Genomic DNA, 144,179 nt, shown 5'->3' with positions numbered 1-144,179 from the left:
GTTTTCTTATACTGTGACAAAAGCAAACAGTATATATTTACACATGACCTAAATTTCTTCATGACTAATCATCAAATACGAAATACAAAAGAGTAGGAAAAAAGGAGGAAATTCATATAGAAAAACAAAATTAATTGTTACAAGAAGCTATTAAATAAAAACTGCAGAAATCTGTCCCCTTTGATCAGATGACTGATCAAGACAAGAGCAAGAGACATCAGTTATGATTTTGATTCAGAATTCTTTTATAATCTGAAAGAAAACTCTTTCCAGGGCGATGTGCCTGATGATAAATCTTTGATTTTTTTTTTAATTTTTCAAATAGTGCATGAGATACTTTCCTTTGCTGTATTCTGCTGAGGCTATCAATCTCAATATGCTTAGAATGTAAGAGTCATGTTAAAGTTTTATTGCAAACGTTAAGTAGTTTATTAGCTTATCCCAGTTTATATAAAGTGAGATGAGTAGTAATGCATTAAAAATATCTTGAAATTGATAGCAGTTATTAATAAAAATAAAATGTTTTGTTACTCTTAATAATTATTCTAATAATGTCTCAAATATTAACATATAAATTAGTCTCTTGGAATATCTTTCATCACAATTTTAGCACAGTTTCAATCAAACTAGTACAAAGTATAAGAGGCCTATAAAAAAAAAAGGTTATCAAAACCCTAAGTTTCCTTCACAAGCAGTGATACCAGTGGACCTGTAGCTGGAACACGAAGATATTACCTTTAGATGGAAAGGGTCTTGGAACCCAACAATGCAAAATGTATGAATAGCTGTTCTACTTAAAACTTCATAAGCCTGTTTTGGAAAGACGAAACCTTAAAAGATTCTGCCAAAACATGTTCTAATAGAGTATATGAAATATCTGTTAAAGTGGGTATGTTTACATATGTGTATATATAGACAGTTAATCCACTGATAATTTTACAATTTACTGTATCCTTTCCAAAGTTCAAAAATAGAGATCTGCATTTTTCAGTTAATTGACATTCTGACTAGTAAGACTAAGAGCAGTTTAGGTCTACAGTTGTTCAGCAGCTCTCCAGATACGACCATAAGGATCAAAGTGTTTATCTTTGTGCAATTTGTGTTAACATTTCAACCCTTTGCTATACCAAATTATAATTTATAAGGGAGATGGGTTTTTACTTTACAGGGATTACTGGCCCATATGTGGAGGCAGTATGAAAAGGACTCTGGAGGTCCAAGCGTGGCATGGAGCCAAGTCCAATGTTTTCCCTCAGCAGTATTTAAATAGTCAGGAATGCAATATTTAAAAAAAAAACCCAAAAAAAAAACCCCACCAAATTCCACAGAGGAAAAAATATCGCCAAGACAGTGATAATACAAAGCCTTTGAACAATTAGCTAAGAGAGTAAATCTGTGACCTCCTCCTCAAGGACATTAACAGCATCTGTAGAAGTAGTTTGGACAGGATGTAGTCCAAAAGGATCTAACTAAAGTCAGTCTTTTTATTATAAAAGAGCTGGCACAACTTCGTTGCGATTGCTTCGTATAGTAGACATGCCAGTATTTAAATAAAAATCAGTGGAAAAACAATGCTATGATATTCAATACCAGTCATTAAGTGATGAGTCATGTGATAGGTAGACTACATATAACTGTAAAGCTTCAAAGAACTTTTGTCTCAATTTTGCACAGCAAAACAATTTCTCTTTCAACAGTATTAATAAACATAAGGTGTTAGTCTTGTATATCTCCTTCCAGATCAGTTACTGATTATCACCTCATGAGTTCACTCATGGTTTGAACGTGAATCTTTTCCGGTTTGTTTTCTTAGTTGGTAGGTCACACAAAAGCAAGTGAGGATCAAACCAGACCTTCCAGGAACTGCTTCCAGAAATAAAGAGCATCTGAGTGTTCACCTCCAACATAAGAATTTGTATAAGTTAGCAATGGTAAAAATATATATTCATCTTTAGGAACAGTGTATGAATTCATGGTAAGAAAAATGAAGTACATTTTTACAGTTATAAATAATGTATCCGAGATAAAGGTAATAGTTTGTACTGCCTTACAGAGATGTTCCATTGCAAAGCTAACAAGAGAAAAAAGTTCATCCATTGTATAAGAAAACTGGTTGTAATTCCTCCTTAAACTTCCAATGAGAAAAGGTCAAACTACACACAGTACTTAAATGCAATGTCATGTAGTACTTCAGATAAAATTGAAATGCCTAACATGAATAAAACAGGTTTCTGCCCTTATGGGCAGGAAGAAAATATCAGATATTGTTACTGTAAAAATTCAATGCATACGAAAAACACTTTGTTCAATTTAAACAGACTATAATGCAGTGGTTAGATTTCCTTTTCTATTCCCTCAAAACGAAACACTGGCATTCTTATCCATATGTCTCTTCTCATTTAGGCCAAGGTTCTATATGTAAAGTAACTGAACTTAAGATGTATCTAATTTCATTGCCTGTGCTGTGATAGCAAGGAGGTTTGATAGCAAGTGTAAGCCCTTGTTAAACTCAACATGCATCTCTTATTCTTCACACCCTATCCACCCTTATAGTCTGTCTACCCTTTAGCATGATTTTTTCCTTTGGCTTCTTAACTGAAGCTCCAACCATTGCAGGAGGTTGTCAAAATGCAAAATTACTGATCTGTAAGAAGTTCTGCTTCTGCTTTAATATGATTTTTATCTGGATTGATCTGGAATTGCCTTCTCGTCTCTGGGGTTTATAATTTCAAAAAGTCAGTGTTAAACTACAATATAGCTGTTATGGATTTGTCTATGAATACTGTGGTTAGCAGCAGTTTCACAACAGCTCAATACACCAAAATAAAATAATGATATGTCTTGTCAAGAATAATTTGACTTGTGATTTGCCCTAACACAGAAGAAAACTGAAAGCAGACAAAGTGTTTTCTTCCTCTCCCCAGAAATAAAACACCATAATTATGTTTGTTGCCACAGTGCCGAAATCTCCACTTCTGCACTGAAGTATTCTAGGGTCCAAGAACATTAAATCAGTGAAAGTAAAGGAAAAACATCAGACTACTTCGATAGTCCTAAAATAAGAGACATTGTGCCTAAAAACTGAAAGAATTTTCTTTACAACTTCACATAAAGAAAGGTTTTAGAAAGGCCAGAATTGGAGTGGTTTTTGAAAAAATTCCTCTCTTATGTGAGCGCTTTATTGCTTGTAAGGTCATTAGAACTGCCCTTCCTGAGGCATATCTCAGATCAGATCAAGATGTACTTAAAGAAATCCAGATTATATCTTTCAGTGATTCTTAACCATTATCACTTTAGAAACTTAAAAACTGCCCCACAGCATTTCCTTTATATTCTAATAAAAAGTGTTTTATGCCATTTAAAATCATGTAGAGAGGCAAGGAAAAACTAGATTGCATAACAGAGAGTAGGTTCCAAAGCAAAAGGTGTGTTTCGTTCACCTTCATATGATTTATTCTATATAAACAGACATGGTGATGAAAGCCCTACCAGACTGTGCTTACCTGCTTGTGTGTGAATGAGCTCACCAGGCAAGCTGATCCTTTCAGAAAGGATCAGAAAGGTGTGCTGCATTTTCCTACCCCAAGGAGATTTAATTTGTGGACCAACCCTCTCTTTGCCTTCAACTCACCAGTTTTAATATCTCTGGTCCTTGAGCTTCATGTTTTCTCATAGGATTAGCCTAAGATATTTATGAAAATTGGAAAAAACAAAAGGGGCTTTCATTCCCTCTGCAAAAGGATTGTTTTTATCATCTGACATTCATGTAAGGTGTTCAAGAATCCATGGCTGCTGATACTGCCGTGACAAGGCCACGAGTTTAAATTTTGTGAACATTTCTCTTAATGTTCTAAAATGCTGCCCCACTTACACACAAAAAAACCACCAACATGTGCACTTAATTGCTTTGCATGTGTGAATTATATAAGAGGCCAGTCCTTAGCCTCTTGTTCCTCTGTCCCTTCTGGCAAAATGATAACATTTGTATTATACATTCATGTGTACAGCAGAAGTTGGTGTTCACCCAAAAACACGTCTATGAAACAACCTCATCTGATAATCTAATTCATTTTTCTAGACTAATCTAAGGATCTATAATCTTCCAAACATAATCTTCACTTAAGTTCTGAAATATGTCTGTACAATTCAGGATTCAGAGCTTTTATTTGAATTTGAGCAGAGGATTTGTCTTCTGTAATTGTTATTGCAGCCAGATTTTCCGTTCTCGGTGCAAAAATCACACTCTTAGTGCCCAAATTATCTTTCAGGCCAAATGTGTTGACTTAATACCACTGTTCAAAGAATCCCAGGGCACTGTCTGTGTGCAGGTCAGGCCTCTGTCTAATCACCCACTCTCTGCCAGAGACATACCACTCGCTCTTGCGATCCTAATGCTCTTCAGAGACAGGGATTTTAAAAGGTTCTGTACTTCATCAAATCCTAGCTGGTTTGACTCATTAATGACAAAATGAAACAACCATTTAGTTCACTCTGATAATCTCAAAATGTGAGTTGCCTGGACTGATTAGTGACATGCTTTCTTGTGTTGCAGTAACATGATGTCATCATAATTTTAGCTTGAAGTGATGCAATTTCTGGTCATTCTAAGACTGCTGAATAACTGGCATAAACCATAATGATCATTAAAAGCAGCTCATATGTTTGCTTCAGATTCTTAATGAAGCAGATCACTTGCAGCATTTTAGCAGCTATATATGCACTAGAAAATAAAATAAATGAAAAAGTGGATGAATTTATGCTGTGTTGCCATTTCTGCAAAAAAGCAAATTGAGCAAAACAGTGTATTCGAGTCAGCAAAATAGTAAAACTGTTGCTGTGAATTTAAATAATGCTTTTGTGAAATCTTGTAAATGGCAAACATTAAAAAACAAAATTGAATTCAGTCCACAGAACATCTGCCAAAATGACCATAATTTCCCACAACCATGGAAATGTATCTTGCTGCATGATTTAATCTCAGATCCACCTAATGGAGGCTAGTCAAATTTACTATTTCTTCTGACTCTACCTTTTCTAAGAGGAAACATATTAAAAATTTGGAAATTTGGCTTTTTGTTATGTCTCATCTTACTTTTTTTCCAAGTATGCCTGATCTTCCTATTATTAAATTTAATTTTAAACAAAAGGAAAATTTAAAAAGGAACCTGTCTGTCATTTCAAAAATTAAAAGCCATTTAAAAACCATTTTAATACAGAGAGTCTTTTAAACTTTCTTCAAGACAAATGCAAATAATTTCATTGCAGTATGTGCAGAGTTTGTAATGAGATTAACAGAAATTTGCTTCTAATTTTTCCACTTTTCACTCATTCCCAAGGGAATTTTTAAAGATTTGTTACTTTACAGGAACACCTAAGAAAATAATATCCCTTAGAATTAGCAAGCATCACTACTCACTCATCTGAAAATCAATTTGTAAATCTTTGCCAAAACTGCAGAGAGGGGCAAATCTGGTATTACCCTCACTGCTAATTTATACTGACCTGTTTATTGCCTGTTGTCTCTTGTATCTTCCAACAAAAAGTTATCCCACTTTCCTCTATCAGCATAATCCTCTTATGAAAATGTTTCACCTTCATGTAATGTCAGTAGGCATATCAACCAGCATTTAGAAAAGCTGATCAGCAAGATGACTGGTTCACAATACATTAATTAACTTTAGTTTGGAGAATGTAGAGTTGTTGGAACTAACAAACTTCCCCATCAATTTTTGATTTAGTTTAGTCTGGTTTTCCCTATTCAGAAACAAATATTCAAGGAAAAGTATGAATTTTTATCATTTCCTGGCCCTCTGTGAGATGGGGATCAGCCCTTTGCTGGAGCAGAAGGGAGCTCTGGTTTGCAGCCCTGGTTCTTCCAGGCTTAAATTCTGCCATCCCAAAGGAGAGGTGTGACCATGATGCTTTTTCCTGGTCTTAAAATCAAGAGTCAAACAAGCTTAGAAGGGGAAAAGGGATTTTACCTTGGTATTTATTTTAAGAATCCTTAGGTGCACACATCCAGGTGGAACGCACCGAAATGCACACTGCAATGCACACACACAATAGATTGAGTATAACATTATAGGTCTTACTAATTAGCAGACCTATCAAAGATTCCCCAATGAGAGGCTCGAGGGAGCCTCCTCTCCCCAAGGAGCCTTCCCCTGGATGGTTCTCTTAGTTTACAGAATGTGTTCTGGAGAGGACCTTGGGGTCTGGGGCACACTGATCCCTGACTATGAAGCTTCTAAAATGTTTGGTCTCTTAGCTGAACAAACAAGTCCAAGAATGTAGGCAAAAAGCACTAAGAATACAGAAGTTGTAAAAAGGTATAAAAGGGGTATAAAAGAAAAGGCAAAAAATCTTCGTGGCATCACCAGAGCAAAGGGAACCTGCAAATACTTGTGGCTGAAACAGGGTTATTATTCTCTAGGTACAAACACTGGTTTTGTGCTGGAGAACTGGGAGAACAGGAGCGATCATACCTGTGCATGAGAAAAAAAGTATACATGGCATGTTTTCCCAAATCTAAATCCTACAAGAATTTTTTTTTCTCCAAGTTTTAATAACAAAGTTATTTTAAATATTGCTGGATGAAAAATCCATTTACCTTGAAAATGAGTAAATAACTAAAACTTTGCTAAGATTTTATTAATTTGGTCTCATGCTTCTCAACATCACTAAAGTAACCTCAGACATCAGACTGTGAGGGCACATTAAACAATGGGACATCCAGAGATGTGAACATAAAAATGCTTTACACTGGTGTCAGGGTTTGCCTCAATTAGCTGTTGTCTGAAACAGGTCTCTCTGCTCATGTGCTGTAGCTTTTTCTCTCAAGATCCGACTGAATGAATCAAATCATTACCCATCGAATCTGTCAGACTGACTCTGCAGAAACACCTACAAACCCATTCTCAGGGAACAGATGCACAAGGACAACTTTCTCTATCAAGGAAGCACAAGTGGAAAAATAGACACATCATGTGGAAAGACCCTTATCCAATAATTTCAAAAAGAGAAATTAGGACTCCGAGGAATGGTAGACACATTTCAGGAACTCAGCCTCTGTTTAGTAATCAGATTAAATTGTATTTGGAAGCAGACCCACTCTTAACCATGTACTGCAAGTAGTTGAAGGCAGGGTTCATCTGTCAAAGCTGATTAAACCAGAATGATTTTCAAACAAAATAGCATATAATGGAGCAATTACATATGAAAATGAAAGCAAGAAATTGTGCCAGTAATATTACCTACAATCATGATTCAGGGGATAATGTTTGGGAGAAAGTTGTATACATAGAGACAACATTCTGCAAGGCTGAAAATGGAACCAAGTTGGGAGTAGATAATTTCTTTGAAAAGAGATCTGAGCTAGAAGTAAAATCAATTCTAGCATTCTAGATTTATACAGGGTCTGCACAGGGATTCTCTATTGTGTTTCTGTTCCTTGACAATGGAACATATGAGAGGGAACTCAGACAAATCCTTGCCTTTATTGAGAAAGGTCAAAATGAAAACTAAAAACAGAATACCAGGTGATGTAAGCTGGCCTGTACAGCCATGAAGTCATGAGAATGAATATTTCAACAACCCTGAATGACATAAATATCTAAAGTGGGTACTAACAAGTTAATTTTTGAACTTTTAAAATCAGAAATGTTAAACCTTTCTGAAACAGTTGTCATAAGACAGTTTTTCTGAGCAAAAGTTTGGATCAAATAAGAATCATCTTGGTAAAAATGGTATTTTCCTCTTACTCCAAGTAAGGGAAGATGAAGCCTCATCTCATATTTGGCCTGTTTAGAATGGTTATTTAATAATTGTCTGGGGTCAAAGACTAACAGAGATCTGTTTCCTTCACAATCTCTTTTCCTTCTCTGATTCTCCCTCCCTTTACAAATATATATGTGCATATATATATATATATATGCACATATATATATATATATGTATACACATATATATGCATATATATATGTAGAAATATACATACAGCAACATCAGCTTCATACCAGAACTGCTGTTCAGACCAGACTGCCTCATGCTAGGATCTCCTGCATCACTTGGAACTTCCATCCCAGCACATTTTTCCAGATGAAGACACCAAAGGATATGCAAAATAGGTAGTCAAACAACAAGATGACGTTACCAGTTCTCAGCACCTACTCCCCAGCCTAAAATTGTCTCCCACAGCCAGGCACTTACACTGAGGAGAGTGGTCCATACATTCCACATCAGTATCAGGTGCTCTAGTAATAGAACTGGCATACTTCTGCTGTATCTGGGAAGTTGAAACAACTAAGTGAAGAGACTCAGATCATTCAGATCCTAGTGGATCTGAGAATGAAATAGTGACAGTGAGTCAGTGCTGTCTGTGAAGAGGGGCCTTTAGACATATCAAACAGAAAACCCTCACAGATGTGGGACATTTTAATTTTAAATACTAGGAAGCATAAGTATTTGGGGGTTCCCTGAAATGCTGTGGTGGCTTAGCTAGAGATATTGGAAACCATCATTTTGAAATTCAGTGTCTATTGTGGGAGTTAGGAATTACTTAGGCATTGCCTTAAGCGTGTCATTTAGTACCTAGAATGATTTTTTGATCAAGTTTCCCTATTGCACAAAGGAATGATAGACCTTTCCTAATGCACTTCAGCTTTGTGTCAATAAAATATTAGAGGTGATGGTACAAACTTTGACAACTGGAGGTAAACAAACTGAGACTAATAGTGCAAGAATCCTGAAAATAGCTATGTTATACTCTTAAAATAAGATGTTAGAAAGCAATATTGAATTAAGCATCTAAAAGAAAATGTATGGCTCTCAATACATGGAATTGGTACTGGGTCCATGGTACTGTTCAGTACCATATATTTCTTAAGGATCTCAAACAGGAATTAAGACTTATTTGTCTCAGGAAATAAGACAACAAACGTGCTCCCAATTACAGAGGATGAGGAGGAGGAAGCAGAGAGGTAAGGAGGTCTCTGTTGTAGTTTAAGGGCAATCTAACAGCTGGGGTGGCAGTACCATCAGTGTTCATAAGCAATTACTAATCTGAGTAGCAATGGATAGTAATTGCTTGAACATATCCTCCAAAACAGAAGAAAACCATGATGGTCTGTAAAGAACCACCAAAGAAACTGTGATAATGCAGAGATTCATCCACTGTAGAATTTCCAAGAGACACTCTCTGCATCAAAAAATGTTCCCGGTAACTTTATTTTCAGAAGATCGCTGGGGTTAGTGGGAACATAGCCTCTTCACATTCCTGATGTCTGAAAGCACAAATATCAAAAGAAAACAGCACACAAAGAAGGAAGGATAGAGTATGAGAAAAACAGTGGAGGTAGAAGTTTAAAATAGCCAGGTAAAAAACAGAGGTTTTTTTGTTTTTTCTTAGTTGCATTTCCTTTGTAGCTGAAACTCAGTGAAAGCTTGTATAGAATGATATTTTCTGAATTTCAAAGCCATGTGTTGCTACCTTTTGTGTCTGTTTCAAGGAATGGCTAAAATAAAATCAATATATTTAACTGTAATTAATTGTTTCTTGTCCTTTTCTCGAAGAGGTAATTCCAATTATTGCAAACACTATAGAGAGTCCTGGATGATTTTCTCTAGGAAAAGATTTTGCAACTCAAGCTAACATTAAAAAAAAATGTTATTGCTCCTCTTAAGAAAGTGAAAAAGGACCTTTCTATTTGGATTTGGTGTTACCTGATTTTTATAGAAATCCAAACTGTCCTACCTTGCTAAGCTGTGTGCAGTAAGACAGCGAAATTAGTACCATCACAGGATCCAAGTTTCTTTTCCCAGGCAATACAGGTAGTATTTGAGATGAAGCTGTATATTGACAGTGCTGCCCTGCTCAGAGGGATGATTTTGGGATTTTTTTCGTGTAATCTCATTGAAAACTGCTAAAAAAAAGGAAAGCTTTTTGTACCTGATAAAGAAAAACCCACAGACTGCATGCGGGTCACTTAAGAGGTGTGTTTCCTTTAAGGCCATATCATCATCAGGAGGCAGAGAAAACCAAGCCAGGAAAATTCTTCTCATGGGGAAATAATTTCAACCACATCATTTCAGCCAAAACTGATGGCTCAAGAGAGGTTTCCTTTAAATAGGTATCTGGCAGTCCAGCATTGCCCACCATGTATGAAACCTTTATCTAGAAACATACACTTCTACTTTAGATAAATTCAGAGAAGCCTTTGTTATATACCCTTTGTTATGAAAGAGCAAAACAAACAAAGAAAAGGCAAAGTTGTCAATGCCAAGAGAATCCAAATTAGAAATACATTTGGAGGAAAAAACAAATATAAGAAAGGTATTTCACAGATGTCTATAATCTGTCCCAAGTAATACTTCTTTTGACAGTGAAAGTAATCCTTTTTTCCTGTCCTTCCTAATGCTAAAATTTATTATATTTTACACTTACGTTATTTCTTTAGACCAAATAGGGTATTTGTTAACTCTAGAAAAATCAAACTACAGGGAAAAACTTGATAGTAACTAAGACTTCAATTATACAGAAAATTGGCAATAGGACAGCTGGACAGCAACAGAGTGAATATGCAGTCAAAAGGACATGAGTTTTGTTTTGAAATTCACCTCGCAGAGTTCTAGAGAGGATAACTTAAAATGTAGTTGGAGGGATGCAGGGATCAAAAATAATAGGATCTAATGGAAGATTAATCCCATCCATCTCCCAGTCCCAGATCTACAACAGCTTTGTGTTTACCTAACATTTTACATTCCAATTTTGCTTTTGTAAAATGAGAATGGTGACACTTGGATCCTGTCTTTTCTCTCCCTTTTCCTTCCGTTTCTTCTCTTCAGAGCATATACTCTTTAGAGCAAGGGTTACCTTCTATTGTCATTCACTTACAACACCCAGCATAATTGGTGGCTGGCTTTGGTGCAGTGATTTTAGCATTACTGCTGCAAACAGGTGTAGTGACAGAAATGGTGTTTCCCTCCCAGACAGGGAGGTCCAGATTGTTCAGCATTATGATACTGGGAGCTGGGGGTATTGCTGATGCCAATCTAATAAATGATTGAACTGGCTGTTTACAGGCACTTGTGGATACTTGTGATGATGCTGCCTTAATTCTACTGAAATGAGGAAACCTCACAAATCTTATGAGCTTTAAATGTTAAAAGTTATTTACCCGCTGTGTAGGTAGGCCTCTGCAGCGTTCCTGGTCTGTAGCCTTAATCTATTTAATTTGTTATTATGGTTATATCACACAACCAGTACAAGTTAGATAAGATGTCTTGAGTCCTTCCTACATGACCAGGCTCTCTACAAAATGAAATGCAGGTGCCATGCCTCAGGTCACCCTGAAATTCAGAGACTGTCCAGAGGTATTCATACAGCTTAAAATTATGGGTATGTCTCAGACTCAGTGATTCACCTGCCATGCAAACTTCCCACAGCATGCCTTCTTAGTTCCCATAGTGGCAATTCACTGTGACCAGGTCCCAGCATGAGGCTTGGGGTTACTTTCCCTTTCACCATTCCTTTCCCCTCACATTCTGTTTAGTTCTCACACCTCCATCCAAAGTTCGTAAGTGTCTGTGGCAGCCTGGCACTGGTTGAAAGACCATGTGTGGTTGAATTTCCTGCTACCTAAATTGAGGCTGTTCTAAAGTGAGATCACAGACCCAAAAGTAAGCAGTTACAGCCCCTTTCCTAGCACAAGCCTTCTCACAATACCCTGTGTCAAAACCTTAACACACAAAAGGTTTCATCTCTGAGAGATGCATAACAAAATTTACAACCAAGTATTTTTAGATAAGTTTTAATCAGTTTTGAAAATGACTGATACAATAAATCTGTTGGAAAAAAATTAGTGCATTTGAAAAAGAATCCAGGTAGAATTTGGAGACAAAATTTTCTGTTAAATGTATATGTAAATAGAGATAGTAAATTAGGTGCTTGATTGTAGGATTTTATTTTGGTAAAAAGTATTTGGGACAAAGTATTTATTAGTCTGTAAGTGATATGATATAGGCATTATTGTCTTATGAGGCAGTTTGAATTGATAAGAAATGCATTATTGTAACAGCTGCATAGCAGATTATTTGCATGCAAAATCATAATCAATATTTGCTTGTGTTTCAGTTTTACTCTCAAATAATTTATATGGTGATTCATTTTCACGATTCCACTTCATTAATAGTAAAGAGGAAGATGACTAAAAAAAGAATCACATTTCTGCCTGGAAAATTAGTATTTCATACAAACTGTTGACAAAGACTACCTAGAAATCCACAGCCTCATATTTTTCAGTGTAATCACAGTTAAGATGCATCTTGTGTTCTCTTGCCTCCAGGATGATTTGAGTGGAGTGGTGATGGATGATAATAAGACAAATTTTGTGAAGTTCAGACTCACCCTGTACCACAAAAGATATCAAATACACTTAGTAAGATGACAGCAACAGAGTCTTTTCAGACATACTGAAACAAAACAATCTGCAGCATCTTCTAATTTTCAAATGTGAGGAGTCTACAAGTGATTTTAACAAAACCTATTTCCTGTGCCAATAAGTGTAAAAATATGTGTATACACATAGAGACTATGAGAATGTAAACTTCTAATGAATATTTTACACATTGTCAGCTATAGTATTTGCAAGAATCTTTTAAATTCATTTTAAAAATTTAATTACTGAAAAAGGAAGAAATTGACCAGTAGATAGGCTATTGGAGTTTTTTAGTTTACTGAAAAACAGCTAAAGGACAGGAAACCTAGCTTTGAGCTGGGCTGACATTCAAGTTGTCATATTGAAAATCACATTTTGGGAAGTCAGCATGAGAGTATCTGCCTGTGCTGTCCTGAAGTCACATAAGGAAGCACAAAGGCCCAGGACAAAATATGTTTGATGAACCAGAAATGAGTCAGTAGGGGGTGGTCTGTTATGTATGCACTGAAACAATAGCAGAATTACTCTCCCACAAATGGAGCCAGTCAGATTTCCCACAGGTATTGTTTCAGGTGCTTTTCAGTATGTTCAGCAGATGTTCTCTTTTATTTGAAAGCATCTCACAGAGATGGCAAAGAAAATGTTGATCTTCATAAGCCTTGCAGGTGATGGTCTGAGTCCCTCCCTTACAGGTTCTTTCAGTTTAGTAGAGATTTAGCATGAAGACCTCTACTTTCTAGCGGGACTTGGAGCCCCTATATCACACAGGAATAAATATTATGGGGCAAATCTGAGGATATTGGCTGTATTATTTTCAAAATACAGATCACTGCAAAGTTCTGACTTCAGGAGAAATAATAGAATATATAAAAAATATAATCATCATCATCATAATAGTAATATTTGTATAATAGAAGTTATAATTAATACCCTCTCTTGATATATTCCAGTGTGCATGGAATATGCGTGTATTCCATAGTTCAAATCAAGGCTGATATGTAAGGTTGAACAGAACCACAGTGGGGTCATTGATCCTACCTCCCTGTTCAGGCAGGGTCATCAAAGAGCACATTTCACAGGACTGCATCCAGACAGTTCCTGAATATCTTCAGTGAGGAAGACTCCAAAATCTCTCTTGGGCAAACTGTAATCCAGGTAGGTTGGCTGTAATGAGAGATCAAGAGATCTAGATGCGCTGATCCTCTCAAAAATAATGCCTGAGATAAGACAAAACTGATGGATCCTGTCCTCAGTATACCTAAAAATTTCAACTTACGAGGTTCCTTTGCAAAAATCTGTGCTTGCCTCCAGACTTCCTGCACCAAGGATGCTCTTAATCAGCCAGAACTCAGGGCCATGCCATCACTTTACATAAAAGCAGGGAAAGGATAAGATTTTCATGCTCACCATGTTATGAATTTTACCAGTTGACTTCTCAATGAAGATGCTGTCAAATTTTATAGCTTACGTCTTCCAAATACCCCCCAGATGTGAGTGGGCCCAGCAGGCCCAGCTGCAGTGTGCCAGAACAAAGGCTCATGAGATTTAACAGTCCCTTTACTTTTACATCTGCAGGATGATAAACTGCATAAAAACATCCATCTGGTCTCTGCACAGAGTTTTGTTAGACACTTTACGGTCTAAAAGATATCCCAGTTTGGAATACAGTAACTTGGGAAATATTTTATTGGCAGAAGAATGACATTTGCAGACTCCTGAAAGTTATAGATCTGGGATTGCTCTATCCTGATTTCATTCCCACTAAAGAGCCTGATGTCTAACTGCTGCAGGAGGATTAGTGCTTCCTGAGAAAACAGCTATATCCAATGCTCACACATGCAGAGAAGATTAATTACTACTGTGCATCAGAGTCAAGTAACCCAGTTAAGCTTTAGTTTAACAGTGGGTGGCAACCTTATTTCTGTTCTTGTTTCTGATTTTCCTATGGCTACCAGAGTCTTTTTGCTTAGTAAAACTATGATTTGGAAGTGGAGTAAGTCCCCCAGCATGAACTGAAAAATATCCGATATACACAGAACTAAGAACAATATCAGACTGTAGCTCAAAAGCATTTTAAGGTACTAGAAGCTTTCCCTTCAGTTCTTGATGGTAGCGGTGTGTCTGACTTCAAACCACAGACCTGACAGGAATGTTTAGCCCAGGGGTCCACACTAAACTTACTCAGAAGACAAACTTGGCAAAAAAATGTTCTGCTTTGGTATAAGGGCATAGACACTGACTGCTTTGATGTACTGATCTGTTCCCTCTGTGACCAATTACTTGCTCATAAATGGCCAGTAGAGGAGAAACTCCTTCAGCAAACCTTGGTTGCCTATTTCTCACCATATAAACCATAATTTAAAGTGGGAAGGATTGGTAGAAATGTGTGCTGCCACCACACCTTGGGTTCATGAGCTGAAAGTTGGTCGCCAAGTCACATGCTATGGGAGAAAGCATCTCTCCACTTCCTGTAAATAAGTGAAATTGGAGCAGAAAGGCCTTTTGCCCTTGTAGTTTTTCTGGCAAATATACATCAGTGACAAGTGTGATTGAGGAGTCTTTAACCAGGCTGGGTACTGACAGGAAGATGTGGCAGCTGAGAAATTACTTTTAAGGTGTTCGTTCACTAGCACCGGGCCTGACATGTAAATATGCATGACCTTAAAGGAATGATGTGAAAAATGTGATTATGGACTGTGTTTTATAAATGATGTCTGCTGTGGTGAGTAATGAAAGATTCTCACTGGGAGCCATAAAAATTATTATCTAGTACAGCATATGTTTAAGTGGAAGAAACATCCAGGAAACCTCATCATGGAATAGCCTGCCCAAAGGGAAAATTTCTTTTCCTCTCTCAATAATTTCTGCCATAATCATATACCTCAGACTAAAGGAGTACCACTACTTTATAGTTCCACATTCTTTACACAAGACTGTGTGCCTAGTTGGGTATAGAATAGTTAGATTCATTCTTATTCAGAGTAAGGAGCTGATCTCAGGAATGTATATTGACAATGGATTCCAGGAATAATTTATGTGCTGTGCAAAAATCAGAAATGGGCCTGGTTTTAAAACATAGACGAAGGCATACTAAGCACTTTCTTCTATCCCAAAAGAAGCAGAAAGTGCGCAGCTAGAAGTCCTACTGCCTATTTCAGTCTTCTCTTCAAAAATCCAAAGGATTATTGTGTCCTGGAAAAGCAACTGATGGGATGGCTGCCAAGATACTTTCTTAAGCTATGACTTTTCATCAGGTTTGACTCTCATTTTGACACCCACAGGACATAAAAAAATTATCGATTTATACTGGGAAAAAGACTTCTGGTTTTGTCACACTGTACGATTCAGTGGATAATCCCCAGCATATAAAATTTACTTGTATTTTTCTTTGCTGTTAATCCTACTGTGTAACATTGGTTAGGTTAGTCTGTACCTATAGCTTGTGCTCCCCAGTAAAGGTTTAGCCATTCTAAAATAGTTTTGATACCAGTTAATCAACACTTTTAAGAAAAAATAAAAATATTCAGGGAGGTTTTCATGAATTTTTGACTTTTATTTTGTTATTTCTGTGTAACTACAGGAGGGACGTGAGAAATCTTCCTGTGACTAGAAACAGTGAGGAAATCACTGCATATTTTTCCCAAACATCAAAATAATACATGCAAATCTAATGAAAGTCAAATTTGAGAGGCACAACCCCCAAATCCTTGTGACTGCCTTTAAATTAATGCAAGAAAATTTCCATTGCTTGATAAGAGGCATTTTAAACAGTTCCGCTAAAACAACAAGGCATATAGTTAAAAAATGAGAAAGAAGGAAAACAGAAATAGAGCATAGCTGGTATTTGTGTATATTATTCTCAGAGAAAGTTTTGAAACACGTATAAATATTTTCCTGGGGTAATATCAAGTAATTTTTGGTTTATGGGATACTGAGACTACAAATTACTGGGAAATGCTGCTTCAATTCTTCCTTTTCCAAACAGTGGCTTCCATTTCTTTCCCCATCAAGGCTGCACCTCCTTTTGCCTCCAGTTTTTCTTATGACAAATAAGACAACCAATAAAACAAAACACTTTTGCTGTAATTCTTAAGTCAGTTGATTTAGCAAGGCACCACCTACAGCCAACTCACTTTCTTTACGTTTAAGAAATCCCCTGGAAATCCCACCAGGTTGCTGTTGGGAGCATGGACATGCTCAGCATAACACCTTCTCAAGGTTTGGATGGGCTGAGCACGGGCAGGTCCACATGTGCTACTGTTCACAACACAAATGAATAATTCTGCTCTTCCAAAGCACCACATGAACAGCTGGAGGCTGACCTGCAAAGCAACCAGATGTCTGCTTACTGTCTCACGTTTGCATTTCCAACATCCCCATGTAATTTCCTTGCCTTCAGAACAGAGTTTCTTTGGGATTGTGTTGCAAGGCTGTCATAAAATACTGGATTTTTTGATTATTCCCTGCTCTGTGTTCCCTGAGCCTCTCTGGGTGCTACAAGTAGATGATTCCTATGCACACAGGGGAATGTTTTCATGGCTGACCATGAAAGTCTGGGAAATCAGATGCTTGTGCATTTAGTTAACTTGGCAAAATGCAGAGAATTTAATTGACACTTCCATGTTCACTGATGTCTTCTAGAAATCAAGCTGCAAGATCAGCTATTTTTCCTCATAAATATCTAATCAACAGACATTCTTATAGAGTATACTCTCTATATTAGGCTAAATTAGCAACCAAACTACTTAAAGTTCAAGCCTTACAAGTAGTCAGATTTAGCAGTAATAAAGCTAGGTTTAGTAGTAACAAAGTAGTAATAAAATAATTGTAGCTATCAGTAATCACCTATAGTTTATGCTCCCATGTGTGTGTCTATGTGTACATGTATATATGTAAGCATATACACACATATGTTAGCATACACATATCCATTGGATCCAGGACACTACTAATGGAAAAAAGTATTGCTTTGCATGTGTACACAAGTGCGTGTGTAAGCATGAGTAAATGTACAATTGTGCACACATTTCTGTGTGTATATATATATACATAAATGTTTTCAGGTGTGTGTATGTCTGCACAGCATACATGCATCACATATATAGACGATATATGCAATAGAAATCGCTGCTATTTTAGGAAATTGGTACCAAGTGCATTTCTAGTGACAAAGAACCTAACGTTAATAGTATGTCTCAACAAGCTTTGATTATTATTTTACTTTGAAATTACTTTCAATTGCCTTTTAATATTCTGTTGTAAAATTGTTGATTTTTTATGTCAGTTCATAAAGGGAAAGGGAAAGGTTAGCAATGAAGAGTGGGTCAGTTTGCTCCCTGTGACAGGTAGCTGTTAGTGAGTTCTACTTAAGATCAAAGGGAGAACCTTTATTATGTGATATGATCCTATGACTTACATATATTTCTTCTTTGGTTAATACATGTTGTCTTGCACATCCTGGAAAAGTCTGCTAAATTTTGCAATCCTTCTACCTGTGGGTTCAGTATTTGAATTTTTCCAGCTTCCTATTTTGCATTTTGGATTACATGACATGCTTTTTTTAATCTTGGAAAAGTTGCTTTTTACCACAAGTTGGAAAAATGTAGTAGAAAAAATCCAATAACTGAAAATGGTAACAAAAGTTTTCTGTAACATTTCTTTTACTTACAGAAATTCGAGGTCATTCAGGTATATAATACATACTTTTTGTCCCAAAACCTTCAAATATTTTGTCCCAGCTCTTTGGCACGGCATAAGAAGTATTGCTTATTAGATGCTTAATGTGATTAATTATTCTTAAGATAAATTAGAAGCTAAATATTTATCCAAATAACAGGTGAAAACTGAATCCAAAACTTTGTATAGTATATATTATGATTGTTATTACATTTTTGTATAAACTATATTTTAATTTACTACTTAACTTTAATTTCCTTTAGAAACTGAGTAATTATAAATGGACTCCCTATAAATAATATCTTAAGGCTGAAAATTCATTTCATTTTCACCCATGGTATTTTCCTATTTATTCCTTGAAAATTACTGTCTGTATTAAAACCTAGTACTGCTACCAAGTGTAGGTGTTTGAAAAATTCCAGTGTCCTAAATTTTCTGCTGTAGTAACTACGTAGAGTGGAACCAAAGCACTACTGAGCCAGAGGTCTTCAATCAACCCAAGAGGGACAGAACAAACATAAATCCAAGTAGTAGGATTTTCTGGATTTAGAACCAAAAAATAAAAAAGTAATTTCCATAAAGAATTTCAAATGTTTTTTTCAAATTATCAAATGAATTTTCAGATTAAATTCTAGAATGCATTGTCTTTAAAAATGAATTTTGTTTGATCACTCATTCTCATTTAACCAACAGTTTTTTCCTGAGAGTTTCCTAGTGCTAAACCTTGGAAGTCATTATGGAAACATAATGACTCACAGCATTTGCTTAGTCCTCCTTTTTAGGGAGAACAAAATATCTTCAGGACTTGTAATTATTGAGAAATATCAGAAATTGCACTTCACTTCTAAAGCAATATAATCAAATATATGCTCACTTTGTAATTATGGTAGCAATCTCTGGTGCTTTGTTTTATTTATTCAATTCCACTGTATTTTAGTGAATGTTTTATTAAAGAACAAAATAATTACATGCCTTTTCAATAATGAACTGCACCTACTGAACATTTTTAATGTTTCATTTTAGAATTCAGAAAACAAGAAACTCTTTAAATTTTAATTGCTATTTTTCTTTTAAAGTGCATTTACAAAGGGACAATTCTACAAAAGCAGAGAACACATTCTTCATTGTTTTAACCAGCCATTTTTTACAGACATACCGACTTGCATATTCAGACATAAAATTGCTAGAAAGCATGTTCAAAACATCTTAGAATCTTTGTGGGGTTTGGTTTGGTTTGGGGTCTTTTTAACAGTAGGTTTGACTAACATTTATTATGAAGTCACTGAGACTGCACAGTTTACTGTAAGTCTTTCACAACACACTGCAGGTTGGTACATTTGTGTGCAATAGAAGGGAGGGAGTCAACCCAATTCTTCACTCAAGGGTTCAACTGCTTGTGTCCCTTACAGAAACACTGGGGTCCAGTAGGCATTCTTCCATGTAAATTTCCCATGTCTCTGTCTACATTCAGTGTGTTTGACCTCCTGAGTCACAAGGCTGGGTATCTTTTTCTTTATTACTTGACCTCTGTTTTTTAGACACAAGCAGTGTCTAAAGAGATCCTTTTGGTCTATATTCTCATGTACCTGTGAGAAGAAAAAGAATAGCAGTAAATGAACAGAGCTGAGATGCTTCAAGTCACTTCGATAATTCATGGACAAAAAAAAAGGGTACACCTGTTGAGTAAAGACCCAGCAGGAAACTTTTTCAGATTCAGAGAAGGGGAAAAACAGATTTCATGGCTTCATATATAAAACTGATTTGCTGAGAATTTTTTTTAACAATGTTCCACTTAAATGGATCTCCAGTTGTTTTTTTTTCTCATATGCAACAGTAGCCCTTGAAGCTTGTTGAAAGGCTTTCAGAAGTCTGCCAAGAGACAATTCACTCAATGGGAGTTGAGACAGACACCTAAGCTCAAGTATTTTTTAAATTGGAGATGCCCCTGAAAGTCTATAAAGCAGTTTCCCTTCCTTAATACAAGACATATATCTGCATGCACATGCACAGTTTGAATCTATAATCTTCATGCTTGTGACTGTGTCACTGTTCAACCTATAAATAACACGAATATATTCTAATTTTCAATTAATAAAAACAGGAAAAATGCCTTTATGAAACTGTATCACAAGTGGGTAAATTTTGTCACATAAAATTACAGAATTTAACATGTTTTTAGAAATGTGTTGTTCTCACTAAAATTACATTACCTGTTCTGAATAGAAATCAACCAAATAAATAACACATCCCAGATGTTATGAATAAGAAAGGAATTAATGAAGACGTACTGATCATGAATTTGGAAAAATCTTAAAAGAAAATAACTTGGGGCTTTGAAAATGAATTATAATTATGTATAATAACATAAATGAATTAATTAATTAGCATGGCTTAACTGTTGATAAATTTAGTAGATTTTTTTAACAATACTTAGTACTTTTTACTTCTTAAAAAATATCCACAGAATTTTTCCAAACAGGTAGCTTACCAGCTATACAAAACTTGATAGAGGACTATCCTCCTTAGCCAATGGGATAATAATTCTTGTGAAACACATGATGGTGGTACACTTTTTTCACATGAGAAAAGGCACCTTAACTGTGAAGCTCCCAACCCATGGAACTTCCTGGGTATGAGTCCTGCTTGTCAAGTTGTAATACACAACAAGAAGATGGTTTTTTACAGTACGTGTACCACAGCACTGACTATACACTATCACAGCACGGCCAAGCTGACCTCTTAGGGGTTTTCCACTGCCTCACTGCTGTTGTCTGCCTTCTCCTTTTGCTTCATCCCAGCACTTATTTCCACTGGAATAAAACCTATCTTGTCAATTATTCTCAGCTCAATATCACTATTGTCAGAAGCAGTACAAAAGACAACTTTTAGGTCAAGTTTTTCAAAAATATATCATCAGCCTTAAATCTTCCACGGTAATCCACCACCCACGTGACATCATTGCTTGCACTACAGGTCATTTTTATCCTTCATTTTTTACTTTAACAGACTACAAAGAAACAATGCCAAAATTTCCACTGACCACAGTCAGGGTTACAACAGGCAGTCAATTGTCCATGTATTGGATCTGTGTGGAAAGGTTTTAGCTTCAGGTTTGGCTCCTGTGCAAAGCAACGTGAAGTTTCCCTTATGTTCAGTGGTGCCAATGCCTGCTGGCCCGCCACTGGCCAAGGCCAAGCCTATCAGCTCTGGTGGTAGCATCTCTGGGGCAACATAGTTAAGAAGGGGAAAAAAAAACCTTCACAACAGTAACATCAGCAGGAGAGGAGAGAGAAACAGCCTTGCAGACAGCAAAGTCAGTGAAGAAGGAGAGGGAGGAGATGTCCCAGAGCCAGAGCAGTTTCCCCTGCAGCCCATGGTGCAGACTGTGGTGAGGCAGGATGTTCACATGAAGCCCATGGAAGTCCATCTTGGAGCAGAGATCCACTTGCAGCCCATGCAGAACCCCACGCTGGAGCAGGTGGGTGCCTGAAGGACTCTGTGGCCCCATGGGAAGCCCTCACTGGAGCAGGTCCTGGCAGGGCCTGAGGACCCATGGAGAGAGAGAAACCCACACTGGAGCAGATTTGCTGGCAGGACTTAGGACCCCATGGGAGACCTGTCCTGGAGCAGGCAGTGCCTGACGGAGTGCACCCCATGGAAGGCACTCACACTGGAGCAGGGGCAGTGTGAGGAGTCCTACCCCAGAGGAGGAAGGAATGGCACAAACAATATGTTACAAGTTGTTTGCTTCCCCCATTCCCCGTTGCCCTGCACTGCGGGGGAAGAGGAGGGAGAGAAAATAGGGAGTGAAGTCTAGTGAGAAGGCAAATGTGGGTGAAAGTGATTTTTTAGATTTGGATTTATTTCTCATTATCCTACTCTGATTTGATTTGCAATGAATTAAATCAAGTTTTCCCCAAGTCAAATCTATTGTGCACGTGATGATAACTGGGGAGTGATCTCTCCCTGCTTTTATCTTGACCAACTTGTTGTATTTCCTCTCCCCCATCCAGCTGAGGAGGGGAGTGATAGCACAGCTTTGAATCGCACCTGACATCCAGCCAGGGTCAACACAGCACAATCTAAAATCACTTATATATTAATATAAGTCCTCTCTTCTTAAAAGTGAAACATTTTAACTGTCTACAGGAACATTCATGCATATTTGTCTATTAAACAGGGTTAGAGCCCTTTGTGATAGATTGATGATTCAATACTCTCTACTTTTTGTATTCTCTCTTGGGGCACTCAGTGATCACATTTACTGCTTTCTTCCCCCTTTGTCCAAGCCCTCCCTCTTCTCCTCTCCCAGCATATTTTCTGTTTTACAATCTCTTGCTTTTCTGTTCATATTTCTCTTTTTCCTTATGCTCCCATGTCCCTGTTCTAAAATTCTTGCCAGTTGTTAGTTTTTAAATTTTGTTCCCCTACTTCAAAACAGGAAGAGCATCAAGACTCTGAGGGCAGGTGAAGCTGAAAATATATTGTTTTGCTCCTGAGTGCTGTGGCACTAGAAAAGAATAATGAAGGTGTTCTCATTCATGCTAGCAGGAAAGTTCTAGGATATTTCAGTACTTACCCATTTGATAAAGAAAGCGACATTTTAATATATATTTTCTCTTTCTTTGTCAGTTAGATTACTCTTCCTGTTAGATTACTCTTCTTCTTCATTCTCTTTCTAATAAAAGTCTAAGATCACCCATCTTATTCCCAGCTCTCCTTCTATCTCCAGTATTCCTTCTCTGGTCTCACAAGAAATTTACAAATGTAAGATGAAAATCTCTCATCCATGTCAAAGACCAAAAGTCACACCCTATCTCTAACAATGAAGTTATCTCACAACTTATGTTACACAAGAACATTTGTACTGCTTTTATTTATATTGTAATAATTTCACTCTTAAAATAAATTGTTAATTTTTCTCATGTATTTCATATTGTTTAGCTTTTTGATATGAACCTAATTAGTGTAAAAATATTTCATTAAAAAATATATCTGCCTGTCATTTTAATTGATGTGAACAGGGACGCAGTATTTAAAAATAATCCTGTGCTTTGTTCCATGCTATGATCTGATGCCTCATTAGAGTCAGCTTCTCACTGTGCCTCTGTGAATTCTTTGCAGTCTCATTATGCCAAACTAGGATCCATGAGGCCAAGATGAGGAAGACCCTGATATACTAGGCTCATTCTACTAGCATAGAAGAGTGCAATCCTTTCACCAAATATCTCAGGGGGTTGAGAGAAAGCCCTGATGAAAATGGAGGAAGAAAAACAACACTGAAAGATTAAATAATGTTCCAGCATTTAGGGCCTGGTATAGGACTGAGAGATGAAGTTCAGTGCCTGCTGTCTAGACTGGGGTGGTTCAGAACACAGTGCTGAACTTATCTTAAGAAAAACGTCTGCGTAGAAAAGAAATGTATGTTTGGGGTTTTTTCACTCATCATCTGCATGAATTGAAAGGGAGATTTATAGGAGAAACTGTGGCTATCCTTCACATAAGGTACTGTACAGGCTGTTCTAATTGGACCTCTGTTGAGCAGGACGATGGACTAGATGGCCTCTGGTGGTCCCTTCCAATCCTTGACATCATCCTGTGAATCTGTACAAGTGCCATATTCTCTGATCAGAAGCTGAAAATATTTATAGCAAACACAGCCTTGTCTATATTGGCATGATTTGTGTTGTAATGTTCCTGGTATGGAGCTGTTCTGAAGGCCAATTCTGTAATGAATTCATTGCCATTATGTTCAAACCACCTACTGCACAGAGTTGGCCTGTGAAGTCAGACTTACACACCACTAACACTGTGAACCCTGCCTGTCACACAAACAATTTACCTTGGGGATCACAATCTAAAAGGGAATGCCCAGAAGTACTTTGTGTTTCACCTCTATTCAGGTTAGATGTAGATGTAGTCATGTACACTAACCGCAAGATATACAGAAGTTTATTTCTTCCTGAATACAACAGTGAGATGAGGCTGAACAAGAGGCAGCAATGTCAATTAAAGATTCAAAAACTACCAAATTCAACATGCCAAAATTTGCTGTAAAGCTCATCCTTCACATCACAGGTAGATATCCTCCAACAGCAAAGACTGAGACTAGCTTGTGTAGAATACTATCATTTTCTTTTCATACAAGTTTTTAATGTCTGAACACAATGTCTGCTAGATATCTACTGGAAGAGATTAGTGCTGTTGGTTTAGATCTTTCCCAGACAGATGTTATTTCTTCTTGTTTTTCAATTAAAATTTTCCTGATTTTTTCCTAATTTAGTAGGCAGTATTTATAAAAGGTTTACTCAATCTTCAAGCTATCAGATTCAGGACCTCTATTTTTACCTCTTCTCTGAAATGCTTTTGTACTTACAGTGATGTTTTCCTTCAAATGCAGCAGTGGTTTAGCTTTGAAAAATATTGTAGAAAGATAAAGTGAATGAAATCATGCTGCCAGGGGTCTGGACTATAACCACATCTTTTAATCTTAACTAATTGACTATTTTATGGTCATAACTAATGGTGCAATGGGTCAGGAAAAGGAACACTGAAAAAAATAAATAAGATTTATCTGTGAAATTAAATAGATATCTTAAAGACAGTTTAATCCCATGCTATATGTTATGTAGAGAAACAACAAAGAATGCTTTGCTTAAATATATATTTTGTAAGAAAAAGCTCTGTGGAATGCTGACATTTCAGAGATGGGGAAAAAGTGATGGAAGATCCCTGTCTTAGACATCTTGATTGACACACAAGAGACACCAGTGATCTTATTCTGTGGAAATAAGACTCAGAACAATAAATGATTCAAGTTCCACTCCCAGGTGCTTTATTCATGACAGGACAGCTGAGCACAAAGGGCAGAGATAATGATCAACATTTCTGACATTGGAGGGCATTATATGTTAAGTAGAGGCACAATTCCTCACAGATCCCTGCTCACACTTATGTGCAAATCCCGATGTAAGTTTTTCAGATGTTTTCCATTAATGCTAACACAGGGGAACACAGATCAATTTGCCATGCTTGTCTCATTTATTTTGCAGCAAGAAGCTCCTGTGATAGAAGCATCATAACATTTTCCCTCACGTCTGAGAAATTACCCAGGATACTTTGTGCAAAACCCCATCTGACAAGACAGCCCTCTCACTGTTTTCTCCAAATGAAAAATTATACACCAGAGCACAATTGCTAGATCTAGCTAAAACAATGAAGCATTTTACAAGAAAAAAATTACATGTCAGGAGTAACAGAATATATTAGGCATCAAGAGACTGTTAGCAATTATATATAGCACTGTAGGTATCAAACAAATGCAACATTTAGTTAATAGGAGTGAGGTGGCACATTAAAATACAGTACATATCATCTTGTGATAAACATGCTCTGCTTTCAAAGAGCTGCATGGAATTTTAATTAGGCAGCTACTAACACAGTGGGATCATGCTGTAAGGAGACATTTGACAGTCTTTGGGAAGAGGCAAGAATGTTATTAAGTCATTTTTCTTACCACGATAACTGTCTCTTTACTGCATCTATTGGGAGAGAGTGAAGAAATTTTTGACTAATACAGAAAAGAACTCAAAGAATTTGCTAGGCAAGATTGTAATATTATTTTTGGAAAAGTGTTGAGTCTGGAAAGTAGTTTATGGGAACTGATTTAACTGGGAGTCTTCCTTCTGCGATCACTACAGGTTTTGAGTTTTAAAATCTCTTTTTCTCTCTTCTGTTGCAAATAGCATAAAACACTTTCATTTTTCTCAAGCTCTTTCCTTTTTTATTGGTAGAGTCCTTACATTGGGTTGGTTGGTGCTGAGGGTTGCTTGGGTCTGAGAGGGGCCAGCCCTGAGGATGCTCTCTCAAGCAGTCCCTGGTCCCCGTTTTCCCTCTTTGTCTCCCTCTGTGCCCACTACCCCATTGCTGTTGTAGCCACTGCCCAGCAGTCAGAAAGAGCACCTTCCTATGCTTGCTGGCACACTGGCAGGGTCTCTGCTCAGTATGGCAAGGGAAAGGTGCTCCCAAGCTTAGTAAATTGCCCTCCTTCCCTAGTTCCAGATTATTTTGTAACTGCAATGACACTGGGTAATAGTGCCCCTGAATGTGAGCTTTACAAGGTCTCTCTGTAGAAGGATGATGTTTCCTCATAGGTGAAATGAGGTGGCCAGCTGAATTTATGAAAGAAACAAGTGTATAGGAAATAAATATCTTATGGTCTATGCCAGAACTTCAGGTACTAAGAATGCCACTCTTTCAGCCTAAGTTAATCCTATTACTTTAAGAGATATTAAGAACCTAGAATCATATCCATAGAAAACTTGGGAACCATGGGGACTTCAGGTTTGCAACTCTTTCTTTGGACTACTAACTGATAAGATTTTTTAATTCATTATACTTATTATGGTATATTATATTATATCATTCTTTATTACATTATACTATTATATTGTACTATTATATTATTAATTCACTATACTCTCATCTGGGAATAGAAGAAGTTGGTAAATTAATCTTCTCTTTATTACACCAATTTCTTTCACAAAGTGGCAGGGATGTACTTACTTTTCCTGTTAAGGTCTTAATATAACCCATACTATTAAATAGAGTTTGTATACATACAACCCATAACTGTGCCTACTGTTTTATTTCAAGTCCTATTTTCCAGAATAGATAGACCTACTGGATTATAAAAATCATGGAGTCTTTTATCCTCTATAGGAACTATTTTAATGCAAAAAAACATTTATGTTATCAATGTCCTCTGAAAATATTTGTGTGAAGATTTCAAAAATAAACATCCTAAAAGCTTTTTTTATCAATGATAATTATAGAAATATCTTTCTAAAAGATTTAATTAAACGTCTGCAACTGTTGTGAAGGAAGACTTTCACACAATTCCCACGATACGTGTTTCAGAATAAGTAGGATAAGTAAGATTGTTCATGATTAATATAGAACAGCAGTATATTATCAGCTATTTTACCTCCTAAGAATAAATATAAATATTAAGTACTCTCAAATGGTCAGAAAATTAAGAGTCATTGACAGCAATCAAGACCTAAGAAAAACATAGCAGAGCGTTTCAAACACTTTACCTACCTTTGGTATTACTTGCCTCCAGCTGTAACATAGGGATGTCACTGTGCTGAGCAGCCAGGATGCTCCAGAGGACATCACTGTGTGCAAGTCTTCATTCAGTATGTAAAATATCTTCAAAATCTGGTCCCAAATTCAAGATTTCTTTCTGAGTATGAAAAGTTTAATTCCCATTAAATTGCAATAGGATGTGAGTGCCAAACTCTTTCATTTCTTTCCCTTGTTCCCACAGCTTTAAAGTGATGACAAATTTTAGTACTTGCACTTTTCTTTCATTTGTTTCTGGTCTGGTATAAAGGAGTAGCTTTTTTCAGGCTCCTAAATGCAGGCAAGGTCTTGTAAGACTTGACAGGTTTTGGTTATAGGTATTCTACTACCACATGGAACATGGAAACAATGCAGCACTTTCCCACTTGCAGTTTTACAGCTTGAACAGTAGAAGTTCATAGGTGAAAAATACCCTTGCAGATGGATTAACTGGGGGCAGCTTGGGTCAATGATATCTTTACACAGGATAAAACACCAGCTGGATATTAGTGCTGATTCCATAGTGCTGTGAAATTGACTTCAGGAGAAACAAGCTACCATCAGTCTCAGTTAGGCTACAGTAGAGGCATTTGCACATACTTGAAATCACACAGCAATTTCTCTGTGCTCTGGAGCACCAATAATCCAATGTCCATTTATTATGTTCTATGAGTAAAACTGAGAAATACGTGCAAGCCTCCCTCAAAAAGTCATCCAAGGGACAGACTAAAACATTTTTACTCCTAACAAAAACTACAGCCCCGCAATGCCTCAGAAGGTTATTGAAAAGTAGAACACAATATTCAGTGTCCACTCACAAACTTCCTCAAAATAAGCATTGAGAACACTTTAGCTCACTTCCAGGTATTCAGACTCTTATGAATAAGAACAAAGGATTTGCTTCACACTGAATTGCTTCAGAACTCTTGTACTGGTATGTTCATTAACATCACAAACTTTGAAGAATATTTGTCTTAAACTATTTCATCTCTGCGTCTCTGTTCATTTTGAAATTATATAGAAATGATCCAAGTGTAGAGTACAGAAATGCATTTCCACAGTGATATTAGCAAGGCAATGTAAGCAACCATTTAAGTTATTTTTAGGTAATACATTTTTCCTTTCCTTTCCAGACACAAAAACTTCTGCATAAAACATTAAGCACTTTTAAATTATTACTGTTCTCCTCTGCATAGTTTTAAATCTGAAGAAGGACAGGCTTTCAAGGAGACTGACTGAAATACTTCAGTTTTATCAAAGCTCAAGAAAGCCATTTGTGTTAAGTTCCTTTTCCCATTTCTTTGTTCTTTACACTTGCTCATTACGTTGTAGTTCAGATTAGATTTTAATGCTTTTGGCAATACACCTTACAAAGCCCAGGAAATGGAAAGTCCTGGAAATAAACCAGCTACAGCTGTGGAATGAGTTTTTTGAGAATTTAGAACATGGAAGGATATGCTGCAAGGTCCTGATTTCTATGGAAAATCTCAGTTTCATTACTTTTAAAACCTTTAGTCAACTTCTCCAGCAGTAATACATCTAAAATAAACAAACCAAATATAATATTCTTCTGCAGTACTGGTGTTCTCAATGCTGCAAAAACTATCAAAATTAAATACTTTGTGATCAAACTTATTTGATCCTGTTGATCCAACCTGAGAAACACCAAGCTCCATGCTCGCCTCCCTGCTAAGGACATTTCCTTCATTTGTAACAGACATTTGTATGTAAAAGAATGAAAAAAAAGAAAGATAAAATCATATCTTTTACTCCAAGTCAGGAGTAACACATTATGCAGAAACATCACTCTAGCTGTGAAGATACACAAAGGAACTCTGCTCCTGCACAGTGTGCTCTGGGTCCAATTTGAGATTGCCAGAGTACTTGCCTCAAGAAGATTTGCTCGGATGAGACACCAGTCTGTCACTGGCACTGGTCTGTGCGCATGTTTTCAGATCCAGGTTATTATTAAAATCCAAAAAGTGTCCATGAATGAGACTTCTAACCTCCCACCTGAAATAGAAAGGTGTAAAACTTACAGGGAAAGCACTTTACCATGTGTTCACCCACACATGGATACATGCTGCAAAGGAAAGACATTAAGCAGGAATAGCAGACCTGATTCTTCCTCTTCTTGCAATGTGAGCCAGTTGAAAATCAGGCTTGTGTGTTTTGAGGAAGGAACTCTCTGAAATTAATATCCCTAATGTTTCAGGATGAAAGTATTTACTCCTTATCCAGGGGGAATTAAAACACAATTTTTATCTGTTATATTTTTATTACAGAATTGGAAAATAAAGCAGCAATTACAAATGAAACAAGTATAACAACAGGAAAACCCTTTCAAGTAGAAGATATCTTTTGTGTACACCACAAAATAAAAATATTATAAACTGCTTCAGACCAATACCATGAATATATAGGCAAGCTCTGACTTTTTATAAACCTATAGTATACTGCAGATTTACTGCTTCAAATGAGAAAAGAGACTGAGTACCTGCATAGGGAATGAATACCAAAATTCCATTAAATATAATGGTGTGAACTGTGTAACTAATATTTCTGATTTCTACTTGAAAAGAGGCAAGGAAATATTTTATTACATATTAATGTCAAAGTGCTTTTCATTATATGACTATTTAAGGAAGGCTCTAATCACCAGTGTAGATGGTGGAGAAATAATGTAAGCTAAGTAAAGCCCAAAAAGTTTGCCCAGAGTAGCAAAGTGTTGGCCAAGGAAATGACTATTTTGCTGATGCTTTTTTCAGTAAAGTCTGAAAGAGTGTTCAATTTCCTGGACTCCTCAGCACTCCCCAGACAAATGCACACCAAACTACAACTGCTGCTATCCAAAGGGGGCTTGGTCTGGGGGATGACAGCTGCTGCTATGGGGCTCTACTGAGAAAACCCGGATCCAGCTCTTGCAGCAGCTGAACCTGGAATAGCCAATATTTTTAAGCTCTCTTCATGCATCAGTCGGTCTGCAGGCCTGTTGGTCTAAAAATATAAAGAATTAAGATTATTTCATAGAGAACTAAAGAGAAAGTAAATAATGAATACCAGTCCACACAGTCTTACGGAAACAAAATCTTGTCAAGCGAATGTGATATCCTTGGAGGGGATTTCACTTACAGCACATAAAGACATAATAGAGGCAAGCACAATAGAGGCAGAACCAAGACATTCATCTGAGTGCTGCACAACAGTCTGATTAAAAGATTAGTAGACACACACATAGCATCCATGAAGCATAAGTTTAATAGATTTGAGTATATACAAGCAGTGATAACCAAATGCTATTCTCAAGGGGGAATCATCATAAAACAGAAGTATTTCTAGCATTTACAGTACTATAATAGACTGAAAGCTCTCAGTACCTCAGTGATGAGAAACACATAAAAGCAATCCAATATTTGCAGATGACACAGAGCTGACAAAGTGCTAAATACTGATAAGGAGAGAGTAATCAGAGACACTTCTCTGAATTGTTTGTCAAAAAAAACTTGTTTAAGCACAATGTTTCAGTATAGCAATTGCAAAGTAATAGATCTATGGAAATAACAACATTCCGTGTGCTAAAAAGCGGCACACTGTTAGAACGTAGCACAACTTCTGCAAAATCTGACCTTTAATAAAATGACGGTAGAATAATAAATCTACTTCTAGTTTTCATAAGTTTAGAAGTGTAGTAGAAACAAGACAATCCTGAGAACAGAATAAAAAAATAATGAAGGGTTGGGAAAAGTACTTACATCTTTAAAATTTAAAAGGATGATTAAATGATCTATTTACAAAGTTTATGTTTCTTTACAGGTAGAAACTACCAGGCATCAAACAGCTCTTTAATCTTGTGAAGAAAAGCACAGTAAAATCAATAACTGAAGATAAATAATTCAAACTAAAAGATTCGGCATAGTTTTCTGAGACAGTGATTAAACCATGAAAATCAATTACCAAGGGTTATACTGCTTCTTCTGACTTGTTGTACTTAGGTATGCCTGTCCTTTAAGCTAAATAAAGTTGGGTGCGCTCATCATGAGGGTAACTTTGAATGAGCCAGTCTCATTCAAAAAGCAGCAGTTCAGTTGTACCTTTGCAATAAATTATGAGCATCTTAAGATTTTAATTAAAGTCATTCTGCACAGCATTGTTTTGGGGTTTTTTTGCCTTTTAGTGTGATATTTTACCCTCTTTTTGTGGTAGATCTCATCTTTGCTTCTGTCCAATACACATGGCATACAGTGAAGCTTTCCCTTCAATAGTATTTGATTTAGTTTAGCTTAGGTTTTAATGCCTGGTCTGATGCTGAAGCCTCCATCAACTAATCCATTTTGTTTTCTATTAAAACAAGAACTGGTCCTTGAAAATACCTGCACTGAAACATTTGTCTTTCCCAGGACAGTCTGGTAATCTTTTGTTTATTACTATATCCCGCAGCCGTAGGGAGGAGAGAAGATCCAGCAGGCAGGAATTGTGCAGCAAGATTGATTTATTTAATTATTTTACAAACTCTTTCATAGACTTTTTCTTCACAGTCTAATTGGTCAAAGGATCAGCCACCCCTTGGGGATGATTGGCTAAAATCCTAAAACATCCATTGTCAAAATATTTTCCTACTATACCATAAACAAGGCTTTGCAAGGTCATAGGTGTTCATAGTTTATAGAACTCTGCTGCCTCTTCTGTGAGAGAGAAAAGTCTCTCAGGGGCTTAGAAAGAAGCAGGAAAATTTCTTGCTAACAGCATTTTTGTATCCACATTTGTTACTCTGTGTTAAATGTCGGTGAACACTTGATAAAACCTTCACAGGCATTTCTCCTTTTATCAGTTGAATTCTTTAGCCTGACCATTATTATACTAGAAACCCATGGTTATAAGCTCCAGGACTAGTTCATTTTAATCTGTTCTAGTGGGTTTAATAGTACATGTTATCCTGCCACTGTTCATTCTGCATGCTGCTTGTAGGTCTGGGAGACCTCCCCGTCAAAAATGTGCAAGCAGGTTACGATGTTGAACTGCTTCCTTCTAAAGCCAGTGGGTGAAGAAGGTACAAGAAGCCACTCACATACTAAATTTTGTCATCACCCTGCAGCATCGACTTTTTCACCTTAAATAGATTTCTTGCCTTCTTGCACACAGGTGCAAGCGGAACAATTTCTCGTGGTCATCAAAAGATCTGCAAACAGCAAATAGCCTTTCGAGTCTTTCAGCTAGCAACAAAAATATGGTGTTCATTTTATCTTACCTTATCTTATCTTATCTTATCTTATCTTTCTAAAGGTTTCCAGATGAGACAATTTCCATCTTAAAACATCTTCCTCATGAGGGAAGGTGGAGGGGCAGGTACTGATCTCTCTGGTGACAGTGACAGGACCCAAGGGAATGGAATGAAGCTGTGTCAGGGGAGGTTTAGGCTAGTTATCAAGAAAAGGTTTTTCATCCAGAAGGTGGTTTGCCACTGGAACAAGGTCCCCAGGGAAGTAGTCACAGCAGGAAGCCTGATGGAGCTCAAGAAGCAATTGAACAATGCTCTCAGGTACATGGTGTTTCTTGGGTGAATCTGAGGGCTGTCCTGTGCGGGGCCAGGGGTTGGACTTCAGTGATCCTTGGGAGTCCCTTCCAACTCAGGACATTCTATGATTCTGTGATTTCGGCGTGGTTATATCAGCTGTGAATCACCCACATGGATGACGGAAGTGTCATCCCTGCTGCAAGCGTGCTGACATGACAAAACCAACCCAGTGCAATTAGGAGAGGAGCACAGAAGACACAGGCACACGGGCATGAATCTAGGAAACCATCAATCTGCGTTGGTCTTGCACCATGCCTTAAAAACTTCCAGTGCTGAAGAGGAGGAGCTCACATATTTTAGCTCTGCACTATGGCTGAACTTAGAATTTTGGATTTAATACGGTAGTGAAGCCGGTGTCTGGGGGTCTCTGCATCTCAATGCATTGAGCAGTAGAGTAGTAACAGCTTCAGTAATCCTGGCAATTCGCTATGCAGTATTAATATTTCAGTGTGCACATTTTGTAATACTACATGTGCGGATTGTGTGTTTCTGCTGAAATTTTGTGAACCTCGCTGAAAAACTGCCATTAAATGGCTATACTATAAAATACAGCACAGAAACCCAGCTGTAGTATTTTATGCATATTCCAAAGGGCACAGTTTAACCTGTCAGGTATCTTTATTTATATTTATGTTTCTTGCCTGTCTTGTGAACCAAGGTGAAGGGGGAAATGTGAAATAGAAAATATGGAAATACAGAGGGCTTTTTGGACATTCAGAGGACAAAAAGTTAGTATCACACAAATTGGCCTTTTAAAATTTTATTAACCAGCTCAAATAGCAAAGGATATTTATTTAGCCTTACTTTCCATCATACAAATCCTCTTTAACTCTAGTAAAATGATATACTTGAGTGCGTTTTACCTCAAAGCTTCTTGCTCTTCCTGTATATATATATATATGAACCACTTCAAAATTGTCTGATTCTTTTATGAAAGTAGAATAGATTTTTTTTTTCAGTGTGGTTTTAATTTTTTCTTTTTGTTATTGAAATATTTTCACTGAATTATATTTTAAATTAGCAAAGATAGACAGATTTACTGTACTAGCTGACCCATGTCAGGAAACTGATTTTACAGCTGAATTCATATTTTGGCATAATGATGTGTTGGAGACACTATGGAAACCTGGACAATGTTGGTATCCTCTTCATGAACTTCCATATGAAATATAATGTTATCATTACTTTTTGAAACAAAGGATTTTTAAAGTTGAATTGATATAAAACAAGAACAAAAGCAATTTTAGGTTCATAATATCTTGTTAATTATTTAGCTATTCATTCATCAGCAATATTGTTACTCAAGAACAAAAATAAGGAATTTATTAGAATAAATGTACACAGAATGTTCTGAAAGCTAATGGTGTCCTCACCAATGTCTAGTGGCAGATTTTTTATAATGTCATGTTATAATGTCCTGGGTTTATTGGAGCAGTATTTTATGCAACCATTGCAATCTGCAAAGACTTCAAATACTGACTTACTGCAATGAAATATCGCCTTCCATTTTCTGCCCATGGTTTAGATAGATGTGTGTATATACCTGTGAAGCTCAGAGAATTGAAAACTAATGTGGAAAATTGCTGCGAGGTTTGCCTTACTGTACCTTTTAAAGTTCCAAAGCCTCCTCCTTGCCATCAAAAATCCTGGCTGTCTTCATGTTAGTCAAAACCTAAGCAGATGTTGCTTTCTGTACCAGGGCCAAGGATTGTATCCTCAGTATATTCCCAGGGAGAGACTTGTCTGAGGCTGTTAACAACTGTTAAACAGAAGTGGAACTTCTTAATATTGGCCAAATAGAAAATCTGTTGGGAATGAGTTTTGGACCATGTATTTATTTGCAGTTCTTTTTTGAAGTAAATTGTTATATGAATGTAAAATTTGCTTAAAATCTATTTAAAATCAACTGAGCTAGCTAGCTGAAGAAAAATCCAATCAATTTAAAACTACAAAAGTTAGCTGTTTTGTTAAATTATCTGGGTCATTCTGGAAATCCTGAGCCTTACTTGTAATAAAATGAAAATAAGTGCATTATCAGCAATTGTGTTAATTAAAGTATTAGAGAAAGATTGTGTAATTTTGATGACTCATGTGCAATGAAATCATTCTATCTGCCAAAAAACTAGACGAGTCTATTTTATGGAAGACAATCAAAATAAAAATGAAGGAGGTTAGTAATTCTCATGGATTATTATGCTGTGATTCTTTCCGAGATTTAAATAAATTATTAAGAAAAACAACAAAAAAATTGGCTCTACTTGGAATCACACAGACATATACAACTGGTTTGACTTTTCATACACCCAGTAAATGTTTATGCTGGTGTAGATATCCACTTCAGTAGCACCTAAACTATCCATGGTCTGAATGCAGTATAAATATATTTGTGCAGTACCTGTTTTACTGTGATTATGAATCTGCAAGTACACAGCCTATAGCCTGAAGCATGTAAATTTGCACAGTGCTGTTCCATGCTACACAAGATGAGGGGCAAATTTATCTCCTGAGATGATAGAAGTATATCTTCACCACAATGCATTTCAAGCCACAGCCATGTTAATAATTACTGTTCGCTCTTGCAGAAAGACGTCTTTGCTTTTCCAGAAACCTGAGCTGGTCTGTGCAGCCCTGTGCATTCTGCATCTCATTTCTTGCTCCAGCATGAGCTGTGGAACTGCTTTATGACCTCAGAATACACCATGTACTTCTGTCCTAAAAGTAAATTGTACAGGAAGCAAGAGACGGGTAGGAGGTATACAGACATTTAAAACTGAAGTTAGTCTCAGCCGGAAAACCAGAATCAAGAGCTGTCATTCTTAAACAGTTACATGGATCCAAATATCGTAATCATATGTATGGAGAGACTGGATGGATGGATTTCTAGTGCTGTTGGACAACTTCTCTCTAAAGTCACATTCCAAGGAAAGTTTTCAAATTAACTTTTGCTAGAATTAGCACAGAAATTTAATCTTACCTAACCATGTCTTATAAAACTTAAAAATGATCTACAAAATTTTAATTTTTTCCTTGTGTGTATTAGGGTACAGTTTTCAATTATATCTTCTCACTTCATTTTTTTCCTTGGGATTCTTGGCTCATTGTAAAAAGTAAAAAGTTTGGATTCAGTAAAAGCTTTTTTAGCATTATAAAATATGGAAAGGAACTATGACAGAAAATATGTTGGGTATGATCTTTGCCATCTACAATAATAATTCTGAAAATTGTATTCACTCAGTTAGAAGAGAGTCTTGTACTACAGGCATTATTGCCACTCAGAATTAGAAACAACAACATAAAATTTGGGTTCTTTACAGAAGCAAGGCCAGACCAAGCAGAAATATCTTACTACTCAAACTTACTATTAATGGAAATAAATAAATCTTGCATTTACTTTTAATGGAAGTAAAATTTCCATCTTACTTCCATTTAAAATGGAAGCATCTTACAGCCATAAACGTAAGGTGGATCTTAGTAAAGTTCACAGGTCTGCTGCTCATTGTACTAGGACCAATTTTTCTAAAAGGCATTTATACCTGCAAAGACACAATACATAAAGTTGCGAGTTATGGAACTAACTCAGGCATACTGAATTGCCAAAGAACTTTTGAAAGATTATCAGAAAAATAATACTTTCTCTAGAAAAGTGACAGGATACAAACAGATCTGCCAGCATAAGCAGCACTCTTTTAAAAGATAATGAATCCTCAGTGCATTCCAATCGTGGAAAAAGAGTGATAATTTATTCTGTATACTGAAAGGCAAAGAATGAGTTTTGGAGTGCTGCCTCAGCTGCTTTCAAATCCTAAAGGGTGAGAAGGAGTAAACAGGAGTATTCTTATGTCTGAATAGCAGGCAAAACATATGCCATAAAAGGCCTCTGGAGCTGAAAATGGTCCCCCAGGGAAAGAACTCAGAGGGGAGATTTGGTAATATAATCATAAAAGACATTGGGGGAAAATAGAGGCCTTTTTGTTGTTTCATAAAAACAGAATGCATTTACTTCTCTCCCACAGTGCGAGTGAGCCTTTAACTCTGGAAAGGTGTGATGAAAAATCTGCCACACCTTGGCACAGAGCCGGGATGCTCTGGCTCTACCCCTGGCTCTTCTCTGACAGTGTTACAAAGCTGCCTTTCTTTCACCCAGAGAGGTCTGCAGCAGCCAGCTGACCGTGCCAGTCTGAATCTCTGCAGGGAGAGAGAGCCAGAGCACAGTCTCTGCAGTCTCAGTGTGGCTCTCCATTTGGAGACGGTCGGTGGTGCAGCCCTCCAGTGGTCAGCTACTTGGTACAGCTCTGCAACGACTGGACCAAAATCCCAACTCTGTGCCATTTATAACTGAACCACGAGGCACTGCATTTTCTCCATCGCCTCTGTGTATTTCATGGCCAGTACCAAAACAGATCTGTCCAAACAACTGACCTTTGGTTGATGTTAACAGTTAATAATCATTTCACAAAACATTTCCATGGTTGTTTTGGTGGAGGATAAATGCCACAGATGTTAAATCTCTATTTTTTGACAAAGAAATTCTGCTAAAAATTGTGCGAGTGTAACCCAGAAGAAGAAATTCAGTCTTTACACTTTGTAATAACAGTTGTGGGACAATTAAAAACAAGTTAGTAGAAGCTGTCAGGCAGGAGTGCCACATGTAGCAGGAAAGCCAAGAGGCTTGGAATAGCTCCACTGTTCTCTAGGGGCTATTTGAACCAAAATGTGCTCTTTTAATCCATTTTGCCAATCTAAGTAAGCTTACACATTAAGTAACAATGAATGTTGAAACTGTTTTCAGGATTTGTTTGGTTTGGTTTTTTGTAGAAATCAGCTAGTGTTGGCCTCTCAGAGAAAAAGTAGGAGAAAGTAAGGTTCTACAAATAGTACTATGATGAAAGCTGCTAATGAGTGAGATCCAAGAATCAGCTGGATCTATGAGGATTAGAGATGCAACACAGCACATCAGAACTGCCATTTTCGCTCAGGAGATGGAGCAGTTAGTGCTCCTCAAAATAATAAGGAAGATAAATGGGCAGATCCCTGCAGTAAATCTGCATGGTATGTCAGAGATTAGCCATGTGGGTTTATGGATTTGCGAAAGCTGCAAAAGTGTAAGGATAGATAGAGTGAGCAGAGGGGCAAGTGTATGTGATGGAGACAGAGAGTCTGGAACAGCAGCTGAAGGTCAGAAAAACTCTAGAGGGAATGAATCTGTCTAGAGCTGTCAGGTCAAGATCTCCTACTTCAAGTGTCCTGGGTTTCATGCTGATGACCTGTCTGTAGGTCAGGATTAAAATGATAACACTGTGCTCATGAGGAGGCAAGTGCCAAATAGCTGTTCTGTGGCAAGCCAAGCCAGAAAAAATCTCTACTGAAGTTGGTGCGGTTCGTATGTGTTAATGTGTGAATGACTGGAGAGTCTAGACTTGTGACCAAGATGAAGTATGTGCTAAGTGATAAACTTGGAGTTTCCTGGGCACACAATTGAAAAATCTGGTGGGTTTCCAAATGCTAGTTTTAATGACTGTGGGTTTGTTGCACATTTGTGGGAAACAACATAGAACAAGTCCCAGATAGTTCCTGAAAGCAGCTATGGCAATAATCCTTCTGGTGAATGGACTGAGTTCCATCTTAAAACATTTGAAGATTTTGCCTCTCTATTCAAAATGAAGGTGTACTTCTTTGGAAACTAAACACCTCCTGGTGTTTTACAACCTAAACTCATTGACTAATACACACAAATCATCTCTTGTCTTCAGTGACATGAAGATTGGTGGGGTTTGCAAGTCTCACTATATCCAGTCACCATATTTGCAGCATTATTTTGGATAACTCGAATTTAGTGTCTTGTTTTGTAAAATAACTTTAGAAGCATTGCAGCTGTATTTTATTGATCATTATCCCTTTTAAAACCCCCATGGAAAAAGTCTTGTCAATACCTCTGTGTAGTTTTCTATTATTCTCATGAAGATTTGTACTTTTTCTGTTTTGTTTTCCTGCTGTTTGTTACTCTTTCATACATTTAAGTTTCTTGTATAACTGACTGTCCTCGTCTCAGGTATCAACGTAAGTTCCCAACCTCTCTCCATAATAGAACTCCCCTGTAATCATGTCAGATCTAAAAATCTGTTGTTCCAGAAGTCACACAGTGTCCAACTCCCCAGGGTAGTTCCTACTGTGAACACATTTCGGTTATAAAGACCAAAATCTCCTTCATATTGTACTTCAACCATCTGATCATTCTTTAGCACTTTCACTGTTAAGTAACACGAGCATATCACTGAATCTTATCTAAATCTCTGAGAATAGTTAGCCGGTATCTAATTAAATAGGAAACATTTGTTGTAAGAACATTAGGGGAAAAGAAGTGACAGTAAAGTAAAAAAAGAAAATACTAGTTAGCCCCCTGCTCTGCACAGTTCTCCCCCCCAAAAAAAAGAAAAAGTCAGTGAAGCAGAGACCAGTATTCAAGGATATCAAATGGCAAGTAGGAAATAAAAGAAAACATTTTGAAAAATGCATACAAGAGGAAGAATATAAAGAGCAGGACTGAAGGCTAATACCAGCATCAGAATCAGGCAGATTTATGAGGAACCACAGGCCTTTTACTGGAGGAACGACAGGAAGGAAGTATTTCTGCCAGGGACAAGCACCTATTTCTAAAAAGCAATGAAGAATTCACTCTTTGTAATAAATTTCAAGACTAATGCTCTTCCAAGGTTCCTATTTAATTAAAACAAGGCTGACAATTCCCAGACAGAATTCAGAGGATCTTCAGTGATGCCATCAGATTAATCCTTCAAGGAAGTGCTGAGAGAAATAAAAATCAGGATTTTCATGCCTTCCTGACAATGTTGACTGGATACCACTTGCTATTCTCAAGATACTCTGTGCAGGAGACATCTATACCATGATTCCCTATTTAAGTGATGAGAGATTATTGCTGCAGAAATCCAACAGACTTTTAATATTCCCTTAATGTACATTTTGTGTGATCTTTATACATTATAATGCTGACAAAAATGAATCCAGCTTCTTCTGGGTTTGAATTTGCACTGTGAACAATACAATTCTATTTTCTGTCCTTTCCATCAGTCTCCTAAACATAACGTAATACCCCCCTCTTCCTCAGATAGCAGTCTCTCCAGAAGTCAAATTATACTCATTTTTTACTAATTACATTTTAAAGTTTGGCACCCTAATATAACCATTATGAATGTAATTTTATTGGCTCTTAACTCTGCCAAAAGCAAAAAGTATCCATTCCTGTAAAATGTGACATGAACTGTTAATTAGACTCAGATGTTCAGCTTTAGTTTCCCATTTTGCAGCTATTAGGAACATGCTAATTGTAACACAGCAGGTAAATAATAATCTGAAACTCTATTTCATAGCAATTACAAAGAAGTCAAGATAAATGTTTGAATTACAAATGGATTTAAAAAACATAGTGTGCTTAATGACTGCTTACACATATTACAAAACTTGACTGTTCCTAGTAGTCAAACATTTAGACAAGTTGTACAACAGAAGATGCATTTTGATGAGAAGACAGGGACATCTGTAGTGTCACTGCATCTTCCAGCTCCATATATACAGGACACGATAAGCAAATGTCATCCTTGGTACAGAAGATGGAAGCATCTTGCTCCTAATAGTCACTGTTCTCTGGCGCCATGCAGGCACAAGTGTGACAAGAACTGACAGGGGGCAATCATACCCATAGGTTTGACCGACTTGATGACATTACAGCTCTAGAAATGTGTTAGGAAATACCAAGATGACTCAGTATTTCCATCTATTGGAGTTCTGACAGCTTTGTGGCAAAGTGCTGCATTGAGTGTGACTTTGATGTGGAGTAGCACTGCTTTCTACTGGCTCCAGTAAATTCAGTAAGCAGAGTATTCAGAAATAGCTCTGTCCTTCTTAAGATTGAGCATTAGAGTTGTTTATTTCATTAGTTGTAAACTGAAAATTTCCAGGTGTTGGGTTTGTTTCCTTCTTTCTTTTTCACCTTGCCATCACACTTCTGCCCAAGCTCAGAGATTTTTTTCCCAAGTGACTGTTTCAAGGGAAAGAGACGCAGCTGGGTAACCACAATAATTTAAACCACCTTTTATTACAAAGCAGCCTTGAACATAAACCTACACCTTTACAAGATAAGCTGATATCACTACAGATAAAAATACTTGTATATCACCATAACAGAACACTATGTGCTGCAGCAAGAAAAGGGCAGATCTCTAGCATGCAGACATTCAGGTTCATTAGAAAAACAAAAAAAAAAGGAGGGGGTGGTAAAGCAGTAGAAATATTTTAAAAAAATACACACACAAGCTAAAACTTTTTCATAGGAGGCATTACGTGAACTAAAATACCTGCTTTTTCTGAAGGACCACATTTTGGCTAGCTTGGATCCTCTGTGCTATCTTATGAGAGTTTGATACATTTCTGACTGTTTCCTGTATCTACCAAATTTTCATAATTCCCACTACATTTTATGATGCCTTTGGTGAATATAAATTTCATTGGCCAGAGATTCCAGGCATGATAAGAAAAAAATCTCAGTACTGGAACTTCTTTCAATATATAGTGGGCTGGCTGAGGCCTTGCAGGACCAGGAGGGAAATGTTCAGAAAGATGTGACCAAGGAGTGTAAAGCTCTTTGAGAGGGGTGACCTTCGTATACGCGAATTAATAGCAACACCTCTGACATTCCCCATGCCTGAGAGGGAAATATCATTCAATGGCATTAGAAAATTTACAGAAATTGCACTTCTTTTGTGATTTCTGAACTTTGAAAGTGGAGTTGGAACAGATTCAGAAGGGGTTTCCTCGCTTTTTAGAGTGTAACTTTTGAAAATGTTACTTATTTATTCTCTTTACTCTTCCATATGAAGTCAGTGTTAACACACTTAATTGTCTATATTTACTTGTCGTATTGAATTCCTCTGAAAGAGATTCTTAATTTCCTTGGGATATGGAACATTCATGGCTCCTTTGAGGCCATATCCCTAATATGCCTCCTGCCTTACAATGCTTAGCAAAGCAAAACTTCCCATGTATACTCATTATTTTTTCTCTGCTAACAGATACAAAGTGAAAGGTAATTTCTTTCTGCTTCTTGAAAAGGTTTTGTGGTAAATAAATAGTTGTATTTCACCTAACTGCAATATAGACGAATATGCAAACTACTCAGAGTCACATAGAATTGTCAGCATTATCAAAGGCTGTTGACATGACTGAACTGAAAACAGATACTCTGACCTCATCCTTGATGGCTTGACACATTTTCCCATGTGTAGTCATTTAAAATCCAACCAGAACCCTGGTAAAAGTCCTTTCCACGTCTGCTCAGTGTCACCCAGTGCTCTGCACATTGGTAGACTTCGTTTAGGATTCCTGACTAAATTTATCTCCCATTCCCATCACTTTTCTGAAAATCAGCTCCTTGGCATCTCTATAGCAGAAACTGGGAACGTGTAAGTGGAAATATATTAAATTATCTCCCCTTTTCCCTTTCTTTTGCAATAGTATTGGTAGTAAGATGCAAGTGTGAGTCAATGTTACAGCTTTCCCCAGAGGATGTTGCCCTCAGTCTAATCCTTTCATTAGAAAATATATTTGATGATCAGATCCTATTGCTTAAATCTGTTTCTTCACTGTGAAATCATAAAAATGTAATAAATCTGTTTTAAGAAATAAATATTTAAAATACTCTTAAAATTCATATCAATGGAATTCTGAAAGAAAATAGCATGAAAAAGGTAAGACAGGAGTTGCACAAATGTAACAGGGTAGGAAAAATGGAAGAGAAGCATAAAATAAAAATGAAGCAGCATTTTTCCCCCTCTCCCCTGCAAATGGTAGAGCAACTAAAAGGAAGCAACAGAGCCTGAAAATCACAGAGCAAGCATATGAAAAATGGAAACAGACAGAGGAAATTAATAATTTCCTGTACAACCAGAACAATGTTTTCAAGATAAAAAATCGGCTTACAAATGAAAACAACAAAGGCAGAAAAAAGTTTCTAGAGAACATTCTTTCTTCTTGAAATGCTAAACAGCCCAGATTCTCTCTATGTTCTGAAAGAAACCTTTTCAAGAAAAAGCTTTGTGATTGGGCTGTATTTAGCTAATATATTTTCTTGGGGGTCTTTTTATACAATCAAGTAAGTCTGGAATGTATAAAAATATCTAGCTCAGTAGATATATCAGAGTAACTGTTTTTCATGTGGGTACTAGGAATAGACAGCTAGAAAGCTCTTTGCATAAAATTATGTGTGCTTCTTTATGGTAGTTGTGTTATTTTCATTAAATAGCAAGTTAAGGATACATTATATTAAATTATCTAGGACATTATTAACACATGAATAAAACATGCTTTTGATAATGTAAGGTAATACTTTTGGTCTGTGAGAGTCCCTAAAATTTAATGGAGAGGAAAATACACTTCAAGGAGCAAAACACAGCATGGGCCAACATACAGTGCTATCACTCTGCTCACATGGGTGATACTGATTTGCATCAAGTGAGGGTTTGGAATTAAAAACTTCCCTTTCCCATTGACGGTCACCAAGAAAAGCAGATGCAGATACTATTTAGGGACACCAAGTGATGTGGTATAAGACAACTGATCTGTGGCCCTTGAATCTCCTGCACTTTGTGAGCAACTCCTGAACAGCTCCCACTCCTGGGCGAAGTCACACAAATAGCAGTGTGGTTTTGACGTCTAATGGTTGCCAAGCTGTACAAATTCCCAGCTTTGGGAACAGCTGAGCCAAGCACAGGCTAATGAGTCTGATACCAGTGGCTGTCATGATGCCCAAAGGGATATCCAAGCATACACTGCAGACCTCACGAAAAACATACGTCTTACATATATGCATTTGGGTTTAGGGTCACAGTAAATGGCTGGCACAGGCTAATGGACAAAGACTGAGGTCAGTGAGACAGAGACTCAAGGCAGACAATTTGTTCAGGCTTCAGATTTTAATTCTCTTGCACCACTGGAAAACTGGCAAAAGTAGCTTCAAGCTTGTTATTCGAGAACTAAGCACTCAGTCAGAATCAGCTAAAATCTGTATTTTTCCTTCTAGCTAGGACTGTATCAGAGATAAAACTGCAACTAGTGCAAAAGAAGATAAGAAGTGTAGGGTTACTTTTTCTGTGTTGTTGTACTTCAGTACTTCTGAATGTTAACTTATTTTGATGATCACTAAAAGTTTTAAAAACAGTTGCAAATTAATTTCCTGGCCAGAGGAAAATGGCAGATAATTTGTATAGACTGTAGAGCCTCCTACTAGTCATGCTTGACAAGCAAGACATGATGAGTTTCTTTTGCTTCATTTTCCCTACTATTTTTACATGAAATGAGGGAAGGATGTGATGTGATTGCAATGCACATGTGAGAAAAGGAGAGGAGGCACTGAAATTTTCCTACTTAATTAAAAATCATAGACTTATATAATATTGAACTTTGGTCTACTGTAGATTTTAATTCTTAAAACAAATTGAAAATAAGTTCTGTTTAAAAGGAATGAAAACCATAGAAATAAAGAATATATAGACAATTTTCTGTTTACTTAAGATTGTAAGGGATATCATCTGTCCCTTATACTGATTACACTGTATTTACACTGAGCTCTAATCTTCAAAGCATGTGTTGGCCCTCAACTCATCCCGTCAGGAGTCCTTTATTCTTAACAAAATGTAATACTAAAAGAAGTTGATAATAGTACCAAATGAGGTGTCCCAAAGAATTTCGTGGATTTTTAGCTAGATTTTTAGCCACAAGTCAGTCCCAGCAGCTGTCTGAGTTTACTTCATAAAGACAAGGAGTTCGAGCCTGAAGAATATTTTAGCCACTAAAGGCTTTTACTGATGCAGCTGCAAAAAAATTTCTAGATTTCTGCATTATTTATCTAACATTCAGTTCTGAGGGTCTTTGGACAACATTAGTGGTGGAAGCCATTGGAAGTCAATGAGACACTTTTGGGGTTCATTAAGGTAGCAATTCTGTTTAGCTTAATTATGTAATGGAAAGATGACACAAATACTTTGCACAAACACAAAAATATGCAGGGATTACAATTATTTGTCTTACTTATTAAACCTCCTATTTGGCCTCTTTGTTACAAGTTTAATTTTATAAACTCACCATGCGTGTCATTCCATGAGTCATGGAGTAGTTAAACTGGTAGACTACATATAATTTTCATCTCCTGTTGGAGAATTTACTGGGATTCTCCTGTATGATTGGGTGTGTGTTTTTGTTTGCTGAAAATGCTCTGAAACAGTGTAAAACAATCAAAATTGACAGCAAGTAAAACACTGCGGGGTTGATTCAAAGGTCATTAAAATCAGTAGAAAGTTTTCATGGATGTCGCAGTTTAAGACATTACAACAGTAATGCAGGTGACACCAAGTTGGGCAGGACTGCTGATCTGATGGAGAGCAGGAAGGCTCTGCAGAGGGATCTGGACAGGCTGAATCAGTACACCAAAGCCAATTGTATGAGATTCAACAAGACACAGTGTTGGTGACTGGCCTTGAGTCACAACAACTCCATGCAGCACTTGAGGCAGAGTGGCTGAAAAGCTGCCTGGTGGAAAAGGACCTGAGGGTGCTGGTCAGCAGCTAAACATGATCCAGCGTGTGCCCAGGTGGCCAAGAGGGCCAATGGCACCCTGATCTCTAACAAAAACACTGTAGCCAGCAGGGCCAGGGCAGGGATTTTTCGCCTATACTCAGCACCGGTAAGGCCACAATTAGACTCGTGTCCAGTTCTGGGTCCCTCACTAAAAGAAAGACACTGAAGTGCTGGAGCAAGTCCAGAGAAGGACAACAGAGCTGGGGGAGGGTCTGGAGAGTCAGTCCCATGAGAAGCGGCTGAGGGAGCTGGGATTGTTTAGCCTGGAGAAGAGGCCCAGGAGAGACCTTATTGCTCTCTACAACTGCCTGAAAGGAGGCGGTAGCCAGGTGAGGGTCAGGCTCTTCTCCCAGGGAACCAGTGATAGGAAAAGAGGACATAGCCTCCAGCTGCACCAGGGGAGGTTTAGGTTGGGCACCATGAAGGATTTTATCACTGAAAGAGTGGTTAAGAATTGCAACAAGCTGCCCAGGAAGGATGTGGAGTCACCATGCCTAGAACTGTTCAAGAAACATCTAGACAGGGCACTTAGTGCTGTGTTTCAGTTGGCATGGTGGTGTTTGTTCAAAGGCTGGACACAGTGATCTTGGAAGTCTTTTCCAACCTTAATGAGTCATTTCCTCTATGATTCTGTGGTAAATACAGTAGAGTTTTATAACTTCATTTTAATTGTGAAAAAAGTTTAATGGAATTGTATTTGTTGTTCTGAATTATATTTCTGCCTAATATTCCTTGAGTATGAAAAAAATAAAAACTCTGGGGTTTTTTGAATAATTTTAGTAAGATGAAAACTCTTCAAGAAAAATTAGAGTTCACATTGTTTTGCCTACAAAAAGTGAATATACACCACTCTGATGGAAACCTGATAAAAACAGAGGATGCCATAAGAGGCGCCCATGATTAAGGTCTTTATTATAGAATTGTTATTACAGTTGCCAAGGGTGAATGACTCTTTGCATGCATCAAGTACAAAGTTATTTTAATTTTGTTTATACTTTCAGTCATACTGTCTCTATACTTTTTGATTAGGCACTCCTGAAATGAGTGCTATGAATCCATCAAAAAATCCAGTTCTCTGGAGTGAGGAGCTTGTAAGACACTTTATTTCACACCTCGAGGAAAAATGTTAGTCATCATTAGGGCTTACAGGGAAGTGCTTACAAGAAAATTAGCACCATGAAAGTTGTCCTTTAACTTACCAAACAAGGTCTGAAAGCAGAAACAGGAGAAGACTTAGGTAAAATGGACACAAATTTTTTTCCCTAGCCTATATTTGCACCCCTCAATAAATAAATTTTTTGATAGAATTTGAAGAGTTCATGTAGTGACTGTGAGGATATAATAGATTTTATAAGTTTTGTAGAAACAGCATCTTCTTAGGTGATGCTCACTAAAGTCAGAAAATAACAGAATTAAGAAGAAAGCTGTCAATAAACAGGACAGTGTAAAAATATTCAGTGCCTCATGTTTTGTTCATAATATTATATATGGTTATATCTATGTATTTATATATTATATGTATATTATATTTTATACCTAAAGAGTACACATACAACATAAAACATGCATCTATACACACATATGCATATAATTTGATTATATTGCTTGATATATAACATATCAAAAAGAAATTATATACTATAATCTGCTATTTGGAGAGAGACGCACTCATATACATATACACCTATACATGTTCTGCATTTATGACATTTGAAATCTTGACCTTTACTTTGATTTGAGTATCTTTGAAACTTTGATCAAAGACTCTTCTTCAGAAAGACTTGCCTCTGTAAAAAATCCCTATTTCTGGGGATTTCATAATTTTGGGAAAACCTTTATAGTTTCATAACATGTATGCGTATTTTCTTTGCCAAATAGGAATATTTTTGGCCCAGTTTTAGGTAATTTTTATTAACGTTATCACTAGTAAATAGTAACTTGGCACATAAGCAAGTACTAAACCAGTGTGCGGTGAAATTTAAACAGCCAAGACCAAAGTAAGAGAAAGCAGGCAGGTTATTGGCATAAAAATGTTTCTAAATTAAGAACACTTAGAGTAATTTTAACTGTTTCCAAGGGTCCAAAACTCTAGTAGCTGAATCCAAAATAACAACTTTCCTCTGAACCTTAATGCTTTGGCTTCAAAGAGCTTTGATTTATTAAAACACACACAAAATAAAGGGGATGGGGGTGAAGGAACTTTTAAAAATATTTCAATATTCCAAATCTTTGCTGTGTGTTCAGATAAATGCTTATATGCTTTGCTCATGAGTCTCTGTGCTGAATTTCTACCAGCAGCAGTTTGTTGCCATAAGAAGAACACCACAGATGAGAATATAGTGAACCAGGTGATAGAGTGAACCATGTACATCTGTTTGTCTCTGGAGACTGGATTGCCTGTATGAACTGGGGACAAATGAAACCAAATATAGCTATCCAGTGTTAGTGTCTGCCAAAACCCAACACAATTTGGCTAATTCTTTCCTCCTGATATAATTATCTGTTTAGCTGAAGAGTTACCATATTCATTATAACTCTGAACATCTCCTCAATCTATATTAATTATATAGATAATATTATTTAAAATGCAGAGCTCACAGAGTCACATCACCAGTCAAGGAAGCACATTAGCCTCAGGCTAATTGCTCAAGTAAATTGTTGGGCTTCTGTATGTACAATTTAGATCATAATTCTGTTCACAACTTGAATAATCACTAACTTTGCCTAAGTTATCCTTTCAGTATAAGTTCCTATTACTGCTTGAAAGAGGGAATTTTCTCCTATGTGAATAAAAAAAAGGTTTTATTTATCTTCAGGTGTCTGTAATTGGAAAGTCATTCCCTGCTCAGTGTCTGTGCTTGTTTATCATGAAATGGAGACGTGATAACAATGAAAGTAGAAACCAGTATGCACACAGATTTAATGGGATCTTGCTTTATAAACCATTTGTAAATCTAAGCCGCAAATGTATTCTATAGCATAAAATGGGACAAATGGCAAGTGATAAGCCAGTTGCAATACAAAAATTACAAAGCCAATTATATCAGTTAAAATTGATAGAACAATAAGCACAGAAAACTGCAGATATATTTAGTTGATTTTGTTGACAATCAACCAAAGTCTAAGTTCATTAAGTTTAGCCTTGCAGGGAGGATTAATCTAGATGTGTTTTGCAAAGCAGACTGATAGAGCATTTTCCCTTGCACAAGAAAAAAACAGCTTATATATCTGGATACACTAGAAAATCATAAAGCACATGGATAGAAGTGGCCATAATTCTTGACACAGTAATTAAAAAAAAAAAATAAACCTGGTTTGGCAATAATTCCTGCCATTCCAGATGAGGCAATTAGAACCTCAGCTTAGTAAAAATTTTGTGCTGTTTAAGCTGGCTTATGAAGTGGGTCAGTGGTAAAGGGAAACACGCTATATCTGCTTTAAAATCAATCATGCTCTGTGGGGGGAAGCATGGGACTCTGGAATAGAAACATTAATTAGCAGATTCACTGAAATCAGACAAAATCAGATTTAACTCAGGATACATTTTCAGTGGAAAGATGTGTTAGAAACAAGATGTATAGCTATTTTCTCCAGCAAACTTTTTAATTCTATAAACTCGTCTTGTCACTGGTTGCAAATTAAAATGGTTTGTCTCCTTAGACTTCTCAACACCACCGTAAACACACCTCCCCAAACATGACAGGTAATCTGCACAAATTATCTTCTCTGCTCAGTAGAATTATCTTCTGTGGGAAATGACAGAGCCTGGTGCTTTCTCTGCTTGTACTTCACATTCCCTGAGTTAATTGATCCTTCAGGACAGGAGGCACGTTCTGATCTATTCTTGAAAACACATTCAGGTTCCTTTGAAGTCTGTAGTAGTGCTTCTTCTGACTTCAAACAGCTTGGAAATAGCTCTGTTATGGGTAAACAGGGAAGAAAAATAAGGTGAGCAAGGAAAATTAGCTTGAAAAAAAAGTACTGTTGGTACTGATCTAGAAAGAAAACATATACATGACACAGCATGCGATAAAAGGGTGTTCTCATGTAAAAGCTGCGCCATAAACAATCAATTTTACATGCACAGGCATTTAGGAGGAAAATTTCAGCAAAATTATCAAGATTGCAAGTGGTACATTGCTGAAGTTAATGCTTTAATATAGTTCCCTACTAAGGTAATGTTTCCCAGACAAGTTTCACACCAACAGACCCCTCAGACTACTGCTACCATTACTCAACCCATCAAGGCTGACACCCTGGAAGCTGAGTGCACCCAAGACTGCCCCTGAACTAACATGTCCTGCCTCGAGACAGCACCTGCTGCTGTGGATGTGACCTCCCACACCTGCCAGGCACTGCTGCTGCACCATGTGAGGTTGTGTCCAATGATAAATTAGGGACTCCCTGCCTTGGTCTCCATTTGTACCACAAGCATGCTTTCAGGCATATGGAGCATTAATAATCCATGGTATCTGCTGCTTCTGAAGATATCAAATTGACTGAGGTTTCACCACAACCGCACAAATGTTCCAGGTATCCCTGGCTGCTCCCAGTCTGCTCAGATCTGCCCATTGTAAAATGTGTGCCCTTCTCTTTGTACAAAGCCTTTGATAACTACAGAAATTAGGTAACCTTCTGCATGAAGAAGTATTTGCTTGACTAGGACAGTTTTCTAATTCTAGGCTGTTGTTTTGAAAATCAGAACCTTAGAATGCAGCAATTGTGCTTTAAAAAAAAAATATTAAAAATACTTCCCAAGGCTGATTTAAAGACATGGGGTAATAAAGGGTAACTCTGCATTGCAAATATTTCGTTTAGAAAGCCACACTCACAATTCCAGTGCTATAAGCAAAGTCCTGATGTCAACTACAGTGCTGTTCTGACTGTCCATTTGCTCAGGTTTTGCATTTTGGAGCAGAAATTAGGAACAGTGGGGTGTATTACCACTCTCCTGATTATATAGCTGGAGGATATTTACATACATATTTGTATATGGAAGCAGCCTTGCCTTCAATATGATTTATGAATCGATCAGTTGAACTGGCAAGTGCTATTGCCAATTCAGATATAAAACCATTTTCCTAAGTATTATCTCCATCAAGCTTTCTTATCCTTCTAAGATAAATCCTTCTCAGTGTAAACTGACTGTTAGGAAATGACCATGAGAGTTTTTGCAGGAAGAGAGGAAAGGAGAGAGAAAAGTATTGCAGGAGATGTACAGAAACCTATTTCCCCTTTTTGCCACTACAAATTTACACACACACATCCCTTAGGTCTCTTCCATGTATTGCTACTGAATACACAGCACACTGGCTTAAAAAGGTAGATTTGGAAATGCTGATGAAAAACCTGAAGCTAGGAAGAACTAGCCCTTTCTTTGGCTTCTAGTATATCTTGAATTTCTCTCAGTTATTTTCATATTAACCTCAGTAATTTGAATTCAGCCAACATGTATTCCAGAAGTAATTCAAACTTCATTTGAAGATCTCAAGAATAAGTGTGATAGTGAAAATGTTTTTCTTGTTAATATTTACTGCTTATCTTGGTGGTTTGGATAACAGAGTAATTATGACTTTTGTAAAAAAAGTACTTAATTTTCTCATCTAAATTTTTCAGCTTTAAGTCCAGAACATTTACTTTTATTACATTTTACTTTGTTTTTAGCAAGCTGGAAAAATCCTAAAATACATACCATTTTCTCTTCCTGAAGATACTTTTACAACTGAATCATATTGCCTCTCACACTTCCCTAAAATATACAAAAGAAAAGTGAACCCTTCAATTATTTGGAAGAAAGCCATGTTTTACAGACCATTCATCACTTCTAGTCTTAGACCCTCCCTATGTGCAATGTTTCACAATCCTTCTAAAAATATGGATAGCCATGGGATTCAGTGTGTTCCTTCCACAGGAAAAAGCCATTTACAGAGGTTAAGCCATGTATTTGCTAATTCCCTCCCTTTATAAATAAGGATAACCCTAGACTCTTAGTCTAACGTGTACATTGGTATTACTTTTTTTAAACTTAGTTCTTGGTTACTGATGAGTATATTGAGTCATGCTGCACTGAAAACCACTCCTAGAATGTCTTCAATGGAAATTCCCTCACTAGGTACTCCATTCACCTGTTATTTCTTATTAATGACAAGGTTTGAGAGCTTCAGGTCAGCTCTCATCTAATTATCTTGTGCATAAATGCCAGATTTCAATCTGAAGGTCATAAAGTACAAATCAAACTGCTTACTCAAAGGCTTTGTGTTTTATAGAGCTTTTACCAGCCAAAGTCATTATGTCAATTCAAATTCATCTTATATATTGTAAACCAGATATACTCTGGGGTCATTTGTTAGCTTCTAGGGGGTTTATTTCTGTTGTTCTTTTCCCACACAGGAAGCCACAGTGGCTGCCATTAATAGTCTTCTCTTTTATGGATTGAATCCAGTCTGAATTTTTCTGTTATTATTCCCAAGTAGGCTGTGACTCTCCAAGCAAAATAATGTCCAGTCTGCAGGAGAAGTAAAACAGCATTTGATGCTGGTGTCAGAAAAAGATCAGGATTGTTAATCAGTGTAATATATGCAATAGCAGCCAGCACAGTGGATTATCTTTCTAATTCATTGAACCTCCAGGAACTGGGAAAGTTACCATCAAACAACCTAGACACTGCACAAAGACTTGCATATCACAAGGCACCCATCCATTTAGTAAAATTTTATATCAGTGGAAATGCAACCTAAAGGTTTCACAGTTACTTACCTGTGACCTTATACCTGATTTTGTATGAGCTCTGAATCCAAATGAAAAATTTGAATGATAGTCACATCTTTGCTTGCAAACTTTGAACACTATTGATTTTGCGCTTTAATTTTTGTCTCAGTTGTATCAGTCAACAACAGCTTTTGAATGTATAAGCTTGCTTGTGTTGCTATGGTTCCCTTTGCTGTGCTGAGCAAAACCCTGTGAAATGAATTTGCATTTTGCTGAGAGAAATATGTCTTTTGCTTCTTCTCACCAGGAGATAATTCTTTGTGATATTTCAGTCTCTTGCTGAGAACATTGTCTTAAAATTGCAGAGAATTAGGCTTTTTATGAGGTGACAATAACAAAAAATAGATGTGGTTACTCTTAAAACGAATACTATTTTTCACCAAAATGCTGTGTGGAAATGTAACAAAGATTATTTCATCAAGATAAAACAAGAGGAATCAAGCAAAACACAGGACACTGTACTTAATATTTTGTTATACTGCAATAAAAAGGACACCTCAAACTTTGTTTTCTTCTTTTTTTTTTCCTTTACAGATAGAGACAGGAAAGAAAGAACTATGGTATTGGAATAGGTGCAAGGAAGTAAAGAAAAATTGAAATGCCTTTTATTTTTGTAACACTCTACTAGAAAAAGGTCAGTTATATATCAAAGAAAACCTTCTCATATTTTAGGTTTTAACCCCAAAATTGAGCAAAAAATAGAAATAGGCTATTGCTTCTATATAAATTTTGTAAGCCAATATTTTGTGTTACTGTTAATACTGATATAATCTAACTAAAGCGCTTAAATCATGGATTAGGGAATAAAACTCACAAAATATCTACATCTCCTGAAATGACTGAATTTACAGAAAAAATAAAATCCATTAACTGCAAAACTATGTGATGGTTTGCCAAGTTATTGAAAATGCAGGGGTATGATTTTGTTACTGTATCAGTCTAGAATAAAGAGGCTGCACCCCAGAAGTCTAAAGGAGGGTTGTCCTGGGTTGCAGTGTATTTTATTACCATCCTCATGAGCTGTTGAAACCAGGTGGGGCAGTGTTTCCTTGCCTCCTCCCCCCCTTTCTGTTAATGGCCCATCAATGCCCTGCTGCATGACTCAGAGATAACTCCCTCCGGACTATCTTCTGTTAATGAGCCTAATCAACACCTGGCCTCATGACTCATTACCCCATTGTGAGATGCTCCACCCAGAGGGAGGAACCAAGCATTCCATCCTGGATATAATCTGAGACTCTGAACACCAGAGACACCCTTTCCACTGGATTTCTGAGGACAGGAGCTATACAGCCATCACTGGACCTGCTGAGGAGGAGCAGACCCTTTTTTCTACAAGATCACCACTTCAGGAGGACTGCAGCCACCATTCTATTGAACTGCTACCACCACCCTGATTAACAGGGTGTCAGGTTGTATCCTGACTCTGTCAGTTTAATCCAGTGTTATCTGCCTTTATATTTTTTTTCCTCTTTTTATTTTCCTATTAAATTGTTATTCTGACTTGGTGTCTCCCACTAGTTTGTTTTCAAACTAGTACAGGCTCACTGCCAGGATCCAAGTGAGTATGCAAAGGCATCTATATATCTTGAGGATATATGACTTGCTCCTCTTCTTAGCAGGCAAACAGCTGACAGAATCTGTAACTGGAGCCCGCAGGACACTCTGGGTTTTCTGCTCATACAGGCACACATATTGGAGTGCTGTTGCTACTGTAACTTAGGGCAAATTAAATGCTTTTCAAAGCAGAAAGGAAGCGTTTAAATTCCTTGCCTTAATGAAACATAGATTTTGGAGTGACAGGAGCTCACATTCTTGACACTCCTTTTCCCTCGTCCTTCCTGCCCTGGGGCTAGTGAAGCAAGAACTGGGTATTCACAAGGTAAAGTGGGAGCACTCTTTCTGGTGTTAACAGGTGATAATGCTAGCATGTGGAGCTGCAATTTTTTGTCAGAAGGGCAGAGAAAACTTATTTCTTACAAACCATCATGCAGAGGAAAGTAGACAGTATGCTTCAAGGATCTCTGCAAAAGGAAAGGCTGTATTAATAAGTGATACCTTTTAACAGTAGGGAGAAATGAACCAAATCCAAACATAATTTGAGATTTAATATTACATTCCATAATACTTAAAATGTTTTAAATTATTCTTTGTAGTATCTGTCTAGTAGCTTGAAGCTGCTTAATATTGTAGGTCTAGCCATCAGAAGATGATGACATCTTCAGCTCAAAATGAGAAAAGCTGATGACTAAAACAGCTATGTGTGGTATTGGAAATATTTTCCAGTGCTAGACTTAGACTCATAACACCTGCAAGCCCTACAGTATCAGAAAACATTGTTGGAGTGTTTGTGCCTAACACAGATTCTCTTCTCAGACAGAAATCTGACAGTTCATGAACTGAACTTCACTCAAGCATAAATAAGAGCAAACATCCTTTTTAGCTTCATGTTAAAGGTCATTCTTCTTCAAAAGCTGTCAGGTGCCTGATCAGATCCAGCAATTATTCAAGTAGGTAAATCAAGATTTTGTCATTAAGGGAGATGATAATAGAACCACACTAATTAATGTAATTAAGTGTAATCCAGCACAAATTTAAATAGCAGAAGGAAAGATCAATAATGCCAATGTATCAAACATCAGGTCCAATGGTATTCATCGGCAAGGCAGATTATGGCATCACAATGACTGGAATTATCCATTTATTTCAAGATAGAATTTACATCTCTTTATCAGGGACAAAATATCAGTGCTTAAATTTTCTGTTGTAGAGAACTGACTTTAAAAACTGAGCAGACTTTTAAAGTCCTCCTCAATTAATGTTATTTCAGGTTCCTCTGCTACATCTGTTTTTTCACCCCAAGAGATAGAGTATTATTTAAGCCTTGGAAAAGTCTTCATTGGAAATTTCTTAACAATATAAAAATTTAAACTTTATGGCCCCTTCCACAAATGTGGTGCTGGCTATTTGCACAATTAGTACAAGAACATGAAATCAGATTCTAAGGAGCTACAGGTTCAGGAGAAAAGAATAGCACAGAAAGTGCTTGGATGTAACACAAAAGAACAAGAACAAAATGAATGCACTTAGAACAATCAGATAAACATGTGATTTTGGATCTCTGTGCTCCTGTGTGGGTTATGTATGCTTTCCCTTTCAGATGTCCCCTTAGGCACGTTGCAGGTAAGACTGCATTTAGCTGTTTGTTCACTCACCAACACGCTTCCCAAAAGGCAAGTTTGTGTCTGATTGTTTAAGACTTTGCTTCTGCTTTGAACATGTCTAGTTCCCTTCAAAAAACAGTCTCTAACTCCCCATCCCCCTTTATAGAAGACAAGTGAACTATTCATGCAAAAAACTGTGTGTGTGGTTGGGAGAGGGGTGGGGCATTAATTGAAAAGGAAGAAGGAGGAAGAAGAATTATTTTTAAAAAGGAATAGGAATAAGTATAGGAATAAGAACAATAAAAAGAAAAAAATGAGAATGAGAATAAAATTACATAGTACAAGATATAGTAGAAGTAAATATTAGAAATAAGAGTAAGAAAACTAATAAGAATAAAAAGTTGAATAAGAATTCTAACACCACCAAGAAGACCTGATTAAGACCATCAATGAGACACTGTTGGGACCCACGTAGCAGTGAGGTTTTCTACTTAATCTGTCACTCACTTTCTCTCCCCCCAACTCCTTTCTATTTCTTTCTTTCTTTCTTTCTTTCTTTCTCTGTCTTGCTCGCTCAATAAAACCCGTGCTATGGACTTTGGCACATAGCCTCGTTTGCACCCTAATTCAGGCAGAGGCATTTCTGATAATATTAATAACCAGATCATAACAAGGGGCTAGAAGCCCACAAATCTGGGGGCTGCTCCATGCTACTTCCAGTGGGATCAGCTGTGGAAGGGGTGCTGGGTGTGGCTCTTTGTGGCACAGGCATGTTGTGTGAGGGCCCTCAGTGATGAGGGACATTGTGTTGCCCAGAGGCCCTAGTGACATGGCACATGATCAGGTACATGTGGTCTTTGTCACTTTGTTTATTTTATCCCAGTTATCATAATTATTGCAGAATTCTGAAGCCAGTTGTTATTAAAGCCAGTATTATTAAATTTGCCTCATAGAATACACCCTTCGCACCATTGCCTGTAGCAGTCTTTGAACCCTGTGCCATAATTTAAATATGTCAAAAATAATTCTGATTTTTATTTTCACCTGGCATTCCCAGTTACAGAGGTCACCTAAAGAAATGAGTCTACCACTCCCGATGGTTACTCTGTTGAGCTGTGAAAAAATTTCACCTGCAAAACTGAAATTAGTGAATGAAGTTGTGCTTATACCATCAGTTGAGTCCTCACTCAAACAGGGACTGTTTTGTTTTTGTTTTTTATAGATGTATTATAGACATCATACTAACTATTTATGTACGTAAGTATATAGGTTTTTTCAATATTGTCCTTGCAAACTATATTTTTCATTTTTTTGTTAGCTTGCAAGACCAAAGTTTTAAGAAATGTTAGTGCAGAATTCTAACACTAATAACATTTAATTAAGTAAAAAGATGATTTAAAAGAAGAACCATAAAGATTTAAGTTAAGAATGTATGTTATTATAGAGGAAAAAATCAGTGTGTTGAAGATGTCCAGGAATTGTTACGCAACAATAGATTAGAATATGATTTTTTTATTAGTAGGTGATAAATATTATCAATTGGTTGATATACCATACAAAACTAAAAACAAATTCCCTGGAAAACATAAAATATTTGGGAATAGGTTGCTTTAAAATGAAATTGTGACACTAGAAGGGAATACAAAGAGCAATAAGGATGGGTGAGACAGATGGGATCAAGCCCCTTTTTTTTTTTTGTTTAGCCATATGTTGCATTAAAGAATATATCTTCACAAGATGCCTACATTAAGGCTGTGATTTCTATTTCATGTGCTGGTGGCCTGAACAAATAGCTGAGCTCAATTCTTTCTTTTTGCTTCTCTTTAACTTTTTGAAATTGTCCCCCAGGGCTGTTAATGAGGTCACTGTTAACAATATAAAAATTTTGAAAGTTTACAAAGCTCATTAAATGTGTTTAAGCAAGTCATTCTTTCTTGTGATTTAACCTTGTGCCTGAATTTCTGTAAAATTATACAAGTCTATTATCTGTGAAGGAGCTATGATGACTAGATAAGAGATTTTTAAAACTGATTTTATTTTCCTTTCATTATGACGCAAGCAATTCAGTGAGAAAAGAATGCTGAAACTCTCTTGTTTCAGTTTCCAGTTCCTTGGTCCTTGAAAAAGGCATTTCCATGGTGTGGCAGCTGAAGTAGAGCAACTAATCCCAGTGATGGAAGAGCATTCTTGTAGCTCTCATATGAGTTAGCAGACTGTGGTAAAGAGTGGTAGGAAACCAAGCATGTACCCTGAGCTGGTATCCTGGTAAGAACTACTGAAAAAACCTAGTTATGTCTCTGCTATTCCATGCAATTCCGTGGCCATGATTAACAACCAAAGGTTTTGCCTTGGGGCACAACTGAGTGTCCACTGTGGAAAATAAATTAATAAAATATCTAGAGTGAAATAGAGCAAGAAAATGTATATTTCTGTTACTAAAAGATGAATTCCATCTCCCATGGAGGCAGAAAGTTCTCCTTGCAAAATCATTAATACACCTCTGGGATAAGTGGCCTGAGTCCTGTTAAGCAGCTACCTCTCCTCAGATTGATTCTATTGATTCCATGACTCTGTTTTTCATTTAAACATTTGACTGAAGTGTTAATATTTCAAAATTGAAAAATGAAGTTCTGAGTTATCAGCATCAGTGCATTGACAATTAATACAACTTGTTAGATAATTTTGTATCCATGTCTTATTTTTATGAGGTTGTCATGGTCACAGATGGCACCCCCAGCTGTGGAATCAATGATTTCAACGCAGTGAATACAGAGAAAAGAGCCTTCTATACACACTTAGAAACTTGATAGCTAGAAAAATTATTTACCACAGTTTTTATATCATCATTTGTACAAACTGTTATTTAATTACTCCACTGAATTTTGCTGAGCCTTAAAAGTAATTCTAACTTTATCATACTCTTAGCTTAAGCAACAGGAAACAACTGTTGCTGTGTTGATGTTAGTACATGCTATTTTTTTAATAATTATCTTTTCCTGACACTTATGTTTAGCACAATTTTTTCCTCTTCCACACAAAAAAAATGTTTATTCAGGGAAGGACATCTAGAAGTTATAAAGTATCATGTATGGCTTCCTGCTGCTGTGCACTGATCTGGGTCAGCATGAAGACTGTACCGGATAAGACCTGGGAGGACACAACTACGCTGCTCTTCTGTGCTAGATCCCTTCCTGCACTGCAACTGGCAGTCTAGTGCAGCCTAGAGCAGCTCTAAACTTGTTCTTCATTTGAAGCAGTTTTCTCTTAATTTGTACTGCCTCAAAAAATGAGCTGAACTGTAAGAGACCCTGCAACACACTGTCCAGAGATTATTGGCTAGCAATTAACTAATTGTCTGGCAGGTGGTTTTTTGGCAGACAGATGTAGAAAGACAACCAATTTGTTCTGCAAATAATAAAAAACTTGCAGTGATAGTGAGCAGCTGCCAATGAATTAGCATGTGGAGCTTTCAGCAAAGGCACACAAGGCTTCTGTCCAATTCATTATTTGAGCCTGCCTCTTCAAAAGGTAGTCTTGGGAGTACTTCTCTGCCTACGTCATGGAAGCTGTTGCAGGAAATACCTGCGTGTTCCCTGGAGCATGGTTCCTGGAGGATTTGGGCTGACTGGTTTTCATTGACCATGTACTGAGAGATGACGGTATCCACTACCCCCTGCTAGAATCAATATATATCATCACTTTCAGAAAATTAAGGTATCAGGTGATTTGTGCATGATCTGCAGGTTTCCTCCCTTCCCAGTTGCTTCCAGGAGATGAAGACTCCAAAGAGTGCTGCATGTGTCAGGCAGCATCACCTAGAAATAAGCAACCTCTCTCCTTGCTCCCCAGCTACATCTTTTTCACAGAAAACAATATACAGTAAATTGAAAACAAATCAAACTGACACGGCAGCTGCCAGAAGTCCCACAGGTGCTGCATGGTTTTATCACGCAGTCATTACCTCTTTGTGCAGCTGTCTTCCTTGAAGCTATGAGAGCTTCTGCATGGCCAAAAGGCATATGTGACAGCAGCCTAGACACACGCTCACCAGGTAGCTCCAGCTTCTCCTAACCCAGCTCCCTGCCTCCAAAGTCACTGCTGCCTGTTCTATATTTTCAGGCTAACCAATCCCAAGTCACTGGTTGGTTTCATCTACCTATCCCGGCCTTTCCTGTCTGTCCTCTTGCATCCTCATGACTCTATGACAGCCTCTTGGCATCTCCCTCTTCTTCACAGCTGGTCTATCTTTTAACACCTACTTCATTCTGGCTAATGCTGCCAAGCAAATTAATCACTTCCCTCCTTCCCCTTCCATTTGCTTTTGTCATTTACTCAAAAGTCAAGATGATCACAAGCAGATTGCTGTCTTTTTTCCAGTGGGTAACTCTTGCTTCAGATTTAGGATCTACCATTCAGTACACTGTGTGGAAACCACTCGTGGTCCACATTCTGCTAGGATTGTTGGCTTCCCTGACAGGTTCAGTGGAACAAATGCTTTATAAAAGCTAAACCAAAGGGTGGAAGGTAAGATGGGAGCATATCCTATGCATGTTAATCAGAAATCTAATTGGAGAATTATCAGACTTAAACTCATTGTGAATCCCCAGAGAGTGTGGTAGGTTGGAAGAGTACACTACTGAAAAACATTTAGGTGTTGAAGTTCACTGAATAGGTTTCACCTCCTTGTCTACTTACCACATTGCTGCCCATTGTGATGCTTTCCTGATTTTTAAAATCCCAAATAGGGCATTCAGGGAATCCTTCCTCTCAAAGATGACCATTTTCTTGTGTGTGTCTTAGACAGTTGCAGTCACTTCAGTCATGAGTAATGGACTAAACCCCATGTACTTATGGTCCATCACATTGCTGTTGACACACCAAAAGAATGCCCCTTTGCCCAACAGAGAATATTACTCTTTCTGCAGGGCTGACAGTTCATTTATTTCTCACAAGAAAAATCCTCTCATTGCTAATATTGATGAAAAACCATCAGCATAAAAAAAGAGTTGGCTTTAAGCAAACAGCTAGAGGATTAATTACTTGAGAGAAACATATATTTGGACACCTTTTGGGTCAGTTCTGAGTACATGAATGCTTTGGAAATCCTGCATCAAAATAGATTATATTTTCTGCAGAGGCAGAATATCTGCCAAAAACTAGTAAAAAGCGACAACTCTGCTTAAAAGTACTACATTAAAAATGTCTGAAAAAATGAGGTTTGAGGTTCATTATGAAGTACTATTCTGGGGAAGTGAACTGGCAAAAAGTTTGAGAGGCCAGTTTTTAGGGGATTAAGTAACTTCAAATCCCATTCAGGTGTGTCAACAAAAAGTTTAATTCCTCATGGGTTGCTACCAAAATGTGAAATTCACACTCTTGGAAAAAAAAGCCTTAATTGGAAAAGGTACCACAGTACGTACTAATCAACCCTCTTCTTGACAGTCATTACAGATATGCCAACAGCTGAATGAGCATGAAATCTAGGAACAAGGAAACTGCTGAGAGTTTTGGAAATATAAGGTCCACCTGGGAAAAAATATTTGTTATATGTTCTAGGTAATGAATTTTGTACTTAGGGGAGAGGACTAAGGCTAATAATGCAAACTAGGGACTAGGCTTCTGATTTTCCCCCTTCTCTTTTATGTAATAACCACCTTTCTGCATACTACTCTTTCCCTTTTTAACAGCTGAATAAAATACTTTTATAGATAGGGAATGAGAAATCAAGCAACATGCTTTTTGTCAGTTATCAAAGACACTTTTCAAGTGAAAGCTGAAGCATAGTTCATAACATTTTTTTTGTTCTAAGTAAGATTTTATTCATCCTGCCAAGAAAGGAGGGAAAAAAAGGAAAATATTTCATAAACTAATGTTTATATGGTTTAATGATACATCTACTTGTCAGCTCAGTACAGGTGACAGTAAGTCTAAGTTTATAAAATGTTCTTATAGAAATAAACCATCAGACAGGTAAAATTCAGGCTGTCAAATTACACAGTGTTATTTCCTGAATGGTAAATCACTGAGAGTCATAGAGTACACAAAAAGTAACCAATTTATTCATCAGCATTTACAGAAATGAATAAGAGTTATGTAGTAGATATTTTGAGTAGGACGTAATGAAAATATTTGCCTAGCATTACACTTAGGCTTAGAAATAGGTAACATGACATTATTTTTATTAGCACTAGTTTCATCCTGCTAATGTTTAAAACACCAAGAAAGAGTAGGAACCTTCAAAGGTAGTGCATGTACACATATTTACAGGACAAGTAGATAAGCCGGTGAAAGAAAAGGAAATAAAATGGATGACACATCTTAAATACATCATGCCCGGGAAAAGACTGCACTGTTGCAGCTCTGTTTAACCTCTTTGTAAGCAACATGGGCAGTGGGATTGAGTGCACCCTTAGCAAGTTTGGCAACACCAAGCTACATGATGTAGTAAACAGGCTCGAGGGAAAGGATGCAATCCAGAAGGACCTTGAGAGGCTTGTGAGGGGGACCTGTGCAAACCTCATGAAGTTAAACAAGGGCAAGGGCAAGGTCCTGCACCTGGGTCATGGCAACCCCTGGTATCAGTACAGACTTGGGGATGAACTGATTGAGAGCAGCCCTGCTGAGGAGTACTTGGGGGTGCTGGTGGACAAGATACTGGATATGAGCTGGCAGTGTGCACTTGCAGCCCAGAAAGTCACCCAGATCCTGGGCTGCATCAAAAGCAGCATGGTCAGCAGGTCAAGGGAAAGGATTCTGCCCTCTGCTCTTGTGGGATACCACCAGGAGTACTGTGTCCAGCTCTGGAGGCCCAACTCAAGACAAATGTAAACCTCCCGTACTGAGTCCAGAGGAGAGCCACAAAGTTGACCAGAAGGCTGGGAAACCTCTCCTACAAAGAAAGATTGAGAGAGTTGGAGTTATTCAATCTGGAGAAGATAAGACTGGAGAAACCTTGTAGCAGTTTTCCAGTACTTGAAGGGGTCCTACAAGAGAGCTGTAGAGGGACTATTCACAAGGGCATGTAGTGACAGGACAAGGGGGGAATAGCCTTTAACTGAAGGAGGGTGAATTTAGATTGTGTATTAGGGAGAAATTCTTTTCTGTGAGAGTGGTGAGGCACTGAAACAGGTTACTCAGAGAGGTTGTGTACTCCCCCATACCTGGAGATGTTCAAGACCAGGTTGGACAGGGTTTTGAGCAGTCTGGTGTAGTGAGAGGTTCTCTGCCCATGGCTGGAAGTAGATGCTCTTTAAGGTTCCTTCCAACCCATTCTACAATTCTATGTAATTATCATCTCCATGTTCGTCACACTGGAGTAGTGGAACATGTCAGCAGTGACCTCCACTATAACACACCTAAAACTACCCAGGACTGGATGTGTGACTAGGAGGGTGAAGCCATACAAGCACTCAGAGCCAACACATAAATATTTTAAATCAACAATTCTGATTAAATTTACTGCTGATCATCATTTTCACCAGGGCAATCCATTTAGCATTAATTCTTTCCAGCACTTGTGTGTGTGTGTGTGTGTGTTAAGGGAGTGTTCAGACTCTTGTCGTGGGCCACAGTTCTGTTCTCCTGAATGGTACCCAGAGAGAGCCTGTGACTGTCAGGTGTATGTATAAAGGATTTTGAGGGAGGTGTAGTTTATCCATCAGCAGTTTCCAATCTGTGCATAAGACAAGCTATAGATGATGTTTTAGGGAATGTAAGGTCTACTCAGCCTAACCACACAGCCCCAGGAGGGACTAGAGCACCAGCACATTGCTGCCTTCATATCTTGCATGCCTGAGAGCCCTGAGTACAAGTTGTCCTCGTGTCAGACTGCTCAGCTGGTGTCCACTATGGAACACATACTGTGGTTGTCAATTCTCCCAAGGCTGTTTTTTTGAAGGAAGGTCAGGCTGGCTCAGTCAACGCAGAAGGAACATTCATGTACCAGGAGCCTGCTGCTTCTCAGTCTTCCTTGGGGCCCCAGTATGAGGCAGTTTTTGAATGTAAAAACTGGAAGAAAGGTATTGAGATAGCTTTTGCTTTCCACAATAGTTTGAGAATTTTTACAGACATGATCTGCCCTTAAAATTTCCTTTATCTGCTGTCAGGAAAGTAACGGTGTCCTATTTCAGTAAGGCTTTTAAAACAAATATAGGACCTCTTCGGTCAATACAGGATGCTGGGATTTACTTTTAAAAGTAAATAATAGTGTTTTAAGGTCCTTTTTGCCTACCTTCTCAGCTACTTCTCTCTCTCTCTGTCATACTTCTGATAAAGTGCTCATCCAGATCACAGTAAGGGTCCTACCACAAAGACCTACCATTCTTTTTTAAAATAATCACTAAAAAGAGAAGTTTCCTTTTTACTCCTTCTGTATGGTAAATTTTAGAGACTAGCCTTAACATTATTGTATTCTTTCTTCCTGGAAGGCATACCAGTGCAGTAAGAATATCTTGTATTTTTAGGTATTTTCCAACTTTCAGGTCTGAGTGAATGTCCTACCTATATCCCAGCTTCATATCAGCACAAAATTCTGTAACTTGCTACATCCTCTGGCACATCACAGACAGTAGTCTGCAGATGGCTTCAGGAATTTTCCTTCCTAAACACCATAAACAACTTGTAGGTAAAGTTAGTTCTGCATTTCCTGTGAAGTCTCATATATTACCTCTTAAGACTTAAAAGCTGGTCTCAGATGCCTTCTTTCCCCATCCATAAAATTATAATCTTATGAGGACCATTAAATTTTCAAGTTAATGTTCTGTCTTCAACTCTCACCATGGTGAAAGTGGGATTGTCCTGTTATTTGCACCATGGAGTTTTTCCAGAAAGAGCAACACTAACTGCCACAGGAATGAGGAAGGAGAGGAAAAGCCAAGTCTTATTTATCGCTGTAGCCTGGGGGTGTAAAAACAGTCTATCATATTCCTCCCTTTTTCTTTTAAGGCTTTTCTATCATGATATTACTATATAAAAGATTAATTTCTAGCTTTGGGGTGATTTTTTTCTTTTGTGGAGTTGAAAAACTCAATTTAAATAGGAAGAGAAAAATAGTTTTTTTAACTGCTACAGCACAAACTGCAGCATATGAAATTGTCCAGATGTTTCTCATGGTGTGAACGATCAGAAAGTCCATGTGTGTGCATTACATTGCAATACACAATTAGAAATGCCTGCTGAAAGGAAGCAAAAGAAGCTCCATCTCTGTCCAAAATCCCTAATGAGGGATGTATTGCTAGATTCTTCCTGTTTGTTCATGTCACGCTTTACCCATGCATTTCCTATAGAAAGGACTCCCCTACCGGGAAGATCTGCATATATAGCATCACATTTCTAGTTCCCCATACCTAAGAAAATACAATGAAGTCCCTGAAGTATGCTTCCTCCTGGACTTTTAAGTCTAGGATGAAACCAAGGCAGGTTTTCAGAGTAATGTCTCCTATTTTGGGGGATTTTAGGGGCTTCTTCTCTGGTACCTTCCTATTGTCTTCTTTCATTATTTCCTCATCCCATGACAGAGGAATTCCTCCTTCTGGGTGAGCATGCCATTGTAGCACCCTCATAAGGGCATGTGTAATGCCCAACTTGTTGGGCATGCTGAGCAGCTATTGAATTGCACAGGAAAGTCTGCAGGACTGACTGATCAAACTTTTCCAGACAATGAAGGGAGCTTTTTTTTTTGAGTTATCAGTGAAGCATGCACTATGGTAGTGGTACAGTATTCCCTGAGATACTCAACCACTTCTGCTTTCAGCACAGGTCTTACAGAGGTTATGCCTTTCTGTCCTGGCGGAACACCATTATTTGCAAATTATGGAGTTCTTCTGTCAATGAGTCTTCAAAAGCAAGAAGAATTTTCCACCTTCTTTTCTGCAACAGTTCTGATGATTATGGGGAGAAAGGACTGTGTACAGAAAACAAAGTGGGTTCATTTATGATTGCCCATAAAACACCTTTCTTTTAATTGCAGGACTGTATAAATATCCAGGGATTCAGGCTGTGCATAACTCTGGATGAGGGCATAGACATATACAGAGCAAAACACTGTAGAAGGTGAATTACGCATCTATGCTAGGTGGAGTAGGTTGCAAATAAAATGAACACCAATTCTGGAAGAAATGTCTAGACTACATTTGGATGAATAATTACAGCCAGATGAAGCACACACTTAATTTTGATGTTAACTTCATTACATTAAATTAATATAATTAATATTTAATATCTTAATTGATTTATCAAAAGACTGATAGTGATTTGGTTTTGTGGGGTTTTGTCAAGTGCATTTTCCTGGTGAGTCCTGTGATGTCAGTCATCCCCACTTCTGACCAATGCCATAAGGCAACACACTCTGAAGGGTACAGAACCCCACAGCCGTCCTATGGGAATGTCTACTCAGCAGTATCAGGTAAGTGATTTATTCTGGCTCTCTGCTAGGTGTTTATGGCTTGTGACAATTTTGTATCTTTTCAAACCTATTTGTCACTTAGCGAAAAGGTGCGAAACAGCTGCATTGCAAAATGAGTATTCTCCCATTGATTACACCCTCCACAGTATTTTCTATTCCCTTGTCACACATTATTTGCCACATTTTAGAAAACACAAGAGAACACAGAAGTCACAGACTTGACATTTTCTCTTATTCTTTATGTGTACTGCATGCAGACATTGATCCAACAGGATTACACAAAGGACAGGGGCAAAAAAGGAAAGTTTCAATCTATCTGACATGTCTGAAGGGTGTACCCAAGGACTGTACCTGCTGTGTATGTTCTTGCTTCAGTAAGAAGAGAAAATGTTTTTGCATTAAAACTTTGTCCTGGTTCTGCCATTGTGCAAGCTCTGGGAAAATGCTGAAGTGTTCTGATGTGCCATGGCTCCACTCATTCGGTGTCTGACATTAGACTGTGTCAGAAAGAAACAGTCTTTATTTTCATCTGACAGACTGATGGAATAAGCACTTTTGCTTTCTGCCTTTCAGTCAAATTACTGTGTTTATATCTTGTTCATATCAATATTTTTCACATTAAATAAAAGCCATACATAATGTTGCTAAAGGCAATTCTCTAGTAAAAATTCTCAGCATACATGACAGATCCTTTAAAAATTGACCTTTTACACATATCACTTCCGCATGGGGACAGTCAAACAGTTTCCTTGATTTAAGATTTATGCCGGAGAGTTTGAACTGGGCACTTTGGGTTCACAGAATCACAGAATAGTCTGAGTTGGAAGGGATTCTCAGAGATTGTAAGTCCAGCTCTTAAGTGAATGGCCCATAAGGGAATCAAATCCACAACCATCACGTTATTAGCACCATGCTCTGACCGACTGAGCTAAATGGAAATGTTCTCCTCAAAACCAGAAAATCTCTGGCATTAGGCAAAAACTCTGATTTTTCTCTGCTTTTTTGCTTGGATTCAAGAAGTACTGTAATTTTTCTTAAAAGGTTTATAATTTCACATAAAATGTGACATTTTCAAGAAAAATAGTTGATTTTTTGTATAATTTCTTTTCTTGGGAAGAATTTCCATTTTAAAGACAATACTAGTGGAAACCATTTCACAGGACACTTGAGTTTGGTTTTCAGTTGTTCTTTGTTGTTTTTCTGCTTCTGTGGGAATTATAGAAGCTAAATCAGATGAATAAATGGATTTTTAACAGGCTTATTACAATGAACACTTGCCAGCATGTTCTCAGCTTGAAAAATAAAGCTCTTAAGATTTAATTTTTAGCAGCCTTTCACCAAAAGTAAAATTTAATTAGAACCCAATTATACTGAAATTGAGGTAACTGCTGAGGTAGTGCAATGGATACTCAGTCGCATTTGGTCTGATTTATAATCCACAAACACTTTGAAGAACTGCCTTATTGGTTTCTCTATATTTATATGCATTTCCTATTAATATGGATTAGAAGTGCATGGCTGCTTTGCATGTATTTGAGAAAAAAATTTAAATAAAATCAGATAAGGATGTCTATTTTACTATATATTAACTATGGCTTTACACTGCCAAGAATAAACATGCATGAATTCATGTTATATTTCAGGGCCTTGAGTTTCTGTTGGAAAGATAAAGAGGAAAGTAAGAAAATCTTTCAGAAACACCAGTATCACATTAATTCCTTTGTACAGAAAATTAATTACATGACCAGAACTTAGAGCAGAAAGCATCTTCATGCTCTCGCTACATAAGGCACAATGTAACGTACAAGAAAATGGAGGATCAGAAGGGTCAAAAACAGTAAAGAAACAGAGGCCTGAACAAATGGCCCTTTTTGACTCATGCTCTAATAATTCTTGGTCAAATTTCAAGTCAAAAAATGCTGCAATTGCTTATTTTTTAATCTTTAACAGGAAATGTTAATTAAATGATAATTAATTACCTAGCTGATTAGTGTTTCCTACAAGGTAATTTGATGTGGACTTAGGTTAGTTTTCTAAGTTCAAGTTATTTTCTCCAAAAATCATTTTGTGTTTTCAAAATGGTTTCTGGAGGATAATAACCTATATTTTAAGAGCAATCTTCTGGATGATCAACATGATGACAAGATTTGGCAGGTTACCTAAATGGCAGTAGAGTAACATGTACTAAATGTTGTGTTACGAGCTAAAAAAACTTTCCTTTTTTTTTCATAATGGTAAGCTCCTCTGACTTCCTCTTATTCTCTTACATACAAGAGGTTTAAAAACATATTTATTGTACCTATTTTCTCCAGTTACACATCTGATTGCAGATCTGACATGTCAAGGGAGTTGCCAACAGCTCTGCTTTTTGGCAGCTCAATGTCTCTGAATGCTGATACCGTGCATCACATGTAAATTCTCAGATCACACTTGCATCTACAATCCAAGCACTGCCATAGACAGCTGATGAGAGTTCCTAAGGAGAAGGAAAGACTCTACAACCCACCGTGTAAACAATACTTGATCTGCAGCATTCATACAACCATAGAATTGTTAAGGTTGGAGAAGACCTCTAAGATCATCAAGTCCAACCATCAACCCAGCAGCACCACCACGTTCACCACTAAACCATGTCCTCAAGTGCCATAGCTACGTTTTCTGAACACTTCCAGGTATGGTGACTCCACCCCTTCCTTTGGAAGTCTCCTTCAATGCTTTACAACCCCTTCTGTGATTTTTTTCCTAATAACCAATGTAAACCCTCCTTGGCACAACTTGAGGCCATTTCTTCTCACCCTGTCACTTGTTACCAGGGAGAAGAGACCAACACCCACCTGGCTACAACCCCCTTTCAGATACCTCTGGGGAGTGATAAGGTCCCCCCGAGCCTCCTTTTCTCCAGGCTAAACAATCCCGGCTCCCTCAGCCGCTTCTCATAAGACTTGTGTTCCAGACCTTTCACCAGCTCCATTGCCCTTCGCTGGACCTTGTTCCAGCATCTCAACATCTTCAATTCAGTGCTTGATTACACACTGTTGAAAACTACTGAAAACTCCTTAACAATGTGCTCCTTTTTTTTTAGTCCAATTCAGGCTGTCATTATAAAACAAGTTACATCTTTGAAGAGCAGTTCTGAAGTTGGTTAAATTCCTAGCATGTGCTTGTCCATTTGGGAGTCTCACAGGGTGTGATCATCAGCACACCGATCCTCCCATATGTACTGTGTAAAAGGACCATTTCCTCCTCTCTGCACGTAGTCTCTGTTCTCTATTGCACTTCTGGGCAAAAGAGTCAAACTGGGAATTTGCATCTGCTCGGGTTTTAATAATATTATTCAGAAATACATCTTTATTAGCTGAATTTCTGGTCAGCCACTGCTAAATCCTGTCCAGGTATAAGCTGATTTGAAGCTTTGATGTTTAATTGAAATGCATTCTTGAGCCTGTTGTTAGTACTGGTCAGTATGCTGGAACATGCAGCCTGACTTCTTGTGATACAAGCTGTCAGGGTGATGCAGACGCTTTGTTCCAATAAAGGCTAAACCCACAAAACTGCTCTTCTCTGTAAACAACACACAGAGTATTCAAGAAAACCATAGTAAAAGGTCATTTTGTAAGTGGCAAAGCAAAGATCTCCAAAATAAGTACATACTGGATTTACAGTGACCCTTACAATGTTTAGCTCCTTCCCTGTGCAATGCAGAAAAGTGCTAGAGGATTGGAAGAGTTTGTGGTCCTAGAAGTAATGATATGTCTCACTCAAACATTAAGAAAGACACACCACTGATTTTAGTCTTTTCTTCTTTGTCAGCGCTCTGATCCACAGCTGAACCAGGCTTCTAGAGCAACCATTTATCATAGAATCATGGAAGGGACCTTAAAAATCATCTATTTCCAATCACCCTGCCATGGACAGGGACACCTTTCACTAAACCAGGTTTCTCAGAGCTCCATCCAACCTGGTTTTGAACACTCACAAGGATGAGGCATCCACAACCTCTCTGGTAAATCTTTTCTGATGCCTTCCCACTTTCTTTCAGTTTGAAGCCATTCTCCCTTGTCCTATTGCTATATGATCTTGTAAATAGTCTCTCTCCATCTTTGTCACAGGCTTTTTTTTTTTCCCTTTTACATCTGGGACTTCACCTAACTGCCATGACTTTTCAAACATCATGGAAAGTGACTTGGTAACTACGTCAGTCAATTCCCTCAGGACTCTGGGATGCATCTCATCAGGTCCCATTGACTTACATTCAAGTTCCTCAGGTGGTCATGAACATGATCTTTACTCACAGTGGGATCATATTCATTATATTGAACTGTCTTGAGATCATATACCCTTAGTTCTGAGTATAAATCCAGACTTTCAATCTCATACAAAAACATGCAAATTCTAGTTTGGCTCTTCTAATCTTCTCCCTACATAACCTTGCAATATCCTTATATTCCTCACAAGTTACCTGGCCCTGCTTCCCGAGATGATAGATTCTCTATTTTTCTCTAAATTCCAGCCTAAATTCTCTGTTTAATCAGGCTGGTATTTTTCCCTGATGACTTGTCTTTCTTTCTACAGTTGGGGGCAGCATGCTCCTGAATATTTAACAATTCCTTTTTAAAGCACATACAGCCTTTCTGAACTCCTTTGCACTTCAGAAATGACTGCCAAGGGACTCTGTCAATCAGTGTCCTAAACAGGCCAAAGTCTGCTCGTTGGAAGTCCAAGGTGGAAGTTCTGCTGGTACCATGTTGCATTGGGGATACTGCAACACGCATATATCAAACCAGGAGTCCCGTGGAAAGGAAATATATATGGACAGACAGATTCTTGATAGCTGTTTCAGAGATGTTTATTTCTCCAGCCGCATGGCCGGAGCTCTGCCCAGGAACTGTTCCAGTCACGGGACCAAGGGTCCTTCTGCCCGCGCAGGGAACACAAACCAACCAATGGGAACGAGGCTGAGCAGGGACAGGGAAACCCCGTGTCTGTGCCCTCAGGGCCCCTCTCCCAGGGCTACACGGCAGGGGAGGGACCCCAACAGTACCCCTCCTTATTTCACCCAGTACTGAAACTCTAATGTTTCCTGGTCACTATGCCCAAGACAACCATGGACTAGCAAATCACCCACCAGTCCTTCTTTGTTCACAAAAAACAGGTCTAGCAGGACACCTCCTCTGGCAGGCTCATTTACCAGCTGTGTTAGGAAGTTGTCTTCCACATACTCCAGGAACTTCCTACACTGCTTCCTCTTTGCTGTGTTATATTTCCAGCAGACATCTGGCAAGTTGAAGTCACCCATGAGTACAAGGGTGAGCAACCATGAGACTTCTGCCAGCTGCTTATAGAATGCCTCCTGTCTGTTCGTGCTGGTAGGGTGGAATATAACAGACTGCGACCACCATGATGTCCACCCTGCTGACCTTCCCCCTGATCTATGCCCACAGACACACGCAGTTCCACCCCACCACCTCTCCTGCTTTGTCTGTCTCTTTGGAAGAGCTTATAAGGTATCCATTGCAGTGCTCCAGTCATGAGAGTCATCCCACCATGTTTCCATTATAGCAAATACATAGTTTTCCTGTTGTACAATGGCTTCCAGCTCCCTGTGCTTGCTGCCTGTACTGTGTGCGTTGGTGTAGATGCACTTCATGTGGGCTAGTGGTTTTGTCCTCTTACAAGCCTGCTACCCCCTAGGCTGATCTCTAGTGAGCCTGGTCTTATCCGTTTCCCCCTTTGAGCCTAGTTTAAGACCTCTCTGAGGTCTTAAATCAGACTTGAATGAGTTAAGACAAGACAGACTTAAATGTGTCTTGAATGAGTTAAGAAAAATATCTATGGGGCAGGTGTGTTGTAAAGATTTGTGCTGTATTGTAAGTGGCTTTGTTGAAGATAATTATCACATCACAGCGTAATGCTAAATGAGATACCTCAGGTCGGTTGAGAATTTAACCATATTGACATTTCAGGATTCAGCAGTGTATGTAATGTTTCTAGTATTGGCAGGGTGGAGTGAGAAGATGCTATCAGACTTATTTTGTACTAGCTCTGGTCTATAAAAAAATAAATGTCTTACACTGAGGAAACAGTAATTACCTCTATTCTCTCATTTTTCAAAGACTGAGAAGGGATGGTAGTTTTCTCAGTCTTTGAAAAAATATTTTTGAAAGAAACCATCTCAAAACACAGGAGGGGAAGATAGAAAAGAATTAATGTTTCTGAAATAAGAAAATTTTCATAACAGAAAAAAAAACCAGATGGCATTTTAACAACTGTTTTGGCATAAATCTCAATGTAGTATGTGAAAAGCTGACATGATCTTATTTACAGATTTCCTTTGTTTCTTTAACTACAGTTAGAAGAAAATACTTCATAAAACGCATTCTAGAATCATTTTAATTGTTAGCAAGCAGAGTTGTCTGAAAATAGCTTTATACATACAGCTGTACTTATATACAATGTGTACAGAAGCACAGTAACAGACTTCCAAAATGTGCATATTGGGTTAGCAACACGCCTAGTAAAGCTCCAGACAGATTGAATAATTCCCCCACATCGTGCTACAAGAATTTTAGAGGAGCTATATACAATTTAGTTTACTTACTTGAAACATACTTTAAATATTAAGTCTGGGAAATAATGAGCCAAAACTGTGCTGATTTCCTGACAAGAAGGAGTTATAGTCTACTTCGGAACACCTTCCCTTCACAACAAAAAGGAGCAGACTGTAGCTTGTCATTCTGCCAGAAAGCTGGCTCATGCTGTCCATACCACACACAGCAATTTAAGACATTGAGTGGAGAGCATGAATCAAACAGAAGCATCAAATCTACTACAAATTAGATTATTCTTTTTCCAGTAGGGCACCTGTATCATCTGGTAATGCCCACATCACAAAAATTCATTTAGGAAATAAAAACCACAATGGATTTAGAAGTTCTGTGAAAGGCTATGCAGCGTAGAAAGATTGCCAAACACAATGAGGAGTAAGGAACAAAAAAACCTCAGCAGAAATAAACAGAAAACTTGATTGCAGTCAATGATATACATCAAGAATTGACAAAGGAAGACTTTAAGCTTTAGTGCTTTGCAGGTGTAAAATATTTGTGAGTAGAAAGGACTCAAGACTGATCAGAAGAGCAGAATCCAAAACTTTGTTTGGCATCCAGGAGGAATTAGTGGTATAAAATTTAAAAAGAGTTCTAAGAACATGTGGGCTCACACAGAACTAAGGGATGAAGAAAAAGAGCCAAATGGAGCAAATGGATGAAGCAGTGTTAGGCAGTTAGGGATGTGTCCTGGTTCCAGCCAGAAAAGGTTTCATTTCTGCAGTAGCCAGGAGGGACATGGCCGGGACCCTGAGGTTATTCTATACCACCTCATGCCAAAGCAGGGGGTGGGGGAGGGATGGTGAAGTGAGCGGCCCAGGTAGCGCCAAGTTCCCCATGGTGATCACTCGCATATGAATCCTTCACCTCTTGTTACTAATTTTAGTAACAGTCTGCTATTAATATTGGTGTTGCTACTGTTTGTTGCTTATTTCATTGCTGTTTCTAGTAAATTATTATCATCTTAACCTTTGATATTTACCTTTTGTGCTTCCAATTTCTCCTCTCCATCCCGCTGCAGGGGGAGGGAGAGAGGGAATGGGGAGTGAGACAGCGGCGCATGTTTCAGTGATAACATGTGTTTCAGTGATAACACTAAATTGGGGAATGCCATTCCTAAACTATGACAAGGTGACAATTTTCTAAACCATTCCACACAGATTTACAAGTTCATGTTAATCAGCTCCTTTGTATAAAGACTTCCAAGGAGCCGCTGAAGCCACAGGGCAACTGCAACCAACTAAAGTAGGCCATATGGAGCCAGCCTACGCTGAACTTAATAAGTTTTCTCATTTGAATGCTGCACACAACTGTAAGTACATTGCATCCCCCTATAGGTCTCACCAACTGGACCATGCTGGTTGACATTAAGAATTTCAATCTGTTACTTTCCCTGTTGAGTGGTTACAACTGGGGGTTTTTTTTCCAGATAATTAGCTAGAACACTTACAGATTACATCAATATAACTTCTCACTGCTTTAAAAATTGGGGTAGAGATATAACTAGTCTTGAAGAAAGAGGAATTGAGAAAGAAATTTTGTACTTCAGGTGGTTCACAGACTTACAAACAGAACTAAATAAGAGCAAGTGTATATTAAGGACAAAGAGAACAGCAAACTGATACACTGCATTAGCACTTCAGCTTTTTGAAATTATAAGACTAGCAACTAATTCTGAAATCCAATCTAAATTTCTAGTGTACTCTCTAGTATTCACCTTAAAGAAGTCACTGCAGAAGTCACTACAGGATACAGTGTAGTGACAGAGACACTGTGAGCACCTTCTCTCTGGAGCTCAGACAGAAAAGCTAACATCTCACCTGGCTTGGGAATGATTATTTGTCAGATTCTATGCCACTGTATAAGGGGGGATTCATCTCTGACACCCCCCTCCAAAAATTTTATATGAACAGCCTTGCATAAGTAGCAGCAATAAGCTTCAGTCATTGTGTCTGTTTGACTACCTGTGCTGACATATGAGCTGATTAAAGAAAAAATAAATTAAAAATTAAAAGTTTAATTGAATCCAAAATGCCTAACAATCCTAATCAGCAATGCTAGCACATACCACAGAGCTAAAATCATGCAAAATCTGTTAAAGCAAAACACAAGCCTGGATCAATATTCAGTTAAAAATACATATTTTCAGATCAGAAAATCTATACCTTTTAAAGCAATGTTATGTCAGATACACTGCTTTCCTTTATGTTAAACATATATTAGTATCTCCTTTAAAGTACAATATGATGCCAGTCAGTTTTGTTTTCTCAATGAAACATACTGTTCATTCTATCTAAGAGTCTGACTAGGTGTGAAGTAACCTCAGATTGGCCAGAATTTAACAGATCCTCTCTTCTGAAGACTGTCAAAGAACAAGTGCCAGAAGTGAGTTACAAGCTGCAAAGGAGAAGTTCCGATTTATTTCACAGTCAAAAATCACACCCATTAAATCATAATGACATTTCTTGTTTCAAGTTGTGCCCATTCAGTTGTGTCATGGTAGTTACTGGGTTCCTGGTATTGCTTTTCAGGGAAGTCATTTGAATGGCAGAAGAGTTGCGCAAGTAGCTGGCAGATCTCTCTTTCTGAGCTTTCTTCCTGCAGCGAAGCTGGTTGTTGAAATGTCTTCTAAAACTCTCACTGAGAAAATACAGTGCAAATGGGTTGACACAAGAGTTGCAGAAGCTTAGCACTCGGGCCACTAAGGTAACAACCATATGTCCCATCGATGGATCGATCTTATTGTAATGAAAAGATCTGTACATGTATAGCACATGGTTAGGAAACCAGCAGATAGCAAAGAAGCCAACAAAAACTAAAACAATTTTTGCCAGACGCTTCCGAGTTTCCATCTAAAAAGATGAAGAGAACCCAAATAAACAACAGTGAATAGAACTACCCCACATAACAGACTTAATTAAAACTTGTAGCATTTTGTTCTATATTAGCGTTAACAATTATCATAAGTAAGGCCAGCAAAAATGCTTCCTTTGGGGCCTGAATTACTTTTGCTATCTCATTTTACTTTCCTTTTCCTCTTTCAGTTTACTTTCAGTGAAAGATCTTAGCTGTTTGCAGTTACCGAAGTACACAGCAAGAGTGATTCATGACCCAAGGAAACACTGGCTTTTAGCCTGTAAGCATGCACCAAAGGATGTCATGAAATGTAACCTTTTCTGACAAAATCTCAGTGCTTGGCTTGAATCTTTGGTTTTAGTTAGAAAGCTATTTAGAAACTGTTGGCTTCAAAATCTAGAGATATCATGAGATAGATGTTTACTAGGGTGTTAGCTATACAGTGGTACTTATATCCCTTTGTTTTTCACTAAAGGTCTCAGCTTGCACCTCTCTCCTAGAGAAACCACCAAAATTGCATTACACTGTCTGAAGCATCTTAATCCCAGAGTAAGGTGAAAGGTTCCATTAATTGCAATAACATCACAAAATGTACCTTAATTGCAGTGCTAAGGTAAAACAGATTACAATGTAGATACTTAAAAGATGGCAGGACACGAGCCTACACAGTGGTTCCAAACTGAGAGAGGGAGATAAACTGGCCAGGTAGAAGGCACCAGAGAGAAGCAGAAAGTTTATCCATATTCCTCCTAAAAGATTTATTATGTATATCAGGCATGAAAATGTTGCAAAGAAAGGAAAGTTTTCTACTCTGCTCAATTTTCTGGGAAAAAAAAAATCAAGTGAATTTATTCTAACAGTTTTTCAAAATCTGTGAAATTAAATGGTTTTCTTAGGCCTATCTAAACAAAAAACAGTGGGGAATTCAAAAAAGATGAGAAAACTCTAGCAGTCAAATTTGGTAGCGTTTGCATTCAGACAGATTGCAAGAACAGACTAAGACGTGCAGAAATATAGTGTGAATATTACACTTGGCCTAAAGAAACATGAGCTGATAGCAAGAGTCTGAATTTATTTCCTCTTGCTGGGAGATATGCAAGTACATCAGAATTTTCTGTTCTTCTGAGCCTCATAGATTAACAAAGAGAAAAAACTAAGTAGAACGAAAAAATATATTCTTACTTTGAAAATACATGTGAGTACAGAAATGTAGTATAAATTAAATATTGTTTCCATCTAGAGGGTTCAGCCAAAAGGCTCTCTATATTTCACAGGAAAATAAAATAATACATGAGGTGCTAATATGTATGCACTTTTGACAAGAAACAGACTAGAGTAGAAATGAAAAGGACATAAAGGAATGTAGTCTTTCTGAAAGAATATGTGCATTTAAGGAGATTTCTGTGAGTATGAAAGTAGTTTTCTAAATTACTGGCAGAGAAAACTGTTCAAAACTGTCTAAATGGGCATAAGTATTTTTCTCTATCAATACTAATGCTTTTGCAAAGTAGTTGAGGCACTTTCATTGCAAAAGCTGTTGTTTGTACATATTTGTGCTCCTGCTAATGTTGCTATCTTATTGCTTCCTGTGCCTTACGGGGAAGATTGGCTTTGTCCAGCATTTTAAAATGCTTTGTCTCAAAGGCATACAGAATCTATACCGAGAGTTTTATAGCATCTATAACAGAAGGGATATTCGAAAAGTGCAAGTTCAGTATTGTATCTGAGAAAGTCAAAAAAGAATCGGTTAATGCTCTATGTTTATATTTCCAACACTCCTTCATCCTAGAAGTCTTAGATCCCCTAAGTAAAATTTTCCCTGCCTATGTCAGTTTTCTCATTTCCAAGCACAAATAAAAAGGGACAATTCACAAAACATTCATGTAAGATTTCTTTCCTAAAATGACTGCCTATAGAAATAGGTGAAGCCACTGTCATTAACTAAAAAACATCATTCCTCGGTAAGAATACAAGTAATGGTTACAGTAACAGCACATACAAACATATATACCAATTTCATTTACTGTTAGGAATGTGCATTGATGGCAATGAATTTATAATTTTCCTTGTTCATATTAATTTACATACTGGGCTTAATACCGAGTAATTGTGAAAACAAGGAAAATTTTCAGATAATCCTTGGCTTAGTTCACGTGGAATCTGAACTAATCCTCTGCAAAATCCAACAATTTGGATGTTATAATTCCTTGAGTTTCATTTATAAATGTATAAAGCACACAAATCTTTTACTGGGATGTAAAAAGCAAATGGCTTACCTGTCTTTTGGAATGCTCGCTGTGTTCCCCAGGGATGTTGTGAGCACTTTTTATTAAACTCTTTGCAATATGATAGTAGTAGATACTAATAATAACAAGAGGGACAAGGAAATACACAAGGAAAAGCAGCACAGAATGGATCTTTGGGTGCATGTCATCTGTCATGGGGTATGGTATGCATGCTGTGAAAGTGGCATTATCTGTGTCATTGATGTGAGCCAGTTCGGAGAACACTGCTTCAGGAACTGCTAGGAGCATGGAGATTACCCAGATGGCAGAGGCTTTAAGACAAGTCCATAGCACTGCACTGGAAGTCTGGATGTCCATGGGATTTACAATTGCTTTGTACCTGAAATTGATCAAAATGCAGATGCAAATTAAAAGGTATTCAAATTCAAATGTGATGCACAAGGTTACTTCATATCTTTGATTAGAATAATGCCATGTTTTTTCTTATTTGAAATGTCAAGGGGCTTGTAATCATTCTTAATCTAATCGCTACCTTTTTTTGTAAACACTCATCAGAGGAGGCAAAAGGAGCCCTGGATACAACCTATGGCTGTGTCCTATGGCCCATTCTGTGCCAGTGTGGTGACAGTGAAGAATCAGCCATGGCTCTACCCTTTCCTTCTCCAAACACCCCCAGCAAATCTCCAGATGTGCATCCTACATCCCATACTTCCACCTGACTCTTGTACCAGCACATGATCACTTAGTGTTTCCTTCTTTCTTTCCTTGGCTCCTGTAGCCCAGGGCTCTCTCCTTCTGCCACCACAACTTTCCCACTCTAGGATGCTCCCAGCCCCCTCAGGGGAATGTATGCATCTTCATAAAGTCAGGCATAAATGACTCCCAAGGGCCTGTGCAGGAAGTATTACTCTTACATAAACATTTCCACATCAATAGTTGGAAGCTGCTACTCTACACTGCATTTTGGAAAACTGTCTCATAATGTATGATTGCATATAAAACTTTGTGGAATTGATCATTTCATAGCCCTTGCAATGGAAACAGGAAGAATTGCAGAGAATGGAAATATCACACTGGAGCACTGTAAAATAAATTAATAGAAGTAGACTTTGGTCAGGAATCTTTTTATTAAAAAATAAAAATCATTGCAGGAAGTGATACAAAGTCAAACTTTCCACAAGAAAATGCTCATGCTGTAAGGACAAATATAATTTGAGAAAAATATTTCAAGGATACCTTAAAGTTCTACTTAGATCTTTTATTTAATTTATTTTTTTAATGTAAGTAAATTATGTTTTAATGTTTTTATTAAAAACAAAACCTTAAACAAAACATTTCATTTTGTCTAAGTTGTGGCAATATGGAAGCTCATGGGATTTTTTTAACTTCTTTAATTTTTTTGTTTCTACTTTCAATTCGATTTGGGATGGCTGGGTTTTTTCTGAAAGAGCAGAAGTTTTGAGAAATGGAAAAAAACTACACTTCTTTAATATCCAAAGAAAATTTTACCAGGAAGAGGGGAGTTGGGAGAGATTCATACTCCAGGTACATAACTTTGTTCTTCCTCAGGTGTTTGTAGCGAGGGGAGAAGTACTTTCAAAGAGTGATTCATATTTTAGGTATATTAAATCACCCCCTAGGGTGCTTATTTTTTTCTCTGTTAGCTACGCAATGAGCTTAGGTTAAGGAGAACAGTAACTTAGATGCCTCTTCTTTGTGATAAAATTCCATATCCATGCCTGTAGATAGATATACATGCATACAGATGTATAAATATGTACAGGTATGAGCATGTGTTTAAATACTTCCCAAGGATTAGTTTATGCCCAAATATAACATGGATGCTGAAGGGAATGCTGATAAATGGAGCTGTGATCCCAAATACCCCTTAGGGCTAATTTGCAGGTCCTGACAGATAGTTTATAGCCCCCCCAACACCTTAAGCAGATGTTTGCAACTGTCTATGCCATGAAAATGTCTGGAGCAGAGCATTGTCGTGGTACGCAAGGAAACCTTTCCGTCAGAGAATGTGTGAGTCAAAATGTGCCTTGGGGTCCTCTTTCTCAGGATTGTGATAAATTGTTTAATCACTAAATAATTAAAAATAATGGCTATTAATGTTCATATCCTCTCTCAATTCAGAGAGAATTTTTAGTCTATTTTCACCACAATCATGGAGTAGAAAACAAAACTCAGCGAACTGTGTCTGTTAATTTATATTTACCATTTCTGCTAACACACAGTGAGAAACTCCCTGGACACCAAGGTGTAAAGAAAGCCTCTATACTGCCATAGGAAGGACAGAAGCTTCTGCACAAAGCATGAGTACTCCCCAGCACAAACTGTGACCTTATTATTCAATAATTGCTTCCTATTGCTGTCTGCCTTTATTTCATTACATAAAGACAGACCATCTATTTTTGAGGTGACGTCAAGTCCTTGCATCTGCTCATTTTTTTGAAAAGTTTGCATTCTTAGGGAAGAGCTGGTGCGGGGGTTTTGGGGCGGGGGGGGGAGGGGCATTGAATAAAAATAGTGGTTTGTACTACAGATTTTTTTCCTCTCCTTTTCCATTTCATTGCTTCAAAATATTTTGACCACAGTCCTATTGTATCCTATGACCCAAGAAAATGACCAGGTCACAAATAATTGTTTTAGCAGCAATTTGGCCTAGTTAATCTCTAAATGGAAGACTTTTTCAGAAGTCTTTACATTAGCAGAAGATGTGACATATATTGGTACTTTAGCATATACTGCTGTTTCAGCAAATTGTATGCTTTTCCCTGAGCCACGACTTACTCCAAGTTGGAAGGCACTGGAGCAGAGTGCCCTTTTTCACAAAACAGCTGAGTTTAGCACAAAAAAAAACCCCCTTCTTTTATTCTACTTGCTACTTTACTGACTACAAGGTGGCACTTTTCTTCCTAGGACTCAGCCCTCACAGTACTCAGTGTCAACGGGAAGAAAAATGCACTAAATGCTTTACAAACCTGTCATCTTGTTTATATCTTTGAAAAGCTATAGAGTGAAAAGAAACAGGTTACAGATAAAATGAAATGTAAACTGAGTGTAATGAGAAGTGTTCCCAAAGAGAAAACCCAACTTTTTCCTTTATATAAAACCAGTGTAAGGCTAAAACATACTGCCAACCATTCAAATTACAAAGACCATATGTTCTATCAATAAAAACCATGTCAGTAAATTAGACTAAGGGTGCAAATTAGTCAAATTAGTAAATAAATTCATCTTTTTTTTATTTGACTGATGAAGAGCAAATTATACGTTGCCATGAAGTTCAGGAAATAATTACAAATATGCATTTGGTTTTAATTAAAAGCCTTCTTGTAAATTCCGTCTTCCTATATCCTCTCTCATTATCACTGCTGACAATGGGACCCAAACTCGGGAAACACTTCCTGTCTTTGGAGCTGTGGTTTCTGCCAACAGACACCAGCATGAACTTGCCCCTTCTCATTCTGCAGACTGATTTTCTTTTGTATAGCATTTTTTTTCCATTTTAAAGCAGTCTCCTCCCTTCTACACAATCCCAAAATAAATCGATGAAAAGAATATCCTCTTCCTCCAGAGTTATAACGTTTTGCTACCTTCTAAACTCCATTCTATTTTACCTACCTCTCCTAACCTTTGTTTTCAGAGACTTTCTAAAGGTATTTCTCAGCTTCAATTTAGAATGGAAGGTTCTATTCCTGCCTCTCCTGCATCCAAAATGCAGTTCCCTTCCCACACACTTGATTTCAAAAGAAGCTGCTCCTTGACTAGGCCTAAGCTGTCCTTCCATTGCTTTGCTACTTTTTTTCTAGAGCACTTTGTTGTGATGATCTTAAAAAAATTTAAAAGAAAAACCCAAAACAACTGGACAATACTTAGGCAGCCACTGGAAAATAGCCTACCATTCTAACTAGATTTGCTTCAATGTCTCCTTGCCCTTTGGATTCTGCATGGTCTTTTGTCCTTAAAAGCCCTTTAGGTCAAGGACTTTATTCTTGTTACTTTTTATATAGTACCTACCACAAATAGGACCCTAATTTATCACCTAGTTTCCTACATGACATCATGTAGGATGAAAATAAATTTAATAATGAAGTGTCATAAGCCAAGCAGAGACACAATTGAGGCAGGGCAGATTCATATTACTTTGCTTTGATTTTCATTTAAATCGTGAAGCTGGAGGAGTTGGTATTATTTGCCATATTATAAATAAGCATTTAAAGCGATGTTGCTATGCCATACTTCTACATTTCCTGCAAACTAGAGTAATTTATCAAAACCATTCATATGTTAGTTTTTAATTGTGTCCCTGCAGGGTGCTTTCAAATACAAAAATCCTAACATGAAAGCCTATAAATAAATCTGAAAAGGAAACATGGTTGTATGGTCAGTATTTGCTAAAAATACTAATATCATGTCCAGTTGTTGTCCACTTGACTACGGTAGAATGAAATTTTGGATGGGACCAAAGCCCTTTTCCTTTTATGGGCAGTTCAATTGGCCCAACTCCAGTTGAATCATTAAGAGGAGAACAATTTTTCTAGCTGAAAACAGTGTGGGATCATTTGAGGTCCACTGTTGTGGGAGCTTCTTTCACAACACACAAATGAACTGAGATTCTCATTGTTCTATTTTATTCTTATAAATCCTTGCAATGTAAAGCAAATGTCTTTTTTTTTTTTTCAGGGAATATCAATATTTTTATTCTGTGCTTATCTCTTGAGAGCAGAGAATTGTGTTCACCCAGGAACGAGCATCTCTGAGGTCTGATAGTGAATATAATGCAGACTAGAAGACCATGTGTAAACACACTTAAAATCAATGTCAATGACATGTGTTCTGTGTTTCTCAGGGGGAAAATCTTAAGATTTTCCTAAGTGGGGAAAGTTTTCCATTCTGTAAAAATACATTCTGTTGAGCCAAAAACTATCAATAACGCTTCAACGCTTGTTGATGATATCTCCACCCTGAAAAGAATCAAACCAGAAGTTTCCCAGGATGGTGGAGGGGTTTTTTCTGCATGAAATACATTACCTGTCATCCACCCAGTGTTTCAGAGGATAAATTTTCTCTTTCCTTTTCATTTTTTCTTCTATTTCTACTTCTGCTTCTTGCTATTCACCTCACATTAGCCAACTATGCTTCTTACAAGCTCATGCAAATCTTGCAATGCTAGTTCATTGCCTGCAATCTGAATTTTTAGTTCTACTTCTCTAAAGCCATTCATTTATAACTGCACTAGTTAAAAGCACCATCAGTAATTTGTTAAATTCTGCTCCTCAAAGCAATATTAGTAAATTGTTTCACCACCTATTATTCAGAAAAGTTCTTATGTGTCAGTATTGCCAGCAAATTTATATTTAAGTTTGATAATTTCAAGTCACTGATGAACATATTTTTACATATCTTAAGACAGACAAATAGGTCTTCATTAGAGTTGCAGTTTCTCTAAGTTTCCACTGTGAAAAGACAGAGGAAAGGGGAGGGGAGGAGAGATGGAGGGAAGGGGAGGGGAGGAGAGGAATGAGGAACCATATCTAATAAAGATGCTACATCTATATGAGTAAACTAAACATTGCCGTAGCCCGTTTTTAGGCCTGGAGGCCAAGTGGCATTGCCTAGACATCCATGACTATTTAATTAATCTCTTTAATATCCTAGTACAAGACCACCACATCCAAACAAATTAGGCAGTTTACACTTCTGTTGGTAATGGCCCCTGGGCTTGTATTTAATCCTGAAACATGCCTAGAAATCGTTTAGGAGAATACTGATTGACCCAAGTCAAAACCACATCGTGGACCTCTCCAAAACCATCTTGACAAGTGGCTGACTGCCAGTCCTCAGTCCAATGCTCTGATACTGTTGAATATGGGTTTGTACATATATAGATAGATATACACAGACGTATGTATGTGCATAGAAAAAAACCACACACTTTCAGGTGCCTGAAAGCATCATTCAGAAGCCTCACACAATGGCTGGCCCATCCTAACCCACTGTGCCCATTTGTTCTTGACTTTCAAAATAAGCAAGCTGTTGCATTTCCTCTGCTGTGCATGCCAGGAGCTCCCCAGATTCCACCTACTCTGTTGGCACCTAAGCTTCATTACAATCCTGAAGCTAAACACAACAAAGTTGAGGAGTCTGATCTCAAAGTTATGTTTAAATAGTGGCTGGGGCACACCAAAGTCATCAGCCTTCGCAAAACTGCCACTGCAAAGGCAGCTCTGGCACATGCCTCTCCAGGAACAAAATGGAGCCATTCATGCAGCCAGGGTGTCTGGGAGCCATTGCCCATGCCTGCTAGACAGGGGCTCAAAATTAACATTTCACCTGTGAGGAGAGAACCATATTCTTAGCCCTCTGCATCACACAAACCACTGGATATACTGTTTCCCACGGGGCAGCATAAGGAGGCTTAGCATGTGTATTCTCTTGGCTTCTATCGCCTTTCTGGAGCATCTCATTCCAACATTAATTTGGAATTCTGGATTTTGGATTCTGCTCAGGAGGGGTGGATAGGATGAGGGGAAAGTCAGTACCTAGGCTAGATATTAGGCATTAAATGTGCAGCCTGGACAAGCTTACGTACTGTTTGCTTTGTCCCCAAATTATCTATTCTCTTTTTAAAAAAGAGAAAACCACAACTAACCTTGTTTAATTCTTTCAGGGTGTATATTCTCAATATTGAAGAGTCAAAGGACTCTGAGAAAAGAGAAATCCATTTCTCCAAATGGGCTTGATTCAAATCCCCTTGATATCCCTACCCTTAGGCTGACAAGACAGAGTTGCACGCTTGTCTGCATACTTACTGTGTGCTTACTGCATGTCTTCCAGCAAAAATATCTACACCTACTTGAATGAAAAGGATCTCATAAAATCATCACTGCTGGAGCAGAAGGTCAATAAAAACATCAGTTACAGAAACTAAAGTCCCTGGAAGAATAAATCCCAAGTGTAAAATATGCTTAGTGCCAATTTACCTTTATAAAATTTTTGCTGTTGATGAATTCAGTTATATCCAGGCCATGGCAGATAACATACTGTTGTGGAGAACATTACACGGTCTGCTGATTTTTAGAAATCTTGCAAGCCAAGAAGAATTAAATAACCAAACCTCTATTAATATATCTAGAACAGACTTAGATTTTACCATTTGAGAACCTAGAATTGAAATATCTAATTTCTAAATTCAAAAATCAGCAAATTCATTTATTTGCTCCAGTATTATCATGTAGAAGCTCTACTCTGTCGCTTTTAAATGCATTTCCAGTTCAATTTTATTTGTGACTTCTGATCTTGGTCTGCCCTGAAATCAGTGTAGATGGAAAATAAACAAGTACAGACCATGGTAAAAAAGGAAATATAAAAACATTATAGAGGGAAAAGTTAATACAGCAATCCTTAATATACAAGCAATCAAACCTGGAGCCAAAACACAAGCATGAAACTATTAAAAAAAATACTGTGAAAAGCAGTTGGAAAACAATGAAACAATATTTGGGATAATCATGAGATAGAAAAAATAAAACTTTGAGGTGTAATGACACATATCAAAATAACCCATTTCTCTGATGTTTGTACACACACACCACTATGTAATTTTGATATATGCTCATGCAAAGCTGGAAGTACACAAATCTACATGCAGCAGATGCAATTATGAAAAGCCTATGTGGACTGTTTGTCTTGTAGTTATTTTCTCTGATACCTGAAAAGTTGTGTCAACTTAATTCCAAAATACACTTCTCTTCAATGGACACCAAAGTAGGTTTCCTCTTATTTCCACAAATTTAATGAACTTGTAAGAACTTACCTGCTATTTGTAATTACACTGTCAAATTGGGCTGAATCTCAGCATGGATTTAGAAGTTGCTAGTGGAACATGTTTAGACCTAGGGATTGGGACTGCATATACCTTGTTTCATTAATACATATAAAAACCCATAAAATAATGTAGCACCAGAAATATATAGTCTGTATGAATAGCCCTGCAGCAAAACTCATACAATAATTACACAAGTTTTTCTATAATTAAACAATTTAAAATGAAGATTCAATTAAATTATCTTTTTTCAGGAAGATATTGAAGAGTTCCATCACCCTGCACACATATACAGAGATGTATTATTTTTTCTCTAACAAATTAATTATGTGAAATCTTTTCACTGGAGAAAGCATAGGTAGAGCATACCTGATCTTTGACATCATTTCTGAGGATCTGCTAAATGAAGACTTGAGCACTCCAACAGTCCAATTGGTATTAACCCATTGCAGTGTAGTAGATAAGGGAATTGTGTACAATGTTGTGCTTAGGGGCAAACAAGATAAATGAACGGTGATATTCATGTTTGTTAAGAATTGGGCTGGATCTGCTGTTTAGCAGCTATTTTGTCTGTCACAGGAACTGCCTTTCACTGAATTGCTCAAAGCAGCAGGAAACAGGAGGGATGCTTTTGAAGCCGTTTCTCTGGGTTTAGGTTGCAGCCTACAAAAGGCAATGGGACACTGGCATTTGCATTAGTTAAAGCAAAGTGGCTGCTGCCAGCACAACACGGGCACTGCATTGATCATTGACTGGGATGAACACCACAGCCATTTCTCACTTTGCCTTCCTCAGTCTAAGCTGTTTCTGTATGGGTTGGAGAGCACACACAGGACAGGCACAAAGGCAGGAGTTTAACAGATGCATGTGTCTGTATGAAGTTTGAGAAACAGTTGCCTGACTTGGGAGGAAAACATTATTTGCTGAGAAATCATTTTCAGCTGTGCAATGACAGTCACAAAAGGAACTTCTCCAACAGCTAATTTGAATTGCCTGGCTTGGAAAATATTACCCTAGAATCATTAACTCCTTAATCTACTCCAGTCAAAAAATTCTTTCTGCATTGTTGGGGAGGGGGTGGTTCTGCCATCTCTTTTTTTTTCTGGAATATTTTACATCATATTCCTTTTATCTGCATAAAATGGATATAAATTAGTTAGAAAATTTTAAGGTGAGGACAGGCTTCATTGTTTAACTTGACAAAGGTGTTCTGGCAAGCTTTATTTTGTGAGTCAAGTTTGCACATATGAACTAAAAGGCAAGTTGAAAAATGTGACAGATAAAGCTTGCCAAACCTCTCTTAAATTTCTTTTGCATTGCCTGTTACTGCATAATTATAACCATACTGCTACAGCCTACAGTGAGAGAAATATCTGGACCATCATTTATTTTAGTGTACTTCAGTAATCCATTCATTTAATACATTGACCTCAAGAGTTAGGGTTTCTAAAATACTTACTTACAGATCTCATAGTTCTACTTGGTCCATCTATTTTTGTTTTCCCATCTACTATACACAGCTAAGGCATTGTTTTTCCTCTTACACAGATAATTTTTCATTTTAGCTGTGATTATTTTTTCTTTATTCTTTGGTTAGTTAAAAGTAATTTTCAAGATGTCATTTACTATTACTTTCCCCATAAGGACTCCTTAGTCCCTGAATTTCAGCTATTAGAGCTCAAAAGGAAATCATGTCCACTTTCCTGCTTCACTACTTTTAATAAGGAATGAGGATTTTATACTATTTCAATCATTGTATTTCAGCCTGAATCAGCATCTGCCATAATAAAAGAAGAAAATATAAATAAATGCTGGGAAAAGTAAAAAGAAATTTATTAAGAAAGTAAAAAGAAATTTATTAAGGTGACATTACTAATGAAAAACCCAAAGAAGTTAATAGGGCAGCTTTTCACACTTCAGAACATTTGCAGAGTCCCCAAAAAAGGAAGAGATAATAGACAAGCAAACTGAGCCAAAACAGATTTTGTTATCCAATGTCATCAGAAGTCAGTACAGAGTGCAAACTTGCAAAAAACATTTTTGGTTTTTTTTTTTTTTTTTTTTTAATACAGATTGCAGTCTTCGAAATCTAAAACAAATAAAGACATTTTTAAAAAAATAGAAGGATCAAATAATTTAGCAATGCAAACCTATAGAATACATTTTAAGCATCTGAGGCACTGTAGTTAGCTCTTTAAATATGAATTTAAGTTTTCAAACTGTTACCTGTTAATCAAGTATTTGTCCCATCAAAGGTGTTCTTATGTCACATTACTTAGGAAGAAAGAAAATACAATGCTATTCCTGTTGTAGTAGTGTGAGTGACAGCTTTGCTGTCTCCATTAAAGTGCAGCAGAACTGCATTAGAGCTAACACATATAAACCCTTCATTAGAAATAAAATTCAATGTAGAAAAAGAAACAGAATTAAAATTAATCCTATTTTTACAGACCGCATAAAAACCAAGGCATAAATGACAGCTAAAGAGAAAAGAAAAGACTATGTGGGAGAAATCTAAAGCTGTCTGAAGGGGCTTCTATTTATTCCCCCAAAGGCTATTCACTCCAGATGACCTGGCATTTTGTGGGTACCACACAACAATGCAGTAATGGCCAGAGGGGCACATTGTAGTGCCCAGTCTTAATTCACTGCCCCCGAGCTGTCCACACCAAGGTTAAAATGCGATCCAGACCTCTAACTCTGAAAAGCATCCTGGAAGCACCTTTCCACACCTTCCCTATGGGCCCAGTTTGCCTTCTGCATTAAATGTATGGTCCACCATGGACACAAACTGGAAAAACACTTCATGCAGCAGTGAGCAAGTTCACTGGATGGTTCAAATCAGGTTCATCCCTGGCTTCTGCCCTTTTTGCAGTGAGGAGATGCTGGCACACATTTTCTTCATGGATGCCATGCTTCACTCCCTCTGGCAATACTTATCACTTCTTTATTTTTATCCTCCTTGTCAAAGACCACACCAAGTCCTGAGACTTTCTCACCAGCATCCATTACCCCTGGCCAAAACTGCAGTCCAGGGACCCTGGAGAAACAAGCTCATCAAGGCCCCATTTTTCATTTCTTTCCCCACCACATATTTAGAAAGTGCATCCCTGGCCATCACCCACCAGCTCTGGGCACTTTCAGGGTGTGCTGAGTGCTATTGGGAGTGTTCTGTCCTACACTTCCCTTAGTTCCCCGCTTTTTTTTTTTCTTACATTTTTGTCTTTCAGCCCTCTTCCTTTTCCTTACTTGTCATCCACTCTATTAAGTTTTCTCTTTCTGTTATCCACCTTCTCTTTCTTCCTTGGTTTTATAAACAAGAGAAATATTATGGTTTGTAGAGGTGATCCAGTTTCTCCACAATAGAGAAAAGTCAGTGGCCATGAGGGGCAGGGTCGCTGTCCCTACATATCTCCTGTGTGGCAGTGAGAAGGGACAACTGGCTCAGCAGCACAGCTCCTGTGCTGCCTTCTCCATCCCATAGGAGAAGGACACTCCATACTGCTCTGACACCAAAACCCTGCACCGTCAGGGCTACCACTGCATGATCTCTGCTACCACCACCCCCAGCTCCACCACTGACCTGCCCCCACATGTGTGGGGCTGCAGCAGGGCACCACTCCCCACACCTGGCAGCCAGACCTCCAGGAGCTCAGGGGTGTGAAGGACTAGCTGCTATTCTTGTGATGGGGATGAGCAACCTCAGGCAGATATGCTGCTAAACTCCATCTGCAAGTCTGCTCTAGGGAAGTCTGGAAAGTATTGTTAAAAATTACATATTACATTTGTACACACACAAAAAAACTCCCAAATTAACACTCAAATAATCTCAGTACAAGATAATGAAGCTTCCAAATAAAAGGCACGATTGTCACACTGAAAGCATTACTGATGCTGAGAAGGACATCTGTGACAAAAAAATCCATATGAAATGCATTCAATTAGTACTACTTTTTCTTCCTTATAGCTTCAGTTTGTTGGCAACACTCATTCAGAGTTTGTAGCTTCTGTAGCTACTTCTGTTAAATGTATCACATACATGGAAATTGTCATGCAGAATTTCCACATAAAGTGCTAATTAGACTGTGGAAACAAAGACAACCTCCTTTATCCCAATTCACGCAGGCATGCTGCAAAGAATCCTAAATATTCCTAAATCTGTTCTTTAGTGTAATCAATATCTGGCCTTCTATACAGTCTCATGGTAAGAAGGAGCAAAAAGCAGGAAGGGCTTAAATTATCCTATATTAAAATGTACTTTGAGCAATATCTGTGACAGAAGAGGCCACTAAGAAGACATTGTGTACCAGACCAAACATGCACTGGATTATAATGGAGCCCTCTTGGTGCCATCACTGCTTACAAACTGCTAACATCCTATGCTAGATTCACTTATCTGGAGAAAACACTGCCCCCAGCCGGGCCTCACCTCCTCGGGACCTCTTGGGTGGAGGATGCTGCCACCACTTCTGATCTGCCAGCATAACCACCCACAACTGATCTAGTTATGACACACATTAGAATCTGGCTACAGATTAGCGTGGCAGAAACCCCTCCACGCCAGTGCCTCCCCTCTAGTTCAATCCAAGTGTTATACAAAGACCATAGATTTGACTCCAACCCAAACTCCCCTGAAAGTTCAGCCAGATTCGCTCAGGAGACTGGTCTCCAAAGTCAGTGGCTGACCTTCTAACTGGAAAATAAAAGTTTTTGTTCTCAGTAACCAAAAATAAAACTACAAAGGTTAAAGAAACATTGTTAAATTACTGGTATTAACCATTTCTGACATTGGCATATACTGTGAACTCCAAAATGATGGAGGAATGTATTTATAATGAGCTTATTAGGTCTCAGGACACAAACTGTAGCTGTTTTCTAGTATATGCTATTCTAGATGCACTAAGTGTAAACAGATTCAGCATTATAAATTCTTGAATCTTTACTGATATAAAAAAGAGGATATAGATTATCTGGAAAATCAATGAATGCTCCAAAGCTATATAAAAAGCAAATTAATTAATCCTTAAACATTAAATCACCAGCATTCCCTCACATAACATTTCTCTAGAGAGATGATCTCCACTAAGTTCTTCCCTTTTCAAATAAGACACCAGAAGATTTTAAGGAGTAGAAATAGAGCAGAAAGAGAACTGCAGAGTTTCCTTGGCTCTGTAAGGACAGATTTTTAAATACTATTTAATTGAGGTAATCAGAGAGTTAGAGGTGTTCACTTTAGGTATGTTTTGCAAGCTCTTCTTCAAGACTATAATCCATTTTCACAAGTTACAAAGTCTTTATAGACGAGTATGTTAGGTCCTGATTCAAACACAACTGAAATTAATGGTCAGTGAAGACTACCCTCAGGTGGAACTAAACAATTTACTGAATTAGCTAAAAAAAAAAAAAAAAAGAAAAGTTATCCTCTAGTAATGAAAATAAAGGATTAAAAGTTTTAAAGAAACATTATTGTAAGTGCGAAGATATATTTCTATATTTCAACCCTTCACATCATGCACCAATATAATGCAGTGGCTCAGTTCAAAACTCAACAAAAGAAAGTGGGAGATTTTCTATGGAAAAGGAATTAAACATTTTCATTTCTGGCCAAAAAAATTTGCTTACATAAAAGAATAAGAATAATTTCATATAATTTAGGTTTGCAATTACACTGCAAGATTTTGTCTTTCAGAGCCTGAAGCATAGTCCTACAGCCACTCAGTTGCTACAAATTCCTTAAGTACCCATTCACAGTAATTGGGAGGAAAAACTGGGGATCCAACTCTTTGTTTCTTCCTAATTTGACAAGTACTGGAGAAGAAAGTGTTACTTTCTAGTTTGTTTGGGGGTATTTTTTTTTAACTTTTCAAAAAGTTCAGAAGCTAATAAGAATAGTTTGAACAAAAGTTTAAGACTGACAATTACAAGAGAGCAATTTGGTGTCTCTGAATTCCCAGAAGCTAAACTAGTTCTGACGGTCACCTCGGGTAACCTACTCTTCTATTAAGGCACAGACACATATACACACACACACAGACACTTTCTCAGCAGAAGGAAATAAATTGATTAAAAAATACATCTGTGCCTAACTTGGTTTAAGTCACCCACTGCCTGTTCACATAACACTATGACTTGGCAAGGGTAATATCTGGCATCTAAAACCTTACTCTAATGAATAAGATTTCAATATATGGACTGTTACAGGACCATCCCAGAGACGCAGAAGACCCAGTTCTTGCAGCTAACACCCTGGAAGCTGGGGGCCCAGGCACAGCCATTTTCAGACACCCTTTAATTTCAATTTGCACCACTTGCCATCAGTTAGTGAGAGAAGAAGAAGCATGGACACCTCACAGGTTGGAATGAGGGAATTGCAAACCAGGGATACATTATCTAGGGGCGTGATTTACCTTTCATCTAGCTCCAGCTGGCCTTAGCTCAAGTTGCAGAGAGCTGAAGTGGCAGCCCACCTTTCCTACCTGTCAGCACTGAGGGCAGTGAGGGTGAAGACAGAGACACCAACGGAGGTGAGCTGGATGACAGGGATGAGCTTGCAGCCCACTTCCCCAAAGAGCCACTCTTCAGAGAAGTACCGGGAGGCATCCACAGGCACACAGGTCACTAGCAGGAGCAGATCGCCAGCAGCAAGGCTGGAGATGAAGATGTTAGGCACGCTTCTCATGGCACTGTTGGAAATGAAGATCTTCATGAGGGTGATGTTGCCCAGCAAGCCGACAGTGATGATGATCAGGTAAAGTGAAGGGATCACACAGCGGATGATGAAGATGGCCGTGGCTCTCCCCGGGGACAGCAGGGCTGTGTCGGGCGCCAGGTGGACACTCCCATTCTCCCCGAGGGGCACTGCTATGAGCTCGGGCGGGGGCTCTGGCTCCATCCTCCAGCTTCGCGTGGACTGAAGGTCTCCAGTGCAAAGTGCAGTGGGAGCCACAGGAAAGCTTCACCTCTCTCTCTGCAAGTCAACCAACTTTCCTCCCTTCTCTCCTGCCTTTCTTCCTCCCCCTTCTTTGCCGAGTTTTCTCCCTTAAGAAATGCAGAGGAATGTCCGCCGGCGCAGTGGCGGGGAAGGGAAAAATTCCCATGCACTGCCCCTCAGGTGTTCAGACAAGACTCTCCCGGTCGGCAGGAGATCCTGAGCCTGGGGGACAGAGAACGCCGTCGGGACAGCCGCCACCTGCCCGCGTCCCCGGGAGCGCTCTGGGTGCGCCGCTGCGGCGAAGGCGCGGTCCGGCCGGCCCCCCGCGCCCGCGGAGCCGCCAGCGCTGTCCAGCGGCGCCGGTGCTGCCCGGGCCGCGGGGACGAGGGCGAGGCGCAGAGCGAGCCCGCTCCTCTCTCCGCAGCACCGGCTTATACCTGGTGCCGGGAGGGGCCGCCCCGCCCCGCCCCGCCCCGCCCCGCCCCTCCTCCTGCGAGTGCCCGTGCCCTCGCCCCAGCCCCTCGCCGCCGAGGTGGATCTTGCGGTGAAGGGAGAGGCGGATCCCGGAGCCGCCGCCGTCCCCGTCCCGCGGGGTCCCAGCCCCTGAGCGCGCTGTGAACGACGCGGGGAGCGGGAGGGGCGAGGGAAGCCTCTCTCCCCGCCGCTGCCCACCGCAAAGCAGCCCCCGCCAGGCTCTGCCCGGCAAACCGGAGAGCTGTCCGACACGTCGGAGAGAACGCGGGATCCCCTCCGGAAACCCCTCTTTCAGCATCTTATCCAGGTGAAACCTCAGTGCTTTGAAACGCAGGGTGGTGGGGAGCAAGGGGCTTGAGAATGAAGAGATTTTATTGCTGACATCCAGCTGTGGGTTCTGCATAGATCCTATTCAAAGACATCAGCTGTGTTTAAAGTTTTAAGGTTTGATTTGTGAAGCTGCATTTCACAATGGTCTCGACTGTGGAAAGGGGGACAGGTGATGTGTTTTATGCATTACTTACTCTGCAAATGGTATAACAGTACAGAATGAATGTTGTTTGCCTCTTTGAAGATTAGCATTTGTCCCTAATGTTTCTTGCTTTTCAGCGATGTCTTTTACTTCCGAGTGTCTGCACATGTATAGGCTTTCCAAACAGCTCCATCTGTTTCCAGCAGAAGCCATGAATGTAGGTAGCCGTGTAAATATGCTGAAAGACAGGCAGACCCACTGGACTGAAGTTTTCAAGATAAAATGTTAAGGCAGAAGAATAACAGCATTTGCCAGTAACATGTTTTGCAGACTGATCCCTTTATTTCCTTTTCTCAAAAGGGAGGATGCATGAGCCTGTAGACAACTTGCTTGTTCATGTTACTACCAGTTCTCTTGAAGTTCTGTGGGTTTATAGCAGGTCTATGGAGAGTCTGACCACTGAAATATCAGAAGCAAAGCATGTCATGTGTGCATGGCCTATCCATGGCGTGCTGTCTAGTGCAGGAATTAAATCAGTGATTTTTTCTTAAATAAACTTTTACAAAGATTATCAAAGAAAAATAATTAATTTTTCTTAAAAGTTACACCTCTTTATATCTATTCATTGATCATTGTGACGCTTCTCACATCTCTGAATATATAAATGCGTTCAAGTCGTGTAAACTAATGATTCATATAATGCTAAATAATTTGTTAGAACCCAAGCAGTGCTAGGCCTCGGAAAGGATCAGGCTAAATACTTCACCTTTAGCACTAAGCAGCTCATCATAATCATCACAGAGCTCCTCTGGAGGTGATTCTTGTTACTGATCAAATTTCCTCCACACAGTTTTAAATTCAACTATGCTCCCTCTGAGGCAGCCTTACTGATGGCTTACACATTTATCTAAATTGCTGTGACCCTTTACTTTGCTGAGCATACATGAAGTTTTCTGAGGTCAACAACAGTCATGTTTCTGCTAACACTCCAAATCAGTCTTTTTGGTTCCCACTGGCTGGATCCAGTATGTCTTTAACACTGAGGTAAACTTCAACACTGAAAGTATGGTCCTTTTGCTAATTTGTATGGAAATATGTTTATATATGAACAAACAATATGATTCCCATTGGGAGAATAGTTTAAATTCAACATGTCTTTAATATTGATTTTCTTGGGACAAGAGGAAGTTGAGTCTTTTTGCATGAATATCAACAAAAGAACACTTTAAAAACTTCTATTGGTATAAACTTATTGCAGTTTGCATGGAGAGAGGTGAGACCCCTTGCTTTTCGTTGTACACCACCACCACTCCTACTGCTGCCTTTCAGAAGAATTTCTTCTATCCTAGTAAATTTTATCTGTCCTTCAGTTAACAGGATGAATTCCTAAGGCTGAGGAATTAGAAACATTTTCAGTGCAACTTTATCAGTGCAAATTTATATTCCTGATTTTTATCAGCATTTGATTTTATCTAGACTATATTTTTCAGAACTCTGAACAGCAAGGAAATCAGCTTTGAAGAAAGTGAGTGTCTCCAGCTCAGGGAAAACAGAAAGTTAGATTATGCTTCTAATGTTGTTCAACAGATGCCTGTGTAAAGACAATGGAATACACTTGAACAGTATGAATATAATTTCCTGCAGAGGTGAAAAGGCGTGTGTGGGGAAGATCCACAGACTCTGACACAAACCAGTCAGAATTGAGATCTCCACACACAAACTGTTCATTATTCTCTTTTCAAACAAGAGTCCACCCATGTCTTTAGATGTTATTTCAGATTACAGCTAGAGACAATTTCCCTGTGCAGCTGTGACACAGTACTTGGCACAACAGTGAGGGAGAGAGTGCCACAGGTAAGTCTCCCCAGTGGGAAAGAAACTGGACAGGCACAACCAGCCACCACAGATGGAGTGCATCCGGGAGTCCAACACCATGGGGCAGAAACCACAACAACCTGGAGGCATGAGAGGCAGATCCAGTTCATCAGTAATTCCCAATTGTAGGGACTCAGAATCAGTTCACGCAGGAATGAGGAACTCCAGGCATCTCACAAACGCCCTCTACCGAGAAGTGGGTCTCACAGGAAAAAACACTCTTCATGCATTTATGCAGCTCAAGGCACTTAGTAATTCCAGGGCTAATTCCAGATTTGCACATCACAACATGTGTAGTCCCTCAAAGAGCCAAGCGTATCTGCCACCAAAACTATCTGCAGTAAGCAGCCTGTAATTATGTATGTGTACTTGCACATTAAATGAAAACTGGGTTCAAGTGGAGCCCGGGAAGTGATCATGTTTGAAGGCCTGATCTTCAGTCAAATATTAAAAAGAAACAAGGCAACAACCAAGGAACAAATACTACTTGATTTTAAACACTGAGCATTAGGAACCAAATCTTCAATAAATTTTTTAGTATCACACATTAGATCAGTAGATACAGTTGGAATAAGTGGCATGTATTGTAGTAAAGAGTAGCATCTTCCAGACAGTCAAAAGTACAATAACTCATGTCACTCATGTTTTCTTTCTTGTTACTTCCATAGAGGCTTTCTTATTTTGATGGAGGGAACTCTGCAAACAAAAATGGAAATTCAGGTGCTTCCAGTACTAGACAAAGCTGGAAAACTAGCAGAAATGGCTTTCTCCAATATTCAGACATGCAAGCTCTCTTTTGGCAAACAAAACTTTATCTTATTGAGGCCAATTCAATTTTTTGTAGCATTTTCATGGTGCTTGTTTTATTCATGGCACGAGGATAATAGGTGCCATTACATTTAACCACATTATTAAAGCAATGAATTGGGTGCTTAATGTTAAATGTGCAGCTCATCCCTCTAAGCTCAACTGCAGCTTTATGCATGCATTTAGATTCCATTCGTTTTACTCTGATTATTCAGTAGGACTTCAACTCATTAAAAGGTTAAACAGCACACCACTGAGCTGCAAACTGAAGTCAAAAGCCAGGCTTCAGGTTCACTTAGAAACAAATGTGATATCAACCACTTCCATCCCATTTGTCCTTGATAGACAACTAACACACAGGTGCTCTTATAGACTCAAAACAAATAATGATTTTCTGTCAAGGAAGTCCCAAGGAATGGCTTGAGTTCCCTTGGCAGACTGCACTCAAAAGGACTGCACAATGCCAGCTTACTCTACTTCCATCTCAAGTTATCCTCCTAATGAGGTGTTACGAAGCACATCATTGAACACGCATGACAAAAGAAAAACATTGTTATTAGTTCCTCCTAGTGCGAAGATAATGGAATTCCTGTGCTTGAGCTCACATGACACTGGAGCCACTTCAAAGAAAGTGACAATTTTATTGTGGGCCCATTCATCACACTCAGTGGGGTTTCACTGCAGACACCCATGGGGTTTGTATTGGGTTTATCTGACAACCTCTCCAGAATTAATTTTTTTGTATTTCAATGCAGCTGCGTTCCTTATGGGTTCCTAGAACAAAATCAGAGCATTGCCAGCTAAGTCTTCTTTTAGCGCTTTTATCACAGGACAGAAATTCAAGTTTCTATACTGTCACCGAGGTTGATTGTTGATTGTCTTATATTACACAATCCAGTCAGGTAAGTAATCATGTGATTCTCACCGAAAAATAAAAATATACAAAGTAGCATTTGTATAATGCAGATTGTTCCCTAAAATGTGTTCTGAAATATTGTTTCTATCTATAGTGGAATCAAATGCTGAACAAACTTCATGGGTTCATGTTCATCAATTGATGTGCAAATAATAACTACTATACCAAGCATAATAAAAAGCATTGAAAGATCCATCTCCATTTCAAAACTTGGAGTTGTTGCGAACTCCTTTTGTGTTTTTAAACATTTCTATTTAAAGAGATCCTAATAAATACAAATGCAACAATTTTTGAAGTACACTCAACAGCAGGTTTTCAATAGGCAATTCACATTTTAAAATAATTAAATTATTGAAATATTACTGATATTAAACATGCTGAACTAATTTAGTCATTTCATAGTATTGTGGGAACACTAAAATTGCATTTGGATGATAATTAAGCTCCACATGTATTATGTATCGGAAAACAATTCACTGTAACCACAATCACTGCGTTTTGGTGAAGGTTAGTCACACATCCTGAGAACCACAGTACTTTATTGCAAATCACACACCACTGTGAGACATTACTGCTTTTAGTTCATTTGACATACACAAACCTCAGCATTCTCTCTATGCAGGAGAGCAGCAGACTGCATTATAAAAAGCTTGGAAACCCAGTCTGAGTGCTATCGATACAGCACCTTTTACAGTACTCCAGGAGACAGACATTTCATTAACTGCCTGAACTAGGAGCTGAGTAAATAACATGCACTTATTGGAGCACTTTTCACCTTCTTTCTAATTTAGCTACTTCAGTAGATGCACAGCAGGTTCCTTTACAGAGGGCATTCTGATGTCTTACAACAGTTATTTCAACCATGTCATTAATACAGTCATTGAGGCACCTTTTAGAGACACAACAGCTAAATCCATACGTAAAATGAACACCAATTCCCATCACTTCCCTTCTTCTGCCTATGTTTCCATGCCTATGAGCACACATGACAGGGGGAACAATGCTTTTTGATACATCAGCTTGAAGTCATGCTGCAGCCAGTTACAAGGGAGGCTCTCTTTTGAGTTTAGAGGCAAAACAGTAACTACCCCTCTCTGGATTTGGTGACTGGATTTCACTTTCCTGTGCACGCCAAATAAACTACTGCATACCAGTGAGTGAATGACAAATTAGCATTTCCCCTTTACTGGTTTCCCATCTCCATCCTTCCTCTCTCCATCTTCCCATAGAACTCCCACTGCATTCAAACTACTGAGTTGAAGTACATCCTTGCGGCAATTTACCAGTAGGAGTGTCTGTCGCATGCATGGACTCGCATGCACAGCTCTTCTGGAGCTCCTTCAACCTCACATATTGAGTAGGCTGGCAAATTATTAATAGCAATTATTGTCATTAAGTTATTTGTAGCAATTTTGAAGTGGTTAATATTATTTGTATTAATTCAATTTCTGTTTCTTTGAATTCAGAATCGTGGATCTACGGCTTCCAAGTCCTGCTGCATCCTTTTTTAGTGGACTTGGTTAAAAAGTTAGTAAGATCTAGATGCTCCGGCTAGCCGGGTCTCGGATCTTCCCGCCGGCGGCAGCTCCGAGAGCGCTGCGCCGGGGCCTCAACCGGGACGAGGATGGGGACCGGGGCGGGGAGCGGCTCCGGGGCCGGGCGGGGGTGATGGTCGGTACAGCGGGTGCCCCGGGCTGGCGGGGCAGGGGCAGCGGGGCAGGGGCGCAGCCGGCGGCGGGGCGCCGGTGGCGGCCGGCGCTGCTGACGGTGCTGCCCGGGGATTATCGCCGGGCGCCCGCCGGCCCCGCTTTTGCTGCGCCCGCTGCCGGCCCGAGAGCAGGGGCCCGCCCGGGGACAAAGGGCGGAGCGAGCCGGGGCCGGGGCCGGGGCCGGGGCCAGGGCGGGCTCCGGCTCCGGCCGCCGCCCACACAGGGCACCTTCCCCAGCCATGTCCCCCAACTACATCCGGAGCTTCTCGGAGGGATGTGTGAGTACGCGGGGGCGCCCCCCTGGCCCCGACCGGAGCGGGGGGTCCGGCCCCAAACCGCGCGGGGACCCCGCCGCGCCCCCGCCCCGCGCACGGGCCGGCGGTGCCGCCCGCCTGCGCTCTCGGCCCGAGCACGGGGCTGGAATTGCCCCTTTGGGGAAGCTTTAATTTGCGGGAATAAGTATGGCTCTAAGCATGTTTAGGTTTGATGGTGGCACGGCGGTCTGTGCTTTGCCATCACCTGACATCATGTGAATGAATCAGTACAACAGCAAAACGAATAGACTTTGGGTCGAAGCGTTCAGCTCCGTCTGGCGCCTTCTGCAGCAGCGGAATACAGATAAAGGCAGTGAAACAAATGAACTGGCAAGTGCTAGACAAATTAACATTTATATAAAGTTAGTAGGAACAATGAAGTGTTCTAAGACATTATTTTGTTAGAGAGCTACTGCTCTCTAGAGCATAGACAAACTCTCTCTTTTTAAAACAAGTAGAATAAAATAAATACCAGTAGACCTCCAACAATAACACTGTTCATTTTTATTTTTTTATGTTGAATGAACCCTCTGATTTGCAGCTCAGGCCGCCAACGGTAATTGGTCAATTCCACACTCTTTTTTTGGCTCAATTCGAATGTTTTTCCTTGGTGTTTTGGGCTTTGCTGTTTATGGAAATGAGGCCTTGCATTTCAGCTGTGACCCAGAAAAGAGAGAGGTTAATCTTTTCTGTTACAACCAGTTCAGACCGATAACTCCTCAGGTAATTATCTTTTTCTGTTATTTTTTCATTATAAAAATCCAGTGTTAAGAAAGTAAACTGCAAAAATTAAAACGTGATTGTTCCATATAAGTACTAACTGACTAATTATAGTTAACTAGGCTAATTATAACTAGATTTTTCATTAATATTTTCCTTTTAATATTTTCCTTTATCAGTGACTAAATAGGGAGCTGTGCTTCCTTTCCTTCAAAACAATCCTCATGTTTCAGAAACCAACTAAACTTTTCAAGTCAAAACATAACTGCTTTTTACTTTTATTGTCATCTAAGTGCTTATACATTTGATATATATTTAAAACAGACTTGCAAAATGTTCCAATATGCATGTGTTTTAGCTGTCCCAATGCAGTTGTAAATGATCTGACAGCTACATTTCTGCTACATTTTAGGTTTTCTGGGCATTACAGCTGGTGATTGTACTGGTACCTGGAGCCTTTTTTCACCTTTATGCTGCTTGTAAGAGCATCAAACAGGAAGATATTCTCCAAAAGTCATCCTACACCGGTTTTTATATATTCTCTGTTTTCTTAAGGATTGTCCTTGAAGTTGTGGCTTTTTGGCTTCAGATTCAGCTCTTTGGTTTCAAAGTGAACGCAATCTACATGTGTGATGTGGGAGCACTTGAAAAAAAGTTTAACATTACCCGGTGCATGGTGCCAGAGCACTTTGAAAAGACGATTTTTCTTATTGCAATGTACACATTTACTGTGATTACAGTGATCTTGTGTGTTGCTGAAATTTTTGAGATCTCATGTAGAAGGCTAGGTTTCTTAAAAACTCAGTGATGTCAACCACACGTACTCATTTACCACCCTGTCCACCTACAGTCTTGTAACAATGATTTCAAATCACAAATCACAAATCATCTCCTGGCCTCTATGCAGTGTTGCAGAGGAGAACCACACTTAATATTACTGAGGCAGAATAGTCATTTGACCTGAACTCCTTATCTAAAACACTGTTTTAGAATAATCTTTGTTTCCATGTCAAGGCCAAAGGCACTGAGGTCTCCAAGAGCAATATATTTTCATGACCTGCCACATACGATAGTTCTGCCTCCAGGGGAGTGTCTGTGTGTGTGGAGAAGGTTATTTATAAACACACTTCTATTCACAACTTTTCTGAACACATGCCATTGGAGCTAATAAGGTCATTGCCCTTTCAGGAAAAACTATTGCAAATTTCTTACATGTTCTTATGGCTTGAGAATTGAGCAATAATGGTGGATACTCTCTGGGTACCAGAAAGCATTCGAGCATCTTCCCAAGCAGTGCCACTGAGATGCAACCTGCATCTCAGCCCCCAGGGGCAGAGACTCCTGGTTAGGCTGTGGTGACAACATATCCATGGATACCAGCTTCACTCTGCAGAGGCTCAGCTACTGTCACCTGCTGGCTCAGAATCTCCTTCTAAAAGTGAAAGAGTAGCATGGTATTCTTTGTGCTGACTGCAATGCCTTACCCTCCTGTTTTGGCTTACCACGCAGAAGATTTTTACCAATTTAGTATGATCACATTTTGAAGGAGGAAAAGGGCTTCTTGACAATTTTGCTTAAGTGGCTTAGAAGTGTCAAAATAAAATCTCGGAAAAAAGCCATTCCTAGGCCCAATCATGACTTGATTTCAGTGAGTTTTGCTTGTGTGTGACTGTGGAATTGAGCCCACAGAATTTTCTGCTGTTTGTGTCACATCTAACTTCTTCTTGCTGTGACTAAAGTTGCTAGAATAACAATGAAAAAAGAAGTCTGCATATTAAAATTATTCTATGCAGTAAGTGCATTTGGTTAGGTTAGGTGTCAAAGGTATATAGGTATCAGATGTTTTTGTGTGCAACAGTTTCTTCTTAAGAGCTAATAAACATATTTAGAAGTGATTTCCTTGTGCTGAAGTGAGATAATGGAAATAAAAAAGATTTCAGAATCAGAAAGAAAGGAGAAGGTAGTTTCCTGTATAAAATATCTACACACAGCAATAATAACAATCAGCCATTTTCCATTCCTTTTTCAAATATAAAAAGCTGGGATCCTGATAACAGAATTTGGGTCATTTCAGAAATGTTTAGAAAAGTCTGGAAAAATTCTTACCAAATGTTTTACCACCAAGTGTTAGTTAATAAGTCCCAAACACAGTTGAATTATCATAGCCTTGCAATTCTCACCCACAAAAGTAATCCTGATCACACAAATGGCATTGAAAGTTTTAGGTGTCTTGGATTTGATTGAATCTGGGCCATGTAAAACAAAGTGAGCTAAAACTAGGTGTGTGATTTTTTTTTAATATGCTGATCAAGAACAAGATGATATATTTCAATATATTAAAGCATTAATATTATTTTTCCCCCATGGAAATAAGTTACATGTCGTAAATAAATGTCCAGTCAAAGCTATCAGATCTATGCAATATTAAATTAATTATTTGATATTTGCAAGCATTGCAAGTGGAATAAAAATCACTGTGCTAACTTCTTGTTTGCATAATATGCCATGTTCTTTGGTTAATACATGTTTAATTTTTCACTGTATATGTCAATATCCATCTGGAATTATTATTGCAAACTGAAACTTGTAATCTCAGGTAAAAAATATTTTTATTTATAAAAAAATACAGCATATAGAACTACTAAGAAAAATAATTTACTTTCACATGCCAGGTACAGTTGTTATCAATGGTATACAAATGCCACTTAATCAGTTATTTGTATAATAATAAAATAACTTAATCACAACCTTGTCAGTATTCTCCCTGGTGCTTAATATGTCATTACTTGCTGTTCTTCTGTAAATTTCCAAACACTTCAGAAAGGTCAGAGGAGTGCCAAAACCCCCAAGCCCTCAGGACTTCCTTAAGTCCCTGTTACCATCAAGACCCTTGAAGAACAAGTACTGGCGTGGGACTGCCTGAGGATCCCTTGAGTGCTTTAGGAGCTGGATTACCCACCACTATGCCCTTTCCTTTTGTGGTCAAATTCTGGAACATATTAAAAATTTTCCTTCTTCCAAATGAGATACACCACCAATATTTTTTTCTGCATTTCCTGTGGAATTAAAATTGTCAAATTCCTCAGTTTTTCATTTTAAAGAAAAAGTGCATTATTGCCTTTTAGTGCAAATGTTTTTCTGTGCCTGATTCTGCTATTAGTTTCTAGAACACGTTGATGGAGATATTATATCCATGTAAAGAAATCATTTCCCTGTGGCTGTCAACACTCCTATTTCCTATATTTGCCATTTGTTTTCCTGGCGCTCTTTGTATTCTCAAGTGTCTCTAAACTTTCTTTTGCTTAGTCTTCCAAACTCCCACCACTTTCATCCTTATTCACATTGTTTTCTATCAGCTTCCTTCCACCCTTCGTCCCTCTGAGATTGATATGCCCTCGTGCATTTCTCAGTGTTGCGTTGATTTTTGCTCAAATGCTTAGCAAGTCTTTGAGATGATCACGAAGGCTTATTTTTTTCCTTGTTGCCATTTAGAAAGGAATTATATAATACACTTGGGGATTCTTTGATTCAATTCTATTTCTTTACACAGCGAACATGAAGTCCTGTCTCCCAGAACACTGAGGAAGCATTTTTGTTGCTTACATCAGGTTCGCACTGTAAGTGCTTTGACTTTTTCATTGCTTTCCACCACACTCCAGCCACCTCATTTTCCCAGATAGCACTCAAAGCAATCCCCAGCTCATGTGTTTGCCGTCAGTTTTGTCTCTAGTCAGACATCATGACCATTTTAGTTCTCACTTAACAAAGAGCTGTAATTGTGACATGATTGCCTTTACATCAAAGGTATAGCTGCTCTGGGCCACCCAGATTCTAGTATAGCACCACAGCATCCCAGTCCTGCAACCACTCCTTGTTCTGTTCCTTTCATGGATTCCTTTCTTCTGTTCAGACATAATATCCTTTCTGTTCCCTTTTTGGCACTCTCCCATGTCAGCAATGAGACAATGCAGCCACCTCTCCTACCCTGTGCCTCCATCCAACACGCACCTTTTTTTATGCCCTGGAGCATCGACATTCTCCTCCCCTGCAAACAGACACTTTGAGATCAAGAACAGGTTTGGCAAAAGGGCTGTCTAAAAGAAATTTTAAAATAGTATTAACAATGTCATCGGAATGAGATAATAGACACTAAAATAATTTATATTTCAATAACTTGTGAGATCCATTTGAAACTATTTTGTTTCAACAGTTCACATTTCTTTTGCTGTTCTCATCCCCTCTCTGCAAAAGCAGAAATCCCTGGTGGTTCCTCAGAGAAAAAGTTATCTGGGAAGTGGTGGTCCTACAAGATGCATGTTCCAGGGTTGACAGGCTTGCTGACAGCTGGCAAGAAGCAGCCCAGTCCTATTAGCCAGGCCATGGTAGCATTGCAAAATGTGGAATATGTAAAATTTTCTTAAGAAAGGATTTTTTTTTTGATGTTTAGTCTTTCTATACATTCAAGCCTAATCAACAAGAAGGGAGATTTAATCCATGAAAACAGATAGCAGCTAGCAAGCAAGCTCTAAGTGATGTCCAAGTGTTAGAAAAACAAATCAAATTGGTAGAAGAATTGCCTCATTTACCAGGTTTACATTGTTTGCCAGGTTTAGAGCTTGGCATTCTTCATTGATCTCAGACCCAGGGGGAGGCTTACAAATCTTGGGAAGAAGGTTGCCCACTGATAGTTGACACAAGGAATGCAGAATTTACAGGCCACAGGGCCATTTGGCAGAACTCACAAAGTCAGGAAGAAACTAATAAGGCAACTCAGCAACTGTGCTGCAATCAGCTCTCACTGGGTAAAAGGTAGTTCTGGCAGGGGGAGATCCTGACCACCAGCTGATGGACCAGAGACCCAAGAAACAAAATGATTCAAATGAGAAAGACTAAGCATGGTCACTAATTAGCATAAGAAGCAAGAGAATCATCAACTAACAGAAGACAGAATACTAATTGATAAGAAAACTATGTTAACCTGTAACCTTTGTTTGCTAAATGTATTAATGGTAAAGTGTTGATAGTTGGGGTGCTTGATTTATGGAATACCACCAAACACCCAGGCTGGCGCAACTCTGAATAATCAATGTCTCTCTCGAGTGTGTATTTATTGGCATACCAGGTAACTGATCCGATTTTTGTGGACAACAGTTTTTGGGGATGAAGGGCAGCGGCCAGGATGTAAAGGTGCAGTTCAGCCCCCGAGGGCCTCCCGGACCTCTGGTAAGCCTTGGCACAGCCCAAGGATAAGATGTTCCAGTCTGAGAAGGGATTTTACTTTCAGGTGTACCTCCACAGGCCAGGTCTGCACAGCTCTTTGGGCTGACCCTGCCAAGGAAGGAGGCAGAAGGGATGGGGAAGGCGTCACTGCTCAGCCCTGGGCAGCCGGGGCTAGGCTGCCATTCCACCGCTGGGCCAGGGAGAAGCCCCGGCCGCCCCGAGGTCTCCAGCCCTTCCTCACGGCTGCTGTGGGACGCGTTTCAAGCACTAAGGGGCCACGCAGGTGGCGTTCGAAGCTGTAGCTCCGCATACACGGACGGACGGACGGACAGACGGACGGCCCTGCCCGCCCCTCCCGGACAGCAGGGGGCGCTCTCCGCGCCCCGCCGCCCGCCCGCCCACGGCTCCCGAGCCGGAAGCGGAAGCGGCGCGCGGCAGCCCCGGGAGCGAGACCCGGGAGCGAGACCCGGGCGCTGCCGCCTCCCGCGCCATGGCGGCCTCGGCGCTGCCCCCGCTGCCGCCGCAGCTCAAGAGCATCCAGCACCATCTGCGGACCGCGCAGGAGCTGGACAAGCGGGAGCCCGTGGTGGCGTACTACTGTGAGTGAGGAGGCGGCCGCAGCGCCGCCCCGCCGGGCCCGGCCGCCGCTCCCTCCCGCGGCCGCCAGCCGCTGCACCGGGCGGAGCGCTCCTCCCCTGCCCTCCCGGGCTGCCCGGGGGATGTGCGGAGACGGGGGGCGGAGGGAAGCCCCACCTCTGGGCGGTGCGGGGTGGTCGCGGTGTGCTCGGCTGCCGCTCTGTGCTTGCGGAGTTAAAGGCTCTTCGCAGTCGTAGTGCTTATTCGGCAGCCCGGCTGCGTGCGCGTACGCCACCGTGCAAAGTGGCCCTGATGGGATAGTCCTAAGAAGTATGGCAAGAAATAGCATTCAAGAACCTTTTCAGAGTTTTTGTCCTCCTGTCCTGTGTAACCCTGAATAAGTATTTTGAGTCTGAGAATCTTTAGTTCTGATAGTAGTTCTTCCCTTCCCTTTTCTTTCCTTTTCTTCCCTTTCCCCTTTCCTTTCCCTTTTCCGTTCCGTTCCTGCCCCGCCCCGCCCATTCGCACGGGGTCGGGGTTCTCAAAGGGAGTGAGTGGGTTGCTCTTTTTCTACTTCTTTCACCGAAATGAACACAGTAAAACCTTACTGTAAATCTTGCAAATTAATATGTAGATTTTTCAAGCTAATATGGCTTCTAAGCTAATTAAGAAATGCAAGCCTGCTGTTAAGCTTAAATGCCTGTCACAGTTAAGCCACACTTGGAAAGCGCCTAAGACTAGCAGATCACCAGAAATGTATGTTTATGTTGTCGACAGCCCACCCTTAAGGGGAAGGAAGGTGTGTCATCACAGTGTTGTTTTTTTTTATTGAGATGCGAGGTTATTTGGGGGGTTTACTTGGCTTGTCTTCAAGAAGAATGAAATAAAAAATAGATGTAGAACTGGTAGTTTTTCTTTGTAAGGTGATTTTAATTTAGAAGAATGAAATCTTGACATTCAGGTTTCAGATAGCTCTGAAAAAGCTGTCATCCGAGTGACAGAAGAATAATTTTACCTTTTCTGTGATACACAGGAATAGTGTGCTAACTTGGAGAAGTGCAACCAGGAAGGTGAGGTAGCCACATTTTAGAACACTGGATGTTCTCAGTAGTACTCTCTCTTTATTTACTGGAAAAACAGGACGAGTGGCACTGCGTGTGGCAGGAAACACCAGCTAGGTCAAGTTGCACTGAGTTTTTTGTTGTTTGTTTGTTTTTCTTTATTTCTCTGGGTTTTTCTGTCATTATTCTGTCATTTTTCTGTCATTCTGTCATTAATAACCTGTCTGGCTATACAAGAAAAAGATATGCATTAGTGTAGGTGATAAAATACAAGTCTATTTTAAACCAGAAATGTTTTTAGTGTATGATCTCTACTTTTCTTTGTGTTTTGCATTCTGAAGCTTAGGTCTTAGCGTAGAGGGAAAAAAAGCCCGTGTTGGATAATTACCATTTCCTGTAAAGTCGCTTGCCTTGTCTGTCCTAAGCAGTCTGAAACTTTTTATTTTTTCATTTGAGTGCTTCAACACATCTGATTCATTACTGAGTATAGCAGAGACTGTATTCCAGAGATATCTTTTTCATTACAGTATTACGTAAAGTAAAAAGCACTGATACCTCTTTTTCAAGTTAGGTCTTGCTCATTCTTCTCCTTTGTGTATTTAAAAAAAACAAAGGATCTTTGTTTTCACCAGTGTTCCGCTGATGACACTTACTTCCTCCCGTGGTGGATGAGTTTGTCTGGATTGGTGAAAATGCATTACTCCTGTTCCATAGTTGTTTTTGTCTTCATTTAGTTCTGGCTTTGAAGCAAAAGTAAGGTTTATGAGCCATTAATTTTTAACATTGTGGGTTTGGAATAATTGCATGGAATCCCAAAGTATTAATTATTAATATTGCTACTATCAAAAAAAAAAAAAAGTACTGCATATACTCCTAGCGTGCTGTGAATAATAAAAGCTTTACTAAAAAGATAAATTTTTAGAAGTGTAGATCTGGGGACACAAAAAATTTTCAAGAATACCTTTCAGATAGTGTTTTGAAAACGCTTCTCATTAGACACATCACTGAAAAAAGTGAGCATCTCTTTGTGGAGCCTTTGAAATGGGTTTCAGAGAAGCTCTATACGTTTTATATAATGTATTGTTTGGAAGGAATGGAGTGAGGAAAGCACTGTGCATGCTAAGTCGTGTGGTGTTGCCTGTGCTGGCACTTCTCCACCAGCCTCATCTGCAGGCACATGCCTGGCACCCTGCATGTCCTGGGACCAGGAGGCTGGTGAGGCACGGCAGAGTGCACCCTGTGGTGAAAGGCCATGCGATGGGACAGTGCTGCATGTTCCATCACAAGGCTGCTTTCACAGGCACCCTGTGAGGGGGAGCATTGGTTAGCTGGTGGATGTAACTATCAGTCTGAACAGTGATGTATTTATAGCTTTGGAATGTTGCCATACGTGGTTCATACGTGGAAAAAAGCTTTGGTCACAATACTATTAATGTTGCCATGGTACAGTAGTTTGCAGTATGGGCATATGTATGCTAGGTTTTGTTTTATGTTAATTTTAGTTAAATTCCTCTATTATATGTCTAATAATAAGAGCTGTGACACAAATTAATTTGAGCATCAGAAGTAAGTGCACTCTGACAAGATGTGTTTGCAACCTAAAATAATTGCTGTCTATAGCTTAGCAATAAAATTGTCAGAGAAATTACTGCTGTCATTACTTTTTTGTCTCTCATCATAGGTGATATAGGTGTACTCTTAAAGCTGGGAATTTATATGGCAGTTACATGTTTTATTGGCATACACTATTTTAATTTTTTTTCTCTTGTGTGCATTTTAAGCATTAGGATAGCATAAATCAGTAATGCCACCTAAAGAAAATGCTGTAGTCCTTCTCTGGTCTCTCATTCCCAACCCTAGAGTGGTTTGGAAGCAAATGTTAATCTAATTGCATGATGAAAAACAATAATAAGCTATTTTTCAGCCCGGCCGATTCACTGCTGCTTAAGCAACTGTGTTCCCACAAAGACAAGGAACAAGACACAGTGGCTTGGGACAAAGGCAGGACTCCTGCTTTTTTGGTATTGCTGGCATATGTTGATTTACAGAAACTGTAATTTAATTCCCATTAATCCGTTTTACACAGTTTAAATAGCTGCAGCAGGGATTATTTATCTTTTTCAACAGTCACATCATTTTCCACATGAGAAATAAAATGTTGAACATTGATGTTCTTGTACACTATAACACAACACTTTTTGTTGTGGTACTTCCACACTGCAAAAATTAAAAAACTGGTTTATTACTGGTAATCCTGTGTAATCCTTACAAAACCTTCATGCTTAACCTCTTTTTTAGGTAATCAGATTCAAAGCAGAATATGATCAGTAGCTTTAGATGTTGTGTGTAAACTATTACCTTTTTATTGAAGTAATTAAAATATATTTTTTTCCTGACAGTATGTACCATAAATTAACATGGTTGTAACATTCGTTCTACCCAGAACACAGACCGTAGAGAAATAAAGAAACCAGGTTTATTTTTTTAAAGCTTTTAAGAGGACATGATCTCACAAAATAATTCTTTTAAAGAGATTAAACACTTAATGGTTAATGTAAGTGTCCAGCACTGCAGTGATCTACCACTTTACTTTAAACGCTTTCTTCCCCATTTGATACTTTTTTTCACTTTTGTATTATTTGTTAATCATTAAGTATGTAGGTATTTCAGGTTCGGTAAAGGTCAGTTTATTCAGCAGGTATAAGGGAATACTAGAAAAGAATGCTACATTGGTTGCCTAGCAAAAGTCAAGTAAGTAATTGGTAGTCAATAAAATAACTTATTATGTTAAAAACTTACATGAGTCTTACTGTTTGACTACTTTGAGATGTTATTTTGCAGACACAAGGAGGCAGGCTCTGATTAAAAAAAAATCTCTGGCCTGTAATAACTGAAGAAATCATATATCCAAACTGTGGCAGTTTGACTGATAAGTTTGGGGTCTTTTTAATTGCAAGGTTTGAGAGGTAGCTGTATCTTCCAAAAACTTCAGGTTTACAGTTTAAAGCAAGATTTTCATTAATGGCTGTTGTTTCAGCCTTCCTGTAGCATTGTTAATCTCTTTGCAAAGATGATTGGTAGTCTATACTTACTGAACATTGATACTCTAATTCAAAAGTATTGAGAGAATGCCAGTGAGTTGCCAGAAAAGGACTGATGTTTCATGAACAATGTTTGGATAGCCAATGAATCCAACATGAAAAAAATTATGATTCTAGTAATTTTCAAAAAGCAAAGTGTGGTGATTTTTGCTTTACTAAACATCAGCAAACAACCATGTAAGATCAGTAGATTGGTTCTGTATGAAAGAGGTGTGAAAAAATGCTTCCAAAGGATCATACTCTTGCATTAACCTTTGTGCGTTTGTGAGATCAAGCAGGAGAGGAGCAAAAGAGACAATTTTTTTTCCACAACTAGTTGGCAACCTCTTGAACCAAAAGTCATTCAGCTTTTAACAGAAATATCCCTCTGCTAAATGTGACTGGCTTTTCACATTCAAGTGTCGTCAGACACCTATTAAAACAAGCTTCTCTTTGCATACAAATTTTATGAGTTTATTATTATTAATATTATTATTACAGAAAAAATAGACTGTAAAGTTCATGGTCTGACTAAGAATTTGGGAAATATAGTTACTGTGCAGTTTTACAACTCAAATACTGTTGTTTTTTACTGATACTTCCTTAGAGCAGAGGACTAATAATGGCCAAATATTTTAATTGAGCTTTTAAATAATTCAACTTTTTATTGTATCGTAATGCATTTCGAATGATTAATTTAGAAGATGCAAGTAATTAAGAATTATTAATAAAATTAAAAGTAACTGGTATTTGCTGTATTTGGAGAGATTCAGCACATACTTAATGATTTCGTTTATTCTGGGACACTGTGCAATTGAAATGCTTAAAAGAATGTGCTTATAACATTCCATATCTAGTATGATCCAATTCCTGATCCTTCCAGTTTAAATACTCATCTTTTGTATTAGTTTTGTGTAGTCCATTTGTAAAAGTACATTTTCCATATTCTCATATTGCTGGTGGCAGAATACTATTTTGTGGGCTACCAATACAACAAATGTTTTAAAGGCTTTTATTAGAGCTTGCATACAGAAGAATAGATTTAATCTCTTCTTTACTCAAGGTAAGTTAAAGTAGTCAGATATTTAAGTAAATAGCAGTTTCATAGTGTACTGTTAGACTTGTCTTGCTTGTGCTATAAGCTAAAACTTTTTCTCAATTTATACTTTTCCCTTTGCTTTCTATTTTTTTCTGTTTTCAGTCTTTGTTCGCTCTGATTATTTCAAAGATTTGTAACTGGGGAAGACTGTGCTCTTAAAATTGTTTTGTCTGTGCAGACAGAAAAACTAAAAAGTGTTAGGAATGACAAAGACAATTATATAAACCCCACAATCCTCAAAGCAAACTGTGGGTGGTGGCAAAAATTAAGATGATATTAACTCTTGTGTAGTATTTTTGGGCACTTGCTTTGATTATATAGGAAATATTTTAAAATAATCTGACAGAGATAGGAATGAGAACATAAAATAGAACAAGTGTACTTCAGAGTTCGAAACCTTTTCTGAATTACATGTATTTGTATGAAACTCATAAATTTCACTTGTATGGTAAATGTAAATGTGTAAATTTAGTGTAAATATACTAAGGTGCCTTGTTTCCGGCACATAATTCACCTTTTTTTGGTATATATTTATTGAACTTGAACCTCTGGAAGTAGAATTAACAACTGTCTTTTCCTGCCTGAGGTTTGCTGCTGCCTTTGAAGAAGGGATGCATTAACATCAGTATTCTGATTTGCAGAAACACAGAACTGTTGAGGTTGGAAGGCTTTGTACATCCCCTCATGCAATCCCCTGCTCAGAGCATAATCACTAGGGCAGGTTGGTCAGGACTGTGGGCAGGCAGTTTTTGAACATCTGCAAGGATGGCGACTCCACAACTGCTGGGAGCAACCTGTTCCAGTGTGTGATTACCCAGACAGGAGAAGATTTTTCTTATGTTTAAATGGGATTTCTTGTATTTCATTTTGAGCCTGTTGCCTCTTGTCCTGTCACTGGACACCACTGAGAAGGGTCTGGCTTCGTCTTCACTCCCCACTGCCCCCCTTCTCACGTAAGGTATTTATATACATTGATAAGACCCTCTGATTCTTTGCTTTTCAACACTTAAACAATCTGAGCTCTCTTCCTCTCCTGGTGTGACAGATGTTCCTAGCTTTTCATCAGCTTTGTGGCCCTTGCCATGTCTCATCCTGGGGATCCAGGACTGCAGGTGTGGCACACTAGTGCCAAGTAGAACAGAAAGACTCTTTGCCTCAACCTGCTGGCGACACTTCTCTTGATGCAGCTGTGGATGCTGTTAGCCATTAAGGTCAGGAGTACACTTTTGAAGCTTTCAGTTGATGCTGCCAGCCTAATGCCTTGTCTTTTGCTAGTTTCCTTCAGCATCATGTAATGAAGAGAGAGTGTAAGGCCAAGTTTGTTTGTTAGTATGTTAAATCTATTTTTTAAAGTCTTTGATTTCAGACAGCTTGGACTTAGCCATGTAGAAATATCATGTATTTATGATCTGCATGCAGAAATTATGTGATTGGAATATGACACATTAATGTTCATGAAAGCAAGAATAATTCATTTTTATATGAAAATATGTTTCCAGTAGTTTTGAATTTGAGTAGAATCCAATTTAATGTCCTTGTTTGTTGGAACTGTAAAAGGAAGAGAGGCCCGGGGACTCTGGCGGGGGGAGGAATGCAGTCCAAACCAATATGGTTGATAACAGCAAAACTCCGTTTATTAGCAATCCAGAGGCACTTACATAGTATACCAGCTTGTTAACTCTTAAGTGGCTTAAAACTTACCAAAATGCATTTCTACTTCTACATAATTGGACTTACATTGGCAAGCTTCTACAGTTATGTTATGATTAAAAGAATTCAGAGTTTACCTCCCCCTCTCCAGGTCTTACCTGAACAGCTGCAAATCTTCAAGACTCCCTCTTTGTTTCTCAGGTTTGTTTCTCACACGAATTTTTCTCATGCAGAGTTTTTCTCACAGGCCTTTTGCTTGCAGGCCTATTGCTACAGTTCTTTTATTGATCCCATAATTCTATCAATAATCCATGCCCCTGATCCTTTAATAATTGCAACACTTGTTCCCCTTGCTTCCCACATTTATATTCTAACTGTTGGCTTCCTGTACCAAGCAGTTAACAAACATTTTTCTGTCAGTGGTTTGACAAGAGAGAGGAAGATGTAGAATATGAATGAGTAATAAATTACAGCCTGGAAAAGCTTTCATCCCTTAATCAGAATCAAAATATGGCTAAAATTTATTGCAATGTTATTTTTTACTATTTTATGTCACTTTGTTACTATCAAATGTCAAAAATATTCCACTTGCTAATAATTTATTTTCTATGCTAGAGAATTAAATACACACAGGGAAAAAGAAGTATAATCTTTTGATCCTGTTAGAGCAGGAAAAAGAAAGATGGATAGTAGGACAGAATTAGGAAGATAAAGAATCAACCTATTGTGCATGCTTGCTGGCTGGAACTTTTGTTCTCCAGTATTTTTTACTTGGCACAAAGTTAGTTTAAAATGGGAGCAAGGGGAGTTTCAGTTGTTACACAAACATAAATCTGGAGTGACTTACTGTGTATGAGGAATGAATGTCTGGCACATACTAAAGACAAAATACTTGCTCTGAAATTGTGCTGTGTATTAGCAAAGGAAAAATAACGTGGTATTACGTGACATAAATAAAGGGAGAGAAGTTTCTGTAAAGCTCACTGTATAATTCCAGCCAGCACACCCACACTTAGTATTTACTGAACAGAGCTTAAGGGCAGCAAATCAAGATGTATATTTTGTAGTTGTCTTGGCATAACATTTTTATGAGAATGATTACTTGCCAAGTCTTTATGAATTTGAAGATAAATGTCGTGTCTGCAAACTGTCTTAGTTAATAATTGGCAAAACAGTCGTGTCTTTGTTGTAAAATTACAAATTACTTTAGCTCTACTTATAATGTTATTTAATATTTAAACATTAGTTCTATGTAGCCTCCTTTACCTCCTTAGTACTTTATGCACATACTATACTACTTCATTGGCCACATAAAAGTCTTTTTTGCTACTTGAATAGAGGGGGGCAAAAAATAGTTGTATCTATTATAAAGCTGAGTGCATAAAAAAAAAGGAGGAATAATTTCATTCACCTATTTGTTTCCAGATATTCCAGATCTTCATCATAAATAGTGAAGAGAGATAAGAATTACAGGTCGTTTAATTCCAAGATTGTCTACGTTCTTAACATACTCCATTTTGGCTTTAAAAACTTGAAAACTTTTGCAGCTATAATGTATGGGTTTAGTTCTCTTTTACATTAACATTTCCAGAAGCTTGGCTGTTCACAGAGGATTTTTTTTTATCAGAAGTTCCAAAGCAAATGGCTCCTGTAAGTCAGGTTCTTTAGTTTTAACAGTATATCGCTGGTCATTAGGGACATGCACTTTAAACATTTTTTTCAATGTATACAGAGAAGTTCTGAAGAGAAAACCAAAATGATTTTGATGTAAAATGGCCTTTCAAGTGCGGTATTCTACAAGGTAAAACAATGCATTTGTAATACAGAACACTAAGAGGATTTCTTTTGTGGTGTCTATACCCTTCAGGAGATTACCTTCCACTTACTAGAAATGGAACCACTTCCATTAAAGCAAAAGTTTTGGGACTTATCAAGCATAGTAATTTGCAATATTACAGAATATTGCTTTTGCAATATTACAGAAACCAGAACAGCTGTATATAATGTAAAATAATTTGTTTTCTTTTAGATGCAGGGGAAGGGGGCAACTGAACTGATGTCACTGTTGACTTTCTTAGTGGAGATGTTGGAGGCAGTAAACTTTTGGCCTCTTGCTTACACGATATTTGCTACTGAGATTACCTGTCAGCATAAGCATGGAGGACAGTTCTTTGACCATTAATTGCCAGTTTAAAATTTGACTGATGATATTAACACAGGAGAGGTATGTTTTGCTCTTGCTGCTGAAAATTTAGTAATGAAGTGAGTTTGCCCATTTGATACAAGTTAGGCATGAAAAGCACGTTATAGATTTCCTTCACTGGGTGAAAACATATTTTTTGGTTATTACCATGTATCTTTACAATAAGTAATACCTGTGTGATTGAGCACTCACAAAATGAAAGATATGCAAGAGAACCCCTTAACTGGCAAAGGCAGTAGTATCAAAACCAACACAGTCTTACAGATAGCCTTCATGTAGAATACTTGGGACATTTCAAAATTAGAGCAGAGAGGATGACAGAAGACACAGATGTGGAAGAACTTGCATTTGGAAATAAACTAAAATTTTTTCCTTAGGAATATGTTATAGTAATACTCAAAATTGAAAGAGTAGAAATGGTAGAACGCTTTTTCTTGTTGTCAGCAATAAGGCAAAGGATTGCTTACTGCTTTCAGATTCATTCCCATGTTGCTCTTCATACAGATAATTTCAGAAGCAAAATTTCAAAGCATTAAAAGATAATTATATTTATTTCAGTAGTGTCTTCAAAGATACATACCGCATTATTTCCTCCTCTTCCAATTTTGTTTTCCTGTTTTGTTTAAAGATAAATACCACATTATTTCCTCCTCTTCCTATTTTGTCCCTAGAAATCTCTTAGTTCTTTCAGTTTTTCAGCTGTTTCACCTTCTGTTTGCTTGGTAAGTTTAATGATAGAGGTTTTCAGTCTTAAAGCCCTACTTTTGACTAGAGCAGCATTGAGTAAAGCAGTAAGTGTACCTAAACATACTTAACATTCTGTGTGTCACTGATGAGATTCAAACTGTGGAGAGTTTTCTTCTGTATCTTCAGTTCATTGAGTGAAGCTGATGTTCGTGGAGATTTTGACTGGTAGTGTCTGGTTTGTGTTTTCTGACTTAAGGGTTGCCTCATTTTTCGTTGCAATCAGATGGTTTTATCAATGGTATCTGAGCCAAGACTACCGTTTGGCACTGAATGCTACTATATAGTGATGCTCTGTCAATAGTCTTTTTTACAGACATCACGCTCATTCTTGATCACCACTTACTTGAGAAAAAAGGAATAGCTTTTGCCTTTATCTCAGTGACTGTCTCAGCAGAGGCCTATCTCTGGACAGGTTAGTCCTTCTTTCAAACATATAAAAGTACGTGAAGAAGTGAGCATGCAAAAATTCTGGACTTCAAAAGCTTTTAAAGATCACAGTAGACTTTCTTGTTAGGGTAAAGTGTGCTTTGACCTTTTGCCAGTTAATAAGATCTTTCAGGAAATCTTAACAATTTCTGTAGGCAGTGCTACAAATTGGGACTTGGTGGCTGCATGTGGTAACTGTCTCCTATGGTCAGTTTTGTGGTACAGAGATGTAATTGCTGTGCCAGGTGGAACACATTTCATCTTATCTCAGGTGACATTAATAGTCTATGTCTAGGATGTCTCTGTTCTTAGTATCTTAGAGCTGCTGCTGCTAGAGCACCTTCTTGCCTTCCTGGCAGTCTGTGCTGTGGATAATAGTCCTTTGATCTTTAACAACCTAAGAACCTTGGGTACCTTGGTCCTAGGAAGGAAGGTTAGGAGGAAATAGTGTTGGTATGGAAGATTGCTTGATGTCATCCACAGTGTAAAGTTACATATGGACAAGAAAAAGATGTTTCTTATCTGTAACTATTGTTCCCTGACACGTAATTTCTGTGTGTTCAAGACTTTTTCTGCATTTGTTCATTGGGGTGCCTGAAGGAGTCCTAAAGTCTTTCTCAGCCTCTGAAATCCTAAGAGGGGAAAGGGCTGGCTTTTCAGGGCTTCATACAAAGTGTACAGATGTCACAGTCCTGTAAACAAACCCCTTTGGATATTAGTGAAGAAAAAATTATCTGGCATTCAGTATTTAAATGGATGTATTTGCAATGAGAGTAAAAAAAATCCCCATATAGGTAACACAAGAGTAACAGTTACAAATTAGAAGTACTTTTAATTTTTAAACTGATCAAGACTAAAGATATTTGCAAGATCCATTATATGGAAAACAGAGTTCTTTTTATGTAAATGAGTTATGGACAAGATCTGAAGATGCATACTTCAGCAAGTAAGGTAAATCTGTATCCTATAATGACCAAATACATTTTGAATTTGTCACCCTAATGCATATCAGTCTAAAATGAATTTATTTGCCTCTGAAAATATCTGATCTTTTCATTCATCAAAAAGAGGTAACTGATCTAGATGGCTCATAGGTTTAGCAACCTTGTGTTAATTCTTAAGTTTTATATTGTTAAATTGTATCATGAAATGTGTTCAGGGGAGCTTACAATCAAGTATGTACTTAAAATCAATTTAATCAAAGATTGCGCATTAGCTCCTTGTCATGTGATGATGGTATTTTAATTGATAGATGACTTAATATTAATTTTAGTGCCTTAGATACAATTCTCTGTATCTTTCTGTGTTTGAATTTCTTTGAAATCTAATTTCAACTTTACATGTGGTGTTTTTAATGTTTGACATTAACATGTCAGCATCCTGAAGATAAATAAGGTGGGCTTAAGAGTACCTATCAGTAAGTAGCTCAATAATGATGTTGTCACTTGATGAGACCTACATAGCAATTCTTCCATTTGTCATGGTCAAGTGTTGTAGTTGTTCTTAGTCTTTATTAATTCCTTTAGTTTTGTTCAGGACTTTCACATGGTTGTTCTTTACTGGAAACTTGAATACGAAGATGCTAGATCCTTTTATACATTGTAATAGTAAAACTAGAGAGGCGTTGGAGAGCAGAAGTATTTTGTTTTTCAGAAGAATGTCTTTAAATAGTTGGGCAACCCAACGGCTTTAACATTGAAAAGTTAGTGAGCTTTGCAGTCCCGAATAAGGAACATACACTTTGGCTTCAACATTCAGTTGTATATGAAATGGGAAATACTACTTTAAAAATCCAGAAAAATTAGCTAAATTATGGTGCTCACCAGCAGAATCTAAGTAAGTTTTAGAAAGATATTTAATTTGTTAGACAAACTGCTAATAGATGGAAAAGGCAGACAAGCTTTTGAGCATATGTTTTCTTCTGCAGCAAGCATCAGGATAAGTACAATGTGATGACAATTGTGTAATATTTGTGTTTACTGAGGTAATTCAAAGGGAAGAGGTTCTCTCTAGTGTATGAAGAGATGCTTGGGAGGAATGAGATACTAAAGCTGTGAAGCAAGTAAGGATTACTTGCAGAACTCTGTGTCCTGCAAGAAGAAGGACATGGGGTATTCCATAATAACTACTTCATGATAATATTTGGTGGAGTTACGGCTTTTGACTCTTAAACTTTGCATTTGAAGGTGTTTTTTAGGACTCCCTTGAAAGTCAGAAGGGAGAGTTAGAGGAATGGGTTTCTTGTGGGAAATGTGGGAAATCTCCATTTGATTACTGAATGTTTCTGGCCATTTTCCCTTCTTAGTGTGTGTTAATCCTAGTAAATAATACTTACTTGGGTTTGCCCACAGTTTCATGAAGCCTGTTAAGTTCTGCCATGTGCAACTCTAAAACTCACGGATTTTTCGTAGTAAAAAGATAACTTTTAATCAGAAGATGTTAATAATTCATTTTCAAGATCTTAATAAAAATGCGTAACTCTTCTTGCAGGGAAAGTTAGATAAAGTCCGTTTTGTCTGATTTGAAGATCAGGTTTGTGTCTTGAGTGTTTTGGTGCTATGTACGCACATACATGGAGATAGGAGATGCTTAATACCATTTGTTCAAGTGTTTTAAGGCTAACTGGCTTCTGCTACGTGAAGTTCCATTTATATCCATACACTCTCTCAAATCAATTTGAAGTTCCTATTTGAGAGATTTGCAAGTGAGGGTGGTGGGTAATTTATAAAAGCACTTAATATTGCATAATAGTGATACAAACATCAGTTTGAAATGAGTGGGAATAGACATTGGGGAAAAATAAAGCATAAACCTCTCAAAAATATATTCTAGTATCTCTGCAAGGCCAAACCTTACATTTCACTGTCACTGCTCACTTGTACTGGAGTCAGTACATGGTTAAATCATTAGTTTGTCTTTCAGGTGTGTTGGGGGGCATTGCTTTGTTTGCTTATGGGTTTTGCCTTAGATAAATGACTTTTGGTGGTTTTTGTGTGTTTTGTATCATTTCAAGGTCGTTTGTATGCAATGCAAACAGGGATGAAGATTGATAGTAAAACCCCAGAATGCCGTAAATTTTTATCCAAACTTATGGATCAGTTGGAAGCTGTAAGTAGAATTTATTGCTTTCCTCAAAAATGATCATGATATTAATTTAATTTTCATTTAAACTTCTGTAAATACTGTCTCTTCTCTGCAGCTATTCTGCATGCAGGCATACTGTATGAACCTCGGTTGTATGTAAGAAATTGCAGAAGGATTGGAAGGAGATAAAGCTGTATGTGCATGCACATAATTGAAATTTTGCCGTAAGATTTCGTGTAGACAGTACAAATTACAATGCTTTATTTGTACATATTCTCATGACAAATCATAATTCATTATGAAGTTAATGCAGGTGTTCTAGAAGACTTTTTAAATTGATTTGCCTTTGATTCCTTGAAGTCTTAAGAGTTGCTTTCACTGCTGTAGGGCTTAATAGCCTAGTCCTTGGATGCTTTTGAAATCTTTAACCTAAACTGTTGTATCTAGGGAGCTTTTTAAAATATTCTTTAAAAGACGAAGATACTTCTGGTTGTATCCTGTACTGGAGATTGGAGGTTTTATTTTATGAATTTTTGTAAGCACAGTCTAATCTGTGTGGGTAAGGGTCTATGCCATGCTCTTCTGAATGGACCTGATACTATTAAAAACCTTTAATAAAACAAGAGTTAAACAAAGAAAGGTGAGGTTGTTGTACAGATGGTCAGCTTATGTTACAGGAACTGTTTATGTTCGTACCCTGTAGTTTTCAGTATTCTCGAGGGAAGAAGTTTGTTGATTTTAAGTTCTAAGTGCTCATTTGGAAGCAGAAAGTAATGTTGAAAAATGAAGCAGCGGTTCTTTTTTTTGGTCAGTATTGGTGATTCCATCCAAAATCTAGCAGTGCCTGAAGAGTTTGTGTGCAAGTAGTACAACAGCCCTCAGTTTTGAAAGATGGATGACTTAGAAGTATTCAAGGCCAGGTTGGATAGGTCCTGAGCAACTTCATCTAGTGAATGGCATCCCTGCCCACAGCAGGAGAGTTGGAACTGGATGACCCTTAAGGTCCTTTCCAATCCAAACCATTCTGTGATTCTTCAGGAAAAAATGAAACATGAACCATTTGTCCTTTTTTTTGGTAACATTTAGTTCTTGCTTTTTTTATCTTTTATTTTTTGCAATGGAAAATTCAGTGTACAGTGACTTCTTGGTGTGTTATTTCATTGGATTTTGACATCATTAATGGGTCTGGGGTTTATGTTGAAAGGGAAAGAGATGGCAGGAGAGGTGAGATTAAAACTCAATAAGATTTTGCTCTTCATTTCCTAATAATTGTTGGAATTTTCTGGATTACTTGTGGTACTGAAGCAGTTAATGTCCAGCATTCAGTTACCCTTTCTGTTTCAAAATTGAAAAGACTAAAAAAGCAGCAAAAATCCATAGTTTCACCTTTTGGTTACTGGTAAGATTGTCTGTGTGACAACTGACGCACAAGTATTGAAGATTCTTCTATCTGAGTGGTGGAAGGACAGAGAGAGCACTCCTAATCAAGTCTAATAGAGCAGTTTTGGGGCTAGGAAGTTCGGATTTATGGAAAAGTTGGACCCCTGCTGTTACTTAGTAGCTGCCGTTTCCAGTCTGTTCGTAACCACCAGGGGGCGCAGAGGGGTGCGGTTCAACTCTGTCAAATTAAACCTAAATGCCTTGATTTTTAGGTTGAAATTTTGTATCAGTGTTTAAAACACCAGTACTGCTGTATTGAATCACAGATTGTGTGAAGGATAATTTCAAAAGTAAACATCTTGGTTAACTGTAATACTTTTAGAAATGCAACAGTGTTAGTCATGTGTTTGAAATTATTGAGCATCAGATCAAGTATAGGAATCAGTTATTTTCTGAGTGTGAGGTATACAGATAGGTTGGGGAAATATATGTGTATACCAATAGCTTTCTTCCTGAGTTAACTTCAGTGTTTGAGTGTTTCATTTGAACTTACGAATTCTGGTACTTTTACAAGAGAATTACACTTCGTAAAACACATACTTCTTGAAAACTACATAGAGTAGTTAGATGAAAGCCTTTAAATTTAAAATTCTATTTGGAAAACTTATATTTAACTACTGAAATCAAGTAACTTTTCTGGTAATGTCCTATGTCTTAGAAAGTTGGCAGCAGTCTAAAAAACATGGAAATGCTGCCTGCATGATTAAATTTTCTTCGCACGCACAGTGAAAAATAACTACAATTCAGAGATTGTTTTTAAATCTTTTGGCAAAATAAAGGCTGCAGGTTAGTATCATGCAGTGTTCCTGTTTTTGTTCTCTAAGGATAACCTGAGATTTCCTTATGTGCAAACAGTAAGCCTATTCAGAAGCTGTAAATCCACCTGTTGTAACTGTTGGAGGGCTGTTTGCTTTACTGATTTTTATTAGGAAACCTGAGGATTCTTGTACTCTAACATCTTTGAAAAGAGGTCTTTGAATTGAAATACACTGCTTACACTGGAAATTCCAGTAAATCCATAGGTCACTAGATCGGTCAAGGTAGGGCTCAGACACTTTGAAACATGTAATGGACTGCAGTGAAATAACCTTACAAGGGGGAAGATACATGATCACTCTGATCTACAGCACCTTTGTAAAGCATGCATTACTTTACCAGTTGAACTGTGTTGAATCCTGACACAGGCTTCAGAATACTAAGGGTATTTCAGATACTAAGGGAAAAAATATCTGTTGCTATTCCTTCACAGTATTATAGTTGTGTTTATTTTTAACTTTGGGGGGAGGGGGGTGGTTTTTATAAGCATTTTGTGACTGAAGCTTCAGAGCTACTCATTCGTAATATTTCTCTCTTTAAAAGAATGTGCTTTCTCTTTCACATGCTGCTTTTAGCCTTTGTTATGTTGGAAGCTGTAAAACAAAGCATAAGTCGTTTCTTTTTAAATTGTACTTGACTTTGTTTAAATCAGCAAGTTCTTTTGTGTTTGGAGAATTGCTATGCTCTAATAAAGTGATTAATGTATTTTTCCAACATTTTTCAGATGAAAAAGCAATTTGGTGATAATGAAGCAATTACTCAGGAAATTGTTGGTTCTGCTCATGTGGAGAATTATGCCTTGAAAATGTTTTTGTATGCAGACAATGAAGACAGAGCTGGGCAATTTCATAAGTAGGTGAAAATCTTTGGGTTTCTTATCTGAGTTAAGATACTGGTCAGGGAGTGTGCATATCCAAATGCTCTTTAATTTGACTGGAAACAAGAATTGGGCTTTAATATATTGTTTTTCTCTTCTGGAAAACTCCATTTGTTACAACTTTTAGGTCTCTAACTTCACACATTAACTGGTATCCTTCCCCTTATATTCCTTACAGGTTTGGTCGCCTACTGGCAAGCCTTCTCAAATCGCAGGCTAATGTTGTGCTTTATTTACATCAAGTGTGTTATAGTTTCTGTTGATTAGTGATAGTAAAATAGCTGTGATGATCCGTTATGTAGTTTGGTTTACAGCAATTACTACAGCACATTCGTGTTTTTCTAACCTGATACAGGATTTCGGATGTTCTACATAGAATATTCTGAACTAGAAACTAAGTGCAGAACACGTAACCAGTTTTAAAAAATACTAAACATTTTCTGCACAGTAGTTAGGAGACAATCAATATATTGCTAGATTTAAACATTGTGAAGCAGCTTCTGTAACATCAGATTAAAAGGAAAAAAAATAGCAATGTTTGGCTTGAAATAAGCTGGTATGATCTAAGATGACAACTCCTAAAATGTGGTTCTGAGAGACTGACATTACCAACTTAGCAAAATGTTTTCTTTTTTGCAGAAACATGATAAAATCCTTTTATACTGCAAGTCTCCTGATAGATGTTCTAACGGTATTTGGGGAGCTCTCTGAAGAGGTAAGTGTCAGGTATATGAGTGTATTATCTGACTGCTTTTCCAAGCACAGATGTTGCTTTTATAATCCGTGAATATAAATTTCAAAGAGCATAGGTTCTAATAGTGTAGCCAAATACTTGTTAGTAAGCCATAAAGAATCATGCTAATTATTTCAAGTCATATGTGAAATACTAGACATCTGTTAGAAGATGTTTCATGACAAGTATCAGTTAGAAATTCAAAGTTCGATTATTACTGTGGGACGCATAGCATTACATTGAGTAGGTGGGAATACTTATAGGGGAAAAACGATGCAAGGTTCCTGACTTTTCCCATCTTCTCATTTTTCCGTGTCCTTCTTGACATTCACAGACTTGACATCCTGTATGTAAATCCCCAGTCTGATAAGTATGCCTAATGTCCAGTCATACTTGCTCAGTTGTTGTGGCTACTTTCATTTGTAAACATTGGAAAGAAGGTAAAAGAATGGTCTTGATAGTGGTGCACTTCTTGAGTACTATAGGATGTAAGTGTAGATACTAAAGATAGGTCTTAGCCAAGCGAAATGCTTGCTGAAGAGTTCTTACAAGATTCTCCCATTTTCTGTAGCCTGAGACTATACCAATCTAAAATTTTCACCTCATCAAGAGGCACAAGTAAGTTTGCTTTTTGATGTGTTCTCTTAAAACTGCCTGCTCTGCACCCTCACATCCTTTACTGGATCCAGTTATAACACTTCCTAGAAGCCAGAAAGTGAATGCACATTTGCACATTGAATTGGACTGAAAAAACCCAATCTTAGTGTGTAGGAATCCAGTGCACAGAACAGTGCACTGATCCATTGACTCCTCAGAGTACCTGAAGCAATCCTGCTTTGAAGATGGAAGAAATTTTTACAAATGTCAGTGCACAATGCTAGCAGTGGTATGTTTTCTACTGTGTGTTGGCGTTTTTTACTGTTGATGCTGAAAGGACAGAAATGCTTTGTAATTGGAAAGAAGCAGAATTCTCACTGTGTTTAATTGCTGAAGACGATAAAAGAGAGCATACAAGAAACACAGAAAAGATTTGCTCTTCTGTATAGCATCATTACATTTCAACAGTTTCCTTATCCATTCTCAAGGGATGATGGGACAACTATGACTTTACTGTCTTAGACTTTTGCAGAAGCTTTTGTTTGCCTGAAAAACACTCAGCCTAATACCTGGTTATGTAGTATGACATCTGTATTCAGACCACCTGCCTATTTTTTCAATAGATAATTGAAATTGCCTTCATATGTATCGACTATCAACTATTTAAATCAACAGGAAAAGGCATAGAAAGCAGATATTTGAAACCTAGAATCAGATGTTTTTAAATGGCAAGTGATTGATTTTTGGGCAGTAGGAATGGATTGTGTCACAGATGAGGAGTGGATGTTCTATATCTCCATATTAGAGCTAGGCAAAAGGATTTTCTGGAAGATGTGTTTTACAAGACAGCTTAGATGAGATCAGTAGGAAGCTCTGCAGTAGCAGCGTTCTTTTTGTTTACCTCAGTAGTAGCATTCATTCAATAGGACGGCCTTCTAAAAGGGACAGCAGTGATGTTAAAAATAAACCAAAACCAGCAGCATTTCACTTCAGTTCTGGAATGATAAGCTTTGCAGTTGGGATGCAGGACAGACATCAAACAGTTTGTTCACTTCTCCTCTCTCTATCCAGCATCTTGGGTGTGAGGGTTGGGGGTGCTTGGCCCATCCTTAAATATGCTCTCCCCAGGGCACCACCAGATGGCGGAGGGTCTCAGCTATGTCCTGAGATGGGTCCACTGGAGCTGTTTTTATCCAGCATGGGGCAGCCCTTGCCTCTCCTGACAGACACCGTTCCTGCCATGCTGAGTTGCCAGCACCTGGGATGGACACCTGATACAACAGTGTCCTCACACTTTATCAAAAAATAATCGCCATATTAGAACAGAGGGGAGATGTACAGGCTCTTAAATATTGCGTAATAATCTTCTCTAAAAGTACCATCCTCTGGATGTGTGTTTTCTGCGTTTTGTGGCTTCTACTGTGTTTGTTAAAAATAAAGGAATTTAATCTGTAACACTGACTGACCAGAAATGATTATTAAAACAAAGTTTAATAGAAAGCCATGTTTTCCAATTGCACTTTTCCTTTCTGAGGTGGAGTGAATGCATTTTAATAAATCTGTCATCAGAATAGGCTTTATTTCTGGAGAATATCTTATTTTCAAAAATGAAGACCGTATCTTTCTCCCGGGGTGCCTGAGCATCCTGGGTGATACAATGTATTAAATAAGAGCAAGGGAGCTTGCTGGAGATACCCTTTGCATTTTGTCTCTCAACCCTGTTCTAGAGGACAGTGCAATAGGCTTTGTGAAGTACAGTATTGAGTTTCACTTCATTAATTCTCAGAAACTTTGGATTTAATTTCCAAATTAATTTTTAGTTTTTTAATTCAAAAGTTAATTTTTAAAATTTTGGTGTTGATGTGAAGCATGCTATCATAACGTGCATTGTTTATTTGGGCAAATTATTCTGCTCATCCGTCCACATTTCTCATCTGTTTATATTCAGCCTTGTTCCTTGATTTATATTACCTCATAACTGTCAGAACTGGTTGTTTTCCATACAACTTTTGACAAAGTAGTTGATTTGCATAATCAGTTTAAGATTTCATGCAACAATTGAGAACTCTTCCTGGATTATTAAACAAATACTGTTGTAACAGTCCAAGGAGATATAAACTGGTCAATTTTCATTTCATGTTTTGATATGTTAAAAGTTGTACCTAGGAACAGTAAAGTATATTCTAAAAAACAAAATGGAAAATCTCAATGTCACAGAATATTAAAAACAAATCACGTTAATCTGCAGTTACAGCAGCCTTTCTGTATTCATGCTTTTAAATATATTTTTCAATTTTAAAACAATATAATTAGAAAAGATTTCATATTTCTGATCCGCAGCAGTATCATTTTAAGTTTCAAGTATTTAAAATAAATAATCATTTAAGTTTGTGGAGATAGGAAGCTTTCTTCATTATTTCATGTCAGTAATTACTACACAGTGCTATGCCTTTCATACTTTCATATACAAGACCTTTCATGGTCTTGGTATAATTTATTTCCTTTTCCTGACATTTCCTGCAGTAATTGAAGATCTCCACATTTTCCTTTCATGCTGAGATCTTGTTAGAGCTGTTCTTTTAATTATTTTTTTAAATTCACCTATTAATTTTACACGTTGTGTATCTTTAAAAGGGTGTCAAATGACAGCAGAGAAAGTGGAAAATATGTTTATATTTCTCTTTTGAATGCATTAATTCACAGAAGTGAGTGGTTAAAATGACTGGCCTTTTCCTTCCCCCAGAATGCCCAGCACAGGAAGTACGCCAGGTGGAAGGCAGCATACATTCATAACTGCTTAAAGAATGGAGAGACTCCTCAACCTGGCCCCATTGGACTGGAAGGAGAGAGCTTTGGTACGTATTTCCCTTTTCTTTTTAAGAGAGCAGAGGGCTGTGCCAAGGTGAAGTGGTGGTATGCACAGTTCTTCAGGGAGCACTCCTTAGGAAGCATGGCTTCCCCAGTTGATGTTCTGATGCCTTAAATCCATTCACAATGGGCTACCTTCTACTACTTCTTTTCAGCTTCTCCTGCTGTTATTTTTATTGGACCTTACTGTGTGATTGACTTATTTAATAAAACTTCTTTTTCTTTGTAGTGGAGATTATTATTTTCAATACAGCTATTCTCTAAGAAGTCATTGTCAGCTTTGGGCCAGCACCATGCATTTCTTTAACCACAGACCTTCTGTTAAATCTGTTCTGTAAAGTTATGATCCTTTTGCCGGTTTATCCTGTCTCAGAAGTTAAGTAGGAGTTGAAAGTGGACTGATCATAAGTGAATTCAACTTCAAAGCAAAGATCTGCTTGTGAGACAACCCCCTTTCTCCCTGTGTAATAATGTGGGTTTCAAAACAGGTTTATGGCCTACTCAGTACATACTGAGTTGGATTTTCTGCCTCTTTCTCACTCATCCTCCTTTTCCTTGTGTTTTCAGTTGTTCCTTCTGGCTACCTGAGCTCCCTGTACAGGATTCCTCGAGGTTCCCACTTTATCTAACAGTTAAGGAGGTGATTTCTAAGGACATCCACTTAACCAAACTGAATGTGTATCAGAACAAGTTGTTTTGCTTTCAATAGTGATCAGTTTCATTGGTTTTGGTAGTGACCAGTTTCTTTGCTTTTCTCCTCAATGCAGATTGTATACAAATTTTAAAGGTTGATCTCTTATGAAATAGGATGTCATTGAAATGGATATTTTCACTATGCAAATTAAAACAGACTAATTCTGCACAATGACAACCTGTGTATCATTCTTCACATACCTTAATGGAACAACTAAGAACATCAAATAATTTGTTATTTTTCTTCTGAGCTGGCATGTGAGACTTTGTGGGCTGTCAGTTAAGTTGATGCTAATTTATCTCTTAAGCTTGAATTTAGTAATACAAATTTCTCCAAATAAAAAGGGTCAATAAACAAATCTACAGTGCAAGAGGGAAAAATCTAGCTTGTAGAGCATGGCTTGTATCTAACCTGTAGAGCCACCTTATTGAGGTGGCTACATAAAGGTTTGTGAACATATGTATTAATATAGATAATCAATATATTTATACATGCACCCACATATTAATTATACATGTATATACACATAAAAGTAATTGTTTGTTTGTTTACATTCATTTGTGTTTGGGGTCTGTACCTGAGTCTTCAGTGGATTTTGAAGTCTGAACTTGTAATTTGCTTGTCGTAAGTTACGAGTAGGCTTGTAATTTCCTACACATTAGTTTTATTTTAAACATATCAAAACATTAGGAAACTAGTTTCTCTTCTGGTTCTCAATCTTTTCATCATGCAATCTCATATTTTAATTCTTCTCCACATTGTAATTTATATGTCCTAGACAGTGTTGCATTAAAAAAAAAGTATATTACCTTTTTTTTTTTTTTTAAGGAGAATGTGTATTGAACATCTATTGCAGCTTATTATTATCTTTGTAGTGTCTAAAAGCCTGGGTGCCAAGTATAATTTATTTTCAGTATCCTGGATAAAATACTGTTAATGTATTAGTACTCCAGAAACACTGTAACATAAGGAAATTCAAATACTTGTGAACAAATACCGAGTATGATAGTTTTATTTCCAAGCTACTTGTTTATTCTTGTTACTATGTTTTCCTAACCTAAAGACACCCTACTTGTACACTTAAACACTGGAATGGGTATCTTACCCACTGAAATATGCTTCAGTCTATGCACAGCTGTATTTGAAGTGAAGTATTAGCAAACTAATTTCTTCTTCAACATACAACCTTTGCCAAGGCAGTTTTCTTAATTGTCCATGCAGCTGTAGCAAGAGATACTTGGAATGCAACTCCAACTGCAAACATCACCACATCTTTGTCAAATTACACCAGGTTGATGATTTAATGGAGACTGCAACATGTGAGAGAAAAATCTCTTGTTATATTGAGTGTAATGAATAGCTCAGTTAAATATTTTCAGCTTTAAGATGAGTGCTCTTTAGTGGTCTGGCTCATAGTGTGGTAAAGCTGACCTGATTACGTGAAGTGAATTATGAATTTTAAACAAGTACAAAAATAGAATTTCTAAGTAAACATTACAAAGCTTTTGCTTAAAATCCATATGTGCAACCTGTAGAAGCTAGTTATTTCTCAAAAGCAACAAATAGGCTCTTTCTTGATTTTATTAATGCAGAGAGGTAACTAACTTGCTCTAGGCTACAAAAGAAACTGTTGTAGGAAGGAAAACAGAATTCAGGCTTTCCTCAAATCCTTGGTATTCCTTGCAGTTCATTACAGCTGGTTATGGGAATTGGTGAAGACCCTTGCTTTCATTACCAGGTTATGTCTACATGCAACTTAAAAGGGATGCAAATGCTGAGTGAATCAAACTTTTAACATCCTTTTTGATAGAGTGCCCGCAAGATCTGTAATTTGCCAATATGTTGTTTGGTTGTTTTGTTGTTGAATTGTATTTCATGTAGAGAGATTATTTCTCACACTCCTATTTTCTGGGAAGTGAAATGAAAAATATGTGTTGATGTTTATTTTTGACAGTTAGCTCCATAGTGTAGGTGTCCATAATGTTTCACAGAACAAGACAAAAATGTGATGCAAATTAATTTTCATGAGAAGAATCAGTAAAAAAGTGTTTCAATTCTTGCTTTGTGCATCATAAGAAGAAAAGCAGTATTGTTTGAATGTATGACTGGACCTTCCCCATTCCTTTCTGCTTGCTCATTTTCTTCCTCCCCTAGCATGTGGAAAAAGTCTGTTTAAACAGAGTGAAACTAGGTCTCTGTAGCTTGACAAATTACCATTTTTTTCCGAAGTGTTATTTTTTTTGTGATTCTTGAAAACCATACTGTAACTCTTGGAGATGTTTTTACAGTAACATAGGCATGCTTTATGCAGTTCTGCTGTTGGATTTATGGATGCTTCTGTCAGGATGCCACCATGGAAACCTTAAAATGACATGCTTAATTTATTAATGCAGTTGGAATACAAGTCCTAGAGTACACATAAAGGTTACTTAGCATTAGCCCTAGGTCATCCAACAAGATTTTACACTGATGGAAAAAAAATGGAAATAATGAAATATTTGAATATAAATGGTCATGATATAGCCACAGTAAATACCTTAAATGTAATCACTTTCATTGCAATATATAATATGTAGGCTACATTTCTATTACAGAATTTCAGAAAACCTTAATAGTTCCATCTAGTAAAAAGAATAGTGTGGGAAGCTGATGGGTTTTTGAGTTCATTTCTCAATGTTGGGGAAAAAAAATACTTGTTTGGTTTGTTTTTTAAAAGCAGTGTTCAAATAGAACCTTACATTGTGAATCTTTTAGCAACATCTCAAGCGAAAGAGAAACAATGCAGCAGAATGAAAAAAAGAAAAAAAATAAATTGATAGATTATAATTCTCTGAACTCAATAAAAATAGGAGTCCACAGAACTGGAGGAGTCTGGACTCCTTAAAAATAAAAATGTTGCTAATTTTATATTTAGTGCACTGATCTGCTGTAGTTGTCATGATCAGTGCTTGCTTACACTAGAAAAGGGAATGCCATTAAGCCTTGAGAATCCTCTGTTTATATAAAAGTATCTTTGGATGGTTGGTTATGGGCCTCGGATGATTATTTCACAAAGCCTTGCCTTCAGTAAATAAATGATTTTCAAAAACACAAACAAGTGATCTGGGTATACTGTAGCTCTGCAGAAAATTTAAAGAGCTCATGGATTCGTTATGCTGGGATTCAAACACGAAGGCTGATGAGGTTCCAAGACAAAAAACTCAGCTGGAGCTGAAATGAAATGTAAAACAATTGTGTCACTGTTCCCCAGCCTAGTATTTCAGCATCTTTAAGCAAATTGTAGGGAACTTTGAATTCTAGGTTATTACTGCTGCATGAGAAAATAATTTTCTGATTTTTTAGCGTTCATTCCCTGGGAAATTTTTTTTTTTTTTCAGTTAATTATGGATGTTCTAATTACAGAATTTAAAACCTCTGTTGATCTTAAAAGGATTTCAGGCTGCTAAAAAGTGAACATTTATCTGGCACTACTGTTAAAAACTATTCACAAATACTGAAAGTGGGTATCTTAAAATGTTTCTGATACTTTAGTCTTTGATAAAGAATATTTTAAGTATTTGCTTTCCAGAAAGAATAGTTACAATGCTTTTATGATATTTGGGCACTTTAAAGACCTAAGAAGACTTAATTTAAACAAAACTACTTTTATGTTTAATACAGTTTTAACATTGGCCAATTGCATAATGAGCAAATCAAACAGTTGAGCTTAATCTTTTTGTACAAATAGCTGATTAAAAAGTAGATTGCCCTTTTGTGAATTTGCCTCTTGCCAGCACTGTCATTACAGGTGGTCACCACTTTTAACTTTTTTTGATTGTTTTTAACATTGCGAGACTTTAACCCTTTGAGTTCATGTCTTCCATGGCCAGTGTTGCCCACAGCATTGCACTGTTACAGCAGTGAGTAGAGACCCTGAACTATGCAGTGCGGAAGTTGGAAACTGAAACTGGGAATGGCTTGGAGAGAAGATGGGAGCAGTGCAAGAGAGGCATAAATATGGGGCAAGGGGTTGCAGATATGGGACATGTCAGTGCAGAGAAAGAAATCAGAATTGCCTTGAGAACCAGATAAGGGCAACAGGAAGCTGAAAGGGGAAGAATAAAGGAATACATGCATTAACAGGTTAAATGTGGGTATGAAATTGCAGGTAATTCTCATAGCTGAGATACTAAGCACAGTGGAAGCATGTTTTCTCTCACTGCATCATTCTTAAAAATGGCTTAGAAGTTTTTACAACAGCTTTCCCAAAATCCTAGCTTCAAGCAGACACCCAGCTTGGAAAATTCAACTTTATGGCTAGAAATTGACCAAGCTATAAATAATTGGTAACAGTGTTACAAGTAATATTTGGCAGCCTCACCTTCAGACAGCATGATGAGTGTTGTGCATAACTATTTCATTCATTTTATGTATAGTAAGCCTCTGTGGTTTTGATAATTTTTTTCTGAAACTGTTTAATTTTTTTTTTTCAGTTGACACCAAAACCATTGAAAAATACAGCATTCAAACAATGGTTTCCTATCATTACATTATTATTTAAAAGACAGCAATGTTTACTCTTGAATCTCACCTTTTGCCAGTTTTCAGACATTTAGTTTTATTTCCGTGCATGTTAGCCACATGATATTGCAGTATGAGCTACTAACAAAAAATACAGCAAAAGAAAAATCTGGCACCTTAAGATATTCTTTGTCTTCCAGAAACCTGTCAGGTGTTCATTTGCATGTGTCAGAAATTGTTCCATAAAACCACAGTGTATTTATTAAAGTCCACTAAAATTTTTCTCATGACAATACTTGATTTTACTCTGCTTTATAGCCTTTTATTTTAGTAAATCTTATTGTGAATTACAAGGTGTTCAGGCATTTTTCATAAAGCTAGCATGCAAAGTTTTTCTGGGAGGAAGAAGGACTCACATGGGAAGCAATTCTGATATTTGTAATAGTAATATTTTTAATAGTAGACCATTTAATTATTAAGCAGTAGAAGTGTTTGCATAACACATAGTCTTGTGTAGTTGAAGATCAGTGTGGATTTCTTAAAAAACATCTCTTCTGCTAGCTCTACACACATACAAGTTTTGTGCTCCCATTTTTCTTTTGTTCCCTCTCAAGCACTGACTGTTAAAAGAAGCAATTCCCAAAACTGTGCTTGTTCCATCTGACATCATTGATATAGGTGAACACATACACAGTAAATGAAATTAGTTGTTTTAAACTGAACTGAATTCAAATGAAAGAGCAGGAATCAACCATATATTCTAAATTAACTGGATCATTAGCCTTTAAAGTAATATTAAATAAACTAGACCAGAATCTTAAGAACATGACTAGATTGAAAAATATGTATATTCTTTGTGCATGCTATGGGATATATTGAACCTTGTTATTCTTATAGCTCATTATGTGCTCTAACTGTTCTAGACGCAATTACGACTTAGCTAAGATGCATTTAGTTTCTTGTTTGGTATTACTTTCCCAAAGTTCCTCTTGGTTGCTATTTATTTGGGATTTGATATGGGGTAAAAGAATTGGCACTGTCTAGCCTTTCATGAAGAGTTTGTAAGGCAAATACAGTTTTCCATATTCTGGTTCATGTATATGTTAAAGTGTAAGTTACTGCCTGTTTCTAGTAACTTGTTCAACTTCTATGGATGCAGTACATGAAGGTAATAACAAATTGTTCTAATGAGACAGCTTATTCAGATCAGTAAGGAAATGATTCTTCAATTTGAACAGAAGAGATCTTTGAAACTATGTGAGTTTCTAGATCTTTATTGTATGGTATGTTGCTTTTTAGCTTTTCAAATCAACTCTATGTGATTTGGGTTGATGTTTTATTTCACACTGTGTGGGGGCAATTTTTTTAGCAATAAAAATTTGAAAGGAGGTTTTAAGGAAAGCCAAAGCTTTCAAGTGTTTGTACATAACAGTTGCAGTAATTCTTATTTTTTGTCATTTTAGCAGATGCTGAAAGGGAAGAAGCGGGGTCGTCTTCTGTCCATGGTGGAACAACTCAACCATCATCATCCATCATCATCATCTACATATGAAGCTAACAACATACCAACTAGTAATTACACTGGCGTACATATACCACCAGGTGCCCATGCACCAGCCAACACTCCAGCTGAAGTACCTCATAACACAGGTATGTCCAAATCACACCTCAAAAATCTATGCCTTTACTGGGAGATGAATTCTTGCCCAAATTCTAGTCCATCACATATAGAGTAGAATAACACAGTATTGTGTGGCAAAAGCACCTTCATAAGCTAAAATGTCAAAATGCCATTTGAAATATTTTTTAATGTTTTTTTAAAATATATAAATCTTATTTTGGAGGACTTCTACAGAAGACATATATGGACTAAGAAGTGAAGGTTCTTGCAGACAATTTTTTTTGTTCTCTCTTGAATCAGTAAAATGTTGCGTTGCGACATCTGTACTGTAAAACGCAATTTGAATATTTCACTTGATAGATGAAATGTATTACTTCATTTCATATGTAGCTTTCTCTGTGCAGATAGGCTGCTGTTCTTCATGTGGAAGCTTGTCCAACATAGTGTTGAAGTTGCTGCAACTCTCTAGTAATCATGCCTGATGTACCATTCATACTGATTTGGTTTGGCTTGTGCTCCTTTTCCCATGCAAGTGCTTTAGTGTGATTGACTTCAGACAATATTATTAATGGGAATTTTGTCCCTACTGCTAAACATACTGGCTCCTACATCTTTCTTATTATTATGTGTAATTTTTGGACCAAAACCAAGTTCTTAAAAATTACAAGTTCCTTCCCAGATGCTGTATTTAAAAAAAAAAAGGTATTAAGCGATTGGTAAATACAACTTTTACCTTAGGGGAACTTTTTATAATAATCACAGAATAGAATTATTAATTAATGATTAATAAGAGTAAAATGTTGAAAGCTCTTCATTTCAATCCTGATGATCAATTATTGTTCAGATACATTTTTATATTATGGAACATATGAGATTTTTGTCACACAATCCCTCCTTTTATTTTACTTTCTCATTCTAAAAATGCTTCACCCTATGAAGAGTTCAGGATGCTCTTTTCTTCAGCTTTATCAAAGGGAAATCCTTCAGATAGGTAGGGGATTTTTGGGTCTGTGAGGGAGAGTATGGGGGTTTTTTTTACCAGATCTGAAAATTACAGAGTATGTGCCTTGTTGGAATACATGAATTCTGTGCATTACATAGTTTTAAGCCCACCAGTCATTCAGTGGAGTGACGTAATTTAGAAAAATTACTATACCCTCTTCCTACACAGCAGATGTTGTAGAAATAACTATACCAATCTGGTGTGTTCTGGACATACTGCAAAAATACAGTTTTGGAGCAAAGCAATTGAGTGTACCTAAAATGGGAATACAGATACAAGAATGTTTCACAGCATAAAGTGCTGTTTCTTCTTCTAGCACCACTATTTCCCTTTTAAACTTAGCTCCCTTTTTTATTCTCACTAATTGTTTTCAAAGGAATTAGGAAGGAGACAGTTTGCAAGTGTGAGGTGACAGGCATGGGGCTTTAAAAATATAATAATATAGACTGCCTCTGGTATTAGAATGTAGGAATTCAGATTTGAAATACAAAAGTTTACTCACCCTTTTCTTTTAGCAGGTTTTCCTCAATACACTAGGGTAACCAGTGTCTCTGGACTAGTATTTTCTTATTTTTAGTGCTTGAAATTTAATTTCTGTGAAATCCTGTAAAGTGGATGACAGACTCTACGTTCTTCTGTTTTATTTTGTAAAACATTCATATTTGAAGTGAAAGCATTAAAATTATTGTTAGAAATTTTCAGAATTAGTAAGCTTTCAGCTGCTAAATTTGAAAATCAGTAAGTGTACCTGTTCTGTTTTGTTTGCTTACTTTTAAAGCCAATAAGTAAGAATAATCCAAGGCCATTTTTTTGCGTTGGTTTGCAGGAGTGACAAGTAACACCATTCAGCCTACTCCTCAGAATATTCCTCTAGTTGATCCTTCCCTTTACAGCGCTCAGTCTTCAGGTAGGCTTGTGGCATTTGTATTGTTGTACATTGACGTACTGTGTCCTCTGTGTCTCCCCTGCACTGAAGGAAGAAGTTTGAGAAATATTGTCATTGTTACCTGAATGCTATTCCAGAATTTTAAAAAGAATGGACAACATCTAAGCATTGTGTTGCTAAGAGTTTAATAGTTTCTGAAAGCTGTTACAATATAGTGTTGTCTGTCTGACTACTTTGAACCAATGAGCTATCATTGTGTAAGGCGTTTTATTTTTCATATTGTTGCTTCTCAGGTGAGGGTCTGATATACTTTGCAAAGCCTATATTCCTGATAGCCTTGCTAAATTATATTTTTTGTAATTAATACACATTCCCTTTACTTAAAATTCATTCTACAGGGTCAGCATGTAAGTTACTTATTAACTTCATAAAATAATTCATAAAACACTCAAGTTGTGTTTTCCTGCAGAATAATTGTGCATGCTTCCTGACTGTAAGTAGTACCTGTGTTAAATGAAACAATTTATAAGGTACTGCTAATGATGTTACTTTGATATACCATTAATCAAGGCTTTTATCTTCTAAGATGTCGTCTGTCTTTGGTGTTGAAATCACTGATAACCTATATCATATGTATTTTATGTCCGCTTGCATATTCCATGCTTTGAAATGTACACATAAGGGCTAACCTTAGGGAAACCACAGCCTGTGGAAGAGTAGTAACTGACAATAAAGCTGGAATCATCCTAGATTCTAATTTGAACACTCATGTACATTTGGACAAAGAGTTAACTGTTTTCTAAGAATTTTTTTTTTAATAGAGAAAATAGTATTAAAAAACTCCGTAAATTACATCTGTTTCTAATAATCCGATTTTTTCTTGGCAGTATAACAAGGATGTTGAGTGAGGAGGAGGTCTCGAAATCCTGGTACAAAATCTGTTCACATTCTTCCCTACAGTTTATCCTCATCAGGGAAAGCTGATAGTATACATAATTGCTATGATAAGTTCTAGTGCTAACCACAGTGAAACATTGTCTGTTATGACTACAAAGTTTATATAGGTATGCTTTTGTATTTTATAACTTACAAATATTTAGTTACTTTATTATGTTGTTGAAGAGTGTGTCTGTTAAAGTAGCTTTCCTGAAAAAGCATTTTTGCTTCAATTGAATGCTATAGTAGGAATTCAATGTTTAACTTGTTTTTAGTCTGCTGGCATAAGAATGCTTAAGGATGTTTCCATTTTAATGTACTAGAAAGCCATTTTTATAGAAGATGTCTTAAAAATAGAAAATTTTGCCACTAATAGAGCCATATTAACCTCTAGTATTCTTCTGAAGAGCAAAAGGTACTATAGGTGCTGTAGTTTTTCTGGCATATTATTGTAATCACAGAATCACAGGATAGCTTGAGCTGGAAGGGACCCAGAAGGATTGAGTCCAAACTCTTATGTGAATGGCCCATACCGGGATGGAACCACAGCCTTGACATTGTTAACACCATGCTCGGGCCAACTGAGCTGGAAATAATGGTTTCATGTGGCAGAGTAACTCATTTTCATTGAAAACAACACCTCAGACCTGTAGCTGAAACATGCAACTTGGTGATAGTTTTGAGTTTTGGGGACTGCTGTGGGGATTTCAGTAGCTCCTTAACTGAAATGGCTCAAAGTTTTACTTAAGTTTTGCCATAGTAACTGCTAGTTGGAAGGCACATTTTATGGTGTTTGGAAGCAAGGCTTTCATGTTTAACTAGTTTAACATGATCTTCTAGACAGTCATTGTAACAGGTTTTTTGGTAACTACTCTGAAAATTTTAGTCATCATTGTTTCTTGGTTTTAATGTTCGTTTCTGGTTGTCAAAAATGTCATAATTTTGATTGAAACTTTAATTTTTTCTTAAGACATTCCATTATTCAATATCTGAATAGTATCAGTGCATTGCTCCCTCTTACCACCTTCCTGAGATAACCTGGTTTAATAAGTACATAAATAAAAAGGAATCGTGTTTATGAGAACACGTAGTAAGTAATATTGTGTAATTAAGAGATTAAGACCCTTGCTGAGCGCCATGATAAATCTCTAACGTGATCTAACCTGAGTATTGCATGCCTGCATTTCCTCCTCTGCACATCAGTTGTGTCGCTACAAGTTTGAGTCTTGTAACAGCTCAAAGTGTTACATTCTTATGAGGGAGTGCTGCAAAAGTGCACCCAGAGAGGTGATAGAGGTCATACAGTAGGTTCTTGGTTTGAAAGCTTAGGAAACAGTGTCGGTTACACAGGAGTCTGAGAGGGCGCAGGGGATGTGTCAGCAGAGGTACAGTGACCAGTTTTGTTTGCATGTGTGGAATTAAGAAGCTTGAGAGCAGTGGAAAGTGTTTGTCCTTGCCTGTCACTGTCTTTGTTGTGCATTCTTCTCCTCATGCTACTGAGGAGAGTCCTTTCTATGCCAACAGTGGCCTTGTTCTCTAACCAATAAGCAGATTGAGAAATGCCTGTATCTCTTAATGGATGTACAAAACTGTGGGACCCAAAAGCCCTCCCCAGTTCCTGGGCTGCAGTATACATATCTGGGCTAGATCCTTGCTTCGTATTGAGGTACATACCATTCCTGTGGAACAGAAGTTGCCTTTGGACAGGAAGGAGGGATGGATCAGTGTTGCTCTCCATCCGGTAGATGTGCAGAGCTAGCACAGTGCAAGGTACATTTGTTCCATGATTTAGAAATTATATCTGTGTCTATACTAACAAATTATACATGCCTGCAAATATTTGGCATGGAGAACAGCTGGCACAGAACCTCTCACATCCATACTATTAAACTTTTAAACCTAAACAAGGTAGCTCATGAAGACATTGAATGGTCTGTAGCTTGCTCTGACCACAAGTCATGCCCAGGAATTGTTTGGGAAAGTTCTAGTTTTCATGGGCCAAAACCATACTGGAGTCTGTTCCAGCAGTTTGACACTGCAGACTGTCAAGTTTGAGTGCTAAGACGCCTTCCTTGGCAGTGTTGAATGTGGTAGTCTAGGCATAGCCAAACAGGATATTCCACATATTCCTGCAAGACTCTTTCTTGTAGTAAGATCAAATGTATATTTTAAAAATTAATTGTATATTTTCTTTGCTTCCCATAACATGGGAGAAGCCATTTGATTAATACTGTTATGGGAGAAAAGCTTTTGGTGGAGAGGAGTCAAATATTTTATCAAAGGAAGATTAAGTTAAAGGAATAGTGTTCTTTGATTTTTACTCAGCATGAATTTTTCAATAGTTGTCCTGTCCTGTGGGAACAAGTTTCAGAGTTTAATGTTGACTTTTGAAAGTGTCAAAGCTTTTGCATTTAAGCATGGGTTGATGTGTCTGACAACAGAATGTAGAGTTACACAGCAACTTCATGTACGTGTGCGTGCACTTGTCTGGTGTAGTTTTCTTAAAAAAATTTATTACCCCTGGATTTTGCTAACACTAAAGGCATTCATAGTTGCGCTACATGGTTTTTATAAGATCTTCTTACATTGCCATATGGTCCCTTCTACAGGTGGCATAGTATAAAGAAAGCATTTGTCCATTGTAGTTGTATGTATAATATAATGTTTGATATTCTACACACAAAGTAGAAATAATAATTTGACATTGAATGTGTTTTCATGATCTTAAAAAGAAATCCTTGATTATATTTTCAGTGATTCAATGGGAAAAAAGAGTATCTTGTTTTCAAAAAACCATTTGTTACCTTTGCCATCACTGTTTTTTTATGCACCAATTTGTGTGATTGAAATGTTCTTAAATCAACTGCGGTATATTTGGGCATCATAAAAAGGAAAAACATCTGATGGGTAGAAAAGGATTCCAGAGAGAAGCAGATATATTATGTAAAATGCATGTTACTTTCATTCTGAAACTGCTTTTTTCCCCAAAATTATTTCACCATCTCTAGTCAAATTGTTTACACTTTGTGTTCATCTTAAACTAAAAGAATCATGCCGGATTCCATATTCCTGACATGTTTCAGTAATATAATTACAGTCCTAGTAATTCCAGAATAACACAGAAGCAGTTTGTTTCAGAATAAATACGGTATACCTTTCCTATCTCAGTGTTGTTGGGCTTTTTTAGAGCCAAAAATCACTGGATACTTGAGGCTGGAAGGGACTTCAGGAGGTGGTCTGGTCCAACCCCTCTACTCAAGGAAGGGTCGTGTAAAACCAGTCACTCAGGACCATGTCCTTTGTGTCTCCCCCTGCCTGTGCACTCTCCCGGTGGTTTAATTTGCTGCACTGAAGAAGTTTGAGAAAAATGTCACTGCTAATTCAAAAGATAGTTTTTGAATCTCTCCAGGGACAGACACACAACCTCTCTGGGCAGCCTGTCCCAGAGCTTGGTCACCCTCTGAGTAAAAACTGTTTCCTGATGTTCAGACAGGACCCACCTGTGTTTCTGCCTCGGGTCTTGTCACTGGACATCGCTGAAAAACAACCCATCTCTGTCCTTTGAATACTCTCCCTTCAGGTGTTTATATACATTGATAAGATTCCCCTGAGCCCTCTCTTCTCTAGGCTGAGCAGTCCCAGCTTTCTTGGCCACTTCTTGTATGAGAGGTGCTCCATTCCCTTAGTCATCTTTGTGGCCCTTTGCTGGACTGTCTCCAGGATGTCAGTCCATCTCATTTTTGCTGAGGAGCCCAGAACTGGACACAGCACTCCAGATATGGTCTCACTAGGGCTGAAAGGGACAGGATCACTTCCGTTGAGCTGCTGGCAGTGCTCTTCCTACTGCAGCACAGGATGCCATTGTCTCTCTTCACCACAAGGGGAGATTGTTGGCTCATGGGCAAATCAGTGTTCACCAGGACCCTCAGATCCTTCCCTCCAAAACTGCTTAACCCTTAGAATATGTAAATTAAAGTCAGTTACTAACTTTTGTTAGTAAGTACAGTCATTACAGTACAACTATACTTTTGATGTAAGTACAGTCATTACAGTTAACTTTTACGTTATTTTGAAAACTTAATAACACAGAGCTGGTTTGTTTCTATTTTGCTTTTCCATTGTGAGGTGTTGACTTCAATAGGAGCTCAGGCTCCTGAGCACATCAAAAGATCAACCCTCTTACTGTATAAACTTTGGTTTATAAATTTTAAATTATTAATTTTTTTCCCTCAAGTTATGTCATAATAGCATCTGAGGTAGATTTCATAATAAATAAGGCTTTATGCCAGCAAAACATTAATAGAGCTCATACTGTAAAAATAAGATTAGACTGGTGAATTTAGGCTTGCTTCCAATAAATTAGTTGAATACTGGACTGATTCCTTGGCCAGTTTTTAAAGAATGATTTTGTAGTTTCTTTTGGCATCATAGCATGAAGCTACTTTCTTTGAGGGGAACTTGGTCTTTTTAATTTCTTAAAGATGTTCAGTAATGTTGTTGCAGATTGACCTCAGCTGCTTTTAGTCTGTGACTTTATTTAGGTTACAAAATAACTGAGATGTGTGCCTGTGTTTATGCACTCCCTCACATGTATTTACTCACATGTATATGTATTTTAAGAGATTTAATGTGGCTTCACTTACTAAGCACTAAATTAATATACATTGCATTGATAATGAGCCCACCAATATGTCCCTCAATGGTTATATTTATTTGTTGGAAGGAAAATAAGTAGAGTTCTAGAGCATATTTTAAAAATTGATAAGATTAATCTTCAGAGTGCTTACCTTTCTGCTTTTTATATGGGTAGGGTTATTTTGAAAATCAGCAGACCAGTCTAGTTTTTAATGTTCCCAGGTTTTTTGGTTTTTGTTTTTTTTTTAATTTGTTCAAAAGCTGTTCTTAAATAATAAGATTAGGGGAAGGAAAAGCAAATATAATAGACATTTTTTGATAAGAACTGAAATTCTTTAGTAAACATTCTCACAGTATTGCTAACAACAGTTCTATTTTGAAGGAAAGGATCCAGCTAACTACAGTTGTGCCATAAAATATGGTGTTAAGTATATTAATGTAGTTGCTTAAAAGTAAAATGTACTTAGAGAGCTTAATCTTTGTTTAACTATATTTTATGTAAAATGTATGCTGTATTTAAAAATGCATTTTCTCTTAATCTGTGAAATCTGTTCAATGCTTATAAGATGCTGTGTGGGAAATTATTAAATATATACATAATCATTAGTGTTCTATATAATTATTTATCCGTGCCCATAAAAATCTATCATTTACAAGTTAAGTTTTTTTAAAAGAACCTGAGGAAAGATTTTATAATTTGTCCATAGATTATTGGAGTGGGATGGGATTAGCCTTAAAACTCCCAGTGAATTTGTGGGTGGAAGGATGTACAGTAACACAGCTGTGCTTTATTTTGCACCCACATCAGTGATACTATTCACATATAAAATCTTCTGCCAGTTAGGGCATAAGTCCCTACTATGCCTTCTCCAAGACTGAATGTGTGTGTTTGAGCACTACAGAATTCCTAAAGTTTTAACTTACATCAAGAAAATACTCGGATTAATAAATAAAAGTTGTTTTGTTCTATATTATGGGAATATCTTTTGCTAGTGTTCTCCAGTGTTAAAAAAATGGGCACATTTAATGACATCAATCTTTCAGTCTTCTGACATAAATTGGAAACGTAAAAATTATTTGGAAAAATGGAAACATAAAATTTGTTGATGAAAATGAAAACACGCCAGTGAGAAATGTTTCTACATTCTGAAAAGTTATTCCAGTCGAGAAGGAACAGTTTGTAACTATGTATTGTTCCTGAAGAGAGCAGAGTAATTATGCTGTGGACACAAAAAGCACTGTCCTTGTTTCTTGCAGGTTGTAATATGATTACAGCTAACTTAATGTCATGTAAAAGCTCTACTTTGCTGTCTTAGATGAAGAGCAGATCTTTCTCAAAGGTATTGGCTTACTTTTGAAAGGCACTGGGTCATGCAAATAGCAGTGTTTAGAAAGGTCCTCACATTTTTCAATAGCAAAGAAGTTAAGCTTTATGTGAATGGAAAGAAAAGAGAACAGAACAGAAGAAATACTGTATCTTGGTCTTTGTAATACTACCACAAATATTAGCCTGGTTTTCATAATATTACCACAAATAGAAGTAAAACATAAAAATCATAAGAAAGGAAGCTTAAGTCAGATTTCCTTTGTAGTAACTTTGTAATACTTATATTTTTGCAGGAGAAGTCCGCTTGACTCCAGAGGACTTTGCCAGAGCTCAAAAATATTGCAAATATGCTGGCAGTGCTTTGCAGTATGAAGATGTGAGCACTGCTGTGCAGAATCTACAGAAGGCCCTCAAGTTACTGATTACAGGCAGAGAATGAAGCTTTAATCCACCAGATTCATGTCTTTCACCTAAAGATGCTAACAGTTTATTACTGTACCTGTTAAGGAAGTGGAGTTACACAGAAATTCTCAATCCCATCATTCATGACAATGAAACCACTGTTTCAGTGTCAGATTAGCAATTAATGGTACAGTAGGAATCTCTGTTTCCATTTTACAGACAGCAGAGCTTGAAACATGAATGCAGTGGCTTGCTGTATACAAAATATTGAAGAAAGTACTGTGAACACCAGTCAAGAGTTAGAATTCATCTTGCAATATTTGGATTATCGGAATTGGAAAATGCTGACTGTAAAAAACTTGAGAATTAGGATGTTCTGTTAAAATTCTTACTCTTGTTGTATTATTGCAAACAATTATTTAATAGGTATAATAGCTTTAAAATGGTAACTAAGATTAGTGCTTTCCTCCTGAAATGAGAGCATGTGAGAAGGCTGACAGGTCCATACTTGGAAGGACTTTCTATACTTAAATCATTTCGGTATTTGTATTATCTGAGACATGAGTCTAAGTTGAGAAAGTCTTGAGGATCTTCGTATTTCATTTGAAAATGTGCTGGAAAAAACATCTCTTTATACTTCAGAGGGAGTTGTTTTGATGGTGTTCCAATCTAATCCCCCACAGCTGTATGGACTACTACATGTATTCTTGATTATTGGTTCTTGCTCCTTCTGTGTGAACACTTACAATTTTGTATATGTATGGGCAATTAAGAGAAAATACTAATACTTATCGACAAGGATCCTGAAATTGGAGGCAGAGATTCTAAATAACATGAGCTTTCAGGAAGACTAATGTCAAAACTGTTCCATCTTTTTAAGAGGCTGGAAAAAAGCTTGTTCTTCAGCTATTAAAGCACTATAGGTTTGTCTCTGGTATTAGTGTCATAGAGCTTTGTATTTCCAACTAATATTTTTCCTGTCTGCTTTGTTGTGAAGACTTTTTGGACTTGGGATTTAATTAAAATATCTTGGAAACTGAATCTTGAGTCTTTGTGAGGTCTACTATTGCAATAATAGAGCTCTTGATTGTTAAAAATCCCCCCATGCTGTTTAAAAGAAAGAATGCACAGTCTTTTAACTGGCGTGACATAATAATTGAATACACCATAAAGCATGTCTGATTTATGTAATAATTTTAATGACATTTTATCTGATCTCTTTGTCTTTCCAAGTTGCTGGATCAAATCCATGTTTTTTATAGCTGCACTGCTTCGGAGTGACTAAAATAAGTCTTATATTCAAAGCAAAAAGATGAGGAAAAGAAAATCAAACATAAGCATGCATTAAAGTTTAGCTGGTTGTATCCTTTTAAGAGTGTAGTGTCTTTGACAGCAGATTTGAAATGGGTAATATGAAACTTGTAAATGTATGCTTAAGCACTTTAGTTGACTGAGATTTAATAGATAAAATGTGATATTTTTTGTGTCGCTTTCTGATATGGTATAGAGTGCTAATCTGGACAGTGACTTGGGTTAGATTTTAATTGTTTGGGGAATTTAGAATAAAACCATCTGAAACTTTTTTGACAGTAATGCTGTACAGACCTGAGCAGTAAGTCTGTATTTTGTACAGTTTTTCATGCGAAATAGATTTCTCACTTCAATATCAAACTGAATTACTGCAAATTCTTGTACGTATATAATTGTTGGTTTACACTGTAGCATTGCTATAAAATACATGCAGCATTGCTATAAAATAGTCAGAAGATGCTTTCATTTCAGGATCATAAGACTATTTTCTAAAACCAGCTTCAGTCCCCAGAACTAGTAGGAAGAAATTCAGTTTTCCTATTTCTATTTATAAAATAATGAAAAGAACTTTGGGGCTTTTGTATTACATGCAAAAATAAGTAAGCTATGATATAATGCAGTATTGATTTGAGGCTTTTAAATTAAAATTGTTGGGGTTTTCTGTGATTGAATGATCTGAAGTGGAAGTACGTAACTACACTTGAAAATGAAAATTTAAGTATTTCTTAAAGTGTATAAAATATTTTCTGTTGGCCATGATTATATTGAACTTCTTGGTTCCTCTAGGAAACCAGGGAATCATCAGCAAAAAAACAATAAGTAATGCAAAATTCATAAGCAATTT

At 37.8% G+C, this 144,179-nt stretch overlaps 3 protein-coding genes across 4 annotated transcripts; 2 read left to right on the top strand and 1 right to left on the bottom strand.

Annotated features, from left to right (window-relative positions):
- Positions 1-72,157: 72,157 nt before the first annotated feature.
- Positions 72,158-92,542, bottom strand: NMBR (neuromedin B receptor). 2 transcript variants are annotated; one of them, XM_032102002.1, is made up of 3 exons: positions 91,802-92,542; positions 77,519-77,867; positions 72,158-75,238 (listed from the first exon to the last, which is right to left on the bottom strand). In XM_032102002.1, exons 1-3 carry the CDS (start codon positions 92,215-92,217, stop codon positions 74,837-74,839), a joined length of 1,167 nt encoding a protein of 388 aa, XP_031957893.1. In that variant the 5' UTR covers positions 92,218-92,542; the 3' UTR covers positions 72,158-74,836. The 2 variants fall into 2 exon arrangements, with proteins under 2 accessions (XP_031957893.1, XP_031957894.1); XM_032102003.1 differs by having other exon boundaries at positions 91,733-91,891.
- Positions 92,543-98,651: 6,109 nt separating this feature from the next.
- Positions 98,652-102,290, top strand: GJE1 (gap junction protein epsilon 1). Its single transcript, XM_032102001.1, is given in 4 exon segments — positions 98,652-98,787; positions 99,365-99,398; positions 99,401-99,546; positions 99,956-102,290. Coding segments are annotated over 4 exon segments (615 nt in total). The 5' UTR covers positions 98,652-98,748; the 3' UTR covers positions 100,352-102,290.
- A 2,887-nt stretch (positions 102,291-105,177) lies between these two features.
- VTA1 (vesicle trafficking 1) lies at positions 105,178-143,066 on the top strand. Its single transcript, XM_032102000.1, is given in 9 exon segments — positions 105,178-105,362; positions 118,619-118,713; positions 121,670-121,797; positions 122,462-122,537; positions 125,896-126,007; positions 132,681-132,739; positions 132,741-132,864; positions 134,665-134,745; positions 141,916-143,066. Coding segments are annotated over 9 exon segments (930 nt in total). The 5' UTR covers positions 105,178-105,253; the 3' UTR covers positions 142,062-143,066.
- Positions 143,067-144,179: the final 1,113 nt, after the last annotated feature.

Source organism: Corvus moneduloides, chromosome 3 (genome assembly GCF_009650955.1).
Source record: "Corvus moneduloides isolate bCorMon1 chromosome 3, bCorMon1.pri, whole genome shotgun sequence".
Classification (NCBI taxonomy): domain Eukaryota; kingdom Metazoa; phylum Chordata; class Aves; order Passeriformes; family Corvidae; genus Corvus; species Corvus moneduloides.
The sequence above is the reverse complement of the archived record's forward strand: the minus strand, read 5'-3'. Positions and strand labels throughout refer to the sequence as shown.

Excerpts from the sequence above, each read along its gene's own strand:
- NMBR (XM_032102002.1), bottom strand. The coding sequence starts at position 92,217 with ATGGAGCCAGAGCCCCCGCCCGAGCTCATAGCAGTGCCCCTCGGGGAG. Across the intron at positions 77,868-91,801 it reads ACTGCCCTCAGTGCTGACAG|GTACAAAGCAATTGTAAATC; the intron begins GTAGGAAAGGTG and ends GATCAATTTCAG. Across the intron at positions 75,239-77,518 it reads GCGAGCATTCCAAAAGACAG|ATGGAAACTCGGAAGCGTCT; the intron begins GTAAGCCATTTG and ends TCATCTTTTTAG.